Here is a 144,179-nt window from a genome sequence, read left to right on the forward strand (position 1 = left end):
TCTTGTCAGATAAACAATCTTGTTTCATAAGACCGGGGCTGTTTCATTGCTCAGCCAAGACAAGCTGGCTAAAGCAAATTATTTTTCTGCTCACAGTCAGGTGATAATTACTCAAGCAATGATTATGTGTAGGGCAAGATACATGGGAAGACCAAGTCATTTAGAAGAGCTTTCCCCTTCATCTCGAGAAATGTATGTCCTTGTGCAAACTGCTACCAGCCAAGCCCTAAAGCTCGGTTCTGTTTAAAACCATCATCAGACCTGGTCCATGGGATGAAGATTCCTGCTTCACAGATTTGGAAAAAAGAAGGTGCTCATCAACGTACAGGAGGGTGACTTGGAAACTGCAGGGAACGAGCCATCTCTCACCCAGCCTCAGAGCTGCAGGCTCTCCAGCTCCATCTGTCCATTAATCTGTGCGGGGATGTCTCATCTGACATCTGCAGGTCTCAGGCACTCACCTCTTAGCTGATGGCCTGGGCCCTGGGGTGTTCAGCCTGACCATCCCTGACTTTTTTTGCTGAGTGATTATGAGTGAACATTTGGCTTTGTGCTCTTTGTTTTTGAAATGACAACAGCATGATTTTCTCTCTAATTAGCAATCACCGCCTGCTGTTAGGAGTCAGTGCAGTGCGGAGGATCTGGCTGGTGCTCTGTCTCCCTGCCAGCCTCTGTGAAGTGGAAATACCTTCTTCTCTCCAAGAAAGCTCCAAGTGACACCCCCACCCTGCCTTTCTTCATCACTGCATTTCTCCCATGCAGCAAAGAGACCCTAAGGAGGCCCAGGATCCAGAAAGCCAAAACCATCCTGATGAGAAAAATCACTTGGGGCTTGCTTGGAGTCCATTAGCTACTTTGGTTTTGTTGAAAGAGTCATTCCAGCCTGGGCTTCTCTGTCTGTTTATCTACCTTTTAGTATTCACCTATTACCTATCTATCATCTATCAACCATCTATCTACCCATCATTCTATCTTTTTTTTTCTGTTGAGATAAAAGTAACTTCATAAAATTCTCCCATTAGAATTGTAGAATTCCATGTAGTTTCTCAGAGCTTATCAGTAACTGCTTGTGAATGTCAAAACATGTTCATGGCCCTCAAAATATACCCTGTACCTATGAACAAACATCTCCACACTTAAAAGAATCAATTCTCCGGGCCTCAGCCCCTGATAACTGCTGCTCTCCTTCCCGTCTCTGTGGGTTTGTGTATTTCCTTTCTAAAGTTCCACTAAGATGTTCAGTTGCCTCTCGTTCATTAGCAGTCTTGAAAAAGGAGAAATGAAAGCCCAGAAAAAGGATGGAAGGGCAGAGAAATCTGGGAAGTGCTACATGTAAACTATTAATTGACAGAAAACTAATGTAATCGCATGGTCATGTGTCATCTAGCAACAGGGACACCATGTGAGAACTGCATCACAGTGTGCTTTCATTGGGGTATGCAATCACAGAGTGTATTGCACAAGCTAAAAGAACTACAATGTCATCTTAGGAGATACGAACTTATAGAACAACAGCCTGTTATTTGACTCTTCTTTTGAAGAGAGATTGTGATAGAAGTTCTGCAAGTTAGAGGGCATCCTGGGTTATATATCAAGCTCTTTCCAAACCAGACCAATCTCACTGTCAGGGATGGGCTGTCCTCCACCCTTGTGTGTTATTGGCCAGGGAGACCTCTAAGGATCCTAACACAATTGAGGTACTTGTCTCTGCTGTTGATTACCAACTAGAGCCAGATGTTAAGTCCCTATTGCTGAATATACCACACACTTTGGTTGCAAGACATAGAAAAAACAAGCTGGAACTAAATTTAGAAGCTTCTTTCCTCCCGCATAGCTTTTATCATGCTGCAAGGTGCTCTGTAAACAAACATTTTTTTTTCTTGGATATGGACCCTGCAAACTACACTGGCAAGGCAGGATGTACCCATCGATAGAATAATGATATAACTGTTTTCCCAAAAGTCTATGACTAGAAATGTACATGCCCTCTGAGGTAGCAACAGATATTATATTGCTAAACACATATGATATACCCTTCAAGTTGCCTTCTCAATATTTGTATATGCTCATAGATTTGTGCCATGAGCTTTGGTCAAAGAAGCTTTTTACTGCAGTAGATAACTGCTATTGCAGAGGCTTAGAATTTACTAAAGTGTTGGGGATAAGTGACTGTTGATGCTCATCCCCAAATGAAGCTGTATTATGTTCCCTCCAAAGCTCAAGGACATACACAGCAGAAGAAGCAGAAAGAATTTAAGAGCCAGAAGAAGGGTGGGGTGTTGTAGAATGTTGTCTTCCAAGCAGGACATGACCATCGCACTCTTGAAACCTTCACAGTCATAGCTAATTCAACAAGACTTGCCAAAGATTATATCCACCAAAACTCTGTCCAAATGGGAAATGGTTCTAGAGGACTGGTAGGTAGTTAATTTTTCTAGGGAGGGGGAGACATTTTCTACAGTGGCATAGTCACTGGCAAATTATCTGGCTCCTGTAAAAACCCAGAAGCCATGCTTTCATAAGGAACTCTAATTGAATTTATTGGGTAACCAGAAAAGAAAGAAACAAAGTTAGAGTACTGTAATATGTGAAAATAGGATTATCTTATATGTTCACAGTCTACTTGGATTGAGTTTGCAGGATATGCTGATTTTTAGATTTAGTTTTAGTTTGTGTGTGTGTGTGTGTGTGTGTATGTGTGTGTGTGTAGGTATGCAGGTGCCAGCTGCTTGGGACCCCCTGGAGTTGGAATTACAGGTGGTTATAAAGTGCCCAATATGGGTGCTGGGAATTTAATTCAAGTCTCCTGTAAGAACAACACATACAACCACTGAGCCATCACTCTAGCACCTGGTTTTAAAATATAGGTATTGTTTACCTTGACATGGACTGGGCTTAAAATTATCTAAAGTTAATCAACAAATACTTTTAAATATGTTTTAATTTAACATGATCTAGACATCTATTCTATCTACAATCTATTTAACATCTATCTAGCATCTAGGTATCTATCTAACATCTATTCTATCTATAATCTATCTAACATCTATCAATCATATATATATATATATATATATATATATATATACCTATCTATCTGAGACTAACCCCAAAACTTGTTGTAGTATTTAGGCTCATGGGATGTAGGACTTCTGCTGACACCATGTGTGAGAATTGTGTTGACAAGAGCATGTCAGCTACCATCTGAAAGAGGTTGGGTATCAATTTCAGAATTCATTCTTTAGGTACACCCTCCTATGATGGTGAACTAGAACACAGTCACTTTCAAAACTCAATATTCATTTATTCTATGAAAACCAATAATCTAAGAATAGACAAGAGAATCACCAGCTCAAAGTCCCTGACTGAAGCCTACAGAAAAGTTAGTGTAAGAGCCGGGGCGTTAGGCAAGTTCACATTGAAGTTAGGACTCCAACTTGCATTGCTTCTATTCATTCTCCATTCTGTTGAGCGTGGCACAAAAAATTCTAAGTGCAGCAAAATAAGAAACAATAAATAAAGTGAATTACAAAGGCAGAAGGGAAAATCCCATTCTTTGCTGTCAAATTTCTCTTGACAAAAATAGTTGAAGTGGATCAGAAAAGCCTATGGAAAAACAGAACAGTTCTGAATAATCGATGGACAGAAGATCAATATAGAAACTAATGTTGTTCTTATGTTCTAGGAACTATTAGAAAGTGTAATTTAAAGATAGACTTTGAAGCTTGAGAGACGTCTCCATGAGGAAGAGTGTCTGCTGTGGAAGCCTGAGGCCTGAGTTCAGGTCTCCAACATCAAGATTCAAAAACATGTACCTGTAACTCCTGCACTAAGTAAGAGCAGTGCAGAGACAGGAGGATTAATAGAGCTTACTGGGCTGACATTCTATCCCCAAATCAGTGGCCTCCAGATTTAATGAGGACCTTGTCTTAAAGGAAGAAGGCAGAGAATGACAGAGCAGGACAACTGATCCTCCTTCAGCATCTGTATGAGTGTTCATATGTTAGCACACACAAACAACTGTGCATACACATGCATCATACACACATGTACCCCCCCACATGCACATATATACATACACATGGTAAACATATATAGCTACATAATGCAACATGCACACAAAACCACCACATGCACTACACATACATACATGTACCACATATTATACATATATATGTAACACACCCACACACATACACACACCCACACACTGAAAAGCCTCACTAAATTTCATAGAATATTACTGAAAGATGTCAGAAGAGATCTAAGCTTCTGCTTGTCACAGACATTAAGAAGAAGCCATCTTACTTTGATATCGTCAGTGCTAGTCTAAAAACTTGAAGTGCTAACTACTCTTCACAGAATTTGACATGCTGGTTCCAAAGCCACATGTAAGATGGAAGGACATAAATATGTTAAGAAAATCATCAAGGACGTTTGTTTCTTAAAGGAGGACTCTTAGGATGATAGATGAAAATTGTCTTTAAAAAAAGATATTTATTTTTAGTGTGTGTGTGTGTGTGTGTGTGAGTGTGTGACATGTATGATGTATGCAGGTACCTGTGGAAGCCATGAGAAAGCATCAGATCTTCAGGAGCTTGTGTTATAGGCAGTGGTAGAGCATCCCCACATGGGTGCTGGGAATTGAATATGAATCTTCTCAAGAGCAGTGGGTGTCCTAATCACAGAGTCATCTCTCCAGTCTCTAAAATTGCCTCTTGACACCAAAGCACACAACACACATTGAGGAAATCAGTAAAGCTCTGGCTTTCACAAAGGCCAGGCAGCCTGGACACACATCCACAGTTGGTGTGAAAGCTTGGTACACAACAGGGGCAGATTTAAATTAGACCAATCAGCAACACTAATCCAATAGCGAATGTTCACTTTGGAGGAAGTTAACATTATATCATATCACTGTTGCCATCCTATATGTACTGGCTGGTTTTGTGTGTCAACTGGACACAGGCTGGAGTTATCACAGAGAAAGGAGCTTCAGTAGGAAAGTGCCTTCATGAGATCCAGCTGTAAGGCATTTTCTCAATTAGGGATCAAGGGGGGAGGGCCCCTTGTGGGTGGTACCACCTCTGGGCTGGTATTCTTAGGTTCTATAAGAGAGCAGGCTGAGCAAGTCAGGGGAAGCAAGCCAGTAAGAAACATCCCTCCATGGCCTCTGCATCAGCTCCTGCATCCTGATCTGCTTGAGTTCCAGTCCTGGTTTCCTTTAGTGATAGACAGCAATTTGGAACTGTAAGCTGAATAAACTCTTTCCTCCCCAATTTGCTTCTTGACCATGATGTTTGTGCAGGAATAGAAACCCTGACTAAGACACTATAGATATAAATATTAAACTTCTATCCTGATAAAGGTAATTTGCATATTGCAGAAGATATAAACCTCAAACAGAGGACAGAAAGTATTAGAAGGCAACAGGTGAATGTCTTTATGACATTTCTTTTTAGCAATAGGAAAAGCACAGGTCATAGATACAAGTGGTAAGTTGTACAATCAAAAATTTTAACTCCTAGGCAAAGACACAACAAAAAATATGAATACATAAAGGAAATTTTGAGATCTCTATAATGGACACAGGTACCAACAGGCAGAACTTATAAAGAATGTCTGTTTTAGGGGCCAGAGAGCTGCCTTTGTGGTTAAGAGTACTTGTTGCCCTTCCAGAGGCCCTAGGTTTAGTTCCCTCCATCTACACATCTGGTCATAGATGTCTGTACCTCTGGGTCCAGGGTATCTGATGTCTGACCTTCCAGAATACCAGGTATGGCCATGGCACACATACAAACATACAGACAAAACATTCACAATATGGAGGATAAAATAATGTTTAGTAGAGTGCCTTCTTGGTGTACAAAAACCTTAGGTCTGAGCCATAGCACTGCATAGATTGGGGTGGTAATGCATCCCTGTAATTCCAGAATCCAGGACTTTAAAGGCAAGTGCATCCAAAATTCAAGATCACCAGCTGCCTAGGGAGTTGCAGGCCAGCGTGGATATCATGCAATCCTGACTCAAAAGAAAAATAAGGAACAAATCCGGTAGACATATGGGGAAAAGAAAGCGAAGGGCCATTCTCTGGGGAGAAATTCTTCACAGCCAAGAGACATGGGAAATTATTATCAAGTCCTTATATGAATAAGCGAATTTCAGAATGAAACTGCAGAACCCATCACAGGCATGTGTTTGGGGTGACTGACAGAGCACTGGTAAGGATGCATGGGGATGGGGGTTCCTATTGCTGGACAGGCTAAGGGGCTCCTGGCCACTTATTTCATACAGCAATTTGGCTCCTCTCCACCCATTTTCTGTCTGAGAAGCTCACGTTTAGGTGGAGACCTCCACCCACGGGTGTTTGCTGCTCTGTTGGTCCACACAGGTTAGTGGAAACCCCACACAAGAGGAGAAATATATAATCCAAGGTCTTGGAATTTCATGGAAACCTCAACTAGATCTGTGTAGGGCTAAAGAGTATAACTTTGAGATGAGCACTATTATGTTATTCGTATAAAAATTGAAAACACACACAGAACCAACAGTACATCTGGTATTGTAGGGATGGAAACAACTTACTCACAGTTATGCAGCCATCAGCCGTAGGGCAGTGGGGAAGCTGAAGGAGGAAGAGCAGAGAAGACACCAGAGGTCAGGAGGATGCAGCATTTCCAAGCTTTTATTTTCCTGGATGCTGGGAGAAGGCCAAACCCAGACAGCAGTATATTGTCTGCTTGTTTAGGTGGAAGGTGTTACTTATTGTTCCCTTTTACATACTATATATGTTCCATTATTAACAGAGTCATTTTCAAGAAAAATGTGAAGAGTTTTTGCCAGGGTACCAACACTGTGTCCTCTCCAAAGACACCCATGTCCTGACTCCCAAATCCCATCAACCTTTAACTGCAAGAGGTGTCTTGCAGATTAGATGAAGGATCATGAGATTAAAAATGGATGGCATCAATACAATCAGGAGCTATAGGAGAACAGGCCTCCCTTGAAGACGTAAACAGCCTCTCCTGAGGTCTCCAGAGTAAGCACTGCCGTCGTGTGACTCATCTTCTATTTCTGAGATTTAAACAAAAAGGCCTGAATTTGCCAGGTATCCAATGATCTGTTTATGCTGCTGCTATAAAATACCACAGGCTGGAAATTTTATAACAACAGAAATTTATCTCCAATAGTTCTAGAAGCTAAAAGCTCCAAATCATGGCGCTGGCATCCAGTATCTAGGGGAGTCTTCTTGTGTCATCCTCATGTAGCAGAAGAAGTGAGAGCTGTGGGCACATCAGAAGTCAGGAGGACAGATAGGACCTGTGTGTTACCGTGGGGCTCTTTTCAAAGGGCACTAATCCCGTTCCTGGGGTTGAAGCTCCAGTGCCTCCTTTGTCTTTGAATGGCACCAGCTCTTGCAGCATGTGGATGCAGTGGGGAGGGCACATGCATTCATGAGGGAAATGTCCCAAGCTGAGGAGCTGTGCAGAGAAGATAAATGTAACCGATATTTTCAGTTATTTACAGAGTACACAGTGTATGTATATAGGAAAGTGATTTTTAAAAAGAGATAAAAGAATTCTTGCTCTCACCAGGAGTAAGTGGATAGAAGAAGGAAAAAGGAAAGACGAGATAAACTGAGAAAGTTATGTAGAATCAAACAGTCCAGGTGCAGGGTCTTGAGTGCATGATGGTGGAGTACGTGGTGATGGAGATGGATACAGTAAAGAGAGTTTTCAAATGGCTTCTCTGAAAGTCCTCATCCTGTGAGCTAACACCTGAACAGGGGGAAGAGAAGCTGACCGCGTAGCTGTGGCTCTGTTCTGACAGAGGGAGTAATCCCAGTGTGATCTAGGCTCAAGTGCTCAGTGCATTTGTTGGGTGGCCATGAGGTTAATGGGGCTGGCACGGGACCAATCAGGGGAGAGAAAAAAATTGGGGTGAAGACATCACCCCTAGGCATGGCTGCATTTGGTATAATGCAATTCTAAAAGGATAGTGTGAGTCTAAGGCTACTTTTCTACCTATCTACAAATGTGCAGCTGCAAATGCCAGAGTGTAGCATTCGGCACATAGCAGAAAGATGGCCCTGCACGTAAGTGAGTGAATCTGTTTCTGAGTAGACACCCAGGAGGCTGAGGGTTGGGAAAAGTTGTTGGTCAGCCTGGGGCTCATCTAGTGGCCTGGGCAGTGCTCCGGGAATGCCAAAAGCAGTTGAGCTCTTTGGCTTCACTTACTGATGCTAAGGTCATGCTGTATCATTCACTTCCTAGATATCAGCTCTGCAATTGTCCAGGCAGGCTACAGTCAGACTCTACATCATTCTGTACTCTGAGTATTTATGTCTAACTCCTAGGCAGATTAGAGGGGTTGTGATCATAAGGACTTGAGAAATAATAATAGACCTCTTTGAACCTCAGTTTCTCCTACTCTAAAATGGGTGCTCTGACTTCTTAGAGTTTCACAGTAAGTGAAAGAGTTAAGGGTGTTGGTGAACCGTGGGATGCAGCACCCACTGGCTCTGCAGATAATGAGAGTAAGGGTGGCCTGCTTCTCTCCCTTTCCTGCTGAGTTGTGATGCTGGGTGGGAGGATGTGCTATGAACAGAATTATCTAGAATACAATCAAACTGTGACCTGAGAAGTACCTGGGAGGACCCCCTGGGAGAACCCCCACAGGGAGTGCATCCCTCCAGCTGAGGAAATTTGGTAGGCTCCTGGGGAGAGCAGAGGCTGAGCTGGCTAGGATCCAGGTCAGGGAAGTTGGGGAAGGTTTCTGAAAAAAAAAAAGGGTGGGGAGCCAGAAGGAGGGGGTCACATCCCAGGGCCCAGCACTAATGCAGGAAGAGATTTTGTAGAGAAGCAAAAAGGCAAAGGTATAGCATAGTGCTTGCCCCACAAACGCGAGGAGCTGAGTTCACTCCCCAGAACTCATGCTAAAAATGCCAAGCCAGTGCTTGGGAACTCGCTTCTGGGGAGTCAGAGACAGGTCCCTGGGGCTTGTGGTCCAGTCAGCTTAGCTGAATTGATGGGTTCCAGGCAGAAGTGAGGTACCCTGTCTCAAAAATTAAGATGAAGAGCAACTGAGAAAGACACACCACCTTGGCCTCTAGCTTGTAAACACACACATGTACACATACATACACACACATGTACACACATGCATAAACACATATATGTGCTCTCACACATACACGTGTACACACATACATGTGCACGCTTAGGTATATGCACATACTTGCACACACACATATATATATATATGTACACATTCACATGTGCACAGTTTGTCCCAGTTCTCTGCCTTTAGTTATTCAACATGGGCTTTCTTTTAGTAAAATATGTTTGTGTCCTTTTTACATATGACCAAGTTCATACAACAGAACCCATAGAGAACAATGCTCTCCCATGATTCTGGATGTAAATACTTCTTTTCTTCTGATTGGTTTTATGTGATTGAAAGATGGCTTCACATGCCTTCCCTTCTCCTCATATCTATTTCTGGTTGTTCTGACCTCATTCAGAATGCACTGAGCTATTGTTTCATCTCTGAGAGCTGTACAGTGTTGATAATTGAGACAGCTCCAGATGCAGAACCATTGTCCAATTCCTGGATTTTATCAAGAGCATCTAATTCACGTAATTGTGTTTGATTAGGAAAGAATAGCTAAGTCCAGGATTGAATTGACTCGGGCATAACTATTTTAAGGCTTGTTATTAAGCATTTAAACATTATTGGGCAATTTCCTGTGGCCATTTGAAGTGTCTATTTTCTTGTACAATATAGATGTCCTGGTAAAACCTTCTTCATGATAGCACGCTATATTTAATAGGGGTATAATGTGCTTTACTGGATACTATTACCTTAATGTCCCAAATATTTTTCTGTTATTTCCACTATAAAGCATGGAATTCAAATGACCTGCCCACGACCATAATCTTGTTAATTGTAGATGACATTGCTGCTTGAGGATCCACTTGTCTTAAGGTTGAAAATCAAGGTTGTTATGCTGATACCAAGATTACACATTATCTCAGAATCTCCAGAGTCTCAGAAGTACATTCTTGTTGTACAAGAGCATCTGTCCAAAGTAAATAGAGCTTGCAAAGTTTCCAGTGGATAATCTAACCTCAGCACTGTCTTTAAGTAATAAACTATTATAATTCATTTCAAAGTTTGATGATACGGCAGTCATCAAGATCAAGCTATTACTGTGAAGTATTTTCTGCATTGTGCATATTTTCCTATTATTTGCCTTTTGTTGGTAGTATTATAAATTGGAATCTCTCAGCCTTGGCACTATTGATACACAAAAAAAATGTTTTAGCTGTTTTTATCTTATTTTATGTGTATGAGCATTTGTCTGTGTGTATGTCTGTGTACCACATGTGTGCTTGGTGCCCTTGGAGTTTAGAAGAGGTTGCTGGATTTCCTAGAAATGGAGTTACTAATTGTCATGAGCCACTACGTAGCTGCTGAGAACAGAACCTTTGACCTCTACGAGAGCAACACGTGCTCCTAGCCACTGAACCATCTCTCCAGCTGCACCACTGAACCCAGCCATTATTTTTTGAGGAGCTATGCGATGTTTAATTTGGATTATCAACTTGATATTTCAGATAATGATGCAAACCAACATTGGGCCTCTCTGGCATGAATTTTCTAGATTAGTTTAATTGATCCTGGAAGACCCACTCTGAATTTGGACAGCACCATTTTGTGGACTGGAGTCCTGGACCTCAAAGAGAGAACAGGAAATGAACACCAGCATCCATCACTTTCTCTGTGTCTTGATTGCAGCACATGACCAGTCCTTGTCAACGACAGGCCTCCCACCATGTCTTCTCCACCTTGATGGAAAGATTTCCTCAAAGTGTAAGCCAGGATAAACCCTGTCTTCCTTAAAATACCCTTTGTCAGCTTTTATAATGGCATTGGGGACAGTAACCAAGAAAAATGGTCTTAAGTATTGCAATATGCTTAAGAAGATCCCTGGGCTGTTCATCCCTGTTGAGATCATCAGTGTTGCCCAATGCCCCCTAGGAGCAAAGTCACCTTCCATTGAGAATGGCTGTTATTGATGAGACAGGCAGTGGAAGTATTTTATTATCCTGAATTATTGAATCTTCTAAACAAGCATTATATATTACTTAGGAGCACATTTACCTATTGATCATCCTACCATCAATAGAAATGAATTGAGAAAGCTTTCCCATAAAGAAAGGGACCAACTTTGTCTAAATCAAACAGAACCGTGGGGACCAGGTAATTAAAGACATTCTTAACTGGCTGTCTGACCAAAATCAATACGAACCTCCATTTCATCCTCTGAACCACAAAGCGCATTTTGTTCTAACAATGCTCTGCCTCAGAACTGAGAAGTGAGTCAGGCTCGGTATCCCTTTCCGCATAATAAATGTGTTTGGCACACATCAACCTGATAATCTGATTATTTGACAAATTTGATGACCACACAACTAGTTTTTTTTTTTCATATAATTTGAAGGAAACAATGGCTTATAGTGGAGAGAATTAAGAAAAGCATTAAAGAGAGCATAACTATGCATCAACTCTGGCAGAAGCCCACCTGAAGCAGGTGTCTGTCCACTCTGCATCCATATACAAGGGTCAGAAGGAGGTGGTTGCTAAAGATGTATACTCTGGAGCTCAAACTCCAGTTCTACCCAACAGCCATCTGAGCAGAGTGTGTTTTCCTGACTGCCTCATTTTCTTCATCTGCCATTGTTGCTGCAAGGTAAGCCACTATAGCTAATGCACTTAGAGGAAGATCTGCACACAATAGTTATTAAGGGCTAATTGTCATTAGGAAGGTCAAGTAACTTTACACTTAGACCCATCTGGGCATGTAGGCATGGAAGAGAAGTGTATGTGGTCTCTGTGGCCTGGGCTTGCCTCTGACTCCTACCTCAGAGCACAGTGTGATTTCTGTACCTCGGTTTTGCAGCATTAGTTGGTTGTATAGACTAAGTCAGAAAAGGCACGAGGCTTTTATAAAAGATAGGTTAATACAAAAATAAATGTCCATTTCTGCTCCATGGGATGTTCTAATCCTAGCTGGTTATGAAAGCCATGCAAATCGCCTCACGTCTCAGCTCTGGAGGCATCTCTTCATCTGTTCATTCAACAAACTTTAGTTGACCTCCATGAAGTTGGCCTCGGCTAAGTTCTGAAAAATTCAAATCTCTCATTTATTTAAAATGATGGAAATATATATATATCTAATTATATATGTGTAAATTATGCATTATGTATATATGTAATACATGTAAATGTGATGCACCAGAACCCACAGCTTGGTTGCAATAATTATTGACTCTTACAATACACTTTCCATCTTTTGGTTTAGGACATCTTTTGAACCACCATGCAGGCATTGGGAAATGAACTCCGGGCCACTGAAATATTTACAACCACTGATCCATCTCTTCACACTCTTTCCTCCACCCTGCCTCTCTATTTTACATAATCCACTCAGGCAAATTTGTGTTTCCATTGACAATAGCTCCTCAGCTAGGGGTGGGAGCTCATGAGCCCCCTCTGAACCAAGAGTCTTTTAACACTTAACAGAACAAAACATGTGTTTTATTTAATCTTGCTTCCTACACTTTTACCCTGGATTTTCAAAATAGATGGTGGCTGAGGCTGTAGCATCATAATAGCTACCAGCACTTAGTGATTCACTGAAGTAAACTTAAGAAAAGATTGTTTGTGTGACATTGCCACAAGTGGGAGCCATCTGAGGGAAAGGTCACTGGAAGCAAAAGGTTTTGCTTTCTTTCCATGAATAGTGGTTCTACCATCACTGGGGGAAGGAGGGGATGCTCTTGGGATACTTAATGTCCTGCTCAGACCTTCAAGCACTGGCAACACAGTTAGGCATAATAACCCATAACATGGTTAGGTGCATAACTCAGCAAACACCTTACAGCACACTGCAAAATCGAATTCCATTGTGGGTGTCTTTAGGCTTTGTTGGTTAATGATCTACCCGCTACCCTTTCTGCCACAACTGCCCCCCCAAACAATGAAGCATTATGAGATAGGATACAAATTACATTTTTAATTTTCTTTTAGTAGAGTGCATTAAAAAACAGTATAGTGTTTGCAACTGGCAAAAGTAGAGGCTGAAACCAATTAGTGGGATAGCATGAAGTAAGACAGAAAGAAATGGAGATTTAATTGGAAAAAGCTGTAATATAAAATCAAGCTGTCAGGGTTTACTGGTGTAATTAATTCTAGGAGAAGAGAGGCTCATCAAATCATTCTTGTAGCTTCCCCTGGAGAGTGTTTACATAACTGCCCACCTTGTGTGCACCTCCCCTGTTTCTGGAATTCTCTAGATGCTTCTCATCTGCCATATGCTGTTCTCCAACTGGTGGCTTTGGGACTCCATGGCTGAGGAACAGACAGCGCTTCCCTTGAGTGCCTTTCTTAAGCTTTCTGTTTGAACACTGGCACACTGCTCATTCTGCCTAAAGACATGAAGTGTGATAGTGGACACTGTCAGGCAGGTGGCCAGTGTCCTAGGCCTATGTAGAGTCAGAAATAATAGCCCTGCTGGGTATGATAAAAAGAGAAACTGCCTGCCAGGGAACTGATGACATCTGGTATAGTCTGTAGTATATAGGCAAGAACAGGGGCTAGTCTACCTGTGCATGAGGTACCTGATCCTCCATTGAATCTACAGAACAGTAAAGGAAGCAGAGAGAAGAGGGATTCCAAATGAAGAAAGGGATTCATCAAAATCTAAAAACTGTCTTCACAGAATCCAAAATCTCTTGTAACATAGACTTGCCAGAGACTGAAATCTTGACCCTACAATGTCAGGCAGATTGGGAAGGCATCTCTATATTCCATGGTGAACTGTTTGATCTTTACCAGTAAGGGAGATAGAGGCAACTAGGATTTGGTAGAAGTCTTCAATCAGGCCTTTGCTTTGCCTGACTTCAATGCATGCTGAGGTGCATGAGATAATGTCATAATGAAAGTATAATTCTGTAGGCTCTGTTTTCCATGCATGGACAGAGAAAGCAGAAACTCAATTGTTGGCCCCTTTCTCATGATCACTATCTACAAAATTTCATCATGGCGAAGAATTTTGAGCCATAAATTCCTGATGACAAGAATAAAAAAAAGTGATATTTTAAGGGCATGATGGAGTTAGAACATATACAAAGAAATAACTGTCTTTGGACAATAAATGGGACTCATGGTTGTGTGCAATTCCAACTGGAGGCCTGGTGGGCAAATCAGTTCTTTTTTCTGGATACTTTATCCTCATATCTCACAGATCCTAGTTCTAGTCTAGGTGTTTTACAGCTGGAGAAAAACGCACCAGGACTTCATGCAGAACACTGATGTTGGATGCTCAGAAGTGGTGAAAGACACAGTGTTATTGTTTGTGATCCTGTCCTGTATTGATCTGGTCCTCTGGGGTTCCAGGTTGTCCTTGGGCTCTCCCATTTCAGGTCTGGGTTTGCTCCTGACTGATGAGCTCATAGTGTCTGGACTTCAGACACTAAAACAATGGCATAATAATTTGAATAAGAATGGCCCTGTAGAGTCATAGTTGAATGCTTGGTGTCCAGTTAGTGAAACTGTTTGGGAAGTATTAGGAGGTGTGACCTTGTTGGAGGAGGTGTGTCACTGGGAGTGGGCTTTGAGGTCTTGAAAGCCCATGCAGGTCTCGTTCCCAGGGAGTCATGTAGCTCTGTGACAACTGCCTGCTGCCATATTTACACCAGCTTGGACTGAGCTAATCAGACCAAAAGTGAGCTGTGCTTGTGGCTCCGGCTGGTGGCTGCTGACTGGCTGAGTGACTGGCAGAGTATAGACAATTGTCATTATGCCCCACTCATATCCAGCTCTTTTTTCTGAGCAGAAGGAGTTGTCGGATATTTCTGTGGCCCCAGGCAAGGGCATTCTGGCTGCAGATGAGTCCATAGGCAGCATGGCCAAAAGGTTGAGTTAGATTGGGGTGGAGAACACTGAGAAGAATGACCAGCTGTACCTCCAGGTCCTATTCAGTGCTGATGACCATTTGAAAAAGTGCATTGGGGGGGGGAGTCATCTTCTTCCATGAGACACTCTACCAGAAATATGACAATGGTGTCCCCTTTGTTCGTACCATCCAGGATAAGGGCATTCTCATAGGCATCAAGGTTGACAGGGGTGTAGTGCTTCTAGCTGGGACCAATGGGGAAACCACCACTCAAGGGCTGGATGGACTCTTGGAATGCTGTGCTCAGTATAAGAAGGATGGTGCTGATTTTGCCAAATGGCGCTGTGTACTGAAAATAAGTGATTGCACATCCTCAGCACTGGCCATACTGGAGAATGCCAATGTGCTAGCCCACTATGCCAGCATCTGCCAGCAGAATGGGATTGTGCCTATTGTGGAGCCTGAGATCCTGCCTGATGGAGACCATGACCTCAAACATTGCCAGTATGTTACAGAGAAGGTTCTGGATGTGTGTGCAAGGCCCTGAGTGACCATCATGTATACCTGCTCAAACCCAACATAGTGATCCCTGGCCATGCCTGTCCCATCAAATATAGCCCAGAAGAGATCACCATGACAACTGTCACTGCCCTGTGTTGTACTGTGCCCCCAGCTGTCCCCAGGGTGACTTTCCTGACTGGGGGGTCAGAGTGATGAGGAGACATTGCTTAACCTCAATGCCATCAATCGATGCCCATTTCCCTGGCCCTAGCCTCTCACCTTCTCCTATGAGTGTGCCCTGCAGGCATTTGCAGTCAATGCCTGCAGAGGACAAAGGGATAATGTGGGGGCTGCTACTGAGGAGTTTATCAAGCAGGTAGAGATGAATGGGCTTGCAGCCCAGGGCAGATATGAAGGCAGTAGAGATGGTAGAGCAGCAGCACAGTCCCTCTATGTAGCCAACCATGCCTACTGAGGTGTGCTTACAGACCCACAGCCCTTGGCCTAGCAATGCACACTCCATTTTACCTATAGTCACAGCCAGGGCAAATAGTCATGCAGAACAGAGATATCTTTATCCAGCGCCAAGTCATCGCACATCTCACATCGCTCACATTGCTGCACCTGACACCACAGGATGGGAGGATAGAGAGGCCCGTCTGAGGATGGGGGAACTTTCTAGAAGTCATAACAGAACATGTGGATCTATACCCCGTCTCCACCAGCCCTTACGGTTTCCCTTGATGGTGTAGTGTGTCCTTGGGTTCTGCTTACTGACCTTCTCTCTTGGGATCAGAACATGAACCCTGGCCCTGACTTATGCTCTGAGTATATAGCAAATAAATGGGAGCAAAACACACACACACACACACACACACACACACACATACACGCACACGCACACGCACACGCACACGCACACGCGCACACACACACACACACACACACACACACACACGAAAGCCCATGCAGGGCCCTCTCTTTCTGTCTCTCTGCTTGCATCTTGCAGATAAGATACGAGCTCTTGCCTACAGCTCCATACCTACCAGGCTTCTGCGGTGCTTCCTGCCATATAATCATGGACTAATCCTCTGAAGCTATAAGCAAGCCCCTAATCAAAGTCTTTATTTTATAAGTGCCTTGGTCATGGTGTTTTTCTATAGCAATAGTAACCATAATTTTGACAAATGGCTTTGTTCAGATTGTTCAACCAAGTACTTCCACTGGATAAGGTCAAAGTCCTATGATAAACTCTATGTTCTATATGATTCATATTGGCTCAGGTTCTCTGCCTTTCAAACAATAAACAGCTAAGGACATGGCTCAGCAGGTATGTGGTTTTTCTTGCCCTGGCAGAGGATCAGAGTCCAGTTTTCAGTGCCCGTGTCAGGACACTCAAAACTGCCTATAACTCAAACTCTAGAAAAGTTAAAGCCCTCTTCTGGTCACTGTGGTCACTGGCACACACATGAACAGACTCTCTCTCTCTCTCTCTCTCTCTCTCTCTCTCTCTGCCTCTCTGTCTCTGTCTATCTCTGTCTCTTTGTCTCTGTCTCTCTGTCTCTCTCTCTCATACACACACACTTTAAAATCAAATCACTCTTGCTGAGAGAATATCAATATTGTCCTCTTATTCAAAAAGCTATTTGTCATCCTGGCTAAATTTTATGTTATTTACATCTTTTCTGTTTTTTTTTTCAATTTCTGTTCTTAATTTTTCTTCCATCATATTTTTTTCAGTTTCATTCACCCATGTTTTCCAAATGTGGCTTTTGAAGGTCCCATATACTTTGCATCGTAGCATGTCCAGATGAACTGACCCCTCAATCACTATAACATGTATGTCTCCATTAGTTATCCTTGCCTTGAGATTGACTGCGAGCACCTCACTATATCTTATGCTCACATGATTGTGCATAGTCTATCTTTCCTCACTACTTTCTAGTCTTTGCCTTCTATCCTGTCCCAAGTAGGGTCACCCGTTGTTCACCACTGTCTATGCAAGGATAGCTGGCCCCTGAGCTCCCAGGGATTCTCCTGTCTTCACTTCTCATCTTGTAACAGGAATGGCTTGTCTGGATTTATGCAAATTTTGGGGATTCAAACTGAAGCACTTTTACCCACCAAACCATCTCCCAGCCCCTGAGGCACATCTTTTTATACTTCTTCCTTTTCTTCTTTAACAAAACCATTAAAAAGAAAACCTGTACAAATTGCTAGGTGCTTTGTGACACAAAAAGACTTTCTAAATAGTATTATGTCTGGGTAACTGTAAGTCAAATATTAGTTTTCATAGCTTTAGGCAGATGATTGATTAAAAAACATAATTTTCCCATAATGTGTAAGTCATTCAGCTCACTGAGATTGTCCTGCAGCTGGTCATTAAGTGAGAGAAATAGGAGACATCAGAGCAGTTGGTGTTGCTGGTGTTTCATTGCACGCTAATAACATCATTTGAAGGAAACGAGATTATAAGTGTTTACTGCAAATGGTGGGTGGACGCACTCCACCACCCAGCAGTGTCTCTGCAGATCTGTGCTGTTGTTTGATACCTCTCACCTATGCAGTTACTGCAGAAACTGAGGTAAAGGGGAAGAGAAAGGACGACAGAGCAATTACTCACCATCAACAAAAGGAGCATTAAAGTTAAACAAGCTTTGCAGTTAAATAGCCTCACCCACCCACTCTTTCTCATCCATCACTGACTTGTATATTCTTATCTTTCAACTTGCTAAACTGCTTAGATTTTCAGAGTCAGAAAAATGTGAAAATCAAATAACAGTATTGTGTTGTTGTTGATAATGATGATGGTGACCAGATGATGATGGTGATAACTTACATTTCCTTTCATTTGTGCTTCCATTTTGCAACCAAGGTTCACGTGTTTAGTATAATTATCATTTGGATGAATCTTAATAGAAAGACTTACTCTGGCATAATATGTAAATGATTTTGCCAAAGTTGTGTGAGAAGCATTTAAGTGCAGTCAATACACACTGCATCAAGCAAAGAACCTTCCACAGTAGCCCCACTGAAAACACAGGCATCTGACCAGGAGGGCATTTCAAGCAGCATCCTACAAAATGGGACTGTGTTCTTTACAGAGATCAGATTGAAGTGGCATGTGAAGTTGAGGACTCTTTGAGGATGAACCCTTGAGGGTCAAATGAGATTAAAGAGATACACAATGATTAATGTGGTGCAGTTCTAGACCAGACTACAAGGAGGGAATGAGTCTTGACAGGCTGTTGTTGGGACAGTAGAACAACTCTGAGGAGTATGCCCAGATTCCAATGCCAAGTTGCCAATTACAATTCCTGATTTTTAGCACTGATAGGTTAAGTAAGAGACTGTATATTTTTTAGGACACAAACACATCAGTAGTTTGAGCAAGTGGAAACAGTGTCTCAAATTTATTTTCATTTTTTTTGAGAAAATTTCTCTCTTTTTTTTTATCTTTTCACCTATTCCATAGATAGTTGAATCTGGGAAAAATATATTAGAGTTTCATGTGCTATTCTTGTGAGTTTGCAGTCTGGAATTATACCAAAGCAAAATGTCACCCCATAAGCCCCATAATTTAACTTCCTCACTAATATCTAGACATTGATATACAATATAATTAATGTAATATAATACAATATAACAACATAGCATATATGTATGTATGCATATATATATATATATATATATATATATATATATATATATACAATAGACATTGAGCAAACTTTTCTTTCTTGAGAGATTTGAATTGAGACTTGGAATGAATAACTTCTCTTTTGTTTCTTCCCTGATGACACAGATACAAATCCTGTCAGAAAGCTGTCATAAGGAATGATGAAATTCTGTATATAAATAGCTTCTCCTGGTGTTAGACACATGCCATCTTGTAACCACCTGGAACCCCAGCATTTGAATGCATTTTTGAATCCAAAGTATCTGCTCAGCTTGCCCACTGCATAGGAATCACAGTGGTAACTTTAATCAGGAATGTGGTGATGCAAGCTCCCAGAAGAGAGAATTTTATCTTCTCAAATAAGGGTTAAAATGTATGAGTCACAGTCAAATAGCACACTATCCACCAAAAGAAGAATGAATAAACTATGGTCTATCCACACAATAGGGTATTTTCTAGCTATAATGGAGAGTGAAGTACTGACAGAAACCAGAACTTGAGTCAATGTTGAGAACATCCTGGTATGAAGCCATATACTATAGAACATATTTTTATCTCACTGACACACAATATCCACTATAGGTAAATCCTTAGAGAGAAAATAAATTAGTGGTGGCCAGGGCCTGAAGTAACACAAAGTGGGAAGGGACTGCTTATGGGTTTGGGATGTCTTGTAGGGGTGATGAAAATGTTATAGAATTAGAAATGTATTGGTTGCATCATATTATCAATATATTTGGCCAACTGAGTTGCATGTCTTAAAAATCATAGGACTGGAGATGTCGTTCAGTCAGTAGGGTGAATGTCAGGCACCCACCAAGCCTCAGACATTGCAGTATCTGGAAATGATGGTGCATATCTGTAGGTTCAGCTCTAGGAAAGTGGAGGCAGGAGGGCCCCAAGTTCAAGGTCAACTTTCATTTCCTAGTGAGGGATGAGAGGGAGTCTAGCTATGGCTACATAAGACCTTGACTCTGAATTTAAAAAATAAACCCAAATAAATACAATTAAAAGGTAGAATTGTGATATTTGCTGCCTGCCGGGACAGAAAAGGATCACTAGGTACTGTATCTCTCTGAGCTTTAGATTTCTGGTGGTGCAAACCGCCAGGGGTCTACCTGCACTCAGGAACTGAGCACATAGGTGGTTCATCTGCAAGCCAGTCCATCGCAGGACCTGTGTCCTATGTGAGAATCAACAGACGGAGTGACTCCCACCACACCACGTTTGCTCTATAATAGAGCAGACAGAGAACACCTGGTTGACCTTGACAATGTAAGTATAACATTGCTTGAGGCAAGGGCTCAAGCTTTTTGCCTTTGAGAAGGGCTCCAAAGGCAAAAAGAGGAAGGCAGCATATCAGTAATCTGTGCCAGAGGAAACCCAGTCATCCAGTGTTGCAGAGATAACCTTAAAGATCCACATTAGGTTGAAGCACCAGTCAGTGACAATAAGACCATCTAACACCTGGGAGAACTAGATGGCTAAAGGCAAACTTAGGAACATTACTAACAGAAACCAAGGCATTATGGCAGCATCTGAACCCAATTCTCCAACATTAGCAAGTCCTGGATACCCCAACACACCAGAAAAACAAGATTTGGATTTAAAATCACTGGTCATGATGCTGGTACAGGAACACATGAAGGACATACTTAAAGAAATTCATGAGAAACTGCATCAAAAATTAGAAGCCCTTACAAGGGAAACACAAAAATCACTTAAAGAAATTCAGGAGAATACAAAAGCCAATAAGGAGGAAACGCAAAAATCACTTAAAGAAATACAGGAGAACTTTGATCAACAGGCAGAAGTCATGAAAGAGGAAACACAAAAATCTTTTAAAGAATTAGAGGAAAACACAAACAAGCAAATGACAGAACTGAGCAAATACTTCCAGGATCTAAAAACAGAAGTAGAAACAACTAAGAAAGCACAAAGGGAGACAACTTTGGAGATACAAAACCTTGGGAAGAAATTAGGGACCATAGACGCAAATATCAACAACAAAATTCAAGAGATAGAAAAAAGAATCTCAGATGCCGAAGATACCATAGAAACCATGGACTCAACAGTTAAAGAAAATGCAAAATGCAAAAAGCTTGTAACCCAAAACATCCAGGAAATCCAGGACACAATGAGAAAGCCAAATCTAAGGAGTATAGGCATTGATGAGAGTGAAGATTTACAACTTAAAGGGCCAGCAAATATCTTCAACAAAATTATGGAAGAAAACTGCCCTAACCCAAAGAGAGAGATGCCCATGAATATACAAGAAGCCTACAGAACTCCAAACAGACTGGACCAGAACAGAAATACCTCCTGTCATGTAATAATCAAAACCCCAATGTACTAAACAAAGAAAGAATACTTAGGGCAGTAAGAGAAAAAGGGCAAGTAACATATAAAGGAAGACCTATCAGAATTACACCATATTTCTCACCAGAGACCATGAAAGCTAGAAGATCCTGGGCGGAGCTCATGCAGACTCTAAAAGAACACAATGCCAGCCGAGACTACTATACCCAGCGAAACTCTCAATTACTATAGTTGGAGAAACCAAGATATTCCATGACAAAACCAAATTTATACAATATCTTTCTACAAACCCAGCCCTACAAAGGATAATAGGGGGGAAAACACCATTACAACGAGGGAAACTATACCCTGGAAAAAGCAGGATATTAGGCTTCTTTCATCAAACCCAAAGAAGATAACCACACATATATAAAATTAAAATCAAAAATGATAGGAAGCAATAACCACTATTCCTTAATATCTGTTAACATCAATGGACTCAATTCCCCAATAAAAAGACATAGACTAACAGATTGGTTACGTAATCAGGACCCTACATTTTGCTGCATACAGAAAACACACCTCAGTGTCAAAGACAAAAACTACCTTAGAGTAAAAGGCTGGAAGACAATTCTACAAGCAAATGGTCTCAGGAAACAAGCCGGAGTTGCCATTCTAATTTCAGATAAAATTCAACCTAATGTCATCAAAAGAGACATGGAAGGTCACTACTTGCTGGTCAAAGGAAAAATCCAACAAGAAGAACTCTCAATCCTGAACATCTATGCCCCAAATACAAGGGCGCCCTCATTCATAAAAGAAACTTTACTAAAGCTCAAAGCACACATTTCACCTAACACAATAATTGTGGGTGACTTCAAGACTCCACTCTCACCAATGGACTGATCAGGAAAACAGAAACTAAGCAGGGAGACAGTGAAACTAATTGAAGCTTTGAATGAATTGGAGTTAACATATATATATATATATATATATATATATATATATATATATATATATATATATATATATATATAACTTTTCACCCCAAAGCAAAAGAATATACCTTTTTCTCAGCACCTCATGGTACCTTCCCCAAAATAGATCATATAGTTGGTCACAAGACAGACCTCAACCAATATAAGATTGAAATAATCCCATGCCTCCTATCAGATCACTATGGAGTAAAAGTGATCTTTAATAACAGTAAAAACAACAGAAAGTCCACATACACATGAAAACTGAACAATACTCTACTCAATGATACCTTGGTCAAGGAAGAAATAAAGAAAGAAATCAAAGATTTCTTAGAATTTAATGAAAATGAAGGCACAACATATACAAATCTATGGGACACAATGAAAGCAGTGCTAAGAGTAAAACTCATAGCTTTGAGTGCCTCCAAAAAGAAATTTGAGAGAGCATACACTGGAAGATTAATGGAACAATTGAAAGCCCTGGAACAAGAAGAAGCTAATTCACCCAGGAGGAGAAGAAGACAGGAAATCATCAAACTCAGGGCTGAAATCAATCAAGTAGAAACCAAAAGAACCATACAAAGAATCAACAAAACCAAAAGCTGGTTCTTTGAAAAAATCAACAAGATAGATAAACCCTTAGCCAGATTAACCAAATGGCACAGAGAAAGTATCCAAATTAACAAAATTAGAAATGAAAACGGAGGTATTACAACAGAATCCGAGGAAATTCAAAAAATCATCAGATCCTACTACAAAAACCTGCACTCAACACAACTGGTGAATCTGGAGGAAATGGACATTTTCTTAGACAGATACCGATTACCAAAATTAAACCAGGATCAAACAGACCATCTAAACAGACCCATAACTCCTAAAAAAATAGAAGGGGTCATAGATAGGCTTCCGACCAAAAAAAGCACAGCACCAAATGGTTTCAGTGCAGAATTCTATCAGACCTTCAAAGAAGACTTAACACCAACACTCTTCAAACTTTTCCACCAAATAGAAACAGAAGGAACACTACCCAACTCCTTCTTCAAATCCACTATTACGCTGATACCAAAACCACACAAAGATCCAACTAAGAAAGAGAATTTCAGGCCAATTTCCCTTATGAATATCAATGCAAAAATACTAAATAAAATTCTTGCCCACTGAATCCAAGAACACATCAAAACGATCATCCACCATGATCAAGTAGGCTTCATCCCAGGGATGCAGGGATGGTTCAATATAAGGAAATCCATAAATGCTATCCACTACATAAACAAACTCAAAGAAAAAAACCACATGATCATTTCATTAGATGCTGAAAAAGCATTTGACAAAATTCAGCATCCTTTCATGCTATAAGTCTTGGAAAGGACAGGAATTCAAGGCCCATATCTACACATAGTAAAAGCAATATACAGCAAACCGGTAGCCAACATCAAACTAAATGGAGAGAAACTTGAAGCAATCCCACTAAAATCAGGGACTAGACAAGGCTGCCCCCTCTCTCCATATCTTTTCAATATAGTTCTTGAAGTCCTAGCTAGAGCAATTAGACAACATAAGGAAATCAAAGGGATACAAATTGGAAAGGAAAAAGTCAAACTATCACTATTTACAGATGATATGATAGTATACTTAAGTAACCATAAAAACTCTACTAGAGAACTCCTACAGCTGATAAACAACTTCACCAAAGTGGCTGGCTACAAAATCAATGCAAGCAAATCAGTAGCCTTTATATATTCAAAGGATAAGCAGACTGAGAAAGAAATTAGGGAAATGACTCCCTTCACAATAGCTACAAACAGCATAAAGTATCTTGGGGTGACTCTAACCAAACAAGTGAAAGACCTATATGACAAGAACTTCAGATCTCTGAAGAAGGAAATTGAAGAAGATCTCAGAAAATGGAAAAATCTTCCATGGTCGTGGATCGGCAGGATTAATATAGTTAAAATGGCCATCTTGCCAAAGGCAATCTACAGATTCAATGCTATCCCCATAAAAATCCCAACCCAGTTCTTCATAGAGCTAGAAAGATCAATTCTTAAATTCATCTGGAATAACAAAAAACCCAGGATAGCTAAAGCTATTCTCAACAGTAAAAGAACTTCAGGGGGATTCAGTATCCCAGACTTTAAACTTTACTACAGAGCAATAGTGATAAAAACTGCATGGTATTGGTACAATATCAGGCAAGCGGATCAATGGAATAGGATTGAAGACCCAGAAATGAACCCACACACCTATGGTCACTTGATCTTCGACAAAGGAGCTGAAAGCATCTAATGGAAAAAAGATAGTCTTTTCAACAAATGGTGCTGGTTCAATTGGAGGTCAGCATGCAGAAGAATGCGAATCGATCTATTCTTATCTCCTTGTACTAAGCTCAACTCCAAATGGATCAAGGACCTCTACATAAGACCTGACACACTGAAACTAATCGAAAAGAAACTGGGGAAGACCCTGGAGGATATGGGCACAGGGGAAAAGTTCCTGAATAGAACACCAATAGCTTATGCTCTAAGGTCAAGAATTGACAAATGGGACCTCATAAAACTACAAAGTTTCTGTAAGGCAAAGGACACTGTCAAAAGGACAAAACGTCAACCAACAGATTGGAAAAGGATCTTCACCAACTCTAAATCTGACAGAAGAATAATATCTAATATATACAAAGAACTCAAGAAGGTAGAACCCAGAGAACCAAATAACCCCATTACAAAGTGGGGTACGGAGCTAAACAAAGAATTTTCACATGAAGAACTTCGGAGAGCTGAGAAACACCTTAAGAAATGTTCGACATCATTAATCATTAGGGAAATGCAAATCAAAGCAATCCTGAGATTTCACCTCACACCAGTCAGAATGGCTAAGGTCAAAAACTCAGGAGACAGCAGGTGTTGGCGAGGATGTGGAGAAAGAGGAACACTCCTCCACTGCTGGTGAGATTGCAAGATGGTGCAACCACTTTGGAAATCAGTCTGGCGATTCCTCAGAAAACTGGGCATGACACTTCCTGAGGACCCTGTTATACTACTCCTGGGTATATATCCAGAGGATTCTTCAGCATGCAATAAGGACACATGTTCCACTATGTTCATAGCAGCCCTATTTGTAGTAGCCAGAAGCTGGAAAGAACCCAGGTGTCCTTCAATGGAGGAATGGATACAAAAAATGTGGTATATTTACACAATGAAGTACTATTCAGCCATTAGAAACAATGAATTCATGAAATTCTTAGACAAATGGATGGAGCTGGAGAACATCATACTAAGTGAGGTAACCCAGTCTCAAAAGATCAATCATGGTATGCACTCACTGATTAGTGGATATTAGCCTAGAAACTTTGAATACCCAAGACATAATCCACAACTTAAATGATGTCCAAAAAGAATGGAGGAGTGGCCCCTGGTTCTGGAAAGACTCAGTGCAAGAGTATAGGGGAATTCCAAAACAGGGAAGCGGGAAGGGGTAGATGGAGGAACAGGGGGAGGGAAGAGGGTTTATGGGACTTGCAGGGAGTGGGGACCCAGAAAAGGGGAAATCATTTGAAATGTAAATAAAAAATATATCAATAAAAAAACAGAAGAAAGCTAAAAAAAAGAAAACCTAAAAAAAATAAGGTAGAATTGTGAGTTTTATGTAACATGACTTGGAACTCAACAGAGAACCTAATAGGAAGAAGCAAGCTAAAGCAGCCAGTTGAGGGCAGTGCCTACTCTAGCAGAGGATCCTCTTCCTACATGTTTCTAAGTCACAGCTCTCACTTTTTGTGGGAATATGGCTTCTTTAGGCTCACTACTATTTCACAGAATAAAATTGTTGGTCAACATTGTGCCTGGCTGTCAGAAGTAGAGGTGGATGCATGTTTCCTACTTAGTCTCTGCCTAGGACTGCCTCCTGTACCAGCTGAGTAGTGGGTAGAGATGCTTCCTAAAAGACAGAATGCAATGACTGCCTAGTGGGAGACAGACTACCCCGGTTAAAGCCCAGGATTCTGTGGGATGGGTAAGAGCTACTGCTGCTTTGAAAAGCTGGGAACTTGGCCAAAAAACACAGCACACTATATACTGGAAAATTCTTCTACAAATTCAAATTTCCCCAAGTATAAATGATCCCATCCTCTCCCCAAAACAGGTCAGAGCATCTGGTCTTCACCTTTGTCTGTCTGGATCTTCCCTCCTACAGTCTCACCCTGGACACCTTCTCTCCCCTCCAAATTGCACCCAGGAGCATCAGTTGCGCTTCTAAATGTCCCTACAGTGCCCACTAGGAGAAACACATCATATCTAATATCACTAACCCATTTTCTGTCAGAAGCAAATGAACCCATAGGTTAATTCCATTATAACAGGGACGTGTCCCTTTAAAAAATATATAATAGTTTAAAATGTTTAGTTAACTGGATAAAAGACCGTTTCCCTGATAGAGAAAAAGAAATGATAATGGGTAAGAACAGGATAGAAGTGTTTGCTGTGCAAGATTCTTGCCAAGAGACACAGTAATTTTACATTTTGACAAGTTGTTGATGCTGTTGCATCAAGGAACATCTGCAAAAGTAAAACACTCATGCCAGCACCACTCTGTGATGAGGGGTGCTTCAGGGAGAGAAGGTAAAGGGAGTACCACTGATAAAGGGAGTTCTATCAGTGGAGACACCAAGGGCAGCCCAGGTGAGTGCCAGACTTGTTTCTATTGATCACTAGTTTATTATGGGTCTGAGGCCACTCGCTCCATATCTGGGTAGTGGGGCTGGACCACAGGCTTGACTTGGCACTGTGTCATTAGCAGAGATGAGAGCAAAGTGTATAGCAGCTGCCCAGGATCCTAATCACTAGATTGATTGATTTCAGGTTAGGTTAAAGCTGTTTGGTCTGTTAACATCAGGAGCTAATATTTCTGTCTTCTCTGAGGTAAAATCAATAAGAATATTAATAGTGACCAGGGATTGCAGAATAAACAAAACCAAGTATTATGAGTTGGGGATGTATTAGATTGAATTCTTTATTTAATTGTAAGCACAGGATGCATAATTCATTTCTTTGGGAAGTAAAAAAGGGAGAGAGGAAAGAGAGAAAAGGTTAGAAATGAAGAGTAACAGGAACTCCTGGGAGTGGCCTCCCTTGCAGCTCTGAGGAGCACGTCTCAAACAAGGAAGAAGTAGGTGGGAGCATTCCATGGTGTCAGGAGTCTCTACTCTCTTGAATGTCTTCAGTTCATCTTATCATCTTCACTGGGAGGCAGCTATTAGTCATATGGGTGTAATAATGTCAAATGCAGGTCCCTCCTCTCAGGGCTAGACACAGGTGTAAGAGATAGATGTGTTGGCCAGGGTCAGACATGATTACTGATGGATGCCTTCACTCCATAGAGTAGGGGTCTTGAGTGTACAAACTGAGTTATTTCTAACCCCTGGCTCAAAGCCTGAGCTAACCCAAGAAGTCTATAGAGTTCTATTGAATGAGTAGTATCAAATGAATTAACTAACTGTTCAAATTATTTCTGGTTTTGTTTGAAAAGTATCTCCCCACCCTTTCTTTTTACTTTATTCATCATTCATTTTAGTCTCTCTCTCTCTCTCTCTCTCTCTCTCTCTCTCTCTCTCTCTCTGTGTGTGTGTGTGTGTGTGTGTTCATATCCCTTTATTTCAGAGACCAGAGTAAGACACTGCCTTTCTCTGTTGATTTTTGCTTTACTCCCTTGAGATAGGGTTTCTAACTGAACCTGTAGCTCTGGGTTGCATTTTTTCACCTAAGCTCGTGGCTAGCAAGCATAAGTGATTCTCCTGTTTTAATTCCACTTCGATCCTTGGCTTGCAACTGGGTTCCTTACATGGACACTGAGTCGCCGACCTCAGGTTCTCATGACTGCACAAGTGTTCTTACCTACTGAGCTGTCTCCCCAGCCCTCAGTTTTTCTTTGTTGTTGTTCTTTTGAATAATTTTGTGCGGATCTAATGTAGAACACTATTACAGACTGAAATCATGTGCAACAATACGAAAATATTGTTTAAAAAGAAACAGCCTAGCTCCATATGCTGGTACATGCCTTTAATCCCGGCACTCAGAAGGCAGAGGCAGGCAGATCTCTGTAAATTCAATGCCAGCTTGGTCTACAAATTGAGTTCAGGACAGCCAGGGCTATAGAGAGAAACCCTGTCAACAAAACAAAACAAAGAAACAGCCTGAGGCTAACAAAACTCTAGCCATCCTGGTACAGAGGGAATGCGTGTGGACAGGACTGGTTTTTATTGCCAATAAACATACCTTGTAGGCAGATCGGGTTGATTTGGCTTATTCTTCTATGACCTACTTCAATGTTGAGGGAAGTCGGCAGGACCTCAAGGCAGGAACCTGGAGGCAGAACTGAAGCAGAGGGTTAGGAGAACCCTCTGGCTTGATCTCCTTGGATTGCTTAGTCTATTTTCTTATATGACTTGAGACCATGTTCCCTGGGATGGCACTACCCACCGTAGGCTGGGTCTTCCCACATCAATTATCAAGCAAGAAAATGCCTCCACAGTCTTGCCTACAGGCCAATTACTGGAAGAATTTCTCTATTGTGGTTTTCCTTCCCTGATAACTCTAGTTCAAATCAACTTGACAAAAAATACCAACCAGCACACTGCCTGTGAAGATGGTACTAGTCATAGAAATTGCTTCTCATGGTGGATGGGGCTAGTTCTCTAGTGCACAAAACACCATTATCCCTTAAATGAGAATTTTGGCCTCCTGCCTTTATGAGCTTATGGATGGTACAAACTAAAGTTATCAGCACCCAATTTCTTCTTCGTAAAGTAATACCTTCTGTCAAGATTGTTGGCAAGCTCAAATACGATGATCTATGTGAAACAGTTACTAGTAGACTGGTGTTGAGTCAGTGCACTACAAGTGTGGGGTATAATTACTATCACTGCTAAAATATTCAGAGATAATTCTGAGGGGTTGCAGTTGTAGGATGGCCTCAGTATCTAAATTTTGATCCTAAGGCATGAAAAGGGCCTAGTGCTTTGAGTTGGATTAATATAAGCTTGGGATGTTACAGATATATGGCTTGGGGGCTTGAAAGCAAGCCTTTAGGGCCAGAAGGCCAGGGTCAGGTCAGCTTTAACCTTAACACTCTGGCACAAATAAGATATGCTTTCTCTAGTCATTGTTTGTTATTGACACCTAGTTAGTGAGATTCAATGCAGTTATGTATATATTCAAGCAAGACTTCTAGCCAAGCATGACCTAGTTAGGCCTGGGCAGGAATCCTTTGCAGATTCCTTACATGGATCAAAGTGCTAGCCCATGAAGTCCTCAGGACAGACTTGTCCTGTCCTCAATGTCACACTGTAAGGAAGACACTGAGGCCTAAAGTGCTGTGAATCTATACATACAGCAGGGTGAGGAGAGCCTTGGCAAGGGCACAGGGCTTCTTGTCAATGGCTCTGTTGACTTTGTAGCTGTAACCTTGGGCCTCACACTGGCATCTCTCTGATATTCATTACTTCTGTTAAATGGGGCATCATTGAGTAAAAACACCCACTTCATTAGGCTGTGATGAAGATGAAAATTAATAGCATCTAGTGGTGCTTGGCCTATGGAATCTGTTTGATGAATGGCATCATTATAATTAGACTTAAGGCTGGAAATTAGGGACACTTGAGTCTAACTTGTGTGAAATTTAATTTTCTTTGTATAAAGCAGGTTTGACTAATTAAAAATAGAAATATGCTTATGGTGACTTTCCTTTTAGAATAATTTTATAAGGTGGACATCACAGTGCTATTTTCTGTGACACATAATTCCTAGGAGAGCTTTGGGTTCCAATAACCATTAATCTAATGTATCAAGATGAGCATTTCATAGAACTTGGTATTAAGTCAGTCAGGGTGAGATAGGGGGATGCTGTTATATACATGGGAAAAATACCCAAGTAAACCTTTTTCTCTGTGAGAGGAAATTCCACTAGCTGATCAGCCTATATTCAGACCAAATTAGTGTACTTAGCATTTCTTGTGCACACAACCAGGTATGTAAATGTGTCTATATGTTCGTTATGTGTTGGGTGCATGTATGCAAGTGTTCATGCATGTATGTCTGCCTGTCTCCTCCCTCATGCTAGGATTACAAGTATATGCTACTATGCCACACTTTTTTCCTCATTTGTGGGTTCTGGGGCTTGAACTCAGATCCTCATGCTTGTATGACAACCACTTTCCCAACTAAACAATTTTCCCAGTCCTTCTACTCGTAGTATAGTTTCTTCATTCCACATCACAGGCTGGGATCCTGAATCTCCCTGAGTTTCTATCTCCTGTTCAAAAAGTCCCAAAGATGTCAGTGGTAGAACTTGGGTTCTGGCCTCTCTCACTTGCATGCACTCTTTACAGTAGAACAGAGTTTAGAAAATGTTAACCTTAGCATTTAAACTATGGCCTTTTCTTGGCTATGTGTCTTGGGAAATTGAAAACCATACTCTTTCCCCCTGGAAATGTAAATGTGAATAATGCCTTACCATTTAGGAACAAAGTAAAAATGTTCATCATTGGACATTTTTGTGGGGTTTGGGAGGTGGAGATGGATCTGGAAAGAGTTACAGAAGAGTTAGGGGAGAATGTGATTAAAATACACTGTATAAGTTTCTCAAAGAATTAATAAAGATGTTGAAAAAGAATGTTCATCCTGAGGTGGGAAGAGTGGAGAAGGATATTCCGGAAGAAATAGCTTAAAGTACTTAACTAATGTACGTAGAAGAAATTGTCTTTATGAAACTCATCGCTATGCACAATAAATAGGTCAATAAAAATTCAGCTAAAAAATTCCAACTTATCTTACCACACAGAGACCAGGGATATTCTCCTACTGTGAATATTCATTTGCTGTCACTTTGAATACTTTTGCTCTTATGCCTCAAATTTTTAACAATGATTTTTGTTTGTTTGTTTGTTTTGTTTTTCGAGACAGAGTTTCTCTATGTAGCCCTGGCTGACCTGGAACTCTGTAGACCAGGCTGGCCTCGAACTCAGAAATACGCCTGCCTCTGCCTCCCAGAGTGTTGGGATTACAGGTGTGCGCCACCACTGCCCGGCAACAATTATTAATGTAAATGATGAACTGTGATGCACCAATCTCTAAAATTCAATATGTGTCACTAAAAAAAGGACATGTTCCTATATAAGCACAGCCATGATGACACTCACACTATAGCTGGATGCAATCACACAGCTATTCTCCAGCTTCTCCAGACACATCCAGGAAATGTCCTATAAAGTGAGTAAATTGTCTACTGAAATTTTGGCCTTCTGAGGAGAGTAGCTGCTCCTGAATGGAAAGTAACACTTGAGGCCTTGTCCCAGATAGAGATGCACAAGCCAGTGACCACGGTACAGACTGATTACTGAAACATGATAAATGGAAACCTCACCACCATATCTGACACACCACTGACTGAGCAATTTTTCTTGGAAGTCTGGATGTCACAACCAAGCAAATTTAACACTTATGCCCAAATGGCAGTTTTCTTTTCCTTTTCTTTTTTTTTTATTCAATATATTCTTTATTTACATTTCAAATGATTTCCCCTTTCCTGGATCCCCCATCTCCGAAAGTCCCATAAACCCTCTTCCCTACCCCTGTTCCCCAATCACCCCCTTTCCATTTCCCTGTCCTGGTATTCCCCTACACTGCTGCACTGAGCCTTTCCAGGACTAGGGGGATCTTCTTCCTTCTTTTTGGGCATCATTTGGTATGCGAATTGTGTCTTGGGTATTCCGAGCTTCTATCCACTTATCAGTGAGTGCATACCATGTGTATTCTTTTGTGATTGGATCACCTCACTCAGGATGATGTTCTCCAGTTCCACATACTTGCCAAAAATTTCATGAACTTTTTTTTCTAGCTGAGTAGTATTCCATAGTGTAAATATACCACATTTTCTGTATCCTTTCTTCTGAGGAGGGACATCTGGGTTCTTTCCAGCTTCTGGCTATTATAAATAGGGCTGCTATGAACATAGTGGAGCATGTGTCCTTATTACATGCTGGGGAATCCTCTGAGTATATGCCCAGGAGTGGTATAGCGGGATCCTCAGGTAGTATCATGCCCAGTTTTCTGAGGAACTGCCAGACTGATTTCCAGAGTGGCTGTACCAGTTTGCAACCTCACCAGCAGTGGAGGAGTGTTCCTCTTTCTCTACATCTTTGTCAGCACCTGTTTTCTCCTGAGTTTTTATCTTAGCTATTCTGACTGGTGTGAGGTGAAATTGGGCTTGCAATCTGATGCAGCCAGTGTTGACAAATCTTGTTGCTCAAAGTCCAAGGAAAGTGCCAGCCAGTAAGGTAGACAGCCCACTCCTGGCTCTGACTACCCAAGGGAAGAAGCTTGAGGGCTTTGTTTTTAAGTAGTGAAAGCAGGAGACACAGCTGACACACATACCTACTCTCGGTGGGTGTGGCTGTGGGGTGGGTACCAAATATCCTGGGTTGCCTGACACTTTCAGTTCTGAAACCATGATAAACTGGTTACTGTGTTTCCCCAGTCTTCTGCTGGTCAACCAAGAGAGATCCGTCTCCTGTTGAGTTGGCATGTCGACCATGCAGCAGGACTCCCTACAGAATGCCTGATGCATGTCCATCAGAGTCGTTTGGGGAAGAAAAGAATGAAACAGGCGCAGGTTCCACCGAGAGGTTGCTTCTTCATAGAACCAGATGATTCATGCTCTCTCCAAACGTGGAATGGAGGAAGGGTTTTCTCCTGTTGTGCAGCCTGTCTCCTCTGGGTTCGGACCACTTCAAGAGGTTTTAAACAGTTTCAGCATCTCATTCTGCAAGAGTTTCTCATTCAGTCTGAGGGAATGTTCCATGTGCTCCCACTTTTGTAAAAGAGCTTCCAAAGCCAGGTGTGCTGGTGGATGCCTAGAGTCCCAGTTTTTCCTTCTAGTGGACACATGCTAAGTGCCACATTTTGTACCCAAATTTTCGTTCTTTAAAGACATCTGTCAGACTGGATGTGACCTATCTTGCCAACTTTTTTTCAACTCAGTCCCCTCAGATAGTGTATGTCTTTGTCATTTCTCCCCTCACTGAGACAAAGCCCAACAGAAATAGCTGAATAGGAAAGAGGTTTATTTTGGCTCAAGAGTTCAGAGATTCAATTCCCCGCAGAAGGGCAGAAGGACAGACACAGCATTCAGAGAAACTTGGCTGCTATCTGTGGGATCTTGGGCATGGTGGCTAGGACACACTACAGGGAAGCAGAGCCTATGGGCAGAATTAGCAGATAGAGACACCTTTCTCAGAAATCATCCCTAGTCATCTATAGGTAGGCCCCAGGTTCTAAAGCAGCAGTTCTTAATCTTCCTAATTCTGGGACCCTTTAAAACAGTTCCTCAGGTGGTGGTGACCCCCAACTATAAAATTATTTTTGTTGCTACTTCATAACTATAATTTTGCTACTGTTATGGATTGCACATATCCGATATGCTGGATACCTGATATTCAACCTCTGTGAAAGAGTTGTTTGACCTCCAAAGGGGTCATGACCCAAAGGTTGAGAACAACTATTGTAAAGGGTTGCTAGCTTTCATATAGCGATCTGGGGACCAAGATTTCCAAACATGAGCCATCCTGGTGGCACATTTCAGATTCAAAGCATAATACTACCCACCAAGATACACGTTCACTCAGAGGTCCTGAGGTGTGAAGACTGTAACATTTGAAGTAGAGAGGTACACGCCAGTAATGGCTGAGCTGAGAACTCCAGCTGACTGCTGTAGAACAGAGGGAGGCCCCCATGACGCTATCATCCAAGGAGAACATTTGGTATCAACGAATCAAGTGTAGGCGACATTGGCGTTACAGGGCAAGTCTGTCTGAAGCTCCTCAGAAGCATCAGCAGGCCCAGTCTCACCTGCTCTCAGAACTCGAGAGTGGTCAGACTCTGTTGTCCTTGCATGGGAGGAGTGTACCGTGTACAGAGAAGAGCATCGCTTCCAAAGAGCTTCTGAGAAGCTAAAGCAAGTCTTTAAACAAGAAGCGTTTGTTGAACACAACTCCTCATAGGCACATTCAATATTTCCCACTAATGTATATGCTAGAAAATGAATTATTAGCCAATCTCTCATAAAGAAGATGTGCTTTTCTGCTAATTGCTAGTGATTTTGAGATAGTCACTCCCTGATTAGTAAATGGAGTAATTCACATTTTCTGCTTTAAATTAAATAAAATGAAATCATGCTGCTGAGATTCAGCTGACAGAAAAGGCAAAATAAGATATTTCTTTTTTTCTTTTTTCTTTTCATGTTTTGGGTGAGTGGGTATATTTTAACACAGTTGCTTAGCTCGTAGATTGCTGGCAGTCTAAGAAATTTCACACTAAATTATAACCCAGGGGTCCTTAGACATGGAAGAGGTAGAAGTTGTGAGGCAAATTCTGTTACTGGGTTACTGAGGGTTGGTTTTATAAGCCCCTTTAAAGTGTTTTTGTTTTGTTTTTCAGTTAATCCTCGGATCTGCAAATGTTGGATTTATAAGGCTCTTTGATTTAAAGAAGACTTCAAAAAAATTGGGTGTGGATAGATGGTTCAGCTGATAAAGTAGTTGCTGTGGAAGTATAGAAAACTGCATGCAAGTCCCCTGTATTCCTCTAAAATGTGGTGGTGTCTTATATGAATATGAACCCAGTGCTGGGGAGGGAGGGAGGAGAATGCATGGGGTTTGTTGGACAGTCAGCCTCACTAAATGCTAAATCAACTCACTCCAGGTTAGGTTCAACGAAGGATCCTGCCTCAAACGCAAAAATGAAGAGCTACTGACTGATGTAGTTAAAGTAGACACACAACACTGAGAACTCTGGGAAACACACACACACACACACACACACACAGAGAGAGAGAGAGAGAGAGAGAGAGAGAGAGAGACTTGAATAGTAGCTCATGAGGCAGTAAGATGGTTTAGTAGGCAGAGGAGTTTGTCATGGGTCCGTGGGACCCACACAGTGGAGGAGAGAATTAATCCCCATAAGCTGTCCTCTCTCACCATCCTGGATCCTGGAGCCATGGTATGCTCATGGCACATGCACACACCGTAGAAAGTCAAATTTGATTAGAGATTGATCTGGAAAGTCCATCATGTTATTTGGCTCCTTTGAGAAGCCAGTTCCAACAAAGAATCAAACTGTGCACATCAGAACTTTGAGGATCTCACCTTACTTATAAAAAGTCTTCACCGTTGATTTTTGTTTGTTTGTTTGTTTGATTGATTGATTGATTGATTGATTGATAATTGATTATTAGATCCTGTTTTGCTTTCTGGGAAAATCTCTGACTTGGGTTTTAAGTGTCCCATGAGCTGGCATCTCATGCTGTAGTTTGTGGCTGGCTATATGGGGAAGATTGGAATCACATATGGACTTGATTTACATTACTTTATTGACCTTTATGTTGTGAATTAAACTTTCAGTTGGAATTCTCTGTGGGGTTAGGATGGACACACAGTGTTCTGTGCTCTGAAGAATGATGTTCCTTCCCCTCACTTGTTATGCTAATCACTTTATGCAGAACACCACTGACTATACAGTATCTATAATGTATGCCAATCACTTTATACTGAGCACCACTGTCTATCACATATTGTATGGAGCTTCAAAAGCAAACATCCCAATTTAACCAAATTTCAGTTTCTTTATACTTCAGGAACAGGGAGGGCAGTGGTTGCTGTGGTGTGGAGCTTGCCATGCATTATTAGTCAATACTTTGATACAATGTGGCTACTAAGGCCTTGAGGGAGCCAGGGCTCTGTCAACCTGCTAGCTTTTAATAGGCCTGTGATTTCGCACCACCAGACAAATCAGAGACTCCGCGAAGGTAACCTGTGTGTGTTGGGTGTAGGGGCAGGTGGTGGAAAGGGGAGAAAGGAAGGGCCAGGCTTACCAAGTACAGCTGCAAGGCCACTGTTTGACTGCAGGACCTGTGACAGATCCTTTGAGTCCTGGCTCTTGGTTCCCTCTTGGAGGGATTAAGAGCTTGTCCAGAGTCCCATGGGTAATATGTAAACCCTGTATAGAATAACAAAGATTAAGTGACAGGAAGCATGAATACAGTGTATGGCCCTTTGCAAAAGGGGCTAATCACCATGGTTACTGCCCTGGTGTTTTCTTGCACCAACACAGCTCTCTCACCTGGGATTCAAGATTAGTGATGTCCTTAGATATTTATCAGTGGAGTCCATTGATTGGGGAGCAGTCTGACTTTCTCTTGCCAAATGTCCACTCTATTCTGTGCTGTGCAGATACACTTTAACACAAAGGATTGGAGAAGCTGCTATTTGCAAAGGGTCTGCAAAACATTCCAATCTTTTCAAGAACTCATGACAGACAGCACTCATAAATATAACATCCTGCTCAGAAGCCTGAGGCTGAAGAGATTTCCACTCAGAAGTACTCAGTGACTTAGCTAGCAGTGACAACTTTCCCATAGGTGAAGTCTTTCAAGGAAGCATTTGTGGCCTGGCTGGAATTTGGGTCTTTTGCAGATGGATCAGCTGTAGGTTCTGGTCCTTTATTCTAAGTCTGCTGATTAGACAAGGCTATCTTCCTGCCTTCCTTCCACAGTACATGGTGACTGAAGCAGAAACACATTCCTTTTCTCCTGTATGAATGTCAAGGCTGGATCACAGAAATGTGGCGAGGAGGGGGCACGTTGGAGATGTATGGTAGCTCTGCAGTCCTTATTGCCTGGCTCCTCAGGAAGCCCTTGCCAGTGTCTCAGTGGGACCCTGTGGAGTACCATCCATCAAGACAAAGCAAATTGCTGCTTCCTTCAGCCCAGGAGGCTCCCTGTTGTTTCTTCCATTACTCTGCAGCCACTGAGAATAGTAATCACCAGCAGATGACCACAGCATATCTGCTACCATGCCTAGAAATTTACACAACTGGACAATCCAGCCTCCCTCCATGGAGGTCATCACTAGGACTGGAGGGGCTGCTACTTGCTGATCAAGCCTTATCTCCTTCTGGGCAAGCGGCAGTGCTTTGCTGTGGGAACATAGGTAGTGAGTGCATCCTGGGCAGCATCTCAGTATCAACAACCAACCAGTGCTGGCCACCCTTTCTTGTACTGCTCTTAACTTTCACAGGGACTCCTTTGAAGATTTGATGTCAGGACCCTCATGAATCTTGGCCAAAATCATAAGGGCAGTGTGTGTAAGGGGCTGATGAAAAGCCCAACTTTTCACCATGTTTTAACCTCTCTCTCTCTCTCTCTCTCTCTCTCTCTCTGACTCTCTCTTTCTCTCTCTCTGACTCTCTCTTTCTCTCTCTGACTCTCTCTCTTTCTCTCTCTCTCCCTGACTCTCCCTGCCCCCTCTTCAGGGCAAAGAGCAGAAGCAAGAACACTCACAGGAAGTCTGGGAGGCTGGGAGAGAGACCCTGTCAGCAGTTTGTGTGTGTGTGTGTGTGTATTTGGCTGCAAGGAATAGAGTCCCTAAAGACAGACTGAAGGAAGTTTAAACAACCAGGTTTATTTTTCTCAGTTAATAAAAATTCAAAAGCAACACATTTTCACAGTTGGTTTAGCAACTTGGTTGTGTCTGGATAGTGAGTTGACATCTCTGCTTTTCTGAGTGGGAAAGTCCAAAAGTAGGTGGGATGGGGCTTCATTTGATATCACTCAGGGAGGGAAATCCTCCCAAGAGGGCTTCAGTGTCTGAACAGGTGAACTCCTGTGCCTTCCAGTGCCTGAAGAACATTTGAAAAGTGGGTCTCTGGCCTCAAACTTCCATCTTTCATGGATCTAGGTTCCACCAGGAGAAGTAGAGGAGAGGGTGCTACTTAACTGGTGACATGCCCTGGCGGGGTGAACACAATTACATGATCACACGAGGATCCGAGTGCCCACTGCTCTCTTAATCCACCTCCAACAGCCTTCAGAAAGAGTTTTGCCAGTGGACACATTTTATTCTCATTCATGCAATAAGATAATATGTATTAAATTCAACAGGACAGTTCCTCCAAAAAGTCAAAACTGGGTTGTCTGTGCCTACAATACCTTTGTGCTCAAGGAAGAAACAAGAAACCAGCATAAATAGCTGGTGGTAGATTATAAGTGCTTTTATCCCTCGGTGGAGCTGGCCCATTGGGATCTCAGATCTGCTATTAATTATTTGCTTTAGCAAATTATTAATCACAGCACGAAGGGACTCTAGCCACTCTTCCTCATTCGTTTCATCAGCATGTAAAAAACTCAGCCCAGGATGAAGCCTGCTACTACCCTGGGTGCCAGAAAAGCTATTGAAGGAAGTATACACAAATGCACAAGACTTTTTCAAGAGTTTATCAGCTATGGGGCTCGGGAGATGGCTCAGTGGTTTTTGCAATGGAACTGACTTGACTTCCCAGCATCTACACAGACTGGCTCACAACTGCCTCCAAATCTAGCTCCAGAAAGCATCCAAGGAGTCTGGCCTCTGCAGGCACCTGCGCTCACATACATATGCCCAACAAACACATGAATACTTCAAGAAAGTAAATCACTTAAAAGATTTTGTGATCTATACCACAGAATTGAAGACATCTAAAGTGATTCAAGGAAGGGCAAAGGAGCCTGCCCTTTCCTATATTTCAGAGAGGTAAATTCATTGAAGTGGCTACAGAGCACCAGAGATGGCAGGCTGCTGTGTCTGACCCCAGATACTCTCTATTTTTGTCATTGTATCACTTAGCAAAAATTCAACATTCTGAAGATTAATAACCACTTTGTGTAGTTTTCCTTTCTATTATATAGGAAACGCTCTGTTTTATGTAAATTATACTTTAAAATTCAACCAACTCACATCTGTCACCTGTAAACTTATTTTATTTATTTTAAATGTGTTATTGATTTGGATATTTAAGGATATTCAAGACACAAAGACACTGTATTTATTAATTTTCTGTTACTGCGATAATATAATAGAATCAAAAGTGATACAAGGTTTCTCTCTCTCTCCATGTGCAGGGTAACCCCAACATGTTGGAATAATAAATTTCTCTTGCTTTTTGCATTGATTCCTGACTCCATGTTGTTCACTCAGGAGGTCCCTGATTTCCTTGGGACCTGCTCTTGTTTGGGTCTTGGATGTTGCCTAATGACCCCTAATACTAAAGTCTTGCTTCCTAGGGTGGTGTCCTGAGAGTACAGTGAAACTCTAAAAGGAACTGAACTTTGGTCCTGAGAGAAAGCTGCATGCACTCTTAAATTGCTGAGCCATCTCTGAAGCCACTGGGTGTATGTTTTAAAGAAATATCCTCTGGACAGGTTCACGTGCTTACCACTCTCGGACTTCTTCATTACTTTTGTAGATCTGAAGTTCAATGAGAGTTTCAACATGTAACCCTGGCTGGTCTGAAACTGAATACATAAATCAGACTCATAAAGACTCACTGGCCTCGTGATCAGTGGAGCAGCTGGGACAGAAGTCTTCCTGCCACCATTTGCACCAGGGAGCTGGGAAACTCTACAGTCTTCAGTGCATAGCCTGCCAGGAGAGAGAGATCTCCCAACAGTGCTTTCACTTTTGAGCTCAGAGGAGTAAGGACACAGGCTTACAGGCCCACAGGAGGAATAAACTCCAGCCAGAGATAAGAATATCAACTAGCACCAGATGATGAAAGGCAAGCACAAGAACCCTACCAGCAGAAACCAAGGCCACATGGCAACATCAGAACCCAGTTCTCCCACCACAGCAAGTCCTGGATACCCCAACACACCAGAAAAACAAGAGTTGGATTTAAAATTGTATCTCATGATGCTGATAGAGGTCTTCAAGAAAGACTTAAATAACTCACTTAAAGAAATACAGAACATCGGTCAACAGGTAAAAGTCCTTAAAGAGGAAACACAAAATTCCCTTAAAGAAATACAGGAGATAATGGGTCAACAGGCAGAAGCCCTTAAAGAAGAAACACAAAAATCCCTTAAAGAATTACAGGAAAACACAAACAATCAAGTGAAAAAACACAAAAATCCCTTAAAGAATTACAGGAAAACACAAGCAATCAAGTGAAGGAACTGAACAAAACCATCCAGGATCTAAAAGTGGAAGTAGAAACAATAAAGAAATCACAAAGTGAGACATCTCTGGAGATAGAAAACCTTGGAAAGAATTCAGGAGTCATAGATGAAAGCATCAACAACAGAATACAAGAGATAGAAGAAAGAACCTCAGGTACTGAAGATAACATAGAAAACATTGACTCAACAGTCAAAGAAAATGCAAAATGCATAAAGCTGGTAACCCAAAACATCCACAAACTACAGGACACAATGAGAAGACCAAACCTAATTATAGGTATAGATCTTAAAGGCCCAGTAAATATCTTCAACAAAATTGTAGAAGAAAACTTCCCAAGCCTAGAAAAAGAGATGCCCATGAAAATACAAGAAGCCTTCAGAAATCCAAACAGACTGGACCAGAACAGAAAGTCCTCCTGGCACATCATAATCAAAACCCCAAATTCACTAAACAAAGAAAGAATATTAAAAGCAGTAAGAGAAAAAGGGCAACTTATAAATGCAGACCTAGCAGAATCACACCAGACTTCTCACCAGAGATGATGAAAGCTAGAAGATCCTGGGCAGACCTCATACAGACCCTAAGAGAACACAAATGCCAGCCCAGGCTACTATATCCAGCAAAACTCTCAATCATCATAGATGGAGAAATCAAGATATTCCATTATAAAACCAAATTTACACAATATCTGTCCATAAAACCAGCCCCACAAAGGATAATTGATGGAAAATGCCAACACAAGGAGGGAAACTATACCCTAGAAAAAGGAAGAAAGTAATCTTCCAACAAATCCAAAAGAAGATACCCACACAAACATAAATATAACATCAAAATTAACAGGAAGCAACAATCATTATTCCTTAATATCTCTTAACAACTATGGACTCAACTCCCCAATAAAAAGACATAGACTAACGAAATTATTTCTCATGCAAATCTTCAATTTTATCAGAAAATGTTTGTAATTCCTTTTTTAATTAATTTAGTAATTTTTTATTCGATATATTCTTTATTTACATTTCAAATGATTTCCCCTTTCCTGGATCCCCCCTCCCCAAAAGTCCCATAAGCCCTCTTCCCACACCCTGTTCCCCCCATCCACCCTTTCCCACTTCCCTGTCTGGTATTCCCCTACACTGCAGCACTGAGCCTTTCCAGAACCAGGGTCCACTCTTTCCTTCTTCTTGGACATCATTTGATATGTGGATTGTGTCTTGGGTATTCCAAGCTTATAGGCTAATATCTGCTTATCAGTTAGTGCATACCATGATTGATCTTTTGAGACTGGGTTACCTCACCTAGGATGATGTTCTCCAGCTCCATCCATTTGTCTAACAATTTCATGAATTCATTGTTTCTAATGGCTGAATAGTACTCTATTGTGTATATATACCATGTCTACCATTTTATCTGCATTTTTTCATGATAATCTTCAATTTTAATATGTCTTTCTATGAAATGTTTTTAATGTAAATCTTTGATTTCATCACAAATGTTTCTAATTCAGTTAATTTAGAAAGAGTTTTTATATCTACCATTTTATATGTAAAATGTTCCATGAAATAGTCAATTTTAATGTGTTTGTCTATATATTTCTTGAATTTTACCAGAAATATTTTCCATGTAAATCTTCAATTTTATCTGAAAATGTTTATAATTCCACCTTCAATCAACTTAGAATTATCTTTATGCCTATCATTTTATCTATATAATTTTCATGATAATCTATAATTTTAGCATGTTTTTCTATATATTTCTTCAATTTTATCAGAAAAATTTGCCATGTAAATCTTCAAATTTATCAGAAAATGTTTATAATTCCACTTTCAATCAACTTAGGAATACTTTTATGCCTACCGTTATTATATCTATATAAAATTTTTTCATGATAACCTTTAATTCTAATATGTTTTTCTGCATTTTCTACAATTTTTTCAGAAATATTTTCCATGTAAATCTTCAATTCTATTATAAAATGTTTCTATCCCATATTTCAATTAATTTAGCAATGTTTTATATGTCTATCAATTTACTCTTTAATTTTCCATGAAAATTGTCAATTTTAATGTGTTTATCTGAAATATTTTCCATGTAAAGCTTTAATTCTATCATAAAGTCTTTTTACTTCCCTTTTCAGTAAATTAAAAAAAAAGTGATGCAAGGAAAATAGTTTTTTGGGTTCTTTGTTTTTTTTGTTTTTCAATTAAGGTTCTGGAAGATAGAGTCCATTTTGACAAAAAAGGTAAGGCAGCTGTCAGGGAATGGGTGTGGCAGCTACAGGCAGAGACAGGTGTGGCAGCTTCAGGAAAGTGATCATATTTTCATCATCACAAGAAGCAGAAAGAACAGAAAGTGCGATGAGGATATAAGCCCTCAAAACTGACTCCTACTGACACACCTCCTCCAGCAAGGATCTCTACCTCCTAAAGGCTCCATAATTTCCCACCACCTGGTGACCAAGCATTCAAATACATGCACCTATGGGGGACATTTCTCATTCAAACCTCAACAGGCACTGGAGTGGACTCACATTTCCAATTACACAAGGTGCCTTGGGATGTCTGGTCTGGCCCCAGCACCTGTAGACATCTTGGAAGAAATAGCACTGGGCTGTCCCACAAGTGGCAGTGACATTGATGTCCAGGAGTTAGGTGGCCTGATGAACACTCACACATCTGAAAGGTGCCAATTTCACTGGTGAGCCAGCCATAAATGTGCCGGGTGATAACACCCACCCTCTCACAGACACAGTCGCACATGGACCGCTCTCCCATCAATCAAAATTTTCAAGGACTCAGAACCTCTGCCTGCCATTCTCTTTATTATTTCTCAGGCAGGATACACATATTTGTTCAAATGTGTGCTTTCCCCATGGATTAATCATCTCTGAGTGCTGAGATAAAAGCTCTCCTGAGTGGATAACCATCCATTGTTTGTAACTGAAAATTCCATGTATGTGAACACTAATGTGTTTTAAGGGAGGCCTTTCCACAACACCCATTTCAATTTCCTTCCCTGAAAAGGCAGAAACTGAGATATTGAAAAGTAAAATAATTAACAGATTGGTGCACACAAATCCAATAAATACAACACCCCAAGTGTTATTTTAAGTATTTTAATGATATTATTTAATTAGGTATGGTGGCACACACCTGTATACCAGCACTTGAAAGGCTGCAGCTTTGAGATCAAGGCCAGACCTGGGTAAATAGTAAGTTCCAGGTCAGCTGGAGCTACATAGGTAAGTCCTGTCTTTAAAAGGAAATGCTATAATGTTGTTGTAGAAAACCGTGATGTGGGTCCCTGCTTCCAGTGCCGTGGAGCCTCCCTCCATGCCTTTCCACTGCGGGCACCACTGCCCCAAAACTATGAGCCCAAATAAATTGTCTTTACCGTTAGAAGGTAAACCATTGATATGTAAAGATATACTCACTCAAAAGTCTCTTGCTCCTGTTATTTTTCAAAGTATTTATTTTATTTTTGTGTGTGTATATGTGTGCATGCATGCCTGTGTGCATGTGTGTAGGTATGAATGTGTGTGCGCATATATGTGTGTAGGTGTGTGTGGTGTATCTACATAAAGGTTTCAGTTCATGTGAATGCAACTGCCTATGGACTCCAGAAGAGGGTGCCGGATGCCCTACAGTAGGAGTTACAGCAGTTATAAGTCATCCTATGAGGATGCTGGAACTCAAACCTGGTTTCTCTGTAAGAGCAGTATGAACTCTTAACCACTGAGCCATCTTTCCGGCCTCGAATTTCTCTGCTCTTTAGAAATTAGTATGGATTTTTTTCTGGTAAATTGTTTTTCTCTATATTTTTACTTTCAAGTCTTCCAAGATTCTGGTTTCTAGATGTATTCTTACTCAGGTGTTAATGCTTATTGAATAAAAAGTAAGCTTTAAAAGATGCTTTGAAGAACTCCAAATGAAACAATGATGGCTGAATAGTATTGGATAGCAAGGATGTCTGTGGGCCTGATGCAGACTGTCACTTGAAAATGCTTTTTCAGTATTTATCGGCCGTATTTGAGTATTAGCCGGTCATCAGATCTTGCTATGACATGTTAAAACCAAAGCACTGTCAGATCACTCAGTGTATGTATGCGTCTTCACCACCCTATCGAGCTGGATGTTTTTAATCCGTGGGCAGGCCCAGTTCAGGCAACCAAGCCATAGGTTTTGTGGGTCATAATGGAAATTCATGCGATTTTTCGTGCACACAGCACATGCCCTTCATTGTCCCTGCACAGATGCTCTGTGTTGCGATTTGAATATGAAATCTCCCCCATGGAGTTGTGGTTGAATGCTTGATCTTTCAGGTGGAGGCACTACTTTGAGAAGTAGTAGAGATTTTGGCAGAGGGGAATCTAGCTGGAGATGTTGGATGAGTGGGGCAGGCCTTCGCAGGCTATACAGGGTTACAACTATCTTCCTGTCCACCCTAGAGTGGAACACCTGCACTAGCACCTGCTCTCCTCAGCATGATGCCGTTCAAGTACAGGGTCCAAGTGACTGCAGACTTAGCTCTCTGAAACTGTGGGTGAAGCAAACCTCTTTTCTAAAGTTGCTTATGTCAGATATCTTTATTACAGCAACATAATGTTTAATTAACTCATACACCTTTTCAATTATATTTTTAATTTATTCTTCTTTCATACAACACGTCATGACTACAGTTTTCCTCCTCCCAATCCTCCCCTCTCCCTCAGATCCACTCCTCCCACATTTCCTTTCAGAAAACAGCAGTCCTCCCAGGGATAGCAACTGAACATAGCACCACGAGATACAATAGCAGGGAGTAACTTTCATATCAAGGCTGATACACACAACTCAGGAGGAAAAGGGTCCCAAGAGCAGGTGAAAGGGTCAGAGACACCCCCTACTTCCACTGTTAGGAGTCCCACAAAAATACCAAGCTAACAACACACACTTTTGAGAGATTGCTACAACCCTTTTTAAGTGAGTTGTTGAGACCTAGGGAGCAGAATTAAATAGTCATGCTTTTCTCACTGTGGTGATCCATCAGACCCGAGACCCTTCCAGAGGACAGTAGGACCCTTCCAGAGGGGCAGGCAAAGGAGCAGAGGGTGCTAGTGCCTTGTGTTAATCAGGAGGTTAGAAAACATTATCTTTAATTTAGCTTCATTCTCAGAAAACCCACAATTCTGTGCTTTCACTCATTCACATTAGTTCTCATGCTGTCGTGAGGCTATCTAGGAAGGCCTCCCATCTGACCTCTTTCTCAATGGGTTCTGAGTCAATTCAGCCCTTTGTGGGGGAGAAGCTTGTATTGTCAGCTTTTTATCACTGAGACAAAATATCTAAGAGTAACAACTTAAGCAGGAAGTAGGATAATTACAATTCAGAGATTTCAGTTGATGTCCCATGGCCAGTTGGGTCCATTGTGTCTAAAGTGAGGCAAAGCATCATGGGAAGGGAAACAAGGCAGAGAAGGCTGATCACTGCATGATGGCACAGATGCTTAGAAAGCAATAGAAGAAGGTGACAGTGACAAGGAGAAGACACCTTTCAAAAGAGAGTTCTCAGAGACTTAATTCAATCATGCCCCATCTCCAAATGTTCCCACAACCTCCAAATAATATCATCAAATTACAAATCCATCAGCGGACTCACCCACTGATTCAGGGTTCTCATAACTCAGTTACTTCTCAATAATTGAACCCCAAATTGAGGATCAATCCTTCACAGTATGAACCTGTAGGGGAGGCTTTCTATCCAGGGGTGAAGGGTAGAAGTAGCATGGTTGGCTGACCACTCTGAAATTGTGTAGGCAGGAAAGATAGCCTGGAGCTGCTCACACATTGAAAATGGTGTGTCCCTTATCATAAAGAAGCATGTGCCCACATGCCACACACGAACACACACAGTGTTCGTGCTGTCCAAGAATTGTCAATCTGCTGTCACCAGTCCAGTGGGTGCCCTCCTGAACAGGTTGGCTTTCCCAGCACTGCCAAAAATGAGCAGCAGTGGGGGAGAAGCTCATCTGGATAGAACGGAGGCACCTTTCACTCTAGGGTGGCCTGTGTAGCCCACTGATATAATAGCAGTATCAAGATGCTTTGGTCTGATGTCAGACAATGAAGCCAGGCTGTATCCACAGGGTGTGTGCGGGCTGCCGTCTGATTGCTCAGCTCCTGTAGCTGCGTGAATGAGCTTGGAAAAATCTTCATTAACCGATGCATTAAGATAATGGAGAAATAATGGCACACACAGGACAATTACTTTCATTATTATGTAGGAATTAAATCAGAACATCTTTTCCCCACCCACTCTGCGCAGCTCAGAGAATGTTCTTAGGGGTTTTAAGCTCTCTTTCTCACTCAGATGGGGAAAGTTAACATAAGTGCTTGGACTTCAGTTCATTATCTCCCGATTCCGATATCTTCATGAACACAGGAAGTACATTTGTTTACATTTGTCCTCCTTTCCCCTGCCCAGTGGCTCTCAACCTTCTTAATGCTGTGACTCTTTAACACTGTTCCTCATGTGGTGGTGACTTCCAACCATAAACTTATTTTCATTGCTACTTCATAACTATTTTTGCTACTGTTATGAGTACTAACATAAACATCTGGTATGCAGGATGTCTGATATGTGACTCCCAAAGGGGTCGTGACACACAGATTGAAATCTACTGCTCTAACATTTCACAAAGGAGCCTTTGGCAAGATTTACTAAAATGATGGAAGATGGGAGAGGGTGGCACAAAAGAATTGTAGAGTTAAAGCTGCCAAGTTTAGCTGGCAGAGGGTCTGTCTGTCCCCCGAAAGCTCAAGTCCAAAAGATCCACAGGGTCTGTGCCTTCTTTCTTCTCCATGCCTACCACACTCTCTGAGTGGAGCCTGAGTGACACTGAGGGTGAGCCTATGCTTCTAGGGACAGAAAGAAGCCACAGGTTAGAGCGTGGTGAGGGTAGGAGACAGGAGAGAAGGAAGGTCTGGCACAGCAAGGGTGGAGGCTGTGAAGAAGTCTATCATGAGTTTGTATGCGCCTTCAGACTCTGAGTGGGCAACGGATCAACAAACGGCTTCCTTTCGGATCACATATGCCAGGCAGTGCTTTGAAGAGGTCTAATATACCAGTGATTGGCTGCATAAACTTTTGCTGCACAGCATTTGCACCAGGGAGCTGGGAGACTCCACAGCCTTTTGTGCATAGCTGGCCAGGAGAGAGAGATCTCCCAGCAGTGCTTTCACTTCTGAGCACAGAGGTGAGATCTCCACCTTCTTTCTGGATGGGACCAGCTAGGAGCACACAGGGCGTAAGATCAGTGGAACAGCTGGGATGGAAGTCTTCCCTCCACCATTTGCACCAGGGATCTGAGAGACTCCACAGCCTACTGAGCATAGCCCTCCAGGAAAGAGTGCTCTTCCAGCAGTGCTTTCACTTTTGAACTCAGGAGAAAGGACACAGGCTTACAGGCCCACAAGAGGAACAAACTCCAGCCAGAGACAACAATACCAACTAGCACCAGAGTTAACCTGATGGCAAAAGGCAAGCACAAGAACTCTACCAACAGAAATCAAGGCCACATGGCAACATCAGAACCCAGTTCTACCACCACAGCAAGTCCCAGATCCCCCAGCACACCTGAAAAGCAAGAGTCGGATTTAAAATCCTATTTCATGATGCTGATAGAGGGCTTCAAGAAAAACTTAAATAACTCCCTTAAAGAAATACAGGATAACATCAGCCAACAGGTAAAAGCCCTTAAAGAGGAAACACAAAAATCCCTTAAAGAAATACAGGAGATCATGGGTCAACAGGCAGAAGCCCTTAAAAAAGAAACAGAAAAATCCCTTAAAGAATTACAGGAAAACGCAATCAATCAAGTGAAGGAACTGAACAAAACCATCCAGGATCTAAAAGCGGAAGTACAAACAAAGAAATCACAAAGTGAGACATCTCTGGAGATAGAAAACCTTGGAAAGAATTCAGGAGTCATACATCAACAGAATACAAGAGATAGAAAGAACCTCAGGTGCTGAAGATACCATAGAAAACATTGACTCAACAGTCAAAGAAAATGCAAAATGCATAAAGCTGGTAACCCAAAACATCCAGGAACTCCAGGACACAATGAGAAGACCAAACCTAAGGATTATAGATATAGAGGAGAGCGAGGATTTACATCTTAAAGGCCCAGTAAATATCTTCAACAAAATTGTAGAAGAAAACTTCCCAAACCTAGAAAAAGAGATGCCCATGAAAATACAAGAAGCCTTCAGAAATCCAAACAGACTGGACCAGAACAGAAAGTCCTCCTGGCACACAATAATCAAAACACCAAATTCATTAAAAAAAAGAAAGACTATTAAAAGCAATAAGGGAAAAATGGCAAGTAACTTATAAATGCAGACCTATCAGAATCACACCAGACTTCTCACCAGAGATGATGAAAGCTAGAAGATCCTGAGCAGACCTCAAACAGACCCTAAGAGAACACAAATGCCAGAGGTTACTATATCCAGCAAAACTCTTAATCATCATAGATGGAGAAACCAAGATATTCCATGATAAAATGAAATTTACACAATATCTGTCCATAAATCCAGCCCTACAAAGGATAATTGATGGAAAATGCCAACACAAGGAGGGAAACTACACCCTAGAAAAAGGAAGAAAGTAATCCTCCAACAAACCCAAAAGGAGATATCCACACAAACATAAAAATAACAGGAAGCAACAATAATTATTCTCTAATATCTCTTAACAACAATGGACTCAACTCCCCAATAAAAAGACATAGACTAATGAAATATTTCTCATGTAAATCTTCAATTTTATCAGAAAATGTCTATAATTCTCCTTTTAATTAATTTAGTAATTTTTTTATGTCTACCATTTTATCTGCATTATTTTTCATGATAATCTTCAAATTTAATGTCTTTCTATATACTTCCTCCATTTTACCAGAAATGTTTCCAATGTAAATCTTTGATTTTATTACAAATGTTTCTAATTCCACAACTTCAATTAATTTAGAAAGAGTTTTTATATCTACCATTTTATATGTAAAATTTTCCATGAAATAGTCAATTTTAATGTGTTTGTCTATTTATTTCTTGAATTTTACCAGAAATATTTTCCATGTAAATCTTCAATGTTATCTAAAAATGTTTATAATTCCACCTTCAATCTACTTATAGTTATCTTTATGCCTATCATTTTATCTATATAATTTCCATGATAATCTTTAATTTTTACATGTTTTTTTCTATATATTTTTTCAATTTTATCAGAAATATTTTCCATGTAAATCTTCAAGTTTATCAGAAAATATTTATAATTCCACTTTCAATCAATTTAGGAATATTTCATGCCTACCATTATTATATCTCTATAAAATTTTCCATGATAACCTTTAATTCTAATGTTTTTCTACATTTTTCTACAATTTTATCAGAAATATTTTCCATGTAAATCTTCAATTCTATCATAAAATGTTTCTATCCCATATTTCAATTAATTTAGCAATGTTTTACATGCCTACCACTTTACTCTTTAATTTTCCATGAAAATTGTCAATTTTAACGTGTTTATCTGTAATATTTTCCATGTAAATCTTTAATTCTATCATAAAGTGTTTTTACTTCCCTTTACTTCCCTTTTCAATAAATAAAAGAAATTAAAAAAATACTTTTGCTACATCAAAATATTGAGCTAAAATTTAATACGGCAGGACTGGGTTACTAGCTTAAAAGTCTTGGTGTTCACTGTCATTGTTTATTTTTCTTTGACTGACCACGTCATAAACATTTTATTTTTTAACTTTGTTTTAGATTGTGGGGCAGGGTTCAAGGCTGGCCTTGAATTCGCTCTGTAGCTGAAGAAGAGCTTGAGCTTCTGATCATTCTGCTCCCATCTCTAGAGTGCAGGAATTACACACATGTACCACCAGACATGTGAGGTAAAGCCAGTGCGTTCGGTATACTAGGCAAGCACTCTACCGACTTAGCTATGGCCTCAACCCGAGTTGGGATTTTTTGATAATGGCCTGGCTCTCTGTTATCTGGCTATATGGACCATTGTGGGTAAGCACCATCCAATAAATACGTATGTATGTCCTAACCTAAAGTGAGTGTGATTAAGACATTGTTTGGAAATAAAGTTTTGTAAAGTTGTTCCTATCTATGTTTCTGTAGAGGGAGAGATACATGTATGGAATGGGGACATGGAGTCCAAGACATGAACAAGGACAAGGACCATTGGCTGATAAAGGCAGAGGAAAGCAACACAAGCAAGAACTGCCATGGCTGCCCACAGGTAGGCCTCTCCAGAGCCTTCATGGAGAGTGTGGTCCTGAGGAAGCTATGTTTGTGACTTCCGCTTCTGGACTGCGAGAGGATACATCTCTGATGTTTAAGCCATCCTGTTTGTGGTCACAAGTTCTGGTAATCATTAGCCTGGGAAACTAAGTCAGGACTTTAAGCAAACTGCTTCCATTTCCTGTCCCCACCCTAGACCTTTCAGGCATGGCTGTGTGCAGGACCTGGCCAAGGCTCCCTGTGGGTATGTCGTCTGTAAGCATGTATGACCTTTTGGGAATGCCGGTGTTTCTTCTTGGAATCAGGTGGCAGCTAGCTAAAGGGCTAGGCAGATATGCCAGTGTTGCTCATGCCTCCAACTTTCGAGGGTTCTCTTAGGCCAGGGTCATAGTGGATGGTTAGAAATATTTGGGGGTATTAAAAAATGGGGTACAGAGTTAAACAAAGAATTCTCACCTGAAGAATTTCGGATGGCGGAGAAACATCTTAAAAAATGCTCAACTTCATTAGTCATTAAGGAAATGCAAATCAAAACAACCCTGAGATTTCACCTTACACCAGTCAGAATGGCTAAGATTAAAAATTCAGGAGACAGCAGGTGTTGGCAAGGATGTGGAGAAAGAGGAACACTCCTCCACTGCTGGTGGGGTTGCAAGTTGGTACAACCACTCTGGAAATCAGTCTGGCGGTTCCTCCGAAAACTGGGCACCTCACTTCCAGAAGATCCTGCTATACCACTCCTGGGCATATACCCAAAAGATTCCCCAGCATGTAATAAGGATACATGCTCTACTATGTTCATAGCAGCCCTATTTATAATTGCCAGAAGTTGGAAAGAACCCAGGTGTCCCTTAACAGAAGAGTGGATGCAAAAAATGTGGTATATATACACAATGGAGTACTATTCAGCCATTAGAAACAATGAATTCATGAAATTCTTAGGCAAATGGATAAAGCTAGAGAACATCATACTAAGTGAGGTAACCCAGACTCAAAAGATGAATCATGGTATGCACTCACTAATAAGTGGATATTAACCTAGAAAACTGGAATACCCAAAACATAATCCACACATCAAATGAGGTACAAGAAGAACGGAGAAGTGGCCCCTTGTTCTGGAAAGACTCAGTGAAACAGTACTCAGCAAAACCAGAACGAGGAAGTGGGAAAGGTTGGGTGGGAAAACAGGGGGAGGGAAGGGGACTGATGGGACTTTCGGTGAGTGGGGGTCCAGAAAAGGGGAAATCATTTGAAATGTAAATAAATATATCAATAAATTAAAAAAATTAAAAAAAAAAGAAATATTTGGGGGAAGGAGAAGCTTATTAATAATCACCAATAGCATTCTGCAATGATAGTTGAGGAACATTCCTAGCCAGAAACTGCTGTGAGGGTGAAGCAGTGGATATTAAGCCACTGTGAAAGCCTGTGTGAGGCTGAGACAGAGAGCAAGGGTGATAAGGGTGGGAATATTACACATGTATGTAGAGAAGCCAGAAGTGTTAGGTTGCAGATCTCAGAGGCCAACAGAGACTGTCTGCGGGGTGTATAATGAGGGTATAGATGCCATTTTGCCTGACCAGTCTTAGCTTTACAAAGCCACAAGTCACTCACCTGTAACTCATGCAGTCTTAAGAAGGTGCCATGGATATCCCAGATCAGAGGAATTTTACTGGCAGAGTCAATCTTCCACAACCTGTCACAGAGCAGTTTTACTCAAAATAGGCTTAGTGAAAACATCTCTTCCCAGAAGAGCTTAGAAAGCTATGGGGCAAGCAGAGGGGTGTGGTCATGATGGTTGGATAATAGCCAAAGATGTAAGAAGGAGGAGCAAGGTCAGCCTTGGATAGGTCACACTTTTGATGGTTCCTGCAGAGAATACACACCCACCCACATATACACGCACACACATATACACCCACACGTACATTCACACACACACACACACACACACACACACACACACACACACACACACGCACGAGGGGAGGAGGAAAAGAGAGAAAGAGGGATGGAATGCTTACTAGTTGTCTGACAAAAGCTTTTCTCCTTTAACAATTATAGTAAATTCCTCAATCTTATTTCACTACTGCTGTGGGAGATAAAGGATGATCAGAACCGATTCCCACGGTGCTATGTTTGAATGTGGAATGCCTGAATGCTTGGTCCCAGCTGGTGGTGCTTTTTGGAGAAGTGGACACTTGCTAGAGGAAGTGCATCCTTGTGGGCGGGCCTTGAGGGTTGATAGCCTGGCCCCACTTCCTGGGTTTTTTTTTTTTTTTTTTTTTTTTTTTTTTTGCTTCAGGAGTGGGAATACAATACAACCAGCCACTTTCTGCTCCTGCTGCTAGGCTTGCCTGGCAATTGCCATGTTTTCTTCACCATAATAAAACAATTCCTTTGAACAGTGAGCCAAAATAACTCTCTTTTTCCTTAAGTTGCTTCTTATCAGATATTTGGTCACAGCAGAGAGGAAACTAACACAAGCTGGTAATTAGAGAGGCACTAGGAGAATAGGGTTTATTTGGCTTGCAATCTGAGGGTGCAGTCCATCATGGCAGCAGGAGAATGAGGCGACTGGTCACATTGTGTTCACTCAGGTCAGGAAGCAGGCGAGATGCATGCTGACACACAGCTCGCTTTCTCCTTTTTACTCAGGATTCCAGCAGATGGGTGGCACTAATCACAGTTAATAAGCTTCTCCCCACTTCAGTTATTCTAGAACTCCCTCACAGCCATGCCCAGAGCTTTGCTAGTAGGGGAGTCTAGCTCCTGTCAGGCTGACAATCACAGTAACTACTACACACCCACTGAAGGCTCTGGCAGGGTTATTCACTGTGCCTGGACTCTGCAAAGTCACATTCAGAATGAATTCAGTGGTTTCTCTGATTCCCAGGTCCTGGTGAACATGTAAAAAGAGGATCCCGCTGAGCTGCTTTCTCTAGTCTGGTAATGGCTCTGAACAGTGGGAAAGAAGAGGCAGAGGACAATTGCGCATGCGCGTGAGGAGCCAGAACTGGTGACACCAAATTTAGTGGCTTTTCTGCTTCCAAGCTGTCTCTCGGGGTCATTATGGATGCTGTCTCTTTCCTTCTACTGCCGTCTCACCATGACAGCTTTCTTCCTTGCTAGGTCCCTCTGTGTCCACTCACTTCTGAAGGTCCTCTGCCTCTAGACACCAGCGATTCTCAAGGCTCGGCCCCCACCCCCAAGTGCTTAATCCTAATTAGCTATTACACAGCCAAAGTGTCTGTGCCTGGGAGCAAAATACAGCGGGTTGGGATGGGTTCTTCTCTGGGATGAGCTAGAAACCAAGGACAATTGAAACTCCCAGGAATCCATGAGAGTGAGTCTAGCTAAGGAATGTGAAGCCATCTCCTGTAACCAGACAAGACTTCCAGTGCAGGGATTCAGACACCAATTAGCATCTGCTGTGAAGGCTGACAGGGTAGTCAGTGTTCTTCTTGTATACTGATGTTTTGGGGTAAAACAGGAATGGTACCAGCTTGAGGTCTGAATGTATCTGACCTTGGGAATGGCCACACTTCTTTCCCCAGATCTTTCTAGGGAACATCAACAAAATACTTAACTTTTATAGTGAAGGGATCTTCCATGACTGTATCCATCAACTGACTTAAGCAGAGGACCCTCAGGACTTCACTTTGTCCTATTCTGAAATGAGTTGTTGCCATCCATGAGACTGAGGGGCTGGGGAAAGAAGGGCTCTTCTGTCTCTTTATCTGCAGCCTGGCTACTAGGCAAGGCTCACCTCCCTCCAGGCTGCACTCTACAGCGCGGGCACTGGTTCCAGAGGCTCCAGCCCTCTGCAAATGTGGGATTCAGAGATTCATCTCCACCTGAGTCACATACTGCTTCGTGCTGGGGAGCACTGTGGCTGGGCTCGAGGAAGGGAAAGGCAAGATGAGACCTGCAGTTTGAAAAAAAACTGTTTAGGATGCAGAGACTGTTTAGTCTGCTAAGTCTGAGGCAACTGCATTTCAGACAACCCCTGTGTCCTGCTGAGACCTGAACTTCCTCTCATGGTACAGGCAGAAAACAGTTGCTGAGTTAGGCAGTTTTTAGAGCAACGAAGCCACAGCTGCCCACATAATTTCCTCTCTCTACTAGTCTGCTTTCATTGATCTTGCTGTGTTCTACTTCTGCACAACGCCCCCCCCCCCAGACTCCCCAACCCTTTCCCTCTGCCCACTTTTATTTCTCCCAAGACCACACAGTGAGGACAGATCAATGGTATAAGAACTGAATTATTTTCTGCCACTCTCTCTCTGATGAGGACAGAGTGGAAAGAGGGGTACATGATTGGAAAGAATTCGGGACAGGAAGTCTCAGCATCTGGAGTTTCCCAGTTTTGTCCCTATCCTCTCCCCTGGGAGGGAGGACCAGCCTCCCACTCTCCATAGTAGAGAGGCCATGCTGATAAGTTCCCTGCAGTCCCGCTGGGGTTAAGACTGAAACAGGCAAGCTGCTCCTGGCTCTCACATGATGGTGCTTTCGGAATTAATTCAAGTTGGTAATTTAAGTAAGTTCCAGCTGCAGCTGCTTTGGAGGAAGCCAGCCTTTCTCCAGACGTTTTAATGGATGGCCAAGGTGCTGGTTCATCAGAAGACTGCTTCCCCCAGGAAGCCTCCAAAAAGCATAAGCACAGATAAGCAGTGGAGAATCCCCGGGGCATCCTGAAGTGGGCATCCTGAAGTGGGCATTCCATCCGCATGAGGAGCCCAGGAGAGGCCTCACAGGGGTTTCAACAAAGGTAAAAGACACGTGGATCTGTCCCAGCCAGGAGCCCTGGGCTGGCGCAGGGGATTGGCCTTCTTTGAAACACAGCTTTACTTAGCTGTTTGAAATTTTATCACAAACTCAAATGATGGTATATAAAGCAATTAGAAATAAGGAAGAAATAGGCATCTCTTAAACCTCTTTTTTACAGTAAGCCACAAAATAGCAAGTTGTATACATTGATAAAACCCTCTTAATTGCATGCCATTTATATAAGATACATAAATAACTCCTATTTATTGAAGACTTAACGAATGTCAAGACTTAATTAAAGGCTTTACATGCATTATCTAATCAGATCCTCCCAAAAATTGTAAGGAAAGTAATATTTTAAGACCTAACTATATAGATGAGAAAAGCAGTGTAGATGAACTCCTCAGATGCCAGAATTAGTAAGAATCAAAGCCAAGTAGTGAATGCAGTTCCTGTAACTCTAAGAAAACTATTGACAGTGATTGATTATTTCCTAAAATGGGTCATTCTCTTCATCTAAGAGCATCTATAATAAAAAACATTATAAATATAATTTGCATATATAATACATGTGAAGAATGTTTTATTGGAAACCAGCCAATTAATTTTTAAAAGAACAAAATCTGAACAAAGTCTTGTGCATTTTTATTTTCATCTTTTTCATTCTCTGATGTCAAAGGCCGCTTTGCAAGGCCCTTCGTCTGCGTGTAATCTTTAAAAATACTCTGAGGACTAATTGTTTAGCCACTTAGTGAATCTCATTCCCTTGGAGATTCTCTACCTGGCTTAATAACATCTTTTAAGAAAGTTGAGTCACACCAGGCAGTGGTGGTGCATGCCTTTAATCCTACCACTTGGGAGGCAGAGGCAGGTGGATTTGAGTTCAAGGCCAGCCTGGTCTACAGAGTTCCAGGAAAGCCAGGGCTATACAGAGAAACCCCGTCTCGGAAAAACAAAACAAAACAAAACAAAACAAAAAAAAACAAAACCAAAAAACAAAATATAAAAAACAAACAAACAAAAAAGAAAGTTGCATGGAATCACACAGGCATGACTGTAAGTCAATTGCAATATCCTCAGATATTTCATAACGGGCTGGTGTTTGTGTTTTGTTTTGCTGACTCTGGGGTAAATGAGCTTTTTATAAGGATCAGTGTGTTAGCATAAAAGAAAATGTCTGCAAAGCTTTGCTTTCTGATTCACATTTCCAGGGTGGGATGTTTGTAAATCCGTAACTTCCAAATGCTGAGTAGACACTTGTTTTACAAAAGGTCACACTGGCCATGGGGAAATGAGCTTCTGTATGGAAGGCTGTTCATCTTAGTGCTTCAATTAATCTCACAGTTGCAGAGCATCAGAGTGGGTGGAGAGCAAGCTCACGCCTGGAATGCAGCCCCTGAATCTGAAATAGCACAGGATTTCTCAAGGCAGTGGGAAGAGGCTCAACAACCAAAAGCACTGCTGACTCTCTGGAGGATCTGAGTTCGGATCCCAACACCTACAACAGGTGGCCCAGAACTGCCTGTAAGTCCAGCTCCAAGAGACCCAATGCTCTTAACTCTCTTAACACCCTCTTCCGGTCTCTGCACATTTGGCACACCCTCACATGCATATATATGCATATAAATAAAAATGTAAAAACAAAAAATCAGAGGAAAATGGCCACTGGCACTATAACTTCTAAGAGTGCTACCATCTCAAGAGTGTCTATGGCAGGGGCTGTCAACCTGTATACCAAGACCCCTTTGGGGGACAAATGACCCTTTCACAGAGTGAGCCTAAGACCATCCTGCCTATCAGATACTTACATTAAGACTCATTACAGTAGCAGAATCACAGTTACGTAGCAACAACAAAAGTAATTTTATGTTTGGGGGAGTCACCATAATATGAGGAACTGTATTAAAGGGTCACATGCAGTATTTGGAAGGTTGAGAACCATGGGTCTATGGAATCTTCTAGATTTCCAAGGCTATTAACTCATTTTCATTTGTGCTTATAGCTTAACATATGGGCCACAGCATTGGTCTTGGCAGGCTATAGTCAAAGATGTAGGATACTCATTATATAGGCCATAAGCTTTGGCTCATTTATCTTTAGAGTTTGTTGTCAGAAATAAAGAACTCTTGCCTTTCCTTCTTGATGATGTTAGACATGAAAGCATGTGGTTCTCATTAGCTCTGCTCTCCTCCACATCTAGCTCCTGATGCAAAGCTGGGCTCAGCACTGAGAAGATGCTCAGTAACCACAGACAGACCCATGTATCCTCCTGACCTATTAGCCAGTGTAACTGTTTCTTGGCATTGGAACATTCTCACCTGGAGGGGTGGTGGGCCTCACGAGGTGCTTGAATCTGACAAGAAACTAGCAAAGTTCACAAAGTTCTTAATTGAGATTATATAAGCAGTAACATTCTTGTTGGGGGATAGAGAGTCTTCAGTGGTGTGTTGCCTGCAAGTTGCACATTTCAGCCATTCTGGAGTAGGCTTTTCAGGGGCACAGCTTCTGTGGCCACCCATGCTCCTGTAAGTATCCACAGAAAATACAATGGTTCCATAAGCTGGACTTACATACACTCATTGATCTGCTCTGTGTTTCTTTATTTGGGGTGATGAGAAATGAGTTCAAAGGAAAAGCCATGCAACAAGGCGGGGAAGGGGGCAGGGGGGCGGTCAACACAGAGCCACAGTGCCACTAACTATGTCCCACACAGTAGCAAGCTCCCTCCCACAACTCTTGTACTAAATCCAACTTCTTGCCCTGTGAGACAGATTCCTTTTTACTCCATTGGCTTATGAGCAAATGGAGGCTCTAGGAAGCAAACCCACACGTCCATCCAGGGCTGCAAACGCTGTTGCAGAAGATAGAGCAGAGGCTTGTCATCATGTCTGCCCAACTGCAGAGCCCTGTGGGCTAAATCTCTATGCACTGTTGTATCTACACAGTATGGCTTCTAACAAGGAAAATCCTCAGATAGGGTGTCCTACACAGCATCTGGGGAGAGGTGTGTGTTAGGAAGGAGCCAGAGGTTTATCTGTGAAGTATTGTTCTCACCCCAGTCCTACAATCTCAGCCCCATGCTGGGAGAAGCCATGTCCATATCACCCCAGAAAACATGGACTCCAGGTCAAAGTCGAACTCTACACAAGCAGTAGTAGCTAGAATACAAAGAGTACTCCCCCAGGCCACCCAAGCCACAGGTCCCACAGTGTGGCATAAAGAGGTAACATATGCCCCAATGGTGCTGGTGGATTGCATTCTAGGAGAAGAACTCAGGAAAGAACACATTTTAAAAATGACAATAACTGTACTCGCTCTTGCTCTACTACCAAAGCTGGAAATGAATCTTCCCTTCACTCCCAAAGGAAATGCCACCTCTGTCTTTTGAGCTACTAGATAGATAACCAGGGAAAGAGTTTATGATGAAGACAGTCATGCCTCTGCTTTCAAGATACACGAGAACGTGAGAAATTACTGGAGTTGTTTTCCCATAATGACAAGACACGGGTAATATGCTAGTAAAAGGGAAGCATGACTTCATATTTATAAAATACTGCTTTTTGTAGAATTATTTTGAAAGGGATAGAAGGACATTTGTAGTTCTAGATTTTTTTTAAATTCTACGTTTTAATAAGGGTTCTCAAACCCTTCTAGCTAACTGTACAAAGGTAGGGGAGAAAAGATGGTAAACAGGACAAGGGGGGTATGGACCTGTTTAGAAGTAGTTCTTTGGGGCAATTCCAATCTCTGTTGTCAGGATACCATCAGTCCAGTTCAGTGGTGTCAGGATAGCAAAAACAAATCAGCAGGGGTGACACGATCCCACAGATATAGTTAGGGCTCTATTGAATCAGCAAGAGTCAGAGGGAGTAACCAGAACCAGCCAGGATATCAGAAGTTCTCTGCCGTGTCTATCTCAATGAAGTGAAGATCAGCCAAGACTGGAGGCTAACAAAACATTGCAAGGCTAGCTACACAAGTGCCCCTTTACTGTCTGATCAATCCTATTTATACTCTCTCCAAACATCATGTGTCCTCACACATGTCTTGCTTCAGCAAGATATCACATGAGTCTGCATCACATGACCCAACCAGAAACTTCCACTTCAAACATTCATCCAGACATCAACAGAGAAGAGGTAGCTTGTATTGGTTTTTAACTTTAAGTTTTGAGTTAACATATATTACTAATGATATTAAATTTTTAAATAATGAATAATTTCAAATTTTAAACTGAATAACTGAGAGGGCCTTACAGTTCCATTGCTGCTTTGTACATGGGCATATAACACAGGTCGGGTCAATACAACACATCACATTCTTGCAGGAGACCTGCCTCTAATGTTGATGCTGATGTTAATGGCCAGAGAACACTTCCTTAAACATCAAACTGCCTGCAAACTTTAATTTCCCATGGAATGGCAAAAGTGGAACATGGACACCCTCACCTTATTCATCTCCCCAAGTACAGCACAAGGGATTAGGTAACTTCTACCCTCCCATCAGTCAGACAGATCAATCTGAACGAATTCTCCAGTGGAGACAATGTTTTGCTGTCTGCATTTGACCTAAACAACTAAAAGTATTATAAATTATTTGTAGTACTCAAGTCTTTTTTATAGTTTTATGGTTCCTCCACACTACAAATATTTTTTGGTTTAAGGGTTTAGATCAGTATACCATGCATATACAGATACCACATTCCATATATACAATAATATCCACACATACTACACACACAAACAACCCACACACGCCATACAACACCCCCATTCCATCCTTTTCACACATATATGTATGGATATATATTTCCACATGCCCATGTTCTTATCTTTAAACAGGAATAATCATTCCCTAATTACCTCACAAACTGTGGTTGGTATCAGCTAAAATAAAAGGAAAGACCTCTAGCATAATGTCTGGCATATAAGTATTAGATAATGCCAAATTTTCTGTAACAAGAAAATAAACTCTATAATGAATCAAAATAAAAATGAACTTTAAATTTAAACCACTTTCTTATTCTCCAAATGTCAATTCACCTATTTTTCTGGATGTTACTGTCTATGAAATTTACCATAACTTAAAGCGTAAAGAGCCAAGATGTTTTCTAATAGCTGCTTTTTAAGAGAGCTCAAACTACTAGGAAAGAGACTGACTTTTTAATAAGTGCTTCAATCTTTAAAACTGTAGAAACCGTCTGGACACTTAACTAATTGCTTGTCAGTCTGCCCTACAGGCATGATCATACAAACACACAAGAGATACGTGCCACTTGTCTGGGTTCCAACACAGTAGACACTCTTTGGATTTAAGTGTCCAGTATGGGGGCTGGAGAGATGATGGCTCAGTGGTTAAGAGGATCGGCTGCTCTTCCAGAGGTCCTGAGTTCAATTTCCAGCAACCACATGGTGGCCCACAACCATCTGCAATGTGATCTGTTGTACTCATATACATAAAATAAATAAATAAATCTTAAGTGTCCAGTGCCCATGCTCCTTAGGTGGAGGCCCATGAGGCTACTGCAGGACCCTGAAGCAGCATCCCTCAAAGAAGCCCTGTATGGAGGAATGGAGAATGAAGTCAGAGCCTCTACAGACCACTCTTGGACTCTTTCATTACTCACAATATTTTCCTTTGTCATTTTGTCTCATGGGTTTGGAAAGTATTTATTGGCTTGGGTCTCTGCTGTCTAGTCACCTACTGCTGGGAAAGCAAGGCCACATGATAGACAAGTGTCTGCTAGGGCTCATGCTTCTGGATGATGATGTGTGTGTGTGTGTGTGTTTGTGTGTGTGTACCTGTGTGCAGCAAGTGGAATGGTGAATAGTGTTGATTTTCAGGGATCTGTTGTTGCAGGACTGACATCTCCAAAGGTCTTCTCCAGACTCACTCTTGTTCCAAAAGAATTATTTTGCTTACATCTTACGTTTTCTGGATGATGTCCTCTCTCTGGATTTCAGTGGCTTATCTAGAAATACTTCAGTGATGCTGAAGAGCCTTTGAGCTTTAACAGTACCCAACAACATGTCATGCAGCACTGGGGAGCTGGTTTCAAAAGAGCATTCAGTGTTGAGGACAGGTGATAGGCCCCACATGGTAAGGTTGACTATAATAGAATTGCCAAGAATGAACTCTGTCCCAAATACACCATTCTCATAGAATAATGCAGTCTAAGTTGGCTTAATAGGGCTATTCCTCTTTGGAAAGTGAATTTCCTCCTCTGTGCAGTTTTATGGTGTTTGAAAACAGAGTGCCCACCATCCAACCATGCTGTTATCGCAATGTTTTGCTACAACCCACTTCCCCCAATGAACTTATTATCTGCTGGGGCAAGAAACTTAGGCCCTGGGTGGGGTAGTATGGGGGTGAACCTTGATTTGAGGTTACATTACCTTCCATGTTGAATCTGCCAAATGGGCTTTCACAATGTGCCATGTCCCAGAATCCCTGTTTCTAGTCACCCAGAGTTCTGTGATCTCTAGGCTGGGTGACAGAATAACAAAATCTGTAACTATTTTGTTTGAACTACTTCTTTCATTTCAGAAGCTGTGAAATCTTCAGTGGAAATCTTCAGTGGTCTTCAGACTATGCCTCTGAGAAAAATTAGGTGCATCTCACAGAACAAATTATATATGAAACATTGCCCTCCAGGAAATTCATTTTTTCTACTGAATTATTAGGTAAAGATGAGAACTACTTTCCCCAATAACCTCAGTCTCCCAAGACCCAAAATCTTCATTGTATCATCAAGATTACTTGTATTTTGGTGCCAATATCACTATTATCTAGCTATCCAGGCTCTTAAGATTTAAGGGTTACACAAATAGGATCTCCACAAATGACTTCATCATTCAGAAGAGGTATTTGTTTTTCTGATGCAAGATTAACTTTCTACCCATAAAAGATGCTTTCTTCTCGGAAAGACAATTTTGTTCTATTTCTTTTTCTTTCTTCCTTCCATTCCCCCTCTATGTTTCTCAGTTTCTCCCTCCTCTCCCCTTCCTTCTTCTCCTTTCTCTGCTTTTCTTCACCCCTTCCTTCTCCTCACCCCTTCCCTCTCCTCACCCCTTTCCTCTCCTCACCCCTTCCCTTCCTTGCACTTCCTTCCCTATTTTCTCCCCTCCTTTTCTGTCCTCTCTCCTTCCTTCCTGTTCCTCTCTTATCTTCCTTCTCTTCTTTTTCTCCCCCTCATCTGTACTGCTTAAGATGGAACCTACTGCCTTATGCCTTCTAAGCCAGTGTCCTCTCATGCAGCTTATACCAAAGTCCTTGTTCAAGCCCTTTGACCAACAAAAGAAATAAATACTGATGGTCACGTGACCGAGGTCCATTCATTAATGGCTTACCCAAGTATCTAAGACCACATTATCTTACAGCATAAACACAATGGCTAGCTGCTGAAAATGCTAAAGGAAGGATCATCAAAAACATGAACAGCTGTGAAGTAGTAGAGAAAAAGGACAACCAAGGCCATTTGTTTAGAGAAAAGGTGGGCATGGGATGAGCTGCTCCGCTTTGGAGAAGTCTATATGACTGTGCTGTTGATTGTCAACTGGAGCAGATTGAGAAGCACTTTCATAATTGATAAAGATTAAGGTCAAAGGGATACAAATTGGAAAGGAAGAAGTCATAATATCACTATTTGAAGATGATATGATTATATACTTAAGTGACCCCAAAAATTCCACCAGAGAGTTCCTAAACCTGATAAACAACTTCAGCAAAGTGGCTGGATATGAAATTAATTCAAACAAATCAGTAGCCTTCCTCTACTCAAAGAATAAGCAGGCTGAGAAAGAAATTAGGGAAACAACACCCTTCACAGTAGTCACAAATAATATTACATACCTTGGTGTGACTCTAACCAAGCAACTGAAAGATCTCTATGACAAGAACTTCAAGTCTCTGAAGAAAGAAATTGAAGAGGATTTCAGAAGATTAAAAAGATATCCCATGCTCATTGACTGGCAGGATTAATATAGTAAAAATGACCATTTTGCCAAAAGCAATCTACAGATTCAATGCAATTCCCATCAAAATTCCAACTCAATTCTTCATAGAGTTAGAAAAAGCAATTTGCAAATTCATTTGGAATAACAAAAAACCCAGGATAGCAAAAACTATTTTCAACAATAAAAGAACTTCCAGTGGAATCACCATCCCTGGTATCAAGCTGTATTACAGAGCAATAGTGGTAAAAAAAAAACTGTATGGTATTGGTAGAGAGAGAGGCAGGAAGATCAATAGAATAGAATTGAACACCCAGAAATGAACCTACACATCTATGGTCACTTGACTTTGACAAAGGAGCTAAATCATCCACTGGAAAAAAAGACAGCATTTTTAACAAATGATGCTTGTTCAACTGGAGGTCAGAATGTAGAAAAGTGCAAATTGACCCATTCTTATCTCCCTATACAAAGCTCAAGTCCAAGTGGATCAAGGACCTCCACATAAAACTAGATACTCTGAAACGTATAGAGGAGAAAGTGTGGAAGAACCTTGAACACATGAACACAGGGGAAAATTTCCTGATCAGAACACCAGTGGCCTATGCTCTAAGATCAAGAGTCGAGATATACGACCTCATAAAATTGCAAAGCTTCTGTAAAGCAAAGGACACTGTCAATAGGACAAAATGGCAACCAACAGATAGGGAAAAGATCTTTACCAATCCTACATCCAATAGAGAGCTAATATCCAATATATGCAAAGAACTCAAGAAGTTAGACTCAAGAGAATCAAATAACCCTACTAAAAATGGGGTACAGAGCTAAACAAAGAATGTTCAATTGAGGAATATGGAATGGCCAAGAAGCCTAAAGAAATGCTCACCATCCTTAGTTATCAGGGAAATGCAAATCAAAACAACCCTGAGATTCCACCTCACACTAGTCAGAATGGCTAAAATCAAAAACTCAGGTGACAACAGATTCTGGTGAGGATGTAGAGAAAGAGGAACACTCCTGCATTGCTATTGGGATTGCAAGCTGGTACAACCACTCTGGAAATCAGTCTGGCCGCTCCTCAGAAAATTGGACATAGCATGACCTGAGGACTCAGTTATACCACTCCTGGGCATATACCCAGAAGATTCTCCAACAAATAACAAGCTTCACTATGTTCATAGCAGCCTTATTTATAATAGCCAGAAGTCGGAAAGAAACCAGATATCTTTCAACAGAGGGATGGATACAGAAAATGGGGTATATTTACACAGTGGAGTACTTACTCAGCTATTAAAAATGATGAATTCATGAAATTCTTAGGCAAATAGATGGAACTAGAAAATATCATCCTGAGTGAGGTAATCCAATCACAAAAGAATACACATGTTATGTAGTCACTGATAAGTGGATTTTGGCCCAAAAGCTCTGAATATCCAAGATATAATTCACAGGTCACATAAAGCTCAAGAGTCCAAAGCGTGGGTGCTTCAGTTCTTCTGAGAAGGGAACAAAATACAGGAGTAAACACACAGACATGTAGGGCAGAGACTGAAGGAAATGTCATCCAGAGACTGTCCCACCTGGGGATTCATCCCATATACAGTCACCAAACCCTGACATTATTGTGGATGCCAAGAAATGCTTGCTGAAAGGAGCCTGATATGGCTGTCTTCTGAAAGGCCAGCTTGAGCCTTGCAAATACAGAGGTGATTCTAGCACCTAACCATTGGACTGTGTGCGGGGGTGGGGAGGGTGGGAGAGGTGGGGGTGGGTCACCAGTGGAGGAGTTAGAGAAAGGACTGAGGAAGCTGAAGGGGTTTGCAACTCCATAGGAAGAACAATAACATCTACCAACCAGAGCGCCCAGAGCTCCCAGGGACTAAGCCATCAACCAAGGAGTACACATGGCTCCAGCTGCATATGTATCAGAGGATTACCTTGCCAGGTATGAATAGGAGGAGAAGTCCTTGGTCCTATGAAGGCTTGAGAGATGCCCCAGAGTAGGAGGACTTGAGAGTGGGGAGGTGGGAGTGTGGTAGGTGGAAGTACATCCTCATAGAAGCAGGGGGAGGGAAATGGGATGGGGATTTCTGGGAGGGGAGAAACCAGCAAAGGGGATAACATTTGAAATGTAAATAAAGAAAATATCCAATAAAAAACATAAAAAATTAAGAGTATATGTGTGTAATGTGTTTGTGTGTCCATGCATGCAATTGTGTCTGAGTATGTGTGTATGTTTGTGTGTGTGTGTGCTTGTATCTGTGTCTGTGTGGTTTCCACAGATGATTAACTATGCTCTAAATATTACTGGCACCTTCCCATGGGCTGGATGTCCAGGTGAAATGGGAGAAATTCAGGATATGGTTTTGTGGTATAATTTGTACTAATATACGTTACACCTCCCCTTCTTTCCCCCTCTCTTATTCTTGGCCATGGTGATGTGAGGTGTTCTGCTTCACATCCCCACCATGACTGTGAGGATGAGCCAAACGAATCTATTACTCTGTAAATTGTTTTTTCTTAGAATTTCCTACAACAATTGAAAGTCAAAAATAACTAGGGCCTTGGTACTCAGGTGGATTAGTTGCTGTACTGACAACTGTTTTTAGAAATTTCTAGAAGTGGTTTGTAGGGGGAATTTGGAAATTTTGGGATTTCAGGCTAGAACAGCTCTAGTATACTGTAAGTGGATTGTAATGGGTCATTCTGCTGAGTACGCAGAGATTTCAGGAATTATCTAGATTGCCACTCATCCAGACGCAAACACATAAAGGTTTTAATTCATTTGAAAGACTTTGCTTTGAGAAGAGAGCTCCAAATGTCCTTGTTTGCAGAGATCCGACTAGAAAAAGGAAGTAGGGAAGTAGCTTCTTACACTCAGTCATCCACTTAAACACTTAGAGTCTACTTTGGCCTAAGGGGTCAATCTACTGTTGAAACAGACCTTGGAGTTTTTCACACAATCTTGGCTTTTCAGGTGTGCACAATGCAACAGTTATGGTATCATGGAGGAGTCCATCCAGACAGCATAAGATCCACAGTCCCTGTTGATAGCTCCTCAAGGGACAATGGTTGAAGTGTGTACTCAACGCCAAATGAAACACTGGAGCTGATGTTTCTCATTCTGAGGCTTGGCTGTGATTTCAATACATCTTCATTCGCTATTCTCCTCCTCTTCCCCTTTGGAGCAGGATCGTTTTATTCTTTGCTACTGTAGATTATCAATACATGAGTTGACTTTTGATTTTTAAAAGAGTTTACAACTAAAGAAAGTATCTCAAGTCTCAAAGAAGACCCTGCACCTGGACTTTTGAATAATACTGAAGTATTAAGTCCAGACTGTTGGTAATAGACCAAATGCACTCCGCATTTCAAGATGAATATGAATTTGGGACACAGGTAGGAGTAGAGACAGACTGATAATGGTTCAAGAAGACATATTTGGGTATCAAGCTGACAAGAAGTAGAGTTGTTATAATTGATCTTTGTGGTCAACTTGATTAAATTAAGAAGTACCTGGGAGATTATAAAGCACACCTCCAGGTATTTCTAATCAGGATTAACCAACATGAAGGACACAGAAGCTGAATCTAAAATGGAAATCATGATAGTTCTTACCTACTTTGGGTTGTTTTGTAGGTGAAAGGATCTCTTATTGTCAGGTGACTAAGAACAGTGAATTCTATTTGGACCTGTAGTTGAAAGATACAGGGAGAAAGTGGAAAGAGGGTGAGGGAGAATAAGGAAGTGAGGAAGAGTCAGTGAGAAGAGAGGAAAACATGAATATTTAAGGGTCCTCACCATCCCCCTCCTAATTCTCTCACAGGTATCCCCTGACTCTTTGTCCCATTGGTTTACGAGAAGAGACTATTCAGTGGGGTAGTATATGTTGGGGAAAAGAGAGAAAGAATGTAAGAGTAAGGATGGATGGAGGTGTTGATTTATTAATCATCATAACTGTATTCTCAAACATGTATAGATCATACAACATATCAATGTGCTCTTGTGGTTAAACGAGTCACTTCTGGGAACTGACTTCTGAGATCTGTGTTCAATTTAAAGCTGACTTACGATGTCTTCCAAAGAAATTGACAATTCTAGTATTGAGTCTCAGTTTTGGGAGACTGTGGACAAAATGTAAACATGGTCTTGGAGTAATGTGCCCACTATTTTTGTTTTAATTTTTTTCTCTTGGACATTGTTTTTGTTTTATACATCAACATGGAAGAATTTATGAACCGTCAGGATCTAAGCTCATTGAAAAAGCAGATGATTCATTATTTTTATTTTATTTTCTAAATTCTTCGTTTACATTCCAAATGCTTTCCCCTTTCCCAGTCCCCCCCTCCCCATATGTCCCATAAGCCTTCTTCTCTCCACCCATTCTCCAATCACCTCCCTCCTTTTTTTCTGTCCTGGTACTCCCCTACAATGCTGGATCAAGCCTTTCCAGGATCAGGGCTCTCTCCTTACTTCTTCATGGGAGTCATTTGATATGTTAATTGTGTCTTGGGTATTCAGAGCTTCTGGACTAATTAATATCCACTTATCAGTGATTGCATTCCATGTGTATTTTTTTGTGATTGGGTTACCTCATTTAGGATGATATTTTCCAGTTCCAACAATTTGCCTAAAAATTTCATGAATTCATTGTTTTTAATTGCTGAGTAGTATTCCATTAAGGACACATGCTCCACTATGTTCATAGCAGCCTTATTTATAATAGCCAGAAGCTGGAAAGAATCCAGATGTCCCTCAATGGAGGAATGGATACAGAAAATGTGGTATATTTACAGATGATTCATTATGAAGAATGCTAACTTGTACTCTCCACTCCCAGGTGCGTTCAGCTCTCCGGGTACCTCCCCATTCCTCTACAATGGCTTCTGTGAATAGCTGCTTTGCATCTGGATTCAATTCATTGCTCCTCCTTTAATTGGCCAAGAGCATCTAATTATCAGCCCATGCCTGGTCAATTATCTGATTTCCTGCAGTATCTATCAATCAACAGGACAGCACCTCTGATTTCATTTGTATGCTCATGGCTCTGAGGCCCATGTGGTCCTTCTTGTCAGAGATGTATTAAGGAGATTTATTGCCCTCCTGGCAGATATTTCCTTCCTTGTTTTCAACTTCTTGGAGCTGGGTAAGCCTGCCAGGGCAACTCCTACAGACCCTGGGTCTCCTCTTGGAAAGGTATTTTCTGCCTGTGCTGGCAGGGGATGACCCATCTTCAAATGATGATTCAGCAATCACATTGGGGGAAAGTATCCCTTAACTAAACCAGGGAAAGACAATGAAGGGCTTTTAATCTCCTTCTTGTTTTTTGTTGCACCAAATAGTAAGTGATGTTTTTTAAAAAAAAAAAAACTCTAAGAAAATATGAGTCAGGCAACTGTTTTGAAACCACATGTTTTTGGAGGGTTGGTAACTGAATGGGATTGAGCTTTAAAGAGTAGAAGTTTAACAGCACAATTCTGTCTGTATATTCATTGGGCTTCTGTTGAGTACTTATGGTATGCAAGGTGTGTCTTCATGTTGGCAGTGAAGGAGAGAGAGTGAGGAAGAGACAATTAGTGCCATTGTTTGTTTGCCTGGACAAAAGGACAGTCTCAGAACTCCACAAAATGATCTTTGATTCTGCTCATGCCTTGTGCAAAGGGTCAAAATGAGGCTATACCCTCTCGTGGGAAAATTCTCTAGACTGTTTAGTACTAGATTTCTCAGAATGCACTTCTTGATTATCTTATTCTCTTACAACTAGAAAACAGTAACAGGTGTTGACTCACACCCTCTGTAGAATACATTACTTGAATCTGTTGTTTCTCGTGGAAATGCAGACAGCAAATCATCTGAGTCCAAGAAAGAAACCAGACTATTATTTCAGGCATTCTTCTGTTTATTCTCTTGTGACAACTGTACTTCTGTATACACAACTCTAGAAGGAAAAATATCTATCTGATAGCAATCAAATTGCCCTTCTGCTTGTCCAAGGAGATGAATGACATTTTGACTAACGCAGTATGATGCTCTTTCATCCTCTGAGGAAAAAAGTTAAACTCTAATAGCAACAAAATGCCACATTCCTGTGTGAAATAATCTCCAAATAGCAGCTGAAGCTGCCTCTTCTAAGACAACGGGGGTTATGCTAAGTCCTGCAGTAGGCACTGAGGAGAGTGGCTGCCTCAAAAGAATCTCTAGCAGTGAGACTAGATACATTCACCTTGAAAAATTTGGCATTGCCCTTAAACTTGAAGGACACATACATCCAATAATCCAAGATGATCTGTCACCAGAATAATCTTTGAATCTCTTCTGCAGAAGTAGATCAGCATAGAGAGACAAGACTTGTCCCATCAGCACTATGCAAACTACATGAATGAGCAGGGAATGGCAGGCTAACTACCATGTCCTAGTTATGTGATTAAAAATACAGCAGTCAGGAGAGAAATGGCAGTTATACACAGCTGCATGAATGAACCCCACAGATACGATGCAGAATGAAGGAGGTGTGTCACAGAGAGCAGACATGGTAGGCCTCCGTTCATACCAAACACAACAAGCATGACAGGTGATAGTGTTCAGAGATGTATAGGGAGGCCAAGAAGTGATTATGTGGTAAATCAATATTGGGATCCAGTCAGGAAAGGGCACAGGTGTTGAGGAGGAGACAAGCAATGGTGTTTGAGAGAGTGGTAGGCGAACTTGGTTCAAGTGGTAGTAGTTACATAGGTCTTTTGTTTGTGACTACTGAGTTGTGCTTTTTGATGTACTTTTCTATATGTCTGTTATGTTAAACAAAGAATATCCAGTGTCCTTTTCTTAGGGCTTCCTTTCAGTGCTTTCAACCCGAGTCTGTCGGGTTTCTCTGACCTCCGAAAGTCTGGTAGCTTTTTCACGAGCATTCAGACCTGCTATTGGATTTGCCCATGCCCCTGAAATAGCGACAATTAGCACTCCACGCTCTTTCTGCCATCCATAGAGAGGGCTTTTCTCCCAGGACCAGCCCCAGAAGCTGCCCTTACACAGTGCACATCTCTCTTTGGGATTGTGTGTAAACAGAGTGCAACAGCCTTGTCCTCCCTTTTCAATATCACAGAGCACAGAGAGACTGAATGGAGAGAAACGAGGTGTAGCTGAGAGGCAAGAGAGGCTGGAGAGGAAGCTGCTGGCACGAAGATGCACTTTATCTGACAAGACATTATTTCCAGCTATCTGATCCATACATCACCAGACACTCCAGGGCTATAGGAATGTGTCAGAATGTACGTATATTGGTGGGGTTAATTCAACCGAGTCACTGTTTAACAAGCATGACTGATTAGCTTCTGGTGCTCTGTACTTACCTACCATTATAGGTGAAATGGTTCAAAATACCCATGACTGCCATTTTACTAAACCAGCAAAATGTCTAACTGCATTCTAAGGAGTTATCCTTAAACTCACAGATAAATGGAGTTCTTACTCCTCATTGAAGCAGCTTCTCATCACAACAGAGAAAGACAATTACAGAAAACCACAGCTCCCTGAAATGCACAGAAAACTGATAGTGGTGCCCTGCCTCAAGAGATAGATACATCTACAACACAACTCCTGCACCCAAGGCTCAGGAAAAACATAGAAAAGGAGACAGGAGGACCAGGAAATCTGCCCTGAGAGTGTGTCTCCTAGAAATGACCCGGAAGTTTCATCACCATACCTCAACTATACAGCTGCCCAAATAAGACCTGAACACGGCACCAAGAAGCTACTGCCTGCTCCCCTAGGAGAGTTTGGTAGACAGCATGAGCAGTGGATAAAATGGACCCGAAAATGCTGAACCTCCCAGCTTTGCAGGGTCATCCACTTGGTCACAGCAGCGAGGGGGGCGTCCTTCATGGCTTTCCTGTGTGGGCATGATCCAGGCATAAGGAGCAGGGAGCTTTCGATCTCAGGAGCAGGTTGGCTCTCCAGAAAAAGGATGAAGCTAAATGAAACCAAGCATGCTCAGCACCATCCTTCTAATTTCAATAATTAAATCTCTCTTTTCCCTCTTCAGGAAGGACAAAAAAATGCAAGAGTCCAGGAATGTCATAAAGAGAGCAAAATTTGTCTCTTGGAAATTCGGAGTATAGGATTGCCCCATCCTATTTGGGGGCTATCTCAAGGCCATTTTCCCCCATATTCTTTGTCTTGAATCTGAACTTCATAATCTCTCTAATTACTTGTTAGATTTCTTCCCGATTGATTTTTGGATGCATATTGCAGACTGAGTGATCTTTGTATAAACTAACACACACATTTTCCGCTTCTGCTCCCAGAAGTTCTGAGTAATTTGCTTAAAGTATAAATTGTAACACTGTTTGTAATTTTCAGCCTGCCAAGATCTCTCCGTTGTCACTTTGCCTATCACTATTTTTCATCTAAGCTAGCCCAAACTGTTGGCACTTCCTTAAACAAACTGTGGCCTTGGATGCCTCCTCCACCTCACCCCCCATCCCTCTTCCATAAGTGTTTGGGGGTCTCTTCCTTGGCTTCAAACCAGGACCACTTGCATTACTGTCATCCAGCACACTCTTTCTGAATTAAACACATTTTAATGTTTCCAACACTGTGAGTACCTTGCTGTCTCACCTGCTTTGCTTGCTATTCTCCCATGAATGAATACTTCAGGGCATTGACACTTATTTTTTGCTGGACCATTGCTGATCCTTAAGTCTGACAGAATGGATGTTTGGAGAATTTAGGCTAAATAAGAGAATGATCAGATAATCTCTACAAGACATCTGTGTCCTGGCATTTTATAATTTAATGAATGTATGACATCATATTAAGTGAATATTAAAACTAGGACAAGAGATAACAATTGACCTGTGTCCATCCTTTGTAGTTCATGGAGGATTGCCATACACTCCCCTGTCTGCTCTTTCAGGGAAATCTTGACTTTAACTCTGAAAATTAACCATCCTGACCATGTTCCCAACACTCTAAGTGCTTCCATTTTCCCATGAGAGCTACTGCATCAGTTATGGCTGTCAGAAGACAGGCTGTGCAAGGAGTCTTCATAGACACTATGCTATCTACACTGGGTGTGCATCAGGGCAGCAGGATGGAGCCCTGATAAAAAAAAATGGTGGTCTTTTACCTCTTTTTAAACATGACACCCTTTCCTATTCCATCCTAGATAATGTCTTTGGCACAGATTCCTATCAGCTTTCAGCCATGTTTTCTTCAACATGGATCATTCACAGCTGTCCCCTCTTGTGATTGTTCCACACCCCACTTTTCCTAATGACCATGCAGATGTTAGGTAACACCATATAAGGAGACCAAGAGTGATCACTGAAGTCCAGTCTGTGTGTGGCCCTCCTTTTACTTCTGTGACCATTCCTGTCTCTGTTCCCCCTGTATATCTGGCCCCAAATGTTAAGCAGAATGTCACCTTCTCCTTTATGTATCTGATTTCTTCCAGCAAACTATAAAGCACAAAGCACCCTTAGCATCACATTTATCTCTAAAAGGCCTCTTATTTAACTGTATTGCAGGAGGTCCCTCTCATTCATGGGTTTGCTTTGTACAGTTTCAGTTACCCAGACTCTGCTGCAATCTGTGAATATTAAATGAAAATTCCAGCTATCTCTGGAATGGTTTCATAAGTTCTGAGTTGCATGTCATTCTGAGTAGTGAGACAAATTCTCAAGCCATGCTGTTCTATTGCAACCAGGACACTTTCTCAGTGACAGCCAACCTGACAACTCCATGTAGCATTGCCACCTGCCTGCCTCTCCTGTGTTCTGACCCCTTATTCATGTTTGAATATTTGTTTAGTGTATCCATTCTATATACTCTACCTACCCATTGGTTACTTGCACAAGCATTGCAGTGCTTGGGTTTAAGTAAGTTTTATATTACTAAATCACACCCTGGAGAACAGGACCAGTGATACATGTAATAATAATTCTCTGAATGGTCCTGATTTCTTAATGGTTATTGCTGTTGAGTTAATACTGTTCCTAAATTATAAATTAAACCGTATATAATTCTGTAAATCTCAATATTTTGATACAGTAACTTTTCTAACCTGTATGACTTACCCATGTACTATCTCAGCTATGCTGCTTAAGGAAACCTGGTTGGTTTTACTATCCTCCTTTCAAATTAATTACACTCAAGCTCTAATTGAGTAAGGACTTTGATGAAAGACACCATGCAATATGGAATCAAGTGACACTTAAATAGAAGTAATTAAGTTTTTATTATTATTATTAAACTATTAATTAAATTATTATCACATACTCACCATGGGCCAGGTATTGTGCTCTTATTATACAAGCAAAACAGTGCATAATATCAATGAGATGAGGTATATCACATTAAAATATTGAGTTTAATAGGCTAAGAATTACGTATAGAACACACTTGGTAAAAGTTTGTATAGATCCAGTTCAAGAGGAAGAGACACAGAACACATACAAAATGAATAGCAGGATTTAAAGATAACAGATAAAACATGAATAAGGGGTCAGAACACAGGAGAGGCAGGCAGGTGGCAATGCTACATGGAGTTGTCAGTTTGGCTGTCACTGAGAAAGTGTATCACAGTGCAACCCTGGATATCTGGAGTGCTCTAGGCAGATGCTATAGCTGGCAAAGGGTCATGAACAAGGAGAGAGTTGCAGGAAATGAGGACATATAGGTAAGATGGGTGATAGTCACCAGGATATGTGTCCTGGGCCTTCTGATTCTTATGAGAGCACAGAGGAGCTGGGGTCTGTTCCGCAAGCAATTATCATTATAGCTGAATATGAAAAGGAAATCTAAGATGTATCTTTAGATATCTACCTATCCACAGGGCAAAGCCATGGTGCCATTTTGAATTGAATTAGTTCTACATTCTACTGTGTTGAGGAGAGCAATTTGGATCTATGCTCTCTGGTGATTAAAACATGTTTAGTGTGTGTGTATGTGCCTGCCTGAGTTTCTGTGCCACATGCATGCAAGAGCCTGAAGAGATCAGAATGGAGTGTCAGATCTTCTGGAATGGGAGTAACTGGTAGTCTCAAGCCAGTATGTGAGTGTTGGGAACTGGACCGAGGTACTCTGTGCAAGGGCAACAAATGCTCTTAATCACTTCAGTCCCAACATCCTGGAGCTTTTCAATGAACATGACCCAGAAGCAGCATGAACTTTCCCCTATAGTGAAAAATCAGTCTAAGTCTTAAGAGAAAAATGGGAAATATTTTAACTTCCCCACACCACTCATTATGATAGTGCTATTTAACACACAGACGTGTACACTTCCCCTGGCCATGTGTGTTGTGTAGTATGTGTGTATGAATGTGCATATATATGTGTGTTTGTGTGTGTTCTTTCTTTCATTAGCTGAACTGGTCAGACATCTTAGAATGAGGGCAAGAGAGTGTGGTGCTTTGGGGCAAATCAGAGGTGAGGGTGAGGTTGCCAGCCCAAGAGGAATGTAGAAGTGAAGGAGACAGGCTGATGCTGAGTCTCCCTGTGCATGGTCGGTGGGAATAGTGAATCCCATGAACGAATGCATGTAGGGAAGGTATAGCCTCAGTGCCTAGGGGTGACATGATGGGTAAGGCTGCATGCAGCAAGCACCAAAAGGTCAAATTGGCTCTTGAGGGAGAAAACCTTAGAGATAAGAATGGTTTTGATCCTCCTAAGGCTGTATGTAGTCCACAGGTGTTGTGTCATATACTTCCAGGTTTACAGGGAAGACTGGGTAGAAAAATCATTCTCCACATTCTCCGCATTCTCCACGGGGAGGTACCATTGGCAGAAAGCTGAGCTACCCTGGATCAGAAGACCCTGGTAGGCGGGCCACGCTGATTCATTTCTCCATCTTTGATGCAGAGCTCATGCCTGACTTCCATTCTTCCTGTGGGGAAGCTCACGGGATAATGAGTTTGCTGAATCGAGCCCTGAGTTTCATGTCTTTCTTTGTTTCTTATCGAATGAACCAGTGACCCATAAGCTGGTAGGAAAAGCACTTTCTCTACTTCTGATGGATTGCAGCTTTCTGGGGGCCGTTCCCAGGCCTCCCCCACACCCTCCACTTCAGCTTCCATTATCCCTTCAGCTTCCCCCCTCCCCAAACCTTGTTTGGATTGTTCTTAAAATTGACCATAAAAGCAACCCCAAACAAAGATTTATTCCTGCTTTGGACAGAGGTCCCCAGAGCTCTGTGAAGTTTAGATTTTTCAGATCACTGCTCTGCAATTCCACAGTAACCATCCATGGCTGTTAAAGGACTGGGCTTTTCCACGTAAGGATTGTGGGGAAAGCACTGAGGGGCAGAATATTAGAAAACAAATGATTACCTCAAAGTCATGGCTAGCATTGGGAGGGTATATGTGTGTGTGTGTGTGTATGCATATGTGTATGTGTATATAATGTACATGTATATATTTATGATTGGTTATAATATATTCGTTTCAAAGTTACTAACCTGCTCTACTCAATGGAGTGCTGAGACATATGGCTTCCAATTCTTGTGCTGACCTATTTCTTGCCTTTCCTAATGTTTTCTCTCCATTCTTATCATAAATCACATCTCTCTAAGCACTTTATCATCTCTCAGGCTCCAGCTCATTTCTGTTTGGAAGATGGTAGCTATCCCCAGGGTTAGTCTTTTTAAACCTGGCATTAATTACAGTAATTCTCTCTTACTCCTCTAGGTGCTTGCAGCAAGAAGAGAGCGACAGTTTGCTCTTTTCCTTATGAAGAGCCTAAGGAAGCTTGTTAATTAACTGCAAAATTAGCCAAGGTGGGGTCTGAATTGTTTTCTAAAGACTCAAAGCAAAAATACCAGTACTAATGAAAGAAAGTGGGTAAGCTTAAACCGAAGTGCTCCTGGATGTTCAGAATGAGGACCTTCTAGTCTAGTTACAGAGGTGTAAAGTTTTAGAACTGTTTCTCTTCAGTGTCATTCTAGCCGCAGGGAGCCAGGCATCGGAGATGTTCCATTCTAAGGAGTTGCAGGAGGTTCTTTTCTCTGTATAAACCAAGAACGGGATGCTTGGAGACGGGAACGGGATGCTCTACCTGGAAAATCCCTGCAGCTGCTCTCAGGCCTGCACAAGCAATGGGCCGGCTCCTCTGCTGTGCACTGCCTACAAGCACTGTGCTGAAAGTATATAAAATTGAAATTTCAATATGGGGTAGATTCTCTCTCTCTCTCTCTCTCTCTCTCTCTCTCTCTCTCTGTGTGTGTGTGTGTGTGTGTGTACGTACTTGTTCTAGTATGTGTGGATACATGTGGGGGTGCATTGGTCCACATTTTGCGCTGCCGCTGGGGTGCTGGGCGCGGCTGTTTGGGCAGGTAGAACAGGTGACCTAGGTTCAATTTACCCTGCTCAGCTGCCCTTAGGTGCTGGGCTTTAGGGAAGCACCGAGACACCACGCAGGGGGTGGGAAAACACAGCCTAGGATGTGGGATGCCGAAGCTGGGGTGCCCCGACTCCCGGGCATCTAGCTGCTGCTGGCTTGCCACACAGAGGAGTTGGGAACGAAGGATCAGGGGTCCACAGGTCTCGAAGAGGCCAGGACCGGGTGCTCCCAAGCTCCTGAACATTCAAGCACTGCTGGGTCTCAAAGAATTGGGAACAGAGTTGGGGACCCACGGGATGAGGATGACAACAAACCTGGGGCCAGGGAAAAGTCCTTAGCTTAGCGATGAGCAGAGATGCCTTCTGTGGGAGACTTAGCGGTTTGCTAGTCAAAGTCTTTCTCCATGCCTCCCCACAGTGGTTCTTGATGAAAGAGACAGTCCAAGTTTATCCATATAGTTTACTGACTGTTCATCACGGAAAATGGGCACATAGCAACCTCTCAGGGTGAACCAGAGATTAAGTGTCTTTTGCAGGGAGAAATATCCTGGAAGGGAAGCTTATTGCCTTCCTACTGTTCTGTGGGAAGTGTGTCCAGGCCAGAATCAAGTAGGGAGTAGAGCTGCCTACCGCTCAGGTGGGTGCTGTCCCCAGTCTCCTGGCATGGTCCGGCATCCCACAGGGGTGGTGTTTGTCGGAGGCCATAGTTCAATATTAGGTGCCATCATTTCTCAGGGATGCTGGCCTGCTTTTTTTACTTTTTTATTTTGGTCAGTCGTTCACTAGCCTAGAACTTGCAGATTCGTCAGGCTGGCCGGCCAGTGAGGCCCAGGATCACTGTCTTCAGCTGCCCGGCACTGGTTTGCAGTTACGCATCATCATATCTGTCTTCTGTTTACATGGGTTCTGGAAATTGAGTGGGTGCAGATTCTTAAGCCCACCTCACAACTGAGTTCTACTTCCACTACCCCACTGCAGATACCAGCACTGACTTCTGTCTCGTCTGTCTGTCTGTCTCCTTCCTGTATCTCTTTTTTTCTCTGTCTCTCTCTGTCTCTCCCTCTGTCTCTCCCTCTCTCCCTCTCCTTTTTTCTTTCTTTCTCTCTCCTCTCTCTCTCTCTCTCTCTCTCTCTCTCTCTCTCTCTCTCTCTCTCTCTCTCTCTCTCTCTCTCTCTCTCTCTCTCATGTTTGTGTGTGTGTGTGTGCGTGTGTGTGTGCTGTATGGGAAAACCAAAGAACAGAGCGGGCGGGACCAATGGACTATTAGGAAGTCCCCATCTCTGCCTCCCCAGCACTAAGATGACCGGTGCACACTACCAAACCAGGTTTCTTATGTAGGTGCCAAGGACTGAATTCAGGCTTCTGTGCTTGAACACTAAGTCCTTTTCTAACTGATCTACCTTCCCATCCCTCCTTGCCAAAACCTTGATATTCTAGCAAGGACAGAAAGGAAAAAAAACACCTCCTCTGTCCACTAGATGGCGCACATTATTCTATCAGATGGATAACACATCTCCCTTAAGGCCAAGGATATACTATCCTTACAATTTCTTTACACTGTTTCCAGAATCTTTCCACATACTATCGCCACGATGAAAACTCTAATCAAATGACTACTTATATGACAAATCCACTAATGCAGATAGATTTTCAGGCTGTATCTACAGAACACTGTCAATCTCTGAGTGCTAAGGATGTCAGTACTCTACCTCTTCCATCCTTAGATCCTTAGAAGTGGGTTTCTCTAGTCATATTAACAGCTAGCTCCAAAACCTCAAATGGACTAGGTTCAGCCCATTTTTCTAATCAGTTCTGGGTCAGCAAGTTGGCAGCCTAAGGCACTGTTCCCATCTAGATTTGGAGCATGTGGGTGTGAGGTCAGGGCTTCTGGGCTCTTCTCTGCCCTGTCCTATGGCTCTATCCTAATGAACACTCTGAAGGTCTTAGCTTTTAAAGCAGACAACAATTCTCAAACTTCTACGAGTACAGTTATTATTATTTTACTAAATGTGATATGCCCATTCAAAAATAAATAAAAACATCATTTAAACCAATAGGCTTTCTTTGTATATACAGGTGTGTGTTTGAACTACTCCCTCAAGTTCTAGTCTGGCCATGTCTTACTCCTGCCATCTGTCTTGGTGCCAGAAGGATTCCACATGGATTCACCTGTATCTTCAGCCCAACCCTATACCATTTTTTTGATTATTTAGTTTAATTCTTTTTTATTTACATTTCAAATGATTTCCCCTTTTCTGCCCCCCCTTCCCTGAAAGTCCCATAAGCCCCCTTCCCTCCCCCTGTTCTCCCACCTACCCCTTCCCACTTCCCTGTTCTGGTTTTGCCCTATACTGCTACACTGAGTCTTTCCAGAAGGGGCCACTCCTTCGTTCTTCTTGTACCTCCTTTGATGTGTGGATTATGTTTTCCAACCCTATACTATTAGACAAAAACATGAGAACCTTTTTACTCTCCTCCCAAAAGAGAATTTGTCTTAATTTCCCTTTAAAAGTGACCATGGTCCACTCTAGAGGCTTCATATAATAAATGATCCAGGTGTGCAAACATGAACATTTACTGCTAACAGAGAAGTTTCTGCACACAGACCACTGAAGGACATCCCCAGCCAAGACCACTGAAGGACATTCTCAGCCAAGTCACCGATTTTTGTGTGTGTGCATGATGTGTGTGTATAGAGTGTGTGTGGGATGTGTATACATGATATGTGTGCAAAGTGTGCATGTAGGATGTGTGTGCCGAGTATGTGTGCATAGTGTGTACACATGCATGTGATGTGTGTAGGGATGTGTGTGCATAGTGTGTGTGATGATGTGTATGCATGATGTGTGTGCACAGTGTGTGTGCATGGGATGTGTGTACATGACATGTGTGCATAGTGTGTGTGCGTGGGATGTGTGTGCATGGTGTGTGTGCATAGTGTGTGTGCACGCAGGATGTGTGTACATGATGTGTGTGCATAGTGTGTGTGGTAGGATGTGTGTGCATGGTGTGTGGGCATTGTGTGTGTGTGTGTGTGTGTGTGTGTGTGTGAGGTACATGCAGGATGTGTGGATGTGTGTGCATGTGTCCATCAGTGTGTGAGAGTGCAGGTGTCACCATGCCATGTTGCATTGTGGTCGTGACAGGACAGCTCCAGAGTTGGTCCCTACTTTCTGACTTGTTTGACATAGGACTCTTTTGTTGTTTGCCACTGTGTATGGCAGCTGAACTGCCCTGTGAGCTCCCAAGACTTCTCATGCGTCCACCTGCTATCTCTCTTTTAAAGGAACAGTCGAGTTACAGACACCTACTGCCACACCTGGGTTCATGGAGGTTTGGAGGACTCGAACTCAGGTCTTCACACTTGCACAGCACATGCCTCACCTACTGAGCCGTCTCCCCAGCCTAATATTGGCTGTTCTGAACTAATCTTTGCCTCTGCCTCTGGAAGTTCACAATGAATGTTTCTTATAGGGCAGCTATTTAAAGACATCGGGTTCATCTACTTGAATAAAAGAAAATGACTTTAGGGAGTGTGTGTGTGTGTGTGTGTGTGTGTGTGTGTGTGTGTGTGTGTGTTGGGGAAGGGCATCTTGCATCTCTCCAGTTCACCCAGCCTGCAGCCAAAGTGCAGCACTAATGGAACAGCTCCCGCGGGTGCCTGCAAAGCCATGGAAGCAATTAGTTCATATCAAACTATTATTACGAAGTTATTTCTGTAACAAAAAATACTGTCTTCCTTTAATTTCTATGCAAATGCAGGGAAGCCAACACAGTGTGGTTTACCTCAAGATGATTTTGAAAGAATTTGATTTGGCTTTTTTTTTTGGAGGCCACTGAGGAAAGGGAAGAAAGGCACAGGGGGCAAAATGCACCTGTCCTAAGCTGAAGGAAAGGAGCAGCGTCTTCTCCCTTAAAGCCAACACCATGTCCCCCACAAGTTTTAACTCATGACAGAGCACACTGGTGCCTGGGTCATTTGGAAGTAGCATGGCAGTCATCCATTTACAGGACAGAAAGCTACAGCTCAGCATAAAATGTGTTGAAATAGAAGGAACATACATGACCAGTGTGGGACCAGTGTTTCTAGGGTGCCTTGGTCTGAGGCTCATGAAAACTGACAGACAAGAAATAGGCCAGAACCAGACTAGGAAATTGGCTCAGTGTGCAAGCAACATAAAGATCTGAGTTTGGTCCCAGAACTGACATAAAAAATCTGGGTACGGTGGCATGATCTTCTGACCTCAGCTGGAGAGGCAGAGGCAGGTGGATTGTGGAGTTCACTGGCCATCCAGCTTTCTCCAAGTGGGTCTCACTGGGAGGCAAACATAGTGGATGGCTTCTTAAGAATGACACCAGTAGTTGATGTCTAGCCTCCTCACATACAATTGTACATATGAAAACACACATTCATACACACACATGTGCACATATGCACACACACCCATCGAGACAGAGACAGAGTGAATGAAAATATCAATGAAGAAACAACACAGAATAGGAACAAAACACTTAGGGGACAGAAAATATGGGCTTGGTCTAGTTCCGTGCTGACAGGCTGTGTCCTCTAGACAGTCATCTATGTTCTGGGGCTCCAGTCTATCCTAGAACATGGAAATAGCCCTTATACACTTCATGGGATATAGAAGCCAAACAATTGGAATTGCAAGACATTTGAAATTCACTCTCAATAAGACCAAGAGTTACTACTGACTGGGGTCTCAAACACCAGGAGAGAGCAGGATTGTAATGTGTATAAGGATCCCTCCATTCTATGTGCAGGGATTATCTGAGTATTGCTGTATTTATTCTACCAAATATTTAAAATTATATTTGTGCAGGCCTTGTAAATATAGCCCACCATGAAAGGACTGATTTAGTACTCACTGTGTCACAGGTGTAAGTTAGCAGCAAGCCTCTCAGGAGGCTGATTTAGACCAATATTAGTTAGTAGATAAATGAATTTGGTCATATTTTAATTCTGGAAAAAATATTTTGTTCTGGGGGTGGAAAAGTGTTTCATCACGTACTGGATTATGCCAGATCACTTCACTGCCTGATGATGGGATGGGTGCAAGGTGCTATCTGTTTAAAGGTCAAGCTTCATTGTGCATTGACTTTTTAAGTAACTTGTCATATGGGATGAGATGCAGAGCCAGAGGCTCCATGGATTCTCCTTTGCAAATTCAGGGAGACAATCTATGACGAGCAGGTGAGGCCAGTGTGTTATTGATTCTCTCCATGCACCGGCACAGTGTTGGCAGGAGATCAATCATACCCTGGCTGAAATACACATGGATTCTGAAAATAAATGTGCATATGGGAAAGCATTACCCTGTTGCAGATGTAAGATTTATCAGCTCGCCTCTTGTGACCCACATGGTAGCAAAATTAATGGCTGTTTAGAAGCTATAAATTTAGAAATAGCATCTGTAGATAGGAATGCGTGTTTACACTTGCTGGATGTTAAGTGGTGGACGAAAGGGCTGAGCCACTGAAAGGCATCCTTTTCTGAACACCAATTAGTACACAGTGGATCTATTTACTTGGAAAGAACCCTTACTTTCTAAGGAACACAGCATCTATACAAATACTCTAATAAACAAATAAACAAATATTAATCATCCTTTAGCTTTGCAACATGAGTCAAAGTCAACAGTACTAGTTCCTAGGAAAAGTTAGGAGGACTTTGGTCCACACCATAGTGGACCAAAAAGAACAGTCTTGTCACACTTGTCACCCTTACCAATAAATCTGATATATTTGGGGGTTTTGTTGTGGTTGTTATCAAATCTCATACAAGGATGAGAATTTCAGGTAAATATTAAGAATTGGGCATCATTTTGGAAACTGTTTTAGGGTATACTAATATGGAGCATTCTTAAGATTTGCTCTTTTTACAATAAAGTACAAGGTGACAACATTTCATGAAGGAGAAATTAATCAAATTCTCTTAACAATCTATTGGACAAGCAAAAGATAGTATCAGTCAAGGTTTAGAAAAATTTAGTAGCATTGTTTAGACACGCACACACACATAAATGTAGAGTCAAAGACTATATCAAGGACACATACATTTTTCAAAAATTCATTTCTTATTCTTAAGAATTTTATATATGTACATAATGATACCTGATCATGCTCCCCGCCTGTGGTGGCCTGAATGAAAATGCTTCCCATGGGCTCATAAGGAACGGCACTGTTAGGAAGCATGGCCTTGTGGCGGGAAGTGCGTCACTGGAGGTGGGGTGGAGGGGTTGAGGTCTCAGATGCTCAATCCACGCCCAGTATCACTCACTTCCTGCTGCCTGCTGCTCTGGAAGTATTGCTCTCAGCTCCCTCTCCAGCACCGTGTCCTTCTGTGTGCCACCATGCTTCCCACCATGATGACAATGGACAACATTTCTGCACAGTTAGCCAGCCCCAGTTAATGTTTTCCTTTATGAGAGTTTCCGTGGTCGTGGTGTCTCTTAACAGAAACTCCAAATAAGGCACCCCCATTTTCCCATTCCTACTTGCCTATAGCCCCCTCACCACAACCTATTCCAAACTTCAGGTCTTTTTTAAAAAAAAAAAAAAACATAATCTACTAAGAGTGCAGTTAGTGCTACCAAATGTGGGTGGGTGTGGAGCTGTCCACTGGAGCATGGGAATCCTCCCGGTGTCCGTGACCTTCAAAAAGAGTGGCAATTATTCCCTAGTGAGACTGACCAATCTCCTCTATGCTGGAACTTCGGCTGACTTGGTCTTGAGCAGGTAACTGCAGCGCTGTCAGCAGGTCTAGTCTTCATGCCTGGAAAACAGCATCTTTTAGTACACTTCCCATTCCTCAAACTCTTGTTCTTTCCCCTTCCTCTTCCACTCTGTTCCCTGAACTTCGGTGGTGGAGTAAGGGAATGTAAATGAAGATGACCCATTGAAGACCCAAGAAGAATGCACTCATTTTCAGACACAGGCAAACCATTTTTTAAATTAACAGTAAACTGAATCAATAAGCAAATCTATAACTTGTAGGAAAGAACTAACAACATGCTTACAGAAAATATCATAGTCATTAACATGGATGGTAAGAGCACCAAATATGTCTAGGGGGCAGGTCAGTCCTCAGAGGGCTTGCCTCACATGGACGAAGGCCTGGGGTCAGTTCTCAGAGACACAGAAGCTAGGTGGGCAACCTGTAATCCCAGCACTCAGGAGGTGATGGCAAGGTGAAGGTAAGTTCGAGGTCATCCTCAGCTACATAGTGAGTTTGTGGTCAGCCTGAGTTACATGAAGCCTCATTACTTACCACCCATTCCAAATAATAAAATAATAAATTTCAAAGTTATCAAATTAAGCATCCTTCTCAGCTATTTCAACAGCAAAACATTACTTAAGTATTGTTGTAAAAAGTGTTTTCAAGTGAGAACTTATATAGATTATATGTGCTTATGGATTTCCGTGCTCTATAAGCTGTGTTCACTCACTAATTATAAGAACACTTCACCATTCTCCAGTCAGAGAAAACAGAGCTGCCTGGGAAAATACTGACTCTAAGACATGGCCAATAAATACACAAAAAGAATATAAACCTGGACTACCTAGCAACCAACATATGAGAAAAAACTAAAGCAGGCAAGATGCCTGACAAAGGTTACAAAGCCATCTAAAGAGCTCCCTGTGACCAAAGTTAGGAAATTTTGAGCAAGAGAATTTCTAGCTCAAAGTGTAAACTAAATATACAGGAGTTCATGGTGGCATAAATCAGTGTCTGAATAAATGGAGAAACAGACAAATCCTCCACACAGGGGATTTTCAAGTAATTTATATGGTGTGCTAGTCAGTTGTGTTTTGTTTTGTTATGTTTGTGTTGTTGGTTGGTTGTCAATGTGATACACACACACACACACACACACACTTCAAAATAATAAAACTAAATCTCCCTCCTCAGAAAGGGATACCGGCCAGTTCCTCTGAGGACCTTTTGACCAAGCCTAATCACAGGGTCTAAAGTAACTATGGGTGTACAAATAGCTCTCAAAAAGGTTAAAGAATCATACTCCTCCTGCAGTACAGACTTGGAATGCTTCTTTGGATTCTGGAAGCTGAAGGAGGGAGTGAATCAGTCAGTGGGAGAATGAGAGAGTGAGTGAGAGAGGCTACCTTGTAAAACTGGCACATTCAAGCCAAATACAGCAAGCTTAAACATTTAAGACTCAGGTCTCTCTTGGGTGTGGCATTCCCTGTCAGCGTGATGGAGTTCTTTAATCCACTAGGTTGCAAAGTTTGTGGCTCTTCTTCAGTTCATAATCTCCTGGCAGTGATGGATATCTTGTCAGCCAGTAATGGTGGCCTGCAGGGTATGTTACTAATGATGCAATTTGGAGTTTAAGGTTTTATTCAAATTCTTACACATTTCTGACTCTCTTCTGCTTCCAGAGCCATTCTGAGGTCTGTTAAGAAGATGTATTTTTTCTTTAAATCAAATCCACTTTTAAAAACTGACTGAAGTCTGGCACTAAAATAAAGAATGTGTGTTGTCAGACAAAAGACAGCAAACATTCCTATTGCATTGCTGTGAGCTGCATTTGAAGGCATTTGAGAGCCACTGACAACTCTCAGACCTTAAAGGGGGAGGGGGCTGGAGGATGAAGACATGGTAAAGTGCTTCCTGGGCAAGCGCGAGGATCCCCTGCAAACCCAGTGCAGGAAGGCAGAGACGGGCCCATCCCTGGGGATGCTGGACAGCCACTTCAGCTGACTTAGTGAGATCCAGCTTATTCAAGAGACTGCATCTCAAAAGTTAAAATGAAGAGCAACTGAGGAAAATATCCAGTTTCACCTGAACTCTGGACTCCATACGTACCAGCACACATGTGCATAAGCACTTGTACACACACACACACACACACACACATACATGCACATGCACATACACACACACAAACACATACACACATGCACACACCCCCACAGATGCACACACATGAATGCACACACTCCAACACACAACCATGGAAGCTTTGGCTTTCCTCTTTGTCTTTGTTCTTTTCTTCCAGAGTAATTCAGTCTGAAAGTCAATGAGATCAGAGGTCCCCACACAGAAATACATGTTCCTGCCAAGCACAGAGCTCTCCCAGTGAAGGGTGGGCACATCAAAATGAGCCGAGCAAGAGAAGCAGCTCCCATGAAGGAGGTGGCACACATGAGGTAAAAAAAGACTCAGGATCCGGCTCTGTCCTAACCAGTTTGGTAATCATTAACAGGGAAGTTGTCTGAGAGTCACTTGTCAATAATGTTAATAACTAACTCAGATCAGTAACTTTGTACTGCAGTGGTCCTACAGGAGCTGTGGAGGGAAGACTAAAGCAGTTTGTCCACCATTGCTTCTGGTCTGTGATCTATATGGGTCTGATATGGTCATGGTTGTCTCTGAGGGGTTTGAACATTTCACTGAAGGGCCTCTAGATCCTCCGTGTGCATCTCTGTGACCTCAGTAAGCAAAAAGAGCTCAGGCAGTATAGGGCATCTCCCTAGGAAAACCACAGAGAAGGCCTTTGGAGACCCGTGGAAGTCAGATACCTCCATGCCTGTGCTGGGAGAAACTGCTCACAAGCATCCAGAAGAGCAGACAAAGGACAGCTAATCGGTGCAGCTGAAGCCTGAACCGAGGAATGAAAGAGTGCGTTGTGCAGAAAGATCTTCACAGACATTCCCAGTCTCAAACAGATACATGCACATAAGCACACACTCATGCACACATATACCCACACTCAAGTCAAGGCAAGCATAATCATACACACACCCTCACATAGAAAACAGCTAGATAGTAGGCATATTTGTTGACATGTCTAAGTAAAAGATTTGGATGGAAAACACTCCTAGAATCTGGAGTGTCAGTGGCTGGAAAAGTTCAATCAATCATGAAAGTTGGAGTTAGTAGAATCAAAATAAAATGATCCAAGATTCTCTTAAGGCATTTCTGCTGAAGCCCAGGAAGTTTCTGACTTACTCTTGGTCACATGATCCCTGTTGTAATTGGCAGATGTGAGAAGAGAGCTAGGGCTCCTGTTTGTTGGCCCCACGCTCTCTCCACTCAATATTCCAGCAAACCGACCCAGGAAGCCTGCCAATTAAGAACCAATTGTTCTTTCCAAGATCCAATCAGAGAAAGACAGAGGCACCCCACAGACTTGAAGATAGGCAGAGATGGAATCCTTCACTACCATTTTTCTTTATTTCTCTAGCCGATAAACTCAAAACAGCTCTAGACCTGAGTAAGGAGAGATGTTATCCAAAAGGGTTACAGAGAGGGACAGGACTAAGAGAGGGTGTGATGTGGTATGGTGTGGTATAGTGTGGTGTGGTGTGGTGTGGTGTGGTGTGGTGTGGTGTGGTGTGGTATGGTGCTTGCAGTGGTACTGAGTATGAGATTTCCAAGCATCTTGAAGCTCCACGAAAAAGATCTTTTACAAGAAGAGAGCATCTAAATGCAGCTAGGTGTGGGGCAGAGGAATTAGTCAGTAGGCCCAAGATGTTTTGCCCCGAGGTCAGGCTCCTTCTTGAGAAAACAACTACTAAGAAGGGATTTGAGGCAAGGAGAGATTCTTTGCCAAAGTTTGAGTGGCCAATTGCTTGTTCAGAGTGAGCACAGCTATTCATTTACAAGAACAAGAATGGAAATTCAGAGGATCTATCTGGCATTGTGTCTAGTGAAAAAGGAGGCATCTATAAGCCCAGGTTTCATGGGAAGGATGATTTCTTGCAAGAAGAAAGTTCCTAAATAGAAAAGGATGTCTGGGTGGGCTGTTTCAACTATCACTGCATCCAGTATCCCTGGGTTCATACGCAGAGTGAACGAGGCATTCAACACTCTTCTAAAGCCGACCTCCATCTCCCTGGCCCCTACCACCACCCCATAGCACTCTCTGTAAAAAGTGCTTTATTTTAAAACGGAATGTAAGACTCTTCTTATTGCACACAGACTGAAAGGTGGCCAGGTGGCTGCAGTGTTCTTCTTGGTAATTGCAAACGAATATCAATTTCAAAATACATAGGCCCAAGCCACACTGCCCAGTCCTTCTTTTAACTGACTCTTTCAAAATCCAATTTTTCATGGTGCTCTTTTTCTGACCTCAGGATAAAAGACTCTATTCTGTGACAAAGCTTAAGATAGTGTCTCCTCATTCTGTCCTCTAGGCAGCCAGTTATATAGGACTATAACACTTGCTACCTGGATACCAACTGTAGACATTTTTCATTTTCCATGAGAGCCTGGAACCAATGTTCTGGGATTTATAGTTGTCTGTGGAAGACTCACTTGCATGGGGCATTCTGCCAGTTTTACAAATTTAGGTAAGATTAAAAATTGCTATGTATATTAGACAGACTCACAATTTGCCCTTTAATCTGAGAAAATAGTTTTGCTCCCCACCATGATTTCTCTTTATTTCCTTCTTTTCACCCTCAAACATTTAGAATTATTTTCTAAATTATTTATAGCATTCCTTCCTTTGTCTAGCTTAACTGCATGCATTTCTGCACAGTCAGTTGCTGAGGGGGGCAGTTTTTTAAAGGAACAGAATGATCAGAATGTATACATAGTAGAAAGAAATTTTATTAAGCATATTGGTTTATAACATTTGGGGTGGATAGACCAGGCTGGCCTTGAACTCACAAAGATCTCTGCCTTTACCCTTTGCTTGTTAAGATTAAAGGTATGCACCACCACACCCAGCCCATCCCTGGCCTGCAGGAGGAGCCTTTCTCTCTTCGTCTTGACACTCATGCCTTTCTTTTGAGAGACAGGTATACGCAGTAGCCCAAACATTTCAGTTATTTTCTTTCTTACTGTAGAGGTCACATTTGGACTAAAATGAGCTTAGAGCACATTTATATTATTTTCCTACAAACCTTTTTGTTGTTCCCAAGATAATATGGTATCTAATCATACAAGAATGGCCAATATTGCCATTTATATTTGAGATCAAGCAATTGGCTATGGTACCACGGCTGGAAAATGACTTTTGCTTTGTTTGTTGGACAGTTCCCTGCCAATTATTTTACTGCCCTGAGGGTTTTGCAGAGTTTTCTCATTCACTTTTGAAATTTATTTTTAATGAGTTTCTGGTATTTCATACATGTTGTACTCATTGCTCTTCCCTCTGCTGTCATGACAGGAGAAGACAGTTCAGAGGTTCCTCCATCTTGTATTCTTGCTAAGGCCACTTTAGGTTTGACTAGAATTTGATGTCCTTGATGAGAAATTTCCTAGCTCTATTCTGGGAACCCAAGGTCGAGATGCCTCAGCTAACTTATTTCAGCTTCTGTTAAACTGCTTGCTTACATAAAAAGCTTCCCACTGCATCTGTAGAGGGAGATACCCGGATGTGATTTTCTCCTTTAAAAGTCCCTTTTCAGCCGGGCAGTGGTGGCACATGCCTTTAATCCCAGCAATTGGGAGGCAGAGGTAGGCGGAATTCTGAGTTTGAGGCCAGCCTGGTCTATAGAGTGAGTTCCAGGACAGCCAGGGCTACACAGAGAAACCCTGTCTCAAAAAAACCAAAAAAAAAAAAAAAAAGTCCTTTCTCTAAACATTGTTATTACACTTATATCCTAAATACCTGAGTGTGTTCCCAGCTGACTGAATCTGCTAAATCTGCCATAAACTCTCTCTGAGTGGTCATCTCTGGAGGGGACCCCATAATACTTCCCCCATTCTCTTCTTCTCAAATGGTTCTTTTCTGCTTTATTACATACACAACTCATTCTTATTTTCAACAGAGTCTTTGTTTGGCTCTCAACCCATTTGAGCATCTCTGATCCTTAACTCCAGGTTTTAATCCACTTGTATTTAATCTAATTACCAATAGAGATGGGTTTCTTATCTTGGTCCATCTGTGTATGTAATGCACATACATACACAATGTAATGCATTTTCAGGTGGACCTTAGGGAGCAGCAGCAGCTTTAACTAACCCTAGACTCTTCATATGCTCCTCAGTCATTAAAATCTGGAACTCTCAGCATATTAGGAAATTCCACAGCCAGCTAGCATTATTTCAGTTCAGTTCAGAGGAGTCTTGTAGAGATATAATAATCTACAAATGAAATAAGTCACCTTTTGACCAAGTGATGTCAGAGATTATGAGAATTCACTTAGATCTGGTCTTCAGACCTTGATAGAAATATAGAATACACCATGTTTGGCATTACATCTTTTATTACAACCCTAATTTGGAGAAAGCAATCTACCTTGTAGGCTCTCATCCCTCCCCCATCCACCTTTCTCTATTTATTTTAAGTAAATAAGTAAATACACTACACATCAGTGTGCTCTGAATCATCCAGGTGATGATGCTGTAGGGGGTAGAGGGCAGGAGACTCCAGGATGCCAAGGTCCTGGCTCAGACCTTTGAGTTCAAGTCTTACAGAATGGCGACCTTTCGTCTTACTGTGTCAGACACTTGACAGAATTGGGACTGTCTTCCTTCTCTGAATTGGATCTACTTTTTTTTCTTCTGAAATGAGCAAAGGGAAGGAAACTCTGTAGTACCCAAAGACCTAGATAACCAAGCGGGATTACTCTATTATCCTTGTGTCTTTGTTAAAAATAGTAGAGTTCAACCTCTCGAAATGTCCACACAGCTTCAGCTCTCTGCCATGAAGTTAAGTTTCTCACACATACCCACAGATATGGCCTTACATACATTGTTTAGTGGGCAGAGGGCAACTAGAGCCGCTTCCCAGCAAGGCTTGATTCCAGTCCCTCATCTGAAACAGTCTCTCCTTGTAGCAGCCAGGACATCTTGGGAGCAATGATTCATCAGAAGCATTTATAAACACCTGTTTGGTGAAATAAAGAGAAAAATATACCTGAGAAAGGTACACACAGGTGTGAGGAACTTACTCCTTGATGGTTATAATGAACTACTTAATTTGCACACTCCCCCATCCTTGGCAAGAAAAGATCACTAGTTTGAACATGAGTGTGAATTCCAGGAGACTATCGCTGCACTGAAGAGCTTGGACTAACTGTGATACTTATCCCATTAGTATAAATGTCAAATCCAGTCCTTGCTCAGCCTTCTCTCACACTAAATTATCATCTTACCTTTTCTTGGGCCTTGGCTCTCAGTGTCAGGTGTCATTAGGAGTGCACAGAGTTTTATAGCCAATGTCATGAGAATAGGTAAGGCCCTTTCTGCCTTTACAGGCAGTTCTATGTTTAGACAATCTTAGTTAGGGTTTCATTGTTGTGAAGAGAAACCATGACCATGGCAACTCTTACAGAGGACAACATGCAATTGGGGCTGGCTTATAGTTCAGAGGTTCAGTCCATTATCATCATCAAGATGGGAGCATGGTAGCATCTAGGCAGACATAGTACTGGAAGAGCTGAAACTTCTATATCATCATTTAAAGGCCACTAGGAGAATTCTAGCTCCCATGTGAGGAGAAGGGTCGCATTGCCTACTTCCACAGTGACACACTTCTTCCAACAAGACCACACCTACTCCAACAAGGCCACACCTCCTAATAGTGCCACTCCCTGGGCCAAACATATTCAAACCACCACATAGACCAATCACCTGATTCCAAATGGCCCCAGGCTTTCTAGCACCTCCAGGAGCAGTTCACTGAAGGGCCACTTCTTATCCACCTAGATCCTTATATGTGTGAGCCCCCAACAGTGGGATCTGTCTTCATAGTATCTTGCATACCACTCACAGTGATAATAGACTTGGCTTTGTGCTGATTGGCACCAGTCATTTCCCCACCATGATGGATTTGGATCCTGCCCCTTAAGAGATCTACATTTCTGATTTCTTTAGGGTAAAGAACTCTACTTAATAAATTCTAGCTCGCACAGAATGATTTACTGTAGAATTATTAAGTGATGTCTTATTTTCTCAGGGACTTTTGTGCTGTGTTATAATCTGTAAGTACAAAGTAGGACAGGTCTTCTTGCTCACATACCCTTCCTATTATATAAAGTGTTGTGAGCACAACTCAGGAGGCCTGGACCAAATTGTGTAACTGAAGACATCAGGGCTCAAGAGTGGCAATTTTTGCTTCAGCAAATGAATGCTACAGGTTCTTACTTAACTCACCTCTTTCATCTAGCTCAAGGCTTAGCTGAGGATGCCTCAGCAGTCTCCGCAGCCACCTTAAGTCTCTAGTTGCCCTCCCTTACCCTTGCTTTGGGATAAACTTAGCAGCTTCTCCTGGAATGAAGATTTGTAGCCCTAAAATACAGAATTTAATAGTTGTTTATTTTCCTTTATTTTGCACTTTTTTCTTTTTCCTGCTAAATCAATAAATACTCCATTAAAAGGAAATAGTGATTCTCTCAAGGTTCCTCCTTTAAGAATGTTGTTTACCCAGGTATCTCTTAACAGAAGAATGGATGCAAAAAATGTGGTATATATACACAATGGAGTACTATTCAGCCATTAGAAACAAATGAATTCATGAAATTCTTAGGCAAATGGATGGAGCTGGAGAACATCATACTAAGTGAGGTAACCCAGTCTCACAAGATCAATCATGGTATGCACTCACTAATAAGTGGATATTAACTTAGAAAACTGGAATATCCAAAACATAATCCACACATCAAATGAGGTACAAGAAGAACGGAGGAGTGGCTCCTGGTTCTGGAAAGACTCAGTGTAGCAGTATAGGGCAAAACCAGAACAGGGAAGTGGGAAGGGGTGGGTGAGAGAACAGGGGGAGGGAAGAGGGCTTATGGAACTTTTGGGGAGTGGGGCGCCAGAAAAGGGGAAATCCTTTGAAATGTAAATAAAAACTATATTGAATAAAAAAAGAAAGAAAATAAATAAATAAATAAAATAAAAATAAAAAAATAAAAATTAAACCAAAAAAAAGAATGTTGTTTACTTCTTAAATTGTGTGTGTGTGTGTGTGTGTGTGTGTGTGCATGTACATTTGTGTGGGGGTTGTTGAATGTGAGGGCAGGTATTTGTGGAAGCCAGAAGAAGGTGTCAGATCCCCTGGAGCTGGAGTTAGAAGCAGTTGTGAGCTGCCTGGTGTGAGTGCTGGGCATTAACCTCACATCCTGTCCTCTGCAAGAGCAGCAAATTACCTTAGCTGCTGAGCATCAAACCCTCAAGCTGGCTTTTGATCTTTTGTGCCCTTCCATGTTGACCCATGGGCTAACAAGTGCCCCTGTCCCAGGTAAGGAAATGCTGGAGCAGGTGCCTGCTAAGCCCTACCAAGCTGCTGTTCAGATCTATTACTCTGAAGCTTGGGTTTCTCTTGTTCAGTCCCTGGGTCTCCCTGGTGCTGGCTGACTTGTCAGGCCTGTCAGTAGATTGCATGGATTGATCTCTGAGTTTGTTTTCCACAAACATTATTCTTTGTTCTTCTCCTGTCACAGAGTTGCAAGCTTGGCTGCTCTGAGTGAAGTTTAGTTCCATGGAGTTCTGCTTTCTTGTGAGGCCAGTGACTGCTGGCATTTTAGACAAGATAATTCTGTGTTGTGAGAGTGTCCTTGCAGTAATGCATGCTAAAAAGGCTCGCTAGGCTCTGCACACCAGGTATCAGGAGCATCCTCTATCTCCACAGTCTCTAGGCAATGTCAAGAGTGCCCTGTGGACATATATGCTCCTTGTAGCAATGCCTGGCTCTAAGGGACCAGTTCAGCTGTTCATAAAACTGAAACAGAGTACAAAATTCTGACTTCCTAATGGAGAGCTAACCATCACAGTGGTTCATCTGAGTGAGGTTTCATACTCGGAAAACACACTCATATATGAGCTGGTTTTGGTTGAAAACACTAGTGACTTTTTCTTGCAAATCACAAAGGCCTTTAGAGAAGAGTCTCTGGAGATAGGTCAATTTGTTAGAAGGCTTTCCCCACTAGTATGAGGATCTGAGTTCAACCCTCAGGATTCACACAAAAGCTAGATACAGAGGCATGCACTTAAAATCTCAATAGTAAGAAGACAAGTCAGGCGGATCCCAGGCTGTTGCTCTGTGGTCAGCCAAACAGTCAATGAGAGCCAGGACAGTGAGAGGCATGGTCTCAAAAGTCATGATGGATGACTCCTGATGCTTGACCTCCTCAAGAACACACACACACACACACACACACACACACACACAATTTTGTGAGTTCAGTCTGGAGAAGGCTTCCATGGGGTCACGGTAAGCTTTCATGTTTTATGGGCACCATGGGGTTTAACGAAGCACCTCCTGTTTGTTCATTAGCTCAGTCTGCTTTGGATCCCTCTGTACTAAAACAACTGTTATCGTCATTATGACTGCTGTGCTGAAGTCATCCTCTGCAAACAGAGTCCACAGACTTTAAAATGTTCACACTGGGTTTATTTTCTTCCTAGGAACATTAAGGGCAGACATATTTTCTCTGATTATACATTAAGCAAATAAAAAAATTTAGAGAAAAAATTCTATTTAGGTAATATTGTGATTGTTTCTTATTCTGGCTTTTCTGTACCACAAATGGAAAATGATTCAATTGCTTCTTATGAGTGAAAATCAGCCAGATGGTGGTGATGGTAGCGCATGCCTTTAATCCCAGCACCCAGGAGACAGAAGCAGGTGGATCTCTGTGATTTTGAGGCCTGCTTGGTCTTCAGAGCTAGTTACAGGGCAGCCATTGTTACACAGAGAAACCCTGACTTGACCCAAAACAAAAAACAAATAGTGAAAACCAAATCTGCATGGTTGTGCATAAGAAGGCATGGGTGCTGCCCCCAGATGCCTCTGGGTAATTAGTGCACAATACAGCAAGGGTCCCACGCCAGCCGTCATCTTCAACACCCTTCTTTTTCCCTACATTGTGTTTTGTTTTGTTTTATTTTGTTTTGTGAGACAGGGTTTCTCTGTGTAGCCTTGGCTGTCCTGGAACTCACTCTGTAGACCAGGCTGGCCTCAAACTCAGAAATCTGCCTGCCTCTGCCTCCCAAGCGTTAGGATTAAAGATCTAAACTGTCCAAGTTCACCACAGCACACCCACTCTTTTTCAACGTAATCTCTTCATTATGACATTTACTTAGACTAAATAATAATCTTGATCGAGGGTTCTTGTTCACAAGATGATGTTTATCATAGCCAATCATATATATTTTAAAAAATGATTTATTTATTATACGTAAGTACACTGTAGCTGTCTGCTGACACACTAGAAAAGGGCATCAGATCTCATTACAGATGGTTGTGAGCCACCATGTGTTTGCTGGGATTATTCAGGACCTCCAGAAGTGCTTTTAACCACTGAGCCATCTCTCCAGCCCAGTTAACGATATATATATATGTATATATATATATATATATATATATATATATATATATATATATATACTCAAATGTCATTTATTTAGGTCCAGTGGGCCACTCTGCCACCCATAGACTGTGCCACTGAGATGACAGCAGTATCTTTCAGGCAGTGATGTCATTCCTAATTCCTTCTGGTCTTAGCAGATGAACTTGGAGAAAATGGTTTGATCTTGGTGTAGCAACAGCAAAATACAATGGGAATCTGTTGGATTCCAGAGAGCTTGAGAGAGCTGAAGAGATGTCTCATCAGTTATGAGAATTCACTGTCCTACAGAAGGCCAGGGTTTAGTTTCCAGCACTCACATCCTGAGATTTATGACTACCCTGAACTCACCTGAGGCCCTCTTCTGGTCTCTATGGCACCTACAGATCTTTGGTGCACATACATACATTTGGGTCCACACACATTAGGTAAAATGAACACACACACACACACACACACACTTGAAAAAAGTTGTCTCAGTTTGCCATGTGTGATAAGAAGAGGCACGCTGTTGTCAATCAAATTGAGTTGGTGGGAACAACATAAGGGCATTTGAAAGAAGATATAAAACAGGGTTGAGAAAATGGTAAGTGTGTGGGATCCTTGAATTCTTTCCGTGGTGTGGCATGTTTTTATGACATGTAGGCCCCTGGACACTTTACTAGCACAGGGAGAATGTGGTCTACTGACCATTTGTCAGCCTCACAGACTCTAGGGTATGCCTAGAGTCGTGCTGACAACCAGTGAGCAGAATGTCACATTCTGACCCACCCACATCAGGCATCACTGTCACCGAACATGAGTCTCTGGCTACATTGAAAGTGAAGTTTGTAGCAGAGATGCTGGGATATAGTTTTGGAATCTACAGGCATTTCAAGTCACAGACATTTCGGATTCATTTTTAATTTCCCTGGGCAATACGCTATCAGGGACCTACTTCTTTCTCTTTAACACCCTGGCTTTACTGAAGCCAGCTAGCTCTCTGTGAAGTCTGCTTTGATCCCCATTGCTGAATTGTCAATGAAGCAGTTGTGCAGAGACTCGTGATACTGGGAGACGGAGGCAGTTCCCTGAGATGCTCTGAAGGCTGTAGTGGTACCTAGATCCCGCAGCACTGCTGCCATCCTGGAGGAGGCCCATCACAGACTGCCCAGTTGTAGGTTTGTGGATGTTGTTTGTTTGAAATTGATTTGTCAGGAAGAGGTGGGGTTTAAGGTGGGAGACAGTAGGCACCAAGATCACAAAGATGCTGAACTGTACACAGAGGCAAGGGAGCTGCAGCTTCAGATGGAGTGGGGAGGAACCCTGTGCTTCGGGAAGGAATTGCTTCTCAGCAGAGCTTTCCATGAATCATACTGCTGCAGCCAGAGACCTCTGTGCTCGCTGAACAGAATGTTCATTTGACACACCGAGCAACAGAATTTGGAGTGTTCCTTCTGAGCTAAGAGGCCAACCAATATACTCTCTCACACTGACAAAACCTTGTTCAGTTTGCAAGCAACATTCTGGAATTTTCCACTATTTGAAATGCAATCTGGCCCTTGGTCTTGGAAAGATTTGATGCCTTAGTGTAAAGGAATACCAGGCCAGGGAAGTGGGGGAGGGTTGACTGGGGAAGGGGAGATGGCTTATGGGATTTTGGGGAGAGGGGGATACCAGGAAAGGGGACAACATTTGATATGTAAATAAAATATACCTAATTAAAAAGAAAAGAGATGCAATCTGGGAAGCTGAGCTTGATGGAGCTGCTGGTAAATAGCAGCTCCGAAGATGGGCATTGCATGAGCTGCCCTGGGGGCAGGCATGGCGGAGCGCACTCCAGTGTCAGGAAGCAGCAGTGTTGGCCCCTCGGTTCAAGGCAAGGGCCAGATAAATTTGTTATATCCATCACTCATTTTAATTTGTATTTATTTGTGTGTGTGTGTGTGTGTGTGTGTGTGTGTTCTTTACCGCTCTCCAGCTTTGTTTTTAAGATAGGGTCTCTCACTTAGAACTCAGAAACTTTCTAGGTCTCCAGGATCCTCTTATCTCAGCCTCCCAGTGCTGGGATTATAGGCACTCACCAGATAAGATGGCCTTCCACATGGACACTAACATGGCTTTTTAAGGTTATCAGGGAGCCACAGGTCACAGCAGGCTTCCTGCTCTCAGCCTCAGCAATCTCACTTCCCAGTGGGCAAAGGGCACTGCAGGCTGATTTTGAACACTCTTGGAGACAAACACGGCTGCACGTTTATTTTTGCCATCCAGTTGACTCAGCTGTGAATCGTCGCTGCAGATCCCACTAGTGTCAGATCCCACTTCCTACTCACAGCCCACTCGGCCCCGTGTTGCTGAGAAGACGTCATGGCGGGGGAGGATCTGTGGGTGAGAGTGAGAATTTTTCCTAAGGTATATAGGAAACCCACAGTCCCCAGGACACACAGAGGTCCTAAAAGGCCCAGACATAGATCTACTGGAAACAGCCACACTACAAGCCATGCCAGCCTCTTGGTAATGACTTTGCTGATTTATGTTAAGGAAAACAATGAGCTGGGGATGAAAATGACTAGGAGTTAAGAGCACAGACTGCTCCTATAAGGATCTGGGTTCCATTCCCAGCGCACACATAGCAGCTCCCAGTCACCGGCAATTCCATCTCCAAAGGATCAGATGCCTCTATTGGCCTCTATAGGCACACAGGCATATATCTATAGAAATACACACAATTAAAATTCTTTAAAAATTTTAAAACAAAAGGAAAGAAGGTGGAAAATGGGTGCAGATGATTCTAGATAGTTCTCCAGATTTCTCTTTGTTAGGAAACTTTCTTCTTTGCTTCAAAGGGGAAAAAAAAGTAACTGATTTTCGTCATAGCCTATGAGAAGGGGGCTGAGGAAAAGACACTTAGGTGACACACAACTACTTTTTTGTTTCTCCCTAATACACACATTTAGCTGTTGTGCTTCAGTGTCTTTACCCACACAATTAAAGCAGGCTGACCAAAACAGAGTCCTGTAGAAAAGGGCCTGCAATCCTAGCTACATATAGAGAATGCGGGTGGTTTTCCTTCCAGTCTCTTCTCAGTACATCTTTATTTCAGAAATTCTCCTTTTCCATGTCTTCTCTGACCCAGCTCTTCACAGCACATGGATCTGTACCAGCTTCTGCCTTTATGAACTTTAATGTCTGCTTGGCATTATCAGGAATGTAGTGTACAAAGTTAGGTGGCTCTTGAAGAGATTAATTCAATTTCTTCTCCTGAAGTGGAAACTTCTAGTTTCTTTGGAAAGTTCATTATGTGAAATGATGTTTTGCTGGGGCACACAGGTGAAAGGATGTCTTGTTAAGCAGATACCTGAAACAATGCTTCCCTGAAGCAGACAGGGTGAAAGGATGTTTTCATATAACAAGCATGTGGAAGGACCCATGATGTGGGAATATAAATATGACCCCACAGATAGTGGAATTCAATCTATGGAACCTGCATAGGCGAAGGAAAGAGTCAACTCCCCAAAGCTCTCCTCTGACCTCTACATGCATGCTGTGACACATAACCACTAATCAACCAACCAACCAATGAACCAACCAACCAACCAATTGATGTTAAAATAAAAAAACAAACAAACAAGAACCAAAAAAAAAAAACCCAAACAGCTTACCTTTGCAAAGGGGATTAGCTGAGAAGAGTTCTAAGGAAGTTTCTACCATGGCAGTTTAAATAGTCTGTGTCTTGTTGGATTTGCTATGCACACCACTGTCAAAACTCACAGAACAGATTGCATATGGTTACTACATTTCACTGGATGCATGTCACTGTAAAAACAACAACATGAGGCGCCCTTTCCAAGCATCCACAATGCTATCGATTAGGGGCTCTGCTGACAAAGGTATTCTGCCTTTCAGAACAATCAGCACCATAAGGTTTGGAAGCAACAGTGATACAGTGACCTTTTCCAAATAGAGCCCTGAAAAACGCACATAGAAACTGGAAAGCCACTATCTCGACTGCCCCTTTTTGTGCCAGAGGGATGGGTTCTCTTAGGACCTCCTCTGGATGAAGAAAGAAGCCGTTCACATGATGTGCATTAACAGGACAGATGGGGCTAATAGCTAATGGGAGCTGCCATTCTTTCTGGCCAACTATTCCAGAAGCATTAACTCATTTTCTCCTCCCCAGGAGTCTCTGAAGTGATGGTATTTGACTTCTAATTCTCTCAGTGTGGGGTCCGAAGCTCAGCCAGTCTGTGTCTCTTACCTGGGAGGATAAGAACAGGTCTCAGATTCAAATGGACCTCTGCCTATGTCCAGAGCTCAAGCTCTTAACCAGTATGTAACACTGAAGTATGAAGCATCTGCGAGTTTATTTTAAATGCAACTAGGCTACATGAGGGAGGGTTAGATGGCATTTAGAAGCCATGGAAAGGCTATTTTGGGTAAAAATGAAACACTTGTAATGTGATGAATCAGATTATCTGTCTCATAAATTAATATTTTCACATCTGTTTTTTCATGATAGAATGTGCCTACATGGCCTAGGCTGTGAGGAAGAAATAGCATTTATGCTTTACTCTTTTCTTAATGATGCTGAGAGAGAAATACACAGGAGAGGCAGGCCTCTTGTTTCCAGTGAACTTTATTAGAAAATTCACCTAACTTCTAGTTCATTGGCTAGACCCATGGCATGTAACCAGGGAAATAAGAGAGTATTCTCTTAGAGGGAAATGTGTTGTCACTCCCAATGGCATTGAGCAGTCATTGAGTCAGAAGCATACTGAGTGATTAGTTAGAAGTCTGCAGGAAAAGAGTAAGTGGGTACAAACTGACTAAACTTCAGGAAAGCTGTAACAAATAGTAGCAGGAGAGTCTCTGTCCATGAGGGTAGGAAGAACTCCTTGGCCATCTCAGATGATGAGATGAGCACCAGTTCTGCTTTTCTTTGCCCTAATCAGATGAAGGTGGGAGGACTGTGAAAAGGAATGGCCAAATTTGCATCAAGATCCCACTTCTGTATATATAGACAGCATTGTAATGTTTAGTAAAGTAAGCAAAACAATCATAGAGTAGAGAATTTCCCATGCCCTCCCGCAAATCTATGCAAAATGATACTAGGGAGAATGAGTGACATGTATTCACACTGTTTCATAGTTGTCATGTTAAGTACCAGAGTTTGAATGTATGTGCTTGTGACCTGACTATTGCCTGAGACTGTAGAAGAGAACAGAGCAGTCTAGGACCCCTTGTTTGAGGTTAAGAGGTTGTAGCTCCTGCCTTGTGTCACTACTATAAATGTGGGTTGAATGAAGTGGAATTAAATTAAACTGGAAGCTATTGATTTTTTTTAAAAAAATCAAAAGTACAACTGAAGTCTTTATCTGGGTATGGTCAGTTAGCATGCTGCATTAGAATTCCCCCAGGGGCTTATTTCAAAACAGGGATTTGTTATTTGTCTCTAGAATAAATCACATATGATATGCCTTGTGATAGGCATATTTCAGGTGTTGTTTCAGCCTGATTCACCTCTCCTGTCTAAACTGGTGAGATCAATATTCTAAGGCAAGCTATTGTCTGTGTCTACCCAACGGGCCATGAAGAGAAGTTGCAAGTGAGAACTCCAAGGCACATTGCGTTTTCTCAGAGACCCCAAATTCTACCATGCCATCTGTCAATCTAAGGCCCTACATAAATTCATGGGTGACTTTCTACTTCCAAATGTTGTAGAAATTTCTGGTAAACTGAACCACTGGGTCATCTTCAGCTGGAGAGAGGAAAGTTCTTTAACCTGGAAGATAACACCCAGATCACTCTGTAATGCTTCTGGTCTCAGACTCAGGTTTTAGGTAGGAATAAGAAAGCAGGAAGAACAAGTGTACATGTGTGTATGTAGCAGAGAATGGTGGTTGCTAAGCAAGGTTAAAATTCAGTTACCCCACCTCCTCAGTGCCTCACATTCCCAGAGAAACCACAAGAAAGATGGAGCCAGTTCACCAGAATGTCTCAGCACTGGGGAGTGACCGCTGTTTTAACATGTGGCATCTGGGTGAGATTCTACCACACAACCAAGTCACAGGTTGACATATATAAGGAAGAAATGAGATTTAATTTAAGTCACTAACATAATCTGTTATAGCATCATCCTGAGCACCATCCTGGCTGGTAGAAGTAGGAAGGATGCCCAGCAGAACTCACTACGGAGCAAAACTCCTCCCCTCCTGAATACCACTCAACTTCCATTCCTTCTGCCCCTTTGGCCGCCTCCCTCTTCAGGAGGGCCTAAGAGCACAGGTAGGACCACTGTTACTGCTTAGAGGAACCTGTCTGTAACCCTCAGGCAGGAGCTTTCCAGTTTGTGTCTCCAGTTTGGTCCATCTTCTGCCACAGTACACCATATACAGGTGCTGCAGGGTCCTAGCTAACCTCCTAGGACTGTGGAGAACCCTGAGAGTGCAGAGCTGATCCTGGGTCACAGAGCTACATACACAAATAACCACCACAAGAGAGTTCCCAGGAGTGCTTACATACCTGTGTTCACAAAGAGAACAGGAATCCCAGGAGTACAGATACACAGGATTACAGGACAGATAAGCCACAGTCAGAGACAGCAAGACCAGGCCACACCAGAGATAGTCAGATGGCAAAAGGCAAATACAAGAACATTACTAACAGAAACCAAGTCAACATTGCACCATCCAAACCCAGTTCTCCCACAACAGCAAGTCCTAGATACCCCAACACACTGGAAAAGAAAGATACAGATTTAAAATCATATCTCATGATGCTAATAGAGGACTTCAAGAAGGACTTAAATAACTCCTTTGAAGAAATACAGAAGAACATGGGTCAACAGGTAAAAGCTCTTAAAGAGGAAACACAAAAATCCCTTAAAGAAACACAGGAGAACAGAAACAAGCAAGTGAAGGAACTGAACAAAACCATCCAGGATCTAAAAGTGGAAGTACAAACAATAAAGAAATAACAAAGGGAGACAACTCTGGGAATAGAAAACCTTGGAAAGAAATCAGGAGTCATAGATACAAGCATCAACAACAGAATACAAGAGATAGAAGAAAGAACCTCAGGTGCTGAAGATACCATAGAAAACATTGACTCAACAATCAAAGAAAATGCAAAATGCATAAAGCTTGTAAGCCAAAACATCCAGGAAATCCAGGACACAATGAGAAGACCAAACCTAAGGATTATAGGTATAGAAGAAAACAAAGATTTCCAACTTAAAGGGCCAGTAAATATCTTCATCAAAATTATAGAAGAAAACTTCCCTAACCTAGAGAAAGAGATGCCCATGAACATACAAGAAGCATAGAGAACTCCAAACAGACTGGACCAGAACAGAAATTCTTCCCATTACATATTAATCAAAACACCAAATGCACTAAACAAAAAAAGAATATTAAAAGCAGTAAGGGAAAAGGGTCAAGTTACATATAAAGGCAGACCTATCAGATGCACTAGACTTCTCACCAGAAACTATGAAAGCTAGAAGATCCTGGGCAGTTGTCATACAGACCCTAAGATAACATAAATGTCAGCCCAGGCTACTATACTCAGCAAAATTCTCAATTACCATAGACAGAGAAAACAAGATATTCCATGACAAAACCAAATTTACACAAGAGCTTTCCACAAACCCATCTCTACAAAGGATAATGGGTGGAAAATACCAACATAAGGAGGGAAACTACACCCTAGAAAAAGCAATAAAGTAATCTTCTTTCAACAAACCTAAGAGAAGATAGCCACAAAGACAGAATTTCACTATTAACAATGGAAAATAATAGGAAGTAAGAATCACTGTTCCTTAATATCTCTTAACATCAATGGACTCAATTCATTAATAAAAAGACATAGACTAACAGACTGGATGGATACTTAAACAGGACCCAACATTTTGCTGCATACAAGAAACCCACATCAGTGGCAAACACAGTTACTACCTCAGAGTCAACGGTTGGAAAACAATTTTCCAAGCAAATGGGCCCAAGAAACAAGCTAGAGTGGCCATTCTTATATCTGGTAAAATTGACTTTCAACCAAAAGTTGTCAAAAAAGATAAGGAGAGGAACTTCATACTAGACAAAGGAAAAAAAATCTACAAATTTGAACTCTCAATTCTGAAAATCTATGCTCCAAATGCAAGGGCACCCACATTCATAATAGAAACTTTACTAAAGCTCAAAGTACACATTTCACCCCACACAATAATAGTGGGAGACTTCAACACCTAACTCTCAGCTATGGACAAATCATGGAAACAGAAACTAAACAGAGACAGAGTGAAACTAACAGAAGTTATGAACCAAATGGATCTAACAGATATCTATAGAACATTCCATCCTAAAGCAAAAGAATATACCTTTTTCTTGGCACCTCATGGTACCTTCTCCAAAATTGACCACAAAACAGGCCTCAACAGATTCAGGAATATTGAAATCAGATCACCACGGTCTAAGGCTGGTCTTAAGTTCATATAAAAACAATGGAAAACACATATACACATGGATGTTGAACAATGCTCTACTCAATGATAACTTGGTCAAGGAAAAAATAAAGAAAGAAATTAAAGACTTTTTAGAATTTAATGAAAATGAAGACACATCATACCAAAACTTATGGGACACAGTGAATACAGTGCTAAGAGGAAAACTCATGGCGCTAAACACCTCCAAAAAGAAACTGAAGAGAGCTTACACTAGCAGCTTGACAACACACCTGAAAGTTATAGAACAAAAAAAACCCAAATACACCCCAAGAGGAGTATATGGCAGGAAATAAACAAACTCAGGGCCAAAATCAACCAAATAGAAACAAAAAGAACTATACAAAGAATCAACAAAACCAGGAGCTGGTCCTTTGAGAAAATCAACAAGATAGATAAACCATTAGCCAGACTAACCAGAGGGCACAAAGGTACCACCCAAATTAATAAAATTAGAAAGGAAAAGGCAGACATAACAACAGAAACTATGGAAATTCAAAAAATCATCAAATCCTACTACAAAAGCTTATACTCAACAAAATTGGAAAATCTGGATGAAATGGACAATTTTCTAGACACATACCAGGTTAAAACAGGATCAGACAAACCATCTAAATAGTCCCATAAGTCCTGAGAAAATAGAAGCAGTCATTAACAGTCTCCCAAACAAAAAAAGCTCAGGACCAGATGGGTTTACTGGGGAATTCTATCAGACCTTCAAAGAAGACCTAATACTGATACTCTTCAAACTATTCTGCAAAAATAGAAACACAGGGAACACTATCCAATTCATTCTATGCAACCACAATAATGCTTATACCTAAGCCAAACAAAGACCAAACAAGGAAAGAGAACTTCAGACCAATTTCCCTTATGAACATGGATGCAAAAATACTCAATAAAATTTTTGCCAACAGAATCCAAGAATACATCAAAATGATCATTCACCACAATCAAGTAGGCGTCATCCCAGGGATGGTTCAATATACAGAAATCCATCAATGTAATACACTACATAAACAAACTCAAAGAAAAAAAACCCACGTGATCATTTTATTTGATGTTGAAAAAGCATTTGACAAAATTCAGCATCCCCTAATGTTAAAAGTCTTGGAGAGATACAGAATTCAAGGCCCATACCTAAACATAGTGAAAGCAATATACAGCAACCAGTAGCCAACATCAAACTAAATGGACAAAAACTTGAAGCAATCTCACTAAAATCAGGGACCAGACAGGATGCTCTCTCTCTCTCTCTCTCTCTCTCTCTCTCTCTCTCTCTCTCTCTCTCTCTCTCTCTCTCTCTTCAATCTAGTACTTGAAGTTCTAGCTACAGCAATTAGAAACCAAAAGAAGGTCAAAGGTATATAAATTGGAAAGGAAGAAGTCAAAATATCACTATTTGCAGATGATATGTTTGTATACTTAAGTGACAATAAAAATTCCACCAGAGAACTCCTAAAGCTGATAAACAACTTCAGCAAAGTGGCTGGATATAAATTAACTCAAACAAATCAGTAGCCTTCCTCACCTAAAAGTATAAACAATATGAGAAAGAAATAAGGGGAACAACACCCTTCACAAAAGTCACAAATAATGTTACATACCTTGGTGTGACTCTATCCAAGCAAGTGAAAGATCTATAGGACAAGAACTTCAAGCCTCTGAAGAAAGAAATCAAAGAAGATCTGAGAAGATAGAAAGATCTCCCATGCTCATGGATTGGCAGGATTAATATAGTAAAAATGGTCATCTTGCTGAAAGAAATCTACAGATTCAATGCAATTACTATCAAAACTCCAAATCAATTCTTTATTAAGAAAGAGCAATCTACAAATTCATTTGGAATAACAAAAAACCCAGGATAGTGAAAACTATTCTCCACAACAAAAGAACTTCTGGGGGAATCACCATCCCCAACCTCAAGCTCTACTACAGAGCAATAGTGATAAAAACTGTATGGTATTGGTATAGAGAAAGAGGCAAGAAGATCAATGGAATAGAATTGAAGACCCAGAAATGAACCCACACACCTACAGTCACTTAATAATTGACAAGAGTTAAAAACATCCAGTGGGGGGAAAAAAGCATTTTTAACAAATTATGCTCGTTCAACTGGAGGTCAGCATGTAGAAAATTGCAAATTGATCCATTCTTATCTCCTTGTACAAAGCTCAAGTCCAAGTGGATCAAGGACCTACACATAAAACCAGATACACTGAAGCTTATAGAGGAAAAAGTGGGGAAGAACCTTGAACATATGGGCACAGGGGAAAATTTCCTGAACATAACACCAGTGGCTTATGCTCTAAGAATAAGAATCAACAAATGGGATCTCATAAAACTGCAAAGCTTCTGTAAGGCAAAGGACACTGTCAATAGTACAAAATGGCAATCAAAAGATTGGGGAAAGCTCTTTACCAATCCTACATCCAATAGTGGGCTAATATCTATTATATACAAAGAACTCAAGAAGTTAGACTTCAGAGAGTGAAATAACCCTATTAATAATGGGGTACAGAGCTAAACAGAGAATTCTCAACTGAAGAAACTCAAATGGCTCTGAAGCACCTAAAGAAATATTCAGCATCCTTAGTTATCAGGGAAATGCAAATCAAAACAACTCTGAGATTTCACCTCACACCAGTCAGAATGGCTAAGATGAAAAACTCAGGGGACAGCAGATGCTGGAGAGGATGTGGATAAAGAAGAACATGCCTCCATTGCTGGTGGGATTGCAAGTTGGTACAACCACTCTGCAAATCAGTTTGGTGGTTCCTCAGAAAACTGGGCATGATACTACCAGAGGACCCCACTATTCTACTCCTGGGCATATGCTCCAATATGTAATAAGGACACAGGCTCCACTATGTTCATAGCAGCCTTATTTATAATAGCCAGAAGCTGGAAAGAACCCAGATGTCCTTCAACAGAGGATTGGATACAGAAAATGTAGTATATTTACACAATGGAGTACTACTCAGGTATTAAAAACAATGAATTCATGAAATTATTAGACAAATAGATGGAACTAGAAAGCGTCATCCTGAGAGAGGTAATCCAATCACAAAAGAACAAACATGATATGTACTCACTAGTAGATAGTAGCCCGAAAGCTCAGAATAAACAAGACACAACTCACAGACCACAGGAAGCTCAAGAAGAAGGAAGTCCAGAGTGTGGGTCCTTCGGTTTTTCTGAGAAAGGGAACAAAATACTCACAGGAACAATTATGGAGACAAAGTGTGGGGTAGAGACTGAAGGAAAGGCCACCCAGAGACTGTCCTACCTGGGGATTCATCAAACCCCAACACTATTATGGATGACAAGAAGTGTGTGCAGAAAGGAGCCTGTTATGGTTGTCTCCTGAAGGGCCCTGCCAGAGCCTTACAGATGAAAAGGCAGATGCTATCAGCCAACCATTAGATTGAATGCTGGGTCCTCAATGGAGGACTTGGAGGGAGGACTGGAGGAGCTGAAGGGATTGCAGCCCTATGTCAGGTAACCAGATCCCCCAGGGCTTCCAGGGACTAAGCCATCAACCAAGTGGTACACATGGTTGCCGCCACAACTGTGGCAGAGGAATGACTTGTTGGGCATTGGTGTGAGAAGAGGTCCTTGGTTATATAAAGGCTCAATAGATGCCCTAGTGTGGGGAAATTGAGAGGGGGGTAGGTGGGAGTGGGTTGGGCAGAAGGGCATCTTCTTGGAGGTAGGGGGTGGGAGGATGGGTTGAGAGTTTACTGGGAGTGGGGGAAACCAGGAAAGGGTATAACATTTGAAATGTAAATGAAGAATATATTCAATAAAGAAAATTTTAAAAATTAAATTAAATTTAAAAAAAAGAAAAAAAAGAAGTATGTCCCTCTTCCCCATGTTATAGAAATAAAAGAAATCAAATAAAAGCAGACCAAGAAAACTCATTAACTTAGTAAGATATACCATGTATTCAGCTCATAAAAATGAACTTTACCATGTGGCTTTATTTCTGTTGTGATCAAAAGTAACTGAGTGACGAAAGGGTTTATTTGACTTACAGTTTCAGGTTGCAATCTATTTCTGTGAGGAAATCTAGGCAGGAACTTAAGGCATCATATCCACTCTCAAGACCAGAAAAATCCAAATGCACCTGTGGTGTTGGCTACTGGGGCTCATCCAGCCTTCTCCTGTCCTCTATAGTTCATGACTCCCTACGTAGGAAATGGTGCCACCCATCATGGTCAGTCTTCCTGCATCAATCAAGAATCAAGGCAGTTCCCCAGAGACATGACATATGCACCACAGACATATGCACCAACTTGGTAAACACAATGAGTCAATTGAAACTATCTTCCCGTGTGTTCTAAATTGTGGCAAGTTGACATTTAAAACTAACCATCACTTTCGTTAGCCATTAAATGCATGCCTGACTCTAGGTTAAATAGTTTTCCTGTGTCACAGATTAATTACTTGGATCTAATTAAGAGCAAATGAATAGCTACCATATTCTTCATTTTCCTACCTTTGAATGCTAGGACAGGATTCACTTCTCTACATTTCTTGAGCAGACCCCACAGTTTGTAAGAACCAGTAGCTGTTCAAATAACTGTTAGTTAATAAAATGTGCAACTTCTTCCAATTTTAAAATTGCATGATCTCACCCAATTCTGACTTACACTGCTCCAGCACTGGAGAGTGGGTAGAATATGTGTATAATTGGCTTCTTTAGAATTTTATTTTCAAAATACAAGTATTTAAATTCTTGATTACTGATATATTATCTGAAGGCAGTGAAAACCTAAATATTTGAGAAGTGTCATTGTCTGATAAGGAGAACTATTAAATTTGCAATCAATATCTTTAAAAAACTAATTGCCAAGAAGTCAAATTACATTTTATTATGGTCCCAACTTACAGAGGCCAGAGATTCCTGACTGCCAGCTACTTCCTGAGTTTAACTGTTAAAATCTAATTCTGCTACTGTTATGGGACAATTTGTCAAGAGTGATAACTATCAGGCGGGAAGTTTACAGCCTCCTCCAAAACAATTTTATTTTATGGTATCATGCTTTTGGTTATCTTTAAAAAAATCTTAACAAAACAGAAATCACCCCTTACTGTTTTCTATCCCTTGCTCTGTGACAAAACAGAATGTGCACTTGACTCCTGTTTTCCTCTTGGTTGATATTGTCATGGGGATAGCACATGATTGGAATGACGGCATTTTAAGGTTCAGTAGGCTCATTTTCATGAGGAAGGTAGTAATAGGGAGTAGAGGTTGAAACAGCTTCCCTCTGTGATGGCGAATGAGCTGAACTCACTCCTTTGGTGGTTTACTGTGGTTGCTGCCAGGGTGGCTGCCTTGACCTAAAAGATCTTTTATGTAATTTAAACACATTTTCTGTTCTCAGAATGACGATAACCAATTTCATAGCTCCCATTTTGCAAGCAAAGTGGAAGAGGCTCCTGATGGTGATGGAAAGCTGTCGTCTGAGTGCAGGCGAATGTGTAACCACTCTGTTAGAAATATCCCCGTCCGGAAGATGAATGAGCCGAACTCATTTTGATGGCATCTTCTTAAACAAAATTCATTTTGAAGCTGAGACAGGACAAAATGCAAACTCTGAAATTAAGGCGCTGAGATATATTTGTATCAAAAACATTTTTCTCCATTTCTACAAAAAAAAATGTTACATAGTAAAGAACAGAAAGCCCCGACCCTTAGAAGGTCATGCTAATGGAAAACTCTGGTTCCTACAGCTGGCTTTTGCTGCCACATCCTTCAAAGAGAGAAGGCGAAGTCACATAATGGATTGGTATTAGTTGTGTGAGAATAACTCCAAGCTATCACTTTATGATCCTTTGGGTCTTAGTGAACATTTTGACTAGTTGTTCCAGTGGAAAGAAGACTTCATTACACCTTGGGTCCTGTGAAAGCTAGATCACAAGGAGGTTTTCAGGTTAGATCCAACTCACCATCAAGTTGAGGAGTGAGCAGACATGAGGGAGGTTGAAGGGAGGAAAAGAAGAGGGGTGATATAATTATGTTTTAATTAAAATTTTAAAAACCTGAAAAAATGATGTAGAGGCTGATCAACAAGACTTAATTAATTCTAGTAAACTAAACTGAATGCCACACTGAAGGTGAAGTAAATCTTTTTATTTCGTTTGTGTTAAGCCTGTCTACTCAAATAAAAAAAAAACTGAGATGAACCCAAAAGTATTAGTGAGGATAACTGAAAAATATTGAGGAGCTGTCTCTCAAGGGCAATTGAAACCCACTGACAAAGAGAATGTAGCTTTTGCAAAATTGAGGTGCCCTCACAGGAAGTCAGTCACAATAAGACAAGGACACTATCATTAATATCATGTTTTCAGTTGAATTTGCATTTGTGCAGTTCAAGAGATCTTAGCCATGTGACAAATAAGACACCTGAAGGCAGAAGTCTGTTTGTCAAAATTCATTTTGATGTTTCTTGATGGAAAGACTAACTTTAAAATGTACAACATCAGAACTGAATAAAGACATATGGCAGTATTTCAGACGAGCACACTGGTGGTAGCTGTCCCTTTCAAAAGATCTAAACCTGAACTGTATGCAGCATGGACTCTGCTTTTCAGAGCAAACCAAGGGAAGGGTTTCTGTCATGATGAGTCTCATAAACTCTGGTAATTGTACACAAATCCTAATCCATGTGAATGGCAAAAATAAAGACAAAAATAAAACACAATGTTTCGAGGATACAGAGATTCAAGATGAGAAAGTAACCTATCTTTAAAATGCACAGACATTCAAACAGCCCCTGATGGGCATTCTCTACTGTGGTCTGAGCCATCAACTTTAAGCTAGGTCAAGGAAGATACATGCTCACCAGTTCTGACTTACATTTCCTTCCCACCTGCTCCCCAGAGTCCATGGTCCAGAGCATTCACTCTGGGCTTGGGTACTAGACTCTTTTGGCTCTGCCATCTACTGAGCTTTGCCCCAAGCAGGTCATATCAGTTCTCCTGGTTGTTTTGTCCTAATCTATGACATGGCAGCTTTGATACTGACACCTGAGGCACAGATAATAAGGAGAACCAAGGCAATGGTGAGAACTGAGGTTATGGTGAGAACAGGGCTGACGGTGTGCTTCATTCACACATCATCGGCCCTGCCCTCATGTATGCACATGAAGAATGGCAGTTATTGATTGATGATCTATTCAGATGTGCTGTCTAAGTTACTTTTCCCATTGCTACAACAAATAACCTGACGAAGGCAACTTAATGGACAAAGGGTTACTTTGGCTCACAGGTCAAGGGTATGGCCCATGATGGTGGAGAGTCATTGTAGTAGACAGTGAAACAGCTGGTCATGTGGATCCACAGTCAAGATGCAGAGGGAGATGAATGCTGTGTACCCCTCTTGCCTTTCCTTTTTATTCATTCTGGGATCCCAGACCATGGAATGATGCTACCCACATTCAGAGCTGGTTTTTGCACTTCAGTTAATCTAATCTAGAAGCTAGCTCACAGACAGGTCACAACTGTATCTCCTAGGTGATTCTATATCCTGTCTATATTTTTTATGTATACTGACAATATTAACTACCGTAAGGGCTTTATATTTTTGTTGACCTATATGTAATAACAAATAGATGAATCAAATTCAGCTTTTCTTTTGAGGAATTCCCATTACAAAGAAGAAATCACATCTAATATGGTTGGGGACCAAGATGTCAGTCCCCATTTTAGGAATGTTTAGGGTTTTTCCCTTTGGGCTTCTACCTGCTCCACCTCAGCTGTCACATCTAATTATCCATATCAATAAATGGTCTCTGCTCTTCTGACCCCAGAAAGTCCTTTATTCAAAGTGCTGCTCCCCTTTCAGTATCCTATGAGAACTCCTGTCAATAGCTTTTGTAGAGGAATCCAAGCCACAAAGGGGAGGAGAGGCAGGCAGGCAGGCAGGCAGACAGACAGACAGACACAGAAGGTTCAAGAAAAACTTGATTCATGCTCATTGACTCTCACAGAGGCAGTTTCTGGCTGAAGGCATTTGTCCCACTCCAGGAACTGACCAGGGACCAGTGACATAGTGGGCAATCAAGCAGCAAGTGGTCTATGAAGTTCTCAGTCCACTTACTATGAGAGCAGCCTCAAAGGCAACTTCCTGATCGTCCGTGTGGCTGAATGTCAGTCTCCATCACACAACATGGGAATTTTGCTGCCTGGTGACAAAATTTTAAAGTCAAGTCTAGCTTTTAGAGCTGAGAGTTCTCAGAGTCTTCATTATTTTATGCTAGAAAAGCTCTAAGTGCACCCAGAACAAGAAATGCCCAAAAGGAGAGGCTATGGGTTTAGAGGCAAAGATGGTGAGCAGTTGGTTCCTCAGTGAGAGCCAAGTACACTTGGAGCAGGGACATCACATGTCCAGATCTCTCCTCTCTGGTACAGAGAGAATGTGCACGTCCGACAGATTTACTCATCGGTTTCAGAGTTCTTTGAGGCAGAGGGATGGGGAAAAGCAAGGAAATGGTTTTCAGTCCAGATCATTCTCAACAACTCCACCAAGATCTGTGTGCCGAGGACTCTTAAGGAGCTCTCCGTATCCTCCATGCTGAGATTTGCCTGATTACAATTTATTTTAAAAGAAAAAAGAGAACAAAAACTAAATATATCAAGTAAGATGTGCAGCACATTGGCATCCCAGAGAGAAAATGAACATATTAGGGGCTGTTAAAGAGACCAGCAATAAAGAAGCCTTTCAACGTTATTATAGTGTTTTTGTAACTTATTTGAATACTGGGTATGTATGTAAAGCATCTATTAGCCCCCCACCTCCAGAAGACGACTGAGGAGAGGGCAAACAGGATGTGCAGTCTGCAGGGCTGATGCTATACTACTCATCCCCAGCAAAGGTGTGGTGGCGACTGTCCATGGTCCTGAAAGGCAAGGTTTTTGTCCTTTGTTACTTATGCGTTACAGGGGTGTTCACAGGTCTAGTCCCTGCCTGTTCCCCAAGGACAATACTAACATCTCTAAGCTTCCCCTACAAACACGGCAGTGCAGTGCTGAACTCTAGAGCCTAAGCTATTGTTAGTCCAGTGCCTGTACACTGTGCACCCTGGCACGTCTCCTTCAAAGTCAGCTCTACTTCCCATCACCTTCTTCCTTCCTATTTCTCAACCAACAGAACTACTGCTACTCCCCTTTCTCACATTTGGAGCTTAAGAACCCTCTGAGAGAACTCACATTTATCCCTACTTCCCTTCATTAAAATCTGGATTGTTGCTCCCTGTGTGATGATTATATGTCGGGTTCTAGGAATGCAGTGGCCGACAGACTGATGGGGTCATTGTCAGCATGCAGCTTTTAGCCTGATAGAGCACACAGTCTGCTCCCATCCCTGGGCTCTGCACAACCAGTCCACCTCGGAGTCCTGCTGATGCCCCTTGCAGTGTGCTCATCACACACACTCCGCAGTGGGAAAGGGAATTCTAAATGGTAAATCTGGTCTCATTCACTCGCGTTTTCAGGCCATCCTGCATACTCCTACAAAAAGAAAATCCTAACCATTTTCACTGTATTCTTACACACAGCTTCTTAACCAGATTATCTTCTGTATCCAAAGAATCAGTTCTTCATCCCTTCGCCCTACTTAGCCCAGCCTCACATTTTGCTTACTTTGCATCTTGCTTATGCCCGCCCCCCATAATTACATGGTAAAACTGCTCTAAGCCTTAGCTCTAACCCGCCTTTGAGATATCGGCTTCCTCTGAACTCAGGGATCTCCTACTGAATAGGACCCATATCCACATGGCCCATAAGCCCATAGAATGGTTTTGAAGTGCTGTAGCCTGGCTATTTATCAGGATCCCCTATGAAGACATATGCTTCCCATTAACCTTGGACCCCAAGTTAGCCTTATTTAACTAGGCTATTTATGGTACATTCTGGGAATCGTGTGGTTTAAACATAGCTTCTCAGATGATTCTGGGTCATAGTCAAGATTGAGAAACACTATCACTGTGTCCATCTTCCTGTGCTTCAGGAAGAATTTGTCTCATGTACCTGAGATATATGCTAATTTTATTACACTTTTGGTGTAGGTGCTTATAGATTCATCAGATTGTTACCTGCTCAAATACACAAAAGGTTGTGAAATCTAGGCTACACTACCATTATATGTGTATAGGAAGGGATGGAAATGCACATAGACACAGAGGGAGACAGACAAAAGAGAAGAAGGAGGAGATAAAGAATGAACACTTTCATGGAATAATTTAAGTGCATTGTATCTAATAGGTACTCAATTCATGAGAGTTGAACAGAGATGTATGATCATACCTGGCCTGGATTGCACATTATTCCTTTCAACTAGTATTTTTTTCTGGCTATATGTTGACAGGCATTCTTACTAAGCTAAACAATTGGAATTCTAGTGTAGTCTCTCTCATAAAGTTTTTTATTAATTCCTTATCTTCTTTTTTTAATTATAGTTTACTTTTAGTATATGAGTGCTCAAATTGTATGTATACCTCCAGACCAGAAGAGAAATCAGAACTCATTATAGATGGTTGTAAACCATCATGTGGTTGTTGGGAATTGAATTCAAGACATCTGGAAGAGCAGTCAGTGATCTTAACTGCTGAGCCATTTCTACAGCCCCGATTAATTCCAATGAACTATCATATGCTACAACCAGTCAACCAGTTTTTTTCTGATTCCTACACTTTAACACTACAAGAATCACATTTTGGGGCTTTCTGACAAATCTGAAAGTGAGAAAGTGAAATTGCTTACCAGGATCAAAAACCAATTCTGAGTTCCAACTCAGAAGAAACTAGTTAGAGTAATTATGCATTGAATGAAGCACCCACTCTCCCCTGGGCACCAAAGATGGTGTATGGAGGCAGAGGTCTGTGTTTTAGGTGTTTTCTATATTTCTTTTCTTCACATGTGGATACTGTCTACAGTTTACATTGTGCAAGATTTAGTACTACATTATTTATTATAGAGGCGAATTGACAGATTAATTCATACAAGTACAATCAGGTTCCAGTTTGGGCCTTGCCACTTAAAGGATATTCAACCTTTGCAAATAAAGCCTTAACTTTCCCCTTTACCTTTGCCTACTACCTGCCTTCTAGGCTGTTGGATAAGTCAGATGGAACTACATCTCAAATTCCTCAGCACAGTGCCAGGCAAGGGCAATAGTGCTAAATAATTGTGTTTTTAGAAATCTCTGGTCAAGGAACAATCCTTCTCTACTTCTGAACTGTCTAGTATTTATTGTTAAAGCTATCTCAGTGTCTTCCATATCCTTCCCAGCAGCAGGTATGGTGGTACATACTTGTAACCCTAGTACTTTGGAGGCAAAAGCAGGTAGATGTCTGGGAGTTCAAGACCAGCCTGGTCGATGTACAAAGTTTAGGTCAGCCCTGGCTCCACAATGAAAGTTTGTCTCAAAACCAAACACAAAAAAAATTAATAAGCATAATTTAAGTGAAAAAATAGCATTTGCAAAAGTCTTACAAATGAGAAGAGACATTGCTGTTATAAGAAATATGATTTTGACACATGCTTGGTTTGCTGGGTTGCTTCCACACAATGGGGATTAACTACAATTCATTCTTCATTGTTGATGTTCTATTTAAGCAGTAGAGAAGATTCATCAGGAAACCACTGGCTATATGAATTTGGTCTCCTGACTATTTCAACGTTTTTGCTACAGGGCAGGGCAGAACTATTTCTAATGTCCCTCTTTCACTGTGGAAGAAAAAAGCAGCTGAGTCAAACGACAGAATGTAAATGTTTCCTTATTTATCATGTAACTGGTTCAAGAGAATGGGAAGGAGACTTCCTGAACTAACAGTCTCAAGCCTTGGCTTTTACAGCTTCTTGTAAGTTATGCGACATCCAGAAAGATCTTTCGTCTGCTGGCATGCCTGAGACTAGAAATTATAATACCTGCTCTGACACCTTGTGGGACCATTTCTGATATATTTGCATATTCATTCATATAATCGTTTAATCTATACATATATTAAGCACTGGTGACATATCATGCTCAGGACCAAGTACCAGAGGTATAAAGATGAGAAAAAGTAGGTAGAGCTGTCACATTCTATGATCTTGTTAGGAAGATAGCCAAGCTGTCAATAGCACACTTTGGAGAAGCATTCAGTCTAGACCTAGATGTCTTAAAAGCATGAATGAGACCATCCCATCTGAGATAAGGAGACAGGGGGTGCATAGTGAACTCAGATAGAAGCAATGTGATGTGGAAGGTACAAAAGGAAGAATAGAACACAATGCAAAACCTAAATGGAGCAAGTTGACAAGGTTGGAGAAGGAAATGGAGCCATGCAGGGACCACATGGTATAACTGGACCAGAATAGGAAAGCCTCAAGAGATGTGTGTTGGACATTGGCAAATCACCTAGTAGCAAGAAGAAAGCAGATGAGTGAAGAGGGAACAGCATACTGAAGAGGCATGCCTGACTCAGGGAAGAAGGAGGAGGAGCCATCGTAGAAACAGAAGTGAGGAAGTGAGCATCCTGGACATACAACTCTGAGCATGTGCAGGGCAGCATTTGGAAAGCTAGAAGCAGTCATGAAGCCTGATTGTAGTCTCAGCATGAGTAAGATTCAAACATCCATCCATCCCTGTGCTTCCATTAGGACACACATGAGCACGTTCATACATTCCAGAAAAATGGCCCAATAGGTGTTTAGGAAACAAAAACTCAGGAAAATGATAATAGAAGTATCGTTCATTGCACATACCTAATTATATTTAGCTTTAATTAATTTTAGCTTTAGATGCAGCTTGCTGTTAAGTCAATATTTAATATTTGTATGGAGAGGCGAAATGTTACCTTAAGTCTGGACTCTGTTTTGTGTGAAATTGGAGAAGACAGAATTTCATTTTCTGTGCTTAGCCTTCCCCAGAGGAGAAGACTCAGCCACATCTATTGTGTAAGAGTGTTCGGAGAATCCCAGATTGTGGGCAGAAGATAGCCTGTCTTTGATGTGGAAGAGCTAGAAGCTGTGCTCCTGTCACAGGCCAGTGGTGAACCCCTTCCTGTTAATCAGTTCCCGAGATTCCATGGCTAATGAGTGTTGCACCTAAGTTACAGGGACCCCAAAGACCATGGAGGAGCCAGTTCTGATTTAAACACATAAGAGTCTTTATTACAATCGCAAGAGCAAGGACTCTTACTGTCACCATTGCAGTGGGTCAGAAATGAGCCCCAACTCTAGGGGTGTGGGCTATTTATTGTAGTTACAGCAAATTTGGAGAATTTCTATATGGGTCAACAAGTTAATATTTTAAAACTGCTTTTTTGGTATAATCTTCAGGAACCAAACATGGGGGCAAAACTACTTAACAAACAGGGTGGCTCAGTTATGTATTTTCTGTAGGGTGGCTCAGGGTATCTATGTGTACCTTGACCCTACTATTATAGCCCGACTGGCTGTTGCTAAGGGGGGTTGTTATAGGATGTCTGCTCAAGTGGACTTTATGCACTTTCAAAATTAGAGTTGCCCATGGTTTATTTAAGGGTTCACTCCAAGTAATGAACATTCTTTGGGCTTGGGTATATAACATCTGGTATCTACTTTCACAGTAGTTTCATTAATAATACCTTGTGGTCTCCTTAGTCATTTCTCCCTCAGCTGTTGCTCTTAGCAACCACTGGTCTTTCTTGGTTCACAGGTTCTTTTGTCCTGAAATCTTAGCTTTGGGAGCAACCCTTGGTTTTCTGTGTTGATGCCTGAGGAACCCATCTTTAGAGCAGTTTTGGAGACAGATAAAATGCCAAGGCAGATCTAGCACTTGGGGCAAAGTAAGCTAGGTACTATAGGCTTAAAAAGGATGTTCCTGCTTACAGGATCCCCTCCAGCAGACTGGCTCATGAGGGTCAGTGTCCCTTCAAATGTTGGCTGTGCATCCTTAGAGTCACTGGAGACCACATCAAGGACACCTGAAAACAACTAGGAGCAGAAGCCAGAACCAAACAATGCGTTCCCTGCCAACCCTTTTACCACCCCAGCCCTTTCAAACCTTTGCCTCTGCTGAGCAGTACACACAGGAGCCTGGAGGCACATATCACATGTGCATCTCCTTCTTGATTGCTGCTGGATTCTGTCCTTCTCACAGACAACAGACTAACTGGCCCCAGCTGCCTATGGAAGTGGATGATCCTTTTTTAACCTGCCACAGTCCTGAGTCAACCAACCTGTTTATGCAGATCATGCAGGTGTCAAATGGAAGCCCTGCCTGTAGGGAGGACAGCCTGCCTGAGGCCATTTTTGACAGTCAGAACAATAGCCCAAGAGACAGAGCAGGGCTGATGCTTCTGCAATCACATGGTCTGGATGTCTGTGAGAAGTGCTAATGTCTTTGTGGCAGCTGACAGTTATTATATATTATACATAGTGCATATAAAATATAATATTGTATATTCATTGTACATTATAGCAGTGAGAAGGATAGGAAATTATGTCTGAGAGAGAATGGAAGAATGACTTTCTCTTTCTCTGCTCTTGGAGTCTACACAGAGACAAGTTTGCTTCTAACACAATGAACTTCCTTCTCTTTATTTTTTTTATTCGATATATTCTTTATTTACATTTCAAATGATTTCCCCTTTTCTGGATCCCTCTCCCCGAAAGTCCTATAAGCCCTCTTCCTTCCCCCCTGTTCCCCAATCACCTACTTCCCACTTCCCTGTCCTGGTATTCCCCTACACTGTTGCATTGAGCCTTTCCAGGAACAGGGGCCTCTCCTTCTTTCTTCTTGGGCATCATTTGATATGTGAATTGTTTCTTGGGTATTCCAAGCTTCTGGGCTAATATTCACTTATCAGTGAGTGCATACCAGTGTTCTTTTGTGATTGGGTCACCTCACTCAGGATGACATTCTCCAGTTCCACCTATTTGCTAAGAATTTCATTGTTTTTAATAGCTGAGTAGTATTCCATAGTGTAAATATACCACATTTTCTGTATCCATTCCTCCACTGAGGAACATCTGGGTTCTTTCCAGCTTCTGGCTATTATAAATAGGGCTGCTATGAACATAGTGGAGCATGTGTCCTTATTACATGCTGGGGAATCCTCTGGGTATATTCCCAAGAGTGGTATAGCAGGGTCCTCCAGAAGTGTCATGCCCAGATTTCTGAGAAACCACCAGACTGATTTCCAAAGTGGTTGTACCATCTGGCAACCCCACCAGCAGTGGAGGAGTGTTCCTCTTTCTCCACATCCTTGCCAGCACCTGCTGTCTCCTGAGTTTTTGATCTTAGCCATTCTGACTGGTGTGAGGTGAAATCTCAGAGTTGTTTTGATTTGTATTTCCCTGATAACTAAGGATGTTGAACATTTATTTAGGTGCTTTTCAGCCACTTGATATTCCTCAGGTGAAGATTCTTTGTTTAGCTCTGTACCCTATTTTTTAATAAAGTTATTTGGCTCTCTGGAGTCTACCTTCTTGAGTTCTTTGTATATCTTGGATATTAGCCTTCTGTCGGATGTAGGGTTGGTAAAGGTCTTTTCCCAATTTGTTGGTTGTCATTTTGTCCTTTTGACAGTGTTCTTTGCCTTACAGAAACCAGGAAATCCAGGACAAAATGAGAAGACCAAACCTAAGGACTATAGGTTTAGAAGACAATGAAGACCAAATTAAAGGGCCAGTAAATGTCTTCAACAAAATTATAGAAGAAAACTTCCCTTCTTTTTAAAAATTAAGTCATATGAAGGTTTTACAGGCACTTGCTCAAAATGGAGACCTGCTGAACTGATTTTCATAGACATTCATTCTTTCAACAGATAATTGCCATGCATGTACTACTGTGTGCAAAGCAAAGTTCTGTGTGGGGGATGTCTCGTGAGTGGGCTTGACAGATTATTCCCGTTGACTGAGGTTTAAAATGAAGTCTGTGATGGTTAATCTCCATTGTCAGCTTTGCTGAACTTGGAATGACTTGGAAATTGAAGCACTGGGCAGATCTCTGAGGACATTTCTAGAGAGGTCTAACTGAGGTGGGAAGACTGCTTTGATGGTAAGCAGCATCCTGTATCAGCTTGAGATGCAGTACTGAATAAAAGGGAAGAAATGAGAAAGGTAGCCGAATGCCAGCATCCTTCTCTGCCTCTTGAGTGTGGGTAGTGTGCCCGCTGCCTGGGGTTCCTGCCGTCATGCCTTTTCCATTATGATGCATGCACCCTTATGCTGTAAACTCAAACCCTTCCTTTAGTGAATATTTTAGGTATTTTTCTCACGACAGTGAGAAAAGTAATGATTATGAGGACTGGGCTTTAATCAGAATGAAACAAATGTGAGTCAGAACTAGGAATGCAGTTGTCATGGTGTAGGATGTGTGTGCCACAACCCAACACTTGTGTAGAAGTAGCTCTGTTTATGACTGCACCCTGACTGCACCATCACCTAAGGCGCAGCAACACCTCAGAGGTTAAAAAGTAAGACAAGTTTTTCTGTCACCAGCTTCTTTTCTTCATGTGATTATCAAGTCATTCACAAACCAACCTCCACTGACTTGAATTCACATATCCCTAAGTCCTGGGTTGAAGCTCGACCTCCTCTCATTCCACTACTGAGGGCACCAGAGCCTTCAAGCAGTGGAGCTTCATACGGAGTCTTCCAGGGATTGAGACCATGACCTTGAACTGAATAGTGGTTGCTTTTAGCTATAAGTTATTAAGTTTTGCTCTGCCATATGCCCACCGCCACAATGGATTACTTCACTACAGTCCAAACCAATGGTGTCAAATGATCACAGACTGAAGCTTGAAAAAATTATGAGCCAAAATAAACCTTTTCCTCCTTATAAGCTGAATTATCTCCGGAGTTTGTTCTAGTGATGGAAAGCTGGCTGGCACAGCATGATTAGTACATTAGTCTCTGAGATGGCCTTCTTGCCCTTGGAGTCTCCTGCACTGCTCTTGACATGACATCTAGAGTGAGCTGTGCTGTTACAAAACACAGAGACACCCATTAATTATGTGATGGGACTTTGGCAATGTATCAAACAGGAAAATCCTCTGTTCTTCAAGCAGGCATGTGGAAGAAGAAACAAAGAAACTCATAGGATAGGAACTGGAACTAAGTGCTTTATAGAAAGTGAAGTCCTGGATCTCAAGAAGTACAACTTTATGTAAGATAATATAATTTTATGTGAGGTAATAATAAAACCAGATGGATCTTCGTGTTATCCAGAAGAAAAGTCAACATCCTTTTATGTTGCTTATAAGACCTCTATTGAGCCTTTACGTGACCAAAGACCACTCCTCCCACTGATGCCCAACAAGGCTTTCCTCTGCCACATTTTTGGCTGGAACCACGTGTACCCCTTGGTTGATGGTTCAGTCCCTGTGAGTCTTGGGGTGTCTGGGTGTCAGAAGTCATTGTTCTTTCCATGGGGCTGTAAACCCCTTCAGCTCCTCCGGACCACCCTTCAGCTCCTCTGGACCACCCTCCAGATCCTCTGTTGTAGACCCCAAGCCCAGTCCAATAGTTGGTTGCTAGTTTCTGCCTCTGTATTTGTAGGGCTGTGGCAGGGCCTCTCTGGAGACAGCCATGGCATGTTCCTTTTGGTACATGCTTCTTGTCGTAGTTTCAGGATCTGGTGACTGTTATAGGGTGAATCTCCAGGTAGGGCAGTCTCTGGGTGGCCTCTACTTCAGACTCTGCTCCACACATTGCCTTCCTTATTGCTCCTGTGAGTGTTATGTTCCCTTTATCAGAGGAACCCATAGCACTCTCAGTGAAGTCCTCCTTCTTGAGTTTCCTGTGCTGGGTGAATTGTAAATTGCTTATTTTGAGCTTTTGGACTAGTTTCCACTTATTAGTGAGTGCATACCATGTGCATTCTTTTGTGACTAGGTTACCTCGCTCAGGATAACACTTTCTAGTTCCATCCATTTGCCTAAGAATTTCATGAATTCATTGTTTTTAATAGCTGAATAGTACTCCATTGTGTATATATACCACAGTTTCTGTATCCATTCCTCTGTTGAGGGACATCTGGGTTCTTTCCAGCTTCTGGCTATTATAAATAAGGCAGCTATGAATGTAGTGGAGCATGTGTCCTTATTACATGTAGGAGCATCTTCTGGGTATATGCCCAGGAGTGGTATAGCTGGGTCCACAGGTAGTACAATGTCTAATTTTCTGAGGAATTTCCAAACTGATTTCCAGAGTGGTTTTACCAGCTTGCAATCCCACCAATGGAGAAGTGTTCCTCTTTTCCCACATCCTCTCCAGCATCTGCTGTCCCCTGAGTTTTTCATCTTAGCCATTCTGACTGATGTAAGGTGGAATCTCAGTGTTGTTTTTATTTGCATTTCCCTGATAACTAAGGATACTGAGCATTTCTTTATGTGCTTTAGAGGCATTTGTGTTCCCTCGGTTGAGAATTCCCTGTTTAGCTCTGTACCCCACTTTTTTTTTTACCTTTAATATTTTCTTATTTTTTATTGAATATTTTCTTTTTTTAATTTACATTTCAAATGATTTCCCCTTTCCTGGCTCCCCACTCCCCTAAAATCCCATAAGCCCTCTTCCCTCCTCCTATTCCCCCATCCACCCCTTCCCACTTCCCTGTTCTGTTATTGCCCTATACTACTGCACTGAGACTTTCCAGAACCAGGGGCCACTCCTCTGTTCTTCTTGGACATCATTTGATATGTGGCTTATATCTTGGGTATTGCAAGTTTCTAGGCTAATATCCGCTCACCAGTGAGTGCATACCATGATTGATCTTTTGAGATTGGGTTACCTCACGTAGTATGATGTTCTCCAGCTCCATCCATTTGTCTAAGAATTTTATGACTTCATTGTTTCTAATAGCTGAATAGTACTACATTGTGTATATATACCACATTTTTTGTATCCATTCCTCTGTTGAGGGACACTGGGTTATTTGATTCTCTGGAGACTAACTCCTTGAGTTCTTTGTATACGTTGGATATTAGCCCTCTATCGGATGTAGGGTTAATAAAGATCTTTTCCCAATTTGTCGGTTGCCGTTTTGTCCTATTGATTATGTCCTTTGCCTTACAGAAGCTTTGCAGTTTTATGAGGTCCCATTTGTTGGTTCTTGTTCTTAGAGCATAAGCCATTGGTGTTCTGTTCAGAAACTTTTCTCCTGTGCCCATGTGTTCAAGGTTTGTCCCCACTTTCTCCTCTATAAAACCCTATAGCATTAGATCCTAATCACTTCTCTGATCTCACCCCACACCCCAGTACTGCTGAGACCCAGCCACCTCTATCCACACAATCTCACCTCAGGCCAGGCCAGGTTACTCTGTCAGGAAAGCCATTGTGCTTTATGGTTTGAATGTGAAATGTCTTCCATAGGCTCCTGTGATGAATTTTGGTTCTCAACTGGTGACTATTTGGGGGAGGTTTTAGAAACACAGGGAGTAATTCATTGCTGTACAGTGTGGGTCCTTGCAGGGCACAGCTTGACTATTGTATCCTGTCTTCTTCAGTGACTCATTCATGTTTGCTTCATGTTCACTAATGAGGTGAAAAGCTTCCTATGCCCCATACAGCACCACCATGATGTTCTGTTCATCCCATAGGGTTGAGCAACCACTGCCGAATCAACTTTCTGAAGTTCTGAGTTAAGATTTGACAAATGGCTAGTCCTGAAAGTGTTTTTTATTAGGTATGTGTAACAGTAGTGCAGAAGTAACTAATTCAGGACAGTAGGAAAAACACCTTGAGGGCATCTCAGGTTCTATGGTGCAAAGGTTTTAACTTAGCCAAAACATCTGAGGCTAAGAAAGCATTTTCTTGGGTTCATCTTCCCAGAAAGGCCACTGCAGCAATGGTCTAAGAGAACTCTGGCTGGAGGCAAAGTATGTATATCATCCATGTGATGATTTTTAGGCATGTGGAAGGAATTTACAGGGTTCCCATTCGGATTTCAAAGAAAGGAGTCCAAGACGAGGCATACGTGGCAGGGATGTTGCCACTTCAGGTGGCCTCTGAGGAGATGGTGGCTTAGGGTTTCTATCTCCGCACAAAAACATAATGGTCAAGAAGCAAGTTGGGGAGAATTCAGCTTAGATTTCCACTTTACTGTTCATCACCAAAGAATGTTAGGACAGGAACTCACACAGAACAGGAACTTGGAACCAGGAGCTGATGCAGAGGCCACAGAGGGATGCCGCTTCCTGGCTTGCTTACCCTCACTTGCTCAGCTTGCTTTCTTATAGAACCCAAGAGCACCAGCCCAGGGACAGCACCACCCACAAGGGGCTCTCCCACTCTTGATCACTAATTGAGAAAATGCCTTACAGCTGGATCTCAGGGAGGCATTCCTTAAGGGAGGCTCCTTTCTCTGTGATAACCCCAGCTTGTGTCAAGTTGACACACAAGACCAGCCATTACAGATGGGAAAAGCTGTGAAGATATATTCCAGTGGAGCTTGGGCATGCCAGAGACTCAGAATGTCTGCTATAAAGAGACACGGTGAATGGGCGGAGTCACTCTAAGGTCAGAGACAGAGATGCCCAAGCCCTTTGGAAATCCTGCCGTGATATCATGTGCCCAGATTCTGGTATGCAGCCACGGGTTTTAATTTTGACTGTGCTAAGTGTTCATCTTACTTTGGTCCAATATATCCTTGATATTCAGCTTTCCTTCCCTTTGAAATGCTAGCTCTGCACCATTCCATCTTGGGGGGAGGGGGTGGAGACAAAATAGGCTTCGAGTTTACAGAGCAATACAGATACCATGTCCCTGAATCTTATGAACTATGAAGATTTGGGGAATTCTTGGAAATTCACTTTGCATTATGAGATGTTCATGAACCTTTGAAGAAAGACCAGAGATAAGATGTTATACTTTGAATATGAAATGTCTCCTACAGGCTTGTGTGCTGAATGATTGTCTTCTATCTGGGGAGGTTTTGAAAGCTTCAGAAAGTAAAGTCAGGTAACCAGTGCTGTTCCTGGAAGGCCATGTTTGTATCCGGCCCCTCCCTCAGGGCCATGTGGTACACAGCCTCTGGTGCCTCATATTCTCAACTCCCAGGATGTTTTGCTTAAGCACTTGAGCCCAAGAAACCATAGCCTGAACCCTCAAAACTATTAATCAAAATAGATCTTTCCTCCTTCAAGTAGTGTGAGTATATTGTCACACCTACATAAGAATAATTAATACATCCAAGTGCCCAGTGTCTTATGTGTCACGTTGTCAGTGAGGTGTTTACTGCATCCTTTATGTAAAACATTAGCCTTCCTCACTCCTCTTTCCTGGTTTAATTTTTCTGCAATCCATTTTTAATGCCTTCTATCACAGTCATTTATTTATTTGTCTTTTCTCTTTTGGATTTTTATAGATAAGGGCTTTGCCTGAGTCATCTATTGCTATATTCCTAATTCCTGGTACACACTAGATGCTTATTAAGTTTGTTGAAAAGAACATAGTGTGTTTATCTCCTGTGTGTAGAGACATGCAAATGAACTGCTGAGACAGAGTCTGTGAAAATTTAATAGACACTCAGAGAGGAACACACCTCAGCACTTAGAAGGCTGAGCAGGAGGATTGTGAGTTTAAAGGCAACCTAGGCTATATAGTTATAGGCCAGCCTTGGCTACAGTGAGGTTCTGTCTTAGAAGAAAAAAGTTAACTTTATTTGTGATTTGCAAGTTAATTTCCAAATTGGTTTATTAATTTTTATACCAACAGCCATATGTTGAATGCCTATATTTTTATTAGACTTTCCTTATTTTTTTCCATTTTTAGTAGCATTTTTTTTTGCTTATGTAGGAAAGATGCTATCTAAACATGTACACAAATATCAGGCAATTCTGAGAGAAAGTGCAGGCACACTAATTAAAGTCAGTGTGTTACGTGCACATGAAAGTAGGAAGTGGTTCCTTGGAAAGAATAGAATTCATCAGAAGAAAGGGCAGGAGACAGGGTAACAGTGGGAGAAAGGATGAAGTTTCATTATTTGTACGTACAAATCTGGTTTATTTGTTTTAGCCCAGACTCTAGCCTACAGCTTTTGTTACTTCTCCACAGCTGCCTTGCACTTTCAGCCTTGGACATGAATTCATGTCCAGAAAGGACGTCCTTCTGGGATCCTTTAGCCTCTTACAGGTGGACACATCCAATAAATATCTATAACCTGCTGGGAAAGTGAAACCTTTGGGGTCTGGATCTGTCATTCACAATGTTCATTTGTTGTGAAAAACATGACGGAATCAGATAACCAACAACTGTGAAATAACTAACAAAGACATGTAGATACAATGGTGTGTGAGCAAATGCTCACACGTGTCATACAATGCTCTGTGAGCAAATTGGGACTGCAGGTGGATGCACATCTGTGCACATGAAGCTCCTCACTGCACCTCACTTCCCTCATTTGGAGTTACCATTGCCCAAATAACAGTGTTTTCTTATTCTACGCTGCCTGCAGCCATGATAAGACCCTGCAATACATTACAAAGTTTACTTCTAAAAGGATGATGGATGAGGGGACTAATGTCCCTGACACAATGACAATCAAGAAAAATACCAAGCTAGAACAGTGGTCCACTTTCGCTTTAAAACCTTACCCTGCACCCTTCAAAGGTCAGATTGTGAACAGAGCAGCACAAAGGATTAACACACCTTCAATACAAATGCTTTTTTGTTCCCTTTTCTGTGGTGTCCAGATTGTCTTCTAGAAGGGCAACTTTTCAAACCTCACGTTCAAATATTACAATGGAAAAAGGGAGCAAGTTCTTATCTTGAGATATATAACATGTGGGCCATCCCCCAAGAAAGCCACAGGTAGATCTCAGGGATGCTTGGTGTGGTGGCCCCTGAGAGCCTCACTCTGAATTGTCCCCAGAGAATTGTTACTTATCTCTGAGGATGGAAGTTGCCTGGTAGTTGGATTGGCCCATGACCTTCTCTTCATTGTCAGTCCAACTGTAGATATTACCTGTGGTGCTGTCTTAGACGAGCATGGCGGAGTGTGTGCTGTGTGAGAGTGTTCTAATGAGTTGTCTTAGAGAAAAAGTATTCTTGACCTTGTACCTCACTGTTGTTCCTCCCACTGTCATGTAACTAAGGCAGAGCTTGCCTACAGAGACTTATCTATGAGTTCTCTAGTGCATAGCCTCTTAGATGTGCACATCCCACCACACTGACATTTGGGAAAAAGATGAAGGAAGAGGATGCTTTAGGTCTTAGGGTATTTTCTGATTGTTAGTTGTATCTGGGGAAATTATCAGCTGAATAACCTCAAACTTATGCCATTTTCTTTTCTGACTGCTATTTTCACTGTTTTCCTTTCAAGTATTTGGGTCTCTGGTTTTGTTCTTTGGCTAATTTTGGCCTGACAGTTCTTTCATCTTTTCAGAGACCATTAATAAGCAGTATGGCAGTATGCCACTTGTTCTGGGAATGAATGTGGTCTAGCCACTTTGGAATCTCACTTTCTGAAAAGGGGACAAAGCTCTTGCACAGTGGTTTATAAGGATGGGCTGGTCAGCTGCAGCTGGTGCATAGCAACCAGCCTGGCCTTCATAGACAGCTCAGTGTACATACCTGCCTACCCTAGAGACTCTCAGGCTTTTCCTATTGACTGTTCTCATCAGTCCCAGAAACGCTAGGCTTTATTTTACAGAGATAGATTCCTCCAACCCATCCAAGAATCCCTCCTGGGTCATCATCATGGCCTTCATATCCAAACCAAGGAAACTGAAGCTCAATAGGTTTCACTTGGTCACAGCTACAGGAAGGTGAGTGACAGAGCTTGGCCCCAAAGTCTTCCAAACTACTGTTCAGTGTCATCTCAGTAGGGTTCAGAAATCTACATGTTGGATATACTTATTAGTAACCACAATGACCTTAGAGTAATACTCCATTCAGAGAATGATCCATATTTGCAGGACAGCTCTGGAGAAATCACAAACATTGCTTGTTGAAACCTGGGCTGGAAAAAAATGAATTCCAGCTTGGAACTATTGGAATCTAAACGTAAAGTTCTTTCAAGGGGCCATTTGTTAAAATCAAATATAACTTGAGACTTAATGGCTAGACATTATCTACAAAATTCTAGATGTCATAAAGTGTGAGGTGCCACTGTGAATCAAAACCCAATCCAAATAAGACACCAAAATGCATATGACTTTTCCTTCTACTAAAATAAGAATTTGAAAATCAGAAAACAAAATAGGCAGGTAGCATATCCCATGGGCAAATGACAGTGAAGGGACAATGGTGGGATTTTTTTTTCTTGGATGTGTTTCTCAAATAATGTTACTATGGTTTATACTTTCCACCACTCCTGCAAAAGAATACATTTGCAGTTTTTATGAGTTAGCATCCAGCTACACATTGATAACAAATACACAGACAAACCCAACAGTACTTAATTTATACTGTGTCACATTTGTTCAGGTTTATTTAACATCAAACAAATTAGGGTTAATGGCTATAGCTAAGTTAACATCCGCACACATGAGCCTCCACACCTCCAGCTGAACACAGCCTCCCTGATTAGGAATGCCCACGGTACAATGTCCTCATATCCCCTCTGGATGCCCTAATGAGAGCATCCTGGAAAGCAGGCGCAGAACACTGCCGACCCCAAACATGCTCCTTGTCCATTCCATCCTCCTCAGTAGGACGTGGAAAGCCACAGCCTTCCCGCAGGCCTCATGTTTGTGTGGGGCAACCTTTGGGGCATCAGGGATGACAACATAGTATTCCATAAACACTTGTCAGTCACCATAGGAGAGGCTGTTCACAAAGCATTTAATGATAAAGCATCATTTAGATTGTTGGCCTGACAATGATAGCTATCACTTATATGAATGTGACTACAGGCCACTTGACAAGATTCTTCTAGATTGGGCATTATGATATCCATGTTTTGCATGAGAGGTGGCTGTCAGTGTGCAAGGATTGTGAACTGCCCAGTGAGAAATCTGATACTTGAGGCTAGAAGTTTGCAACCCCTATGTACTATCTCTTCATCATGTCTGTTTTTAGTCTTCTAAAGGATTTTCTAGACCTTTATATCTACTGTGTTTCCTACAGAGGAACTGATGGTGCTCCATCCACTATTCATCAGTCCATTATCCACATTCCTTAACTCAAGTCATTTTATTGTGAGAGAATCTGCTGGGTGCTGTAGGAAATCAAAGACTCAAAAATACAGTTCTTTCCCCCAAAACATACGGTCAAGGTGGGGAGAAACAAAGGCACACAGAGACTAAGTGTTAATTAATAATTCCACGATTGATAAGGTTTCTCAAAGGCAGGTGCCATGGCCCCATCACAATGGCCTCTCCTAGTACACACGCATTTGTTGTGACATTTGGAGAAAAGGTAGTCCTGCAGGCTGGTTCATCAGGAGGTTCCGGGGATGCATGTTCACCTAAGCCCAGCTTTATTCTTTAATCAAGGTATAAACTTGATCTTGAAGCCCCACATTGAAAGGGTGTGATTTTACTAGAAGTGTTAGTCATTCCTCTGCCTTCTTTCTCTGTAGAATGGGTGTAATAATGCTGCTTCTCTCCTGACTGAATGGAGAGTTGGGGGGTGGGCACTGAACAGGCCAACTGACGAGGCTGGCCAGCTACACTCACAGCTCAATGAATGCTGGCATGCAGCTTCCTGGTGCCTTAGCACATTTAGTGACAGAGAAAGAATGCCTTGGTGCTAAGTTCTCATCTGGACAAACTTAAAATAGTTTGAGAAAGGAAAACAAAGAAGGAGGGCAGTTTCCTTAGGCTTCCTGCTTTCCAGCTAAGAAAGATTTAAGTGTCTAGAACAAATGGGCTAATTTAGCTTTCAAGTGCTGACTTCACCTCTTTCCAGGGCCAAGACTAAAGCTTCCAGAACCTTATTATATGTATTATTTAAATACAGTTTGTTAGAGAAAACAAATGGGTCATATTTTAAAAGAAAAGTCTTGCATTTGGCACAGAGTTTTCTATTAGTATTTTGTCTTAGCAACCAAAAGGGCTTACTAAAATAAAATAGAAAAAGAAACTATTACTAGCAGGAGAGCAGTGGGTTTTAAGGGGACATGTTGGTGACAAATTAGAGGATACTCAGCTCTGAGATGTATGGATGTATGAGAAATAGCTTACAGATCCGAGCTTCTGGAATTAAGGCAGACTGTTAGCTGCAAGCCCCGTAATTCTCCTGCTTCCCTCCTGCCTAGATGGTAGGAGGGAGAGGAAGGAGGTTGGTTCTTCCTAGACCCGAAGAGAAATTAGACCAATTTTAGCTTTTAGAAAGGAACTTAGACTTAAAAAGTTAAGAAAAATGGTTGAAAAAAATGAGAAAGGCGAAAAATGCAGATGCAGATGGTTCCCTTTAAGTTTGTAACATTCTTGAGCAACTGCCCATTGCTCGGGTTAAGAACAAGATGCCCCTGTAGGGACTGGGTAAGGAGTCTGCTGCCAAAGGTGCTGCCTCCGCTACTCAGCCATTACCCCTGCTCTGTCCTACGTGTCCATTCTTCATACAACAGCTAGAAAGGTCATCAGAAATGGGAGACAGGCAGCAGTTGTGCCTCAAACCATTTTAACCTTGGGCTCTTAAATTTCCCTACATGAGAATCACCTGATCATCTGTTTTTTAAAAATCTGGACACCCAGACTGAAGCCCAGAGTGGTTAAAGTCAGACCAAGAACTGGGACTTCATGTTTTAAAGGTGACTGGGTAGCACCAAGGTATACCAAGATTGAGATTGAACATGGAGATCTTGACATGGTGACCAGGTTCAGGAGAAAGAGTTCCCTGGAGACATCCCCTCCCCTTATACCTCAGATCAAAGCCAAGTTCTCTGAGGGTCCTCCTTGGCTCCCCTGCTGGGCGCTGGTACACACCTCCTGAACATATACATGTCAGTTTTTCCAATTGTCCTTGTCTGGCATCTGCTTACCTTTGACTTCTAGATGCTAGCATCCAGGGGCCATTTCATCCGTAGCCTTTGCAGCCATCTGTAGACCCCGATTTAATCTCAGCATTCCTCACACTGGGGCATCTGGGGCAAATACCAAAAAATACAAGTGTAGAAGATTATCAAGGAAGTAATTTCCCTCCTGACACGTGATCCTACTAGCATGGATATCCCAGGACTTTGAACAGCCATGAAGTCACAGGCACCCATTGGAATGTAAAGCCTCCAGCACAGGTGTACCCTGAATCTTGCTATGGTTGGGGCAGACATGCAATCCAGGGAAAGCACCACCATGTGATGGAGGAAAGCAAACCTTCCTACAGCCTGGACAACTGGCAGACAAGCATGTGTATTCCTGGTGTGTGGTCAGCAAAGCATATCCAATCTTCCATACTGAATCACTACAGAGAGTCAAGGAGAACCCAGAGGGAACAATTATATTCTTCTCTTGGCATCACATTTAAAACGCCCACCCCCTCACAAATAACCAAATGGAACAAAGTTCCCGCAGTTTTAGAGCCAAGTCTTCCAATAGGTACTTTTCAAAAGAAACAGCCATTTTCTGACTTTTCCACTTAACACACTGCCTAGAAAACCAGTCTTAGCATTTGCAAACAAAATAATGGCTTTCTTGGCTGAGCCTCTAAGCCTGAAGGGTTATACCTCCACTGTTTCCATCCTGCTGTGCCCCCAGAACTCAAATGAGCACAAATTCATGTTTTCTCTTGTTGCTGTAGCTGAGTGTTGAAAACAGCTGATTTTTGCGCATTAAAACTACACGTGCGTGTCAGCCATGTGGCCATTAACATTCATTAAGGTTCATAATGGAACTGGCTTCAAGTCGAAGCTATGTGTGTTCTGAAGTAATCATGGTCTCTATGCATTATCTGTGGAGGGACCCAAGCAAAAGCCATAATGTGCAAAATTGCCTAAAAGGCTTTTGTATCCCAGTGGCGCTTACTGTCCTGGGAGGTTGGGCCAGGGCTTCCCTGTGCACGTGAATGCCTTCAGGGAGGAGGACAAACTCCTATTTCTCCAAGGCCTCTTTCTGTGCACACCGATCCAGGCTGGAGACTGTGACAGGGGACAGCAGAGAGAGAAGGTGCTGTTAGATACAGCGCAAGGGACTTCTGATCACAGGTGGAGCTTATTGAAATACTTGCCAGGTTTCTGAGTTTCTGAGTTTGGTGGTGAAGTGGAGCCTGTGAATTTGCATAGCCTGCTCTCAAGTGAAGACAGCCCATACTGTGAAATTGTCTCAGATAATCCTGAAGCTGGTGGCCTGTGCCTGGAGAACAACTTTGTAACCATGACTATGTGTTAGACTCTCCTTGTAATCCTGGGGACACAGTACCCTGGAGTTCTCCCTCAGACTGTGATCTAACTGGGAATAACATCATCTAGTCTAGCTTCTTGGGACTATGTTTACCAACACTTTTTGTAGCATTAATCATACAACACAAAAGTACAGCTCAATGAATTACTGCAAGATGAGACTTATATATAGCATCTTATATATGTTGTACAAATCCCATCACCCAGAATCCAAACATACATACAAACTTATCTTTACTATGCTGGTAGGCTCAGTGAGCCGACGCGGCAGCTACTGCTTTGGAGAGATGTTGAGCCTGGGTCTACAGTTATTTCCTACATTTATAGACTGCATAGCATCATTTCCATCTTTTCTGTTACTGAAGACTAGGAGCTTAGAATCAAGGCCCACCAGCAGCCGTTTACAGAAGCAGAAACATGTTAATAGTTAATCTGTAACTATTTCCTTTATAAGGTAAGGAGGGGAGGTTAGCCCAAACAGAAAACAAGCAAAATTACAGGAACACACACAGGCCATATTACTCACTGTTACAAATACAATAAGACATGCTAACTTATTCTTTTGGGGGGCATTATTAATTATTCTATTTATTTACATCCAAAACATTGCTCCCCCTAGGTTTCCCTCACCGAGTTCTTTTCCAGAGAGGGTGCCCACCCCCTCCCCTGCCTGAGGCATCCCTCTCCCTGGGGCATCAAGTCTCTACAGGATTAGGCATATCCTCTCCCACTGAGGCCAGTGAAAGCAATCCTCTGCTACATATGTGCTCATCTCTCCTGTCTCCCCCCAATACCTGATCCAGCCCCCCTTTCCCCTCCCCTTCTCTCACTCAATTCCCTCCCTATGTCTGCATCTCATGATTATTTTGTTCCCCCTTCGAAGTGGGATTTAAGCATCCTCACTTGGGCCTACCTTCTTGTCTATTTGGGTCTGTGGAGTGTAGCATGGGTATCCTGTACTTTATGGTTAATGTCAACTTATCAGTGAGCACATACCATGCATGCCCTTTTGGAGCTGGGTTATCTCTCTTGGGATGATATATTCTAGTTCCATTCATTTGCCTGCAAAATACACAATGTCTTTGTTTTTAAGAGCTGATTAGTATTCCATCGTATAAATGTACCACATTTTTCGTATCCACTCTTCAATTGAGGGGCATCTGGGCTACTTCCAGTTTCTGGTTATTATGAATAAGGCTGCTATGAACACAGTGGCGTACATGTCCTTGTGGCATTGTGGGGCATCTTTTGGATATATGCCCAGGAGTGGTATAGCTGGGTCTTCAGGTAGAACTATTTACAAATTTCTAAGGAACCTCCATATTGATTTCCAGAGTGGTAGTACCAGTTTGTAATCCCACCAGCTATAGATGAGTGTTCCGTTTTCTCTACATCCTTGCCAGCATGCGCTGTCACTCGAGCTTTTGATCTTAGCCATTCTGATTGATATGAAGTGGAATTTCGTGGTTGTTTTAATTTGCATTTTCTTGATGACTAAGGATGTTGAACATTTCTCTAAGTGCTTCTTGACCATTGGAGATTCCTCTGTTGAGAATTCTCTGTTTAGCTCTGTACCCCAAGTTAACTTGTCCTTAATCCCCCTCATCATATCAACAGCCAGGAGACATCATTAAGGTGCTTAGCCATGGCGAGCTCCTCATTAGAGCTGTTTCCATCCTGCATTTATAGTCGTTTCATTGGGTTCCTTAAATCACAGCTTCATCTTGCCAAGTTTAAAATATTTGATATACTTCAAAAGCCTCTTTCAATACCCTGAACTTCCTCTCTCTCTCTCTTTCTTACATCTGTATATTGAAAAACTGGTAGCTTCTAATCCCTGGATCACATACTCATTGTGTAGTTCAGAACAGCTCTGTCTCTCCTATACATTTCCTGCAAAATCAGCTGGATCTTAAGTCTTGACCACTAGCAAGTTTGATCTTACTATGGGTAAGAACATCACAGAGGGGCATTTCCTTTTACTCGGATACAGAATACACCTGCCTGTCCCTTTTTGTGTTTCAGCCACTGTTGGAATGCCTGTATGTGTTGAGTGAGCTGAGATTTCAGAATGGTAACTCAGAAATTCTGGTGTTTTTTTTTTTTTAACTCAAATGTTTTTATACATTTTATTTTATTTTATTTACGCCTCCTTATAACTTTCATTTTTAAAAACCCTTATTTTTAATGATGGTTCCTAAATGCTTTAAGCTCCCTTCTAGCCCACCACCAACCAGAGGTAGTGAAAAAGAAAGGATATGAGGGGAATAGAAAGGTTCTTTGGAGCAACTTCCATCTGTGTTGTCTGGAAATTGGCAGTCCAGTTTACAGGCTGGCAGCGGCAGTAGATCCACTTGGAAACACTTCATGTATACACCAGCAGCCCCAGTAGAGTCAATTTAGTAACAGTGGTGACACAACCTAGCAGAGAGAGCCAGGTCTCAGCCTCTGCATAAGTCAGCAGGAGGAACCAGAAGGAATGCACCGTCAGAAGTTTTTTGGTGTGTTTCTCTATATGGAGTTTCAACAAATGCAGTTCAACTATGCAGTGTAAGGCAAACCAAGACATGCATGTTGTTAGCAAAGAATCCTTCATCACGTGTCCTCTCATGTGCTTGCTTTAGTAGAACACCCTTTCTCCTGTGTCTGCTTCAGCCAAAAGTTTTTTCATGAGTCTGCCTTAGTCTTTCACTTCAGCTAAATGTTCCTTCCTGTGTTTGCCCCAGAAAAACACCATCCAACCAAAGATGCCTTTTTCAGAGAAACCTTAAGTTTCCACTTCACCTCCTCCTATTTTACTTACTCACTGATTTAGTTCCTTTTATTATCATTTTACAAGATAACCAAAGCTTATAAAGTTGACCATTTTAAAACTACTATTTTGAACTTATACACTCAAATATATTTGATGACTGTTGATTCACTTTAGCTATCATTCTTATGAAGCAAACTTGTGCTCTCCCTATGAAGGGAGTGGCTGGTCAAGTACGCTGATGAGTCCCCCTGACCCAGCCTACTGCTCCCTGCTTGTTCCGATGCTGCCCGGTGTGACATGGGATTCCAGGCTTGCTCGCCTCCTTTCTACTCCTGGCCTGGGATTGGTGTTCTCCCCCCAAAAAATCCCATAACCCATCTCCCCTCCCCCTGTTCCCCAATCAACCCACTTCTGTCCTGGCATTCCCCTACACTGTGACATCAAGCCTTCCCGGGACCAAAGACCTCTCCTCCCTTTGATGTCCAACAAGGCTATCCATCCTCTGCTGCCTACATGTCTGGAGCCATGGGTAACTCCACGTGTATTCTTTGGTTGATGGTTTAGTCCCTGGGAGCTCTGGGGGTACTGGGTGGCTCATATTGTTGTTCCTCCTATGGCACTGCAAACCCCTTCAGCTCCTTGGGTCCTTTCTCTAGTTCTTCCATTGGGGACCCTGTGCTCAGTTGAATGGCTGGCTGAGAATGCCTCTGTATTTGTCATGCACTAGCAGAGCCTCCCAGGTGATGGCTATATCAGGCTCCAGTCAGCAAGCACTGTGAGCATCCACAATAGTGTCTGGGTTTTGTAACTGTGTATGAGATGGATCCCTAGGTGGGGCAGTCTCTGGATGGCCTTTCCCTCAGACTCTACTCCACACTTTGTCTCTGTATCTCCTTCTGCTGGTATTTTGTTGCCCCGTCTAAGAAGGACCAGAGTATCCATTCTTTGTTCTTCCTTCTTCTTGAGTTTCATTTCATCTGTGAATTATGTCTTGGATATGCCAAGCTTCTGGGCTAATATCCACTTATCAGTGAGTACATACCATGTGTGTTCTTTTGTGATTGGGTTACCTCAGTCAGCATGATATTTTCCAGTTCCACCCATTTGTCTAAGAATTTCATGAATTCATTGTTTTTAATAGCTGAGTAGTATTCCATTGTATAAATATCCCACATTTTCTGTATCCATTCCTCCGTTGAGGGACATCTGGGTTCTTTCCATCTTCTGGCTATTATAAATAAGGCTGCTATGAACATAGTGGAACAGTTATAACTCTTTTAGAAGTAAATGGTGTTTTAAGACCACAAGTGAGTAAACTGTTTTCAACTCCCCTCTGTTTTTTTCATTTTATACCCAGTATTGTTTCTTATAGTTTAACCTCTGTTTTACAATTGTTTATGCACACTGACTAACTCTTCTCTAGGCCTGGAGAATCCACTCTGAGTTTCTAATTCTAACTGATGTGTGCTTTCATGTTTTAGCTCATTTTCCAAATACCTTTTGGTTCATCTTGAAACAGCAAGTAACAGTTTTCCGAGCTTGCTCCTGCTACACTACCACTGTCTTTTTTTCTCATTTAGCTCTGAATGAACTTCACCTGGAGTCACTGACTCACATTCCTAATTTTATAGTGATCCTTAAACTGGAGTCAGGGTACAGAAGGCAATGCCTAACTTTGTGTCACCTCTTTCGGCTGCTGATTTTGCAAAGCTGTAGCTACTTGCCCTCCAACTGCCCAGTATCTATCCTTACTCCTCTGCTGTTGTTTTCCTGTGCACACCCTGTTCATCTGGCATCTCTTTGCTTTTGTTCTGAGTTTCTATCCTGCAAAGACGGCCTGGCCTTAGTTCTCTTTGGGCTCACAGAGACTATTCATCAATTTTCAGGACCCTCTGACAGCTTTTTCCACTGCCAGTGTTAGCCATTGTGTCACAAATCAACACAACTGGTTACCAAGCCACATCTTCCAGATATGTGGGAGTTTCCTCACCAATGATCTTCAGGATGCCCTCTGGCTTCTCTTCTTTCCTCATAGATGTTTTTTGTGGCTGTTACAGGTTGTCCAGTCACCTATCTCCCTTTTAGGATGGACTTTGTGGGGACACTTTGTCACACAATGCTTCTTATAGTCAGGGACTGTCCTACCACTGTCCTACCATTACTCCCCACAAGTAATGCCACCAACTTCTTTCTCATATACTAAGCTGCTGCTTCCTGATTCTGAGGGATGGTGAGATTATAGACTTTGAACCATCCAGATGAATTTTCTTAACTACACTCGAAGAGAGAAAAAGAAAGTTAGCACATTCTGAAGAAGTTCTGCTCAAGGAACCATTGTGTTCATGGAAAGCTACTTCTTTACTGTCCATTGAGTACTTAAGTGTTGTTAGTTCAAAAGGGGGAAAATGGGGTTTTTTTTACATTGCATTTAATTAACTTAAATCTAAATTTAAATAGGCACAGAGACTGATGGCTACCATACTGGAAGAAGCAGTTCTAAGAAAATCATTTATTCATGAGGATTTGTTTATTCATAAGGAAATCATTTATTCATTATTCCATTGGGTTTATCTGTATAGAGGTATACAGATTGAATATAATGTTCAGCTGTAGATAGCTTGCACTGTTCCGTAGGAATCTGCTGAGAACTGTAAAGCCCAAGTATTTCACAGACTGAGAAATAGTTCCTGTTTCTGCTGCCTGGAGTGTCAGGCACCTAAAGACAGCTACTCCCACTTTGCTGGTGGCACCTAAGAAGACTGGAGAACTGATTATGCTCCAGCTTATCAGGAGCACTGCCTGGGGCATATTAAATATAAGTCACCTTTCCACATACACATGTGTGGCGATCCACACCATTCGCCATTACAAGATGGCGCCGAGGAGTGCAGTAAACACCTTTATTTTGGCCCATGTTCCAGCACGAGTCTGCCCGGCAACAGCTGCAACCTATCCCAGCCTGACTAGCTTATCAACAGGGGGAAGTCCCTGCCCTGCCTATATATGCCTCCCTCTCCTCCTCCCTCGCCCCTTGCCTCCAGCTCTCCCACAACCAAGAAGCGCTCCAATAAAGTGTGATCAGAGAAGAATCCTCGTGTCGGTGGTCTTCTTCCCCTGCTGGTCAGGGGGCTCGCCACAGCTGGTGCCGAAACCCGAGAATTCTTGCGCCCAGCGGACACAAGTGAGGGGCCGAAGAAGGATTCAGAACTCTACACACGGAGCGGCGACATCGGTAGGTCTCCCCAGGTATGTGGTTCGGCTATCCTGTTGACCCTTTGGTGTTCGCCGGAATTTTCTCTGTGCAGTCGTGGTAACTCTTTTGTGCTGTTTTTGGCTTCGCTGTCACAAACCTGGTGAGGAGTGCCTTTGTTGGGCTTGAAACGAAAGTAAGACCGCTGTAGATAAAGCGGCGTTTCTTGCTGTACTGTAAGTCCCTCGTAGATAAGTGGGCAGTATGGGTAATAACTTGGGGGCCGGACCTGGCACCTGTGACTTTGTGGCCCCTATACAGGGTCTGCTAAAACAGCGAGGACTGAAGGTATCACCGCGCACAGTAGAAACCATAGTGAAGGATATTGATAAGGCAGCGCCTTGGTTCGCCATTTCGGGCGATCTTAGCCTCGGTTGCTGGGAAAAACTAGGAAAAGATCTTGAGAGGGCAAAGCAGGAGGATAGGATCGGCCGAAGATCGATTCCCTTATGGAAACTGGTCCATTCGTGCCTTAAGGACAGTAAAAACATGGAGCTAATTAAGCAAGGACGCAAAGCCTTGGCTACACACCAGGATAGTCTATCAGAAGCTGAATCAAAAGAGGGGGAGGAAGACAGGCCTGCAAAATACAAAAAGGATAAAAAGGAAAAGAAAAAAATAAAACAAGGGGAAGGTAAAAAGGAACCCCTATATCCAGTACTGGAAGAGTTTGCTAACTTAGAAATATTAGAGGAATCAGAAGAGGAGAGATTGTCAGAGGAGGAAGAAGAAGAGCTTGAGGAAGCTGCCGCAGAATATGAGAGTGACCGTTATGGGCGGCAACCAAATTTGAATAAAGCCAGAACAGGCGCGGGACCAGTGGCGCCCTCGGCCCCGTGCGCACCCCTGGCTCCACCCCCGTATCACCCTTCTGGTGGGGGGTGGCACTTTATAGGAAAAAGAACGTGGGAACGCCTCACGTCTGCTTTTCCTGTTTTTCAAAATCCACAAACTAATGATAGATACTATGAGCCTATACCTTATAAACAATTGAAAGATCTTGTTGATGCGGCAAAGACTTATGGAGCAAATGCCAGTTATACTCATACATTGTTGAGCAGATTGGCAGGTCAGCCTCTCACTCCATCAGATTGGTCCGAGGTCGCCAGAGCAAGTCTGTCCACCGGACAATACCTGGACTATAAGTCCCTAGTTGCAGATGCAGCCCAAGCCCAGGCCCGAATAAATGCACAGAATCAGCACCCCCAATGGGATGCTGACATGCTTTTGGGAATAGGCCGATGGGCAGCAAATCAAACACAATTCCCAATAGAGGTCTATGCTCAAATTAATGATATCTATCAGAGGGCATGGAAAGCCTTGCCAAAAAAGGGTGAGGTGGCTGGAAACCTAACAAAGATATTGCAAGGACCTAATGAGCCATTCTCAGAGTTCGTGGCCAGGATGATGGAAGCCGCGGAGAAGGTTTTTGGAGATTCAGAAACAGCTGCACCCTTGGTTAAACAGCTTGTGTATGAACAATGCACTAGAGAGTGTAGACGGGCGATCACGCCCTGGAAAGGAAGGGGGATTGACACCTGGCTGAAAGCATGTAGGGAGATCAGTGGACCCTTGACTAATGCGGGATTGGCTGCTGCAACTCATAGCGGCAACTCATAGGACTCAAGGAAAAGGGACAGGTGCTTGTTTTGGTTGCGGTCGGACTGGTCACTTTAAGAAACAATGCCCACAAGTTAGTCACAGCACGACTCGGGCACCTGGAACCTGTCCAAAATGCAAAAAGGGAAAACATTGGGCTAATGAGTGCCGATCAGCAAAGGACATTAATGGGCAGCCCATCCACCAGAACGCATTCCAGACAAAAAACGGGAAGCGGGGCCCCCGTCCCCAGGGCCCAAAAATCTTTGGGGCAGTTCAGGAACCCAATATGAGACCTCAATTACCCCCAGGAGAGCAACACCAGGTTCCGTAGGGTTGGACCTCCGTGCCACCGCCGGACTGGTATTGACACAAAAGATGGGTGTGCAAGCAGTAAGCACAGACATGACCGGACCTCTAGAAAAAGGAACGGTCGGCATTATCTTGGGACGCTCGTCCTCGACTATGAGAGGGCTTTTCGTCCTCCCCGGGGTGATAGATTCTGACTATACGGGAACCATTAAAGTAATGTGTCATGCTCCCTTTGGCATCATTTCCATAGCCCCGGGAAACAGGATCGCTCAGTTGCTCGTCCTGCCATCTTTACATGATAGATTCCCTGCTAACACACAGGAGCGCCAGGAGAAGGGTTTTGGCTCTACTGGAATTGATTTGGCCTGCCTCTCAGTCGAGTTAAATGATAGACCTATCCTGAACTTAGAGATCGAAGGGAAGACCTTTTCAGGCCTCTTAGATACAGGTGCAGATCGGAGTGTCATGAAGCTCCGAGATTGGCCCAAGCATTGGCCTCTGCAGACTTCCTCTCATACGTTGCAAGGCCTGGGGTATGCACAAGCGCCCTCTATTAGCGCTAGGGAACTACATTGGAGAACTGAGGATCAACAAGGAAGATTCATGCCTTTCGTTGTTGATCTCCCCATTAATCTCTGGGGACGAGACATTCAACAACAAATGAACCTAATATTAACTAATGACTACTCCAAGGCCAGCAGACATATGATGAGAAAACAAGGATATATACCAGGAGAAGGTCTTGGGGCTAGATTGCAAGGCAGGAGATCCCCAATCAAGACTAATCAGAAGCAAGATAGAAAAGGGCTGGGTTTTTCCTAGGGACCGCTGAGGAAACATTAGCTATTCCTTGGACTACAAAACAGGCTGTTTGGGTGCCTCAGTGGCCCCTATCCCAAGAAAAACTCCTAGCAGCTGAGACCTTAGTGCAAGAACAACTATCTTTGGGCCACATCGAGCCTTCTACCTCTCCTTGAAATACTCCAATTTTTGTCATTAAGAAGAAATCAGGAAAATGGAGATTGTTACATGATCTCCGAGCTGTTAATGCTCAGATGCAAATTATGGGAGCCATACAGAGGGGGCTACCCTTGCTTTCTGCGCTACCCAAAACTTGGCCTATTTATGCCCTAGACATTAAAGATTGCTTTTTCTCCATTCCACTTCACCCTAAAGATAGAGAAAGATTTGCTTTCACGGTGCCCTCTATTAATCACGAACAACCAGATAGAAGGTATCAGTGGAGAGTTTTACCTCAGGGTATGGCCAATAGCCCCACTATGTGTCAATTATATGTGGATGCAGCCCTTCGACCTGTGAGGAATAGTTTTTCCAGCGTTAGATTCCTCCATTACATGGACGATGTCTTATTGACTGCTTCTTCACAGCGGGTTCTTGACGATGCCTACACCAGCCTGACGAAGGCATTAGAACAAAAGGTGTTATACATTTCCCCTGATAAAATACAGCAGTCCACTATTGTAAAATTTCTTGGAGTGACCATCCGTTCTAATCAAGTAAGACCCCAAAAGATCTGCATTCAAACCTCTCATCTGAAGACATTGAATGATTTCCAACAATTATTAGGAAATATTAATTGGCTGCGGGGATATCTGGCTATTCCTAGAGCTGAGCTTCAACCCCTTTTCTCCATCTTAGAAGGGAATCCTGATGTTAATTCTCCTAGGTCACTCACCCCTATGGCAGAAGCTGCGCTTCGTAAGGTTGAGTTGGCCATTGAGAAGGCAAGTTTGGATCGTTTTTGACCCAGAAAAACCTTTGAAACTATGCATCTTACAGACTAAAGCCTATCCTACAGGTGTCCCGTGGCAGGACGGTCCCCTGTGGTGGCTTCATGGGCACTCGTTGGGGGCAAAAACTTTGCAGTACTATCCTTCTCTGGTTGCTAATCAGGCCTTAATAGGGATGAAATTCAGCCTTACACATTTTGCAAAATGCCCCGATGTTCTAATTATCCCCTATACCAAACAACAGGTTGAGGTACTTGCGGGTACCGTGGATGAATGGACTATACTGATGTGTGCTTTCTCGGGCATAATAGATAATCATTACCCTAAAAGTGAGTTATTGTCTTTTGTTGATAAGAATTTGGTTTATTTTCCAAAGATCACTGCCACCAAACCTTTGACAGCTGCTGTGACTATTTTTTCTGACGGATCAAAATCAGGAAAAGGAGCCGGGCGGTGGTGGCGCACGCCTGTAATCCCAGCACTCTGGGAGGCAGAGGCAGGCGGATTTCTGAGTTCGAGGACAGCCTAGTCTACAGAGTGAGTTCCAGGACAGCCAGGGCAACACAGAGAAACCCTGTCTCCAAAAAAAAAAAAAAAAAAAAAAAAAAAAAAAAAAAAAAAAAACCCAAACAAAATCAGGAAAAGGGGCTTATGCCATCCAGGGACATGAGTCCATAATTTGCACCTTCCGCCCGGATGCACCTCAAGTGGTAGAGTGTCAGGTGGTCCTGGAAGTGTTTAAACACTTTGAAGAACCTTTTAATTTGTTTTCAGATTCGCTTTATGTTGTCAATGCAGTTTCAAATTTAGAAGTAGCCGCTGCTGTCCATCCCTCTAGTATGGTGGCTCCTATTTTGGTACAAATTCAGAATTGTATTTTACAAAGGAGACATCCCTTTTATATTGGCCATATTAGAGCCCATTCCCTTCTGCCAGGACCATTGAGCACCATGAATGATATCGTGGATAGAGCAACACGCCAAACAATTATGGTGGCTATAGATCCTTTTGAATCTGCAAAACATTTTCATGACTTATATCATGTCCCAGCGAAAACTTTAAGACTAAAGTTTCATATTACCAGAAATATGGCAAGAGATATAGTTAAGAATTGCCAATCGTGTGTTCCTTTTCATCACCCGCCTCATATCGGGGTGAATCCAAAAGGCCTTAAGCCTTTATCCCTCTGGCAAATGGACGTGACACATGTACCCGATTTTGGGAGGCTTAAATATCTCCACGTATCTGTAGACACGTGCTCAGGCATTATTCACGCCACGCCTATGGCAGGTGAGCGTGTTTCCCGTGTAAAAACTCATTGCCTGGAGGCTTGGGCAGCCTGGGGTAAGCCGCATGCCATAAAAACAGATAATGGCCCAGCTTACACCTCCCGTGGTTTTCAAGCATTTTGTGCACACCTTGAGGTCTCTCATCATCTGGGATTACCCTACAATCCTCAAGGACAAGGCCTTATTGAAAGAGCCAATAGAACTATCAAGGAGATTCTACAAAAACAAAAAGGGGGAATAGCTGAACACGCTACCCCACGAGAAAGAACATCTCTAGCTCTTTTTACACTTAACTTTTTAAACCTTAATGAGTCCAATACAACTGATGCTGACAGGCACGTAAACTCAGTTCCATCTCCTCGCATGCACGTCATGTGGAAGGATGTGCTGGACAATAACTGGTACGGACCGGATCCTGTGATTCAGAGATCCAGGGGAGCTGTTTGTGTCTTTCCACAGGACCGAACTGACCCGATTTGGGTTCCAGAGAGGCTGACCCGCCGAGTTGAAAGCCCAAGAGAGGAGAATGCGAATTTCAGCGATGAAAATGTGGAGAAGAACAACGATGCTGTGGTGGCTGACTCACCTGATGCATGCTAGTGAAAATTATTTTTGGTCTTTTTCTCGCACCTGGATGGTGAAAACTTTTCCTATTTTAAGGAGTGGATCGGAGTTGGCATGTTTGGCGCGTTTTGCCTGGCAGGATTACTTTTAACCCTATTCCTTCTCTGCAAAATGCGAGCTGTCAGGAACAGGGAAAAGGTTATCATTGCTCGAGCTTTTGCAGCTCTGGAGGCCGGCCAGTCCCCTCAAGCCTGGATTAGCCTCTACAAAGATCTATGAGGCTTTGCACGACACTCAACTATTCATCCCTGGGCACAATTATAGAGGGAGCTGACCCTAAGTAGCCGTTTCAGAGACGGGCAACTTCCTCTGTCCCCTGACCAACCTAAGACATGGAACCTTGAGGATGACAAGGTGATCCGATGACGGGTAAGGCTGAGGGACTAGAGAGGTCGATCCTAAGACAGAGACGGCTACATATATTTTCGGTCTGGCCCTCTTTCCCAGTACCTTGTTTATACAAAAGAAAAGGGGGAAGTGTGGCGATCCACACCATTCGCCATTACAAGATGGCGCCGAGGAGTGCAGTAAACACCTTTATTTTGGCCCATGTTCCAGCACGAGTCTGCCCGGCAACAGCTGCAACCTATCCCAGCCTGACTAGCTTATCAACAGGGGGAAGTCCCTGCCCTGCCTATATATGCCGCTCCCTCTCCTCCTCCCTCGCCCCTTGCCTCCAGCTCTCCCACAACCAAGAAGCGCTCCAATAAAGTGTGATCAGAGAAGAATCCTCGTGTCGGTGGTCTTCTTCCCCTGCTGGTCAGGGGGCTCGCCACACACATGGA

At 42.1% G+C, this 144,179-nt stretch overlaps 1 long non-coding RNA gene and 1 pseudogene across 3 annotated transcripts; one reads left to right on the top strand and one right to left on the bottom strand.

Moving 5' to 3' along the window:
* Window positions 1-6,625: 6,625 nt before the first annotated feature.
* Window positions 6,626-52,915, bottom strand: LOC127695299 (uncharacterized). Of its 3 annotated transcripts, XR_007979961.1 has the most exons (5): window positions 52,767-52,915; window positions 52,357-52,438; window positions 30,920-30,987; window positions 28,684-28,782; window positions 27,404-27,713 (listed from the first exon to the last, which is right to left on the bottom strand). It is a non-coding gene; the product is annotated as an uncharacterized LOC127695299 (long non-coding RNA). The 3 variants fall into 3 exon arrangements; XR_007979962.1 differs by lacking the exons at window positions 27,404-27,713; window positions 52,767-52,915 and adding an exon at window positions 6,626-7,481 and having other exon boundaries at window positions 52,357-52,524; XR_007979958.1 differs by lacking the exon at window positions 52,767-52,915 and having other exon boundaries at window positions 52,357-52,524.
* Window positions 14,867-15,938, top strand: LOC127695295 (fructose-bisphosphate aldolase C-like; annotated as a pseudogene).
* Window positions 52,916-144,179: the final 91,264 nt, after the last annotated feature.

This window comes from Apodemus sylvaticus, chromosome 1 (genome assembly GCF_947179515.1).
Source record: "Apodemus sylvaticus chromosome 1, mApoSyl1.1, whole genome shotgun sequence".
In the NCBI taxonomy this organism is placed as follows: Eukaryota; Metazoa; Chordata; class Mammalia; order Rodentia; family Muridae; genus Apodemus; species Apodemus sylvaticus.